At 38.8% G+C, this 144,179-nt stretch overlaps 1 protein-coding gene across 1 annotated transcript; it reads right to left on the bottom strand.

The window, feature by feature from the left end:
- Positions 1–55,074: 55,074 nt before the first annotated feature.
- LOC149155792 (dirigent protein 1-like) lies at positions 55,075–55,720 on the bottom strand. Its single transcript, XM_089445924.1, has one exon. It carries the CDS (start codon positions 55,718–55,720, stop codon positions 55,199–55,201), a length of 522 nt encoding a protein of 173 aa, XP_089302050.1. The 3' UTR covers positions 55,075–55,198.
- Positions 55,721–144,179: the final 88,459 nt, after the last annotated feature.

The following is a 144,179-nucleotide window of genomic DNA, read 5'->3' as shown; positions in this document are numbered from 1 at the left end:
CCCGATGAATCCATTGAACAATTTCACACACACTTTTTTAACCTTGCATACTGATTCCCAGAATATGATATAGATTGGAAATTTCTTGATGGAAGATTTGAGTATCTTCTTCACGTATCCGAGACCCACTCAACACAGTTCAGTGGTGGAGCTACGAAATCATAGGCAAGCATAGTTGATGTCACAAGTGACTGTGGGAGATGAAGCACACACCTCAGTTGAACTGTCACATCCTCCCACCCCACTTGCTCTTGAGATTTGCACAGACTTGGCTTGCAAGCTTGTTGGTTGTCACGTCGACTCGTTCCCTTGACCTCCATCCTCACGTTCTGTTGATCCTCCGGATTATACTATCTTGTGTTCACCCATTCTGGACTCCTCACTTGTTGTGAACGAGGATCAAGATGTTGATGGAGTTCATGTTATGCAGCCAACCTGTGCCATTATTCATGATGAGTGTGTGCGGGAATCTAAAGAATAGCTCGCTATGAAGGATTAATCCCTTCCAGCCGCACCTCATCCACTTGATCTTTACATCCCTTGTGATTATACCACTGTTGATTTCTCCTGTGAAAAATCATTTCTGGATGCTTCTACTTCTGATCATTCACAGGATACCTTGGATGTCATTCTATCATTACAGTGCGGAGAGAACACATCTTCCTTGCAAAATCCATTCAATCTATAATTTATCTTTCTTGAAAACATAGAGAGTGAAAATATTTGCTTCCCATTTTCCCCTCTTCCTGAGTCATCAAATCATGAGGATGTTGACGAACATCTCTAATTTTCTGATCTTAGTTGTCGTGATATATTCACTTCCTCATCCGGTCACAATGTTGATTCAACCATTGTTAATCTATCCAAGGCACTGGTCTACGATGATCTATTTGTCAATGAATTTGAAAGCCCCATGACTGTCGAGGAACTTCAACCTGAGGTGATGGTTATGTTAGGTCCTCATTGTCCTGAGGTTGGCTTCTCTTTTGGGTAGGAAATTGTTGAAACATTCAAGGCTCCTCATCACTCTCTTGTTTGCACTAAATATAAACCGAACACCTAGCTTTCGCTTCCTCGACTCGAGCTACACAATCCCATCTCTCATGCATTGGAGGAATCTTACACAGAAAGCACAGATGCACAACACAAGTGGTCTACCTTTCTCATGTTTTCTTTCATGTCACAGTCAAGAGAATGCATACACTCAACATCTACATGTAGTGTAGCACAACATCATCGCAGCACCACTGAAAGCATGCCATGCACTTCAACTCATCTTTGTTCTGTGGTCACTTGTAAGCTTGGAGTGTGTTCGTCTTCAATGTTACATCTTTCTTGCTTGCTGGTTCGCACATCTGTCTTGTTCGCGAACCATGCCTTCACCAACATGGGTCAACCAATGTGCTAGTGGCTGCATTGGAAGTATCACTTCACGTGAGATGACCCATGCACTGTTAGCTTAGGAGTAGGAGTAGTGTTTGCTTGCATGCTTGTTTTCTTACTTGTTTTGTTTGTTTATTTGTTTGATTGGTTGTTTTCTTTCTTTCTTTTCTTTCACTTTCACTTTCACTTCTGCTCTTGCTTTTCTTTGTTTCCTGTTAGTTTTCTTGTTTCATTCGTAGGTTAGTTTCGCATGAAACCATGTATGACTCTTGAAACGAACTGGGTGAAGTACAAAAGGGCTTGTACAACTATCACTACTTGGTTATCTGTCATCTTTCCTCTATATGAAGAACTTGTTACTTTTATTCCATGATACATCGAAGGAAAATACATACTGTTCGAAGTGAACCTTGGTGAAAACACAACGCTTGCGTGCTAACTAGTGTCACCTACTCTAGTTGGTTGTTTTTGGGTTAACCCTTGTTAGCTTAGTCAAGTAGAGTAAGGTGAGGGGGAAAACCTTATCAAGCACATCATAGGTATAACAAAATACTTCTCTACTGGAACAGCCTCTTATGCTCTCAATAAGTTAGGATCCCTCTTCTACCTCTAAAATGAATAAGTGCTATGCATAGCTACAAAAATGAAAAAAGTGAAAAAAGTTTGCAAAAATTAAAATGGATAAGGCCAAAGAAGGGAAAGGCTTCTTGCACAGAGAGGTGATGCATGTAACTCTACTCGGGTACTGACCAAGCTCACTGGCAGCAGAGCCATGCTTGTGTTCCTATGTGACTCTACTGGGGTACTATCTAGGTTTTCTGGTAGCGGAGCAAAACCCGAGATGAAACTAATACTTTGATAGCTATCCTGCTTGTGCACCAATATAAACCTCAACCCCAATCGAAAAAAGTGTGTTGACTTGGCTTGGAATGTGTTTCAATCGACCAAGATTTTGGCAGATGTTACATCTTACAATCAAGCTAGTGTGAAACCAACAGGAGATGAGAATTGCACAATACTTCTAGAGGTGTTAGACGTTGTTTTCACGAACAAGGTCCATTCAGAGAGATGGAGTTATACCAATGTGTCGCCAAGTGTTGTAGCAGCTACAACCACCCTCCAAAATTTTTCCTTAACTTCCTTTTGGATCCTCCCTTCCAACTTTTCACAGCAGCTTGCCTTGCTTCGTCAAGTTCACAAGCTTCAATGTTTTACTCACACAAAGGCAGCTTGTCGATGATAGCTAGATGCATTCCCCTCAAAGAATGATCACCCGGACTTGGTCCAGCTACAGGCTAAGCATCTCCCTCAAGAAATTATGCAATTCTGGAGGGAAGCTAGCCTTCCCTCTAGAAATTATGCAATCTTGACTGGTAGCCTATTGGGCTCTAGAATTGCGTAATTCTTCCAGTCAACCCTCATAGAGAAAATTGCATAATTTTCCTCAGCAAGGTTGCTCAGCCTAGAATTTACGTAAATCTGGGCAACAGACAACTACTCTACCTAGAAATTGCATAAATCTCCTGGGAATCCAATCCATCTTCCAGCCAAAAATGTTGGGTTGTGTAATATCTTTCCATGAACAGGCCACATAGTTAACCGGGGGGTTAGACGGGGGGCAGAGCCCCTCCTTCGTTGTGCCGATTGCGTAGCAGGGGGATCACAGGGGGTTTGAGGGGTGCAGGTAACCCCACTCTATGAGGTTCAAGGCAACACCCCGAAAAATTTTGTTTTTGGACCCTATATTAGGTTGGATAGACCTACCTATGGTTTTGTGCATGATTTCGCACATGGTTTTGGATGCGATGGTTTTAAATCCATGGTTTTGGACGTGATCGTTTTTGGTCCATCGTATTCGATGATTCGGCATGTATAAACATGTATTGTAACATTGGAAGGATCATAATGAAAAATAAATCTGGTGGTCCATTTTTGGGATCCAGGGGAAAATCTCGGTGTATATGTGTTTTATGTGTTATGCTCTTGCATTGTTTATTTTCTGTGTTTTAGAATTCGTATGTAGGTAATTTCTGTACGGTGTTAAAACCTACATTTGGTATCAGAGTTGTTTTGGCTTCAATGGGATGCCTTTGTTTTTGAGGGGTTTCGCTCGAGCCTATGGTAGGCCCTGTTCAGTGGGAGATCTGCGAGATCGATTCTAGTGGTGAAAGAAGATGGCAAGCAGTGGAAAGATATAGATCAAGAAATTTAATGGTCAGAGTTTTGAGTTGTGGAAACTCAAGATGGAGGATCTGTTGGTGGATAAAGATCAGTGGATCGTGGTAGATCCAAGTACCGAACCAATGGGAGTGTCTGATGAAGAATGGAAGAAGTTGGATTGGAAGGCAAAGAGCATAATATGATTGTATGTCTCAGATTTAGTATTGTTTAATGTATCAAGGGAAGCTACAACGAAGGCTTTGTAGGACAAGTTAGGGACTTTGAACCAATCTAAGTCTCTGGTGAATACAATGTTCCTATAGAAAAAGTTGTATAACCTGAGGATGAAAGATGGAGACTCGGTGACAGAGCATATGAATGCATTTAATACTCTGCTAAGTTAGTTATTATCTATTGATATTAAAATTTCAGATGAGGATAAGTGCATTAGTTTTTTGTGTTCTCTACCAGATTCGTGGGATAGTCTAGTTATTGCAATAGGTAGCAATGAAACTGCCTTGCAGTTTGATGAAATAGTCTCATCCTTGCTAACAAAGGAGATGAGACGAAAAAATATAGAGAGCCAAAATTGTGATGCCTTGTTTGTACGAGGACGGTCCTAGAATAGAAGCAAAAATAAGTCATCGAGTGGGAGATCTAAATCTAGAGGGAGATCTAAATCTCCAAGAAAACCTGTAAAGGTGGTTTTCCGGAAATGTGGAAAGGAAGGGCACTACAAAAGGGATTGTAAATCTGAAGCTACTAACAAAGGAAAGGTACCTGATGATGCTCCTTCTGCATAGGTGAAGACCACCTCAGACAGAAGGTGGGGATGTGTACTTGGCTTCTTCAAGTACACATGTAGATCATGAGGCATGGTTGATTGACTCAGGTGCATCCTTTCACTACACTCCCCATAGAGAGTGGTTCTACGAGTATGAGAAATATGATGGTGGTGATGTCTTCTTGGGGGATGACAAGAATGATAGAATCGTTGGTCGCGGAAAAGTAAAGTTGAAGTTGCAAGGTGGAAGGGTTAGAACACTTCCAGGTGTTCTGCATATTCCTGCATTGGCCATAAATCTAATTTCTGTAAGCAAGTTGGATGATGCAGGTGTAAAAATAGTGTTCGAAAAGGATACCTGCAAGATGGTTCAGGGGGTACTGGTATTGATGCGGGGAGTTTGAATTGGAACTATGTACAAGCTGCAAGGTAGCACTGTTGTTGATGGGTGCAACAGTTCTGCGGTTCCTGAAAGTGGTGCAAAAAATTTAGTGGTCTCTAGAGAGAAGACCATGATGTGGCATCAAAGGCTTGGACACATTGGAGAGAAGGGCCTACGAATACTTCATGGTAAAGGCATGGTAGAAGGTATGAGTAATTGCTCTTTGGATTTTGATTTCTATGAAAATTGTGTATATGGGAAGCAGAATCAGGTGAGGTTCCCTCTAGTGGTAAGAGGGTGAAACAAATATTAGAGCTTGTGCACAGTGATGTGTTTGGACCTGTGAAGGTTCCATCACTGGGTAAGTCTATGTACTATGTATCATTTATATATGACTTCTCAAGGAATACATGGATATATTTCTTTAAGAATAAATCTAAAGTCTTTGACAGGTTTAAAGAATTTAAGGCTCTGGTGGAAAACTAGATAGAGAAGAAGATAAAGGTGTCGAGGACAGATAACGGTGGAGAGTTTTGCAGCAAGGAATTTGAAGAATTCTGTAGGAAGTGTGGGATAGCACGGCAGAAGACTACTCCATACACACCTGAACAAAATGGAGTTGCAGAAAGAATGAACAAGACATTGATGGAAAGGGAAAGAAGCATGCTCAGTGGTGCTGGGTTAGGACAGGAATTCTGGGTAGAGGCAGTGGAGACAACATGTTACTTGGTCAACATATCACCTTCATCAACATTGGAGGATAAGACTCCACAAGAGGTATGGACTAGTAAGAAACCCTCTCTTTCACATTTGAGGGTATTTGGATGTGATGCATATGTACATCTTCCAAAGGAGAAAATAACCAAGTTGGATAGTAAATCTGAAAAGTTCATCTTTATTGGGTATAAGGATGGTTTAAAGGGTTATAAGCTTTGGAACCCAGTAACAAGGAAGGTTATGTACAACCAAGATGTGGTGTTCAAAGAGGTGAAATATGTTATTAAACATGAAGTCCAACCAAAGGAACCTGAGAAGATAGAGTTTGATCTTAAGGAGGAAGAATCAGACTCTACAGCAGAGGAGGAATCAGAAGACGAAGAGCCACAAACTTTGGGTGTGAGAAGATTAGTTCGAGAAAGAAGGCATCTAGAAAGGTATAGTCCATCTGCTTTCTATTCAAATTTTGCTTTATCTGTTACTAATGATGATCCCATAACTGTGAAGGAAGCAGTAGATTTAGAGGATGGAAAACTCTGGAAAGAGGCCATGGTTGATCAAATGGCATCTTTACAAAAAAATGAGGCTTGCGATCTAGTGGAGTTGCTGGTTGGAAGGAAACCCATTAGGAGAAAATAGGTGTTCAAGAAGAAGACAAATGTACAAGGAAAGGTGGAGAAATACAAAGCTCGCTTGGTAGCAAAAGGTTATTCTCAGGTGCCAGGAATTCATTTTGGTGATATTTTTTCTCCTGTTGCCAAGGTAGCTTCTATTAGGTTAATTTTATCTGTTTCTGATGCTTTTGATTTTGAGGTACAACAGATGGATGTGAAGAGAGCATTTTTTCATGGGGATCTAGAAGAGTAGATCTACATGAAGCAACCTAAAGGTTTTTTGGTGAAGGGTAAAAAATAAATGGTATGAAAGTTAAAGAAGTCTCTATATGGGTTAAAACAATCACCAAGGATGTGGTATTAGAAATTTGATACATTTATATGGGGACTTAGCTTCACCAGAAGAAAAGTAGATCATTGTGTGTATTTTAAATTAATTGGTGACCGTGTTATTTATCTGGTCTTGTATTTGGATGATATGTTGCTGGTTGGAAAGGACAAAGAAATTATCCAGGATTTGAAGACCCAATTTTCCTCCAAATTTGACATGAAAGATCTTGGTGCTAAAAACTATATTTTGGGCGTGGAAATTAAAAGAGACCAGGAAAAGAGGAAGCTCTGGTTAAACCAGAGGAAGTGTGTCGAGACAAAACTGTAGAGATTTAATATGTAGGATAGTAAACTGATGAAGGTTCCTATTCCTGTAGGTGTGAGGTTATTTGCTGAACATTGTCCCAAGACACAAGAAGAGGAAGAGGACATGTCCCATGTTCCATATGCAAGTGCAGTCGGTAGTCTGATGTATGCAATGGTCTGTACTAGACTAGACATTGCACATGCAGTGGGAGTATTAAGCAGGTTTATGTCAAAACCAGGGAAGAAGCACTGGAAAACAGTGAAGTGGGTTTTCAGGTATTTGCGTGGCAGTAGTGATTATTGTTTGTGCTACCAAAGAAGACTAGGATTGGATAGAGTGTTGGATATTCATGGATTTGTTGATGCATACTGGGCTGGAGATCTGGATTAGAGAATACCTACAAGTGGGTATGTGTTTAACCTTTTTTGAGGTGCAGTCAGTTGAATGAGTAAGAAACAATCTGTAGTGGCACTATCAACTACAGAGGCAGAATACATGGCAACCAATCATGCAGGCAAGGAAGCAGTTTGGTTGTATAGATTGTGTTCAAGTATGGGGTTAGTACAGGGAGCTATAAGGATAGACTATGACAGCCAAAGCGCAATTTTCTTGGCAAAGAAACCTGCATATCATTCAAAGACAAAGCACATTGATGTTTATTATCACTTTGTGATGGATATGATAAAAGACAAAAGGGTGTTGCTGGTAAAGGTGGACACTTTGAAGAATACTACAGATGCATTGACAAAATTTGTGAGCCTTGAGAAGTTCTCTTGGTGTAGAGAAACAATGGGTGTTCTAGGGTGGGATAAATGACTAAGCTCTCTCGTGGAACCCTGTGGAAAGAAAAAAACAAGTGGGAGAATGTTGGGTTGTGTTATATTCTTTCCACTACTAGCCCACGTAGTTAACCAAGGTGTTAGAGGGGGGCAGAGCCCCCCCCTTCGTTGCGCTAATTTCGTAGTGGGGGGATCACAGGGGGTTTGAGAGGTGTAGCTTACCGCACTCTATGGGGTCCAGGGCAGTGACCTGGAGAATTTTGTTTTTGGACCTGTTGTCGCCAGAAACAACCCCCCCTTCTTATTTAGTGTTAGTAATAAAACTAAATAAGTGGGGACCCTTATTCAAAAAACGTAAAAAAATCAATTAAAGCTTGTATTTCCTTTTTAATAAAATTTACTATCATAAACTTAGAAGAATACCATCAAACATCTAAAAAGAATTAAGTTTTATGATAAGTTAGAAGGAAATCACTCCTTAAAAGCACATCACATCGCAAAAAGGGTAAAGGATACCTTCTCACAAGCAGAATTTTAAAAATGCAAAATCGCAATGCGAAATCACGCATGAAAAACCCTCATCGCATCGCATGCCTTAAACCTCACCTACGTTGAAGTGCCTTAAAATGCCGATATGCAATGGCGCATCTCACGAATCGCATTTCACAGAAAACACATTAACGGATGCTTGCCAAACGTAAAGGATTTGTGATTTTGCGATATTACGATCTGCGATACTGCAATCAACGATATTGCAAAGCAAATCGCAAAATTGCCTTATCGTAGATTTGCACAGGCCGTTGTTCGAGAAATCTTTTTCCATAAACCAAGGCCTAGTAATGCGCATTTATGTTAATTAACGAGTTAGTTGGAAGTCATTAATGAAATATCGTTTTGATCTTATCAAGGAGCCAGTTCACGTAAGGTGATATCTTTTATATGTTTTTCGCATTTAAAGCTTTCCTGTCAACTTTTCTTATCGTCATTCTCACCTCATTTGTAAACTACAGGAGCGAAGAAATGAGAAGTATACAGAGCAGAGTTCAAGATATTATGGCAAAGAAGGGTAAATCCCCCAGTACTGAAGATAAAGAGATGACTCCCTTGTACACAGACACCACCTGCAACAAAGACACCGGTATCACTACTTGGGAAGGCATGTATAGTTTACTTGAGGAAGAAGATCCCAAGGTAATGGAGGTAACAACCACTTTAGGCTCACATGGGTCTTCTGAGGTGTCTATTATAGATCTAGCATGTTCATTCTTGCACAGGATAGCAGCGAGACCCAAAATTCTCCCGTATACGGACATGGTTAAATGAGTACTAAATAATGTTGATATCACGTATCAAAGCTCAGAACCAAGGACGTATAAAACCATTCTTTCTACAAAATTTAAGCTTTATATCCTCTAAACAAAATGTGCAAGAGGCGAAAATTGCATCAGGGAAGCCCGGATCAAGAAACGGAGGCAGTTTCCGATGCACGATCACACATCGCCAGGCAAAACCCCTTGAGATGGAAAGCCTCAAATTGCTCAGTCGCCTATAAGCACAGGAATTTGTAGGAAAAAGCGCTAAAGACGGAAAGTAAAATTGGAACTCAAAACCAGTAATATTTATCAGGTATATCATCAAGCGATATGTAGATATTTACCAAATGTGCAGTGTCTATAAACAAGTTGGAGACAGAAGGCTCAAGAAAAGGCAGAGTCAATCCAAAGGTTAACCAAGATGAATTGGGATTCTTACTGGGCGTACTTGGTAAAGCGACACAGCCAGTGTATGACTCTCAAATATGTCATCAATTCTGCCGAGAAGATGGTGCTAGCTCTTACTGATTCTGTTTTCACAGGACAGCTAAAATTGGAAGTTGGCCACCCAACTCTCCTCAAGAAAATGCTAAATGCTTGCGACTTCAAGGAGTAGATACATAAATAGTTAGTTAGTAGTTTTAGTTTTAGATTCAGTTTTAGTTTTAGTTTTGCTTTATTTTTTCCTGAAATGAGGACGGTCATTTAAGCCGCATCCTACATTTTTGTAATAAATTATTTTTAAAATTAGTTAGTAGTATTTAAACCCTTCTCATTTAGAGAAGGGTCCAGAAATTTGTCAAAAACTTGTCCTCTAAACATGCACTTTTGCACCCTCCGAGGAGGTTTTGATGAATGAATGGAACAGGATTTATTGATATCTGCGTTTAATATCTAATACTAATGTTGCACTTTTGTACTCTTAGTGGATGTTGGATTAAGAAGAAATAGATCATTATTGCTGGAGCTCATGAGTAGAACTAGTTATAAATGGTACTTTTATCTCTTAACTGTTTCTGCTTATGTGTTATGGTGATATTCATGTTAAGTTATTTATATATGAATGCTTAAATGCTTGAGTTATCATTTGGCACTTTTGTACGGTGATAGCCATTTATTTATGCTTAGTATATGAGTAGCATACTATGCGATATGTTTTTCACAACTGTTTCATCTAACTTTTTATATGAAATGGTTTATCTTTATTGAATTCTTTTCTCATAGCAGTTGAATGATATTTATTACCAACTGTCATTTGAAACCATTTTAGATCGCATAAGGGAAAGATTACATCCCGGGTTAGTTTAGAATTAGATATTTCTATTTATTAGATTACAATTGCATGTTAATAGATTAGATTTAGAATAAAGAAATTATTTTACTTAGAAATCATTAGTTAAGAAATATCAATTCTCAAGACACACACACATATTGGGAAACTGATCCCATATCTCCAGTCGGACACACTATACCAAACACAAAAGGAGCTATTAACTAAGGTCCAGACTGGGTGGGTATCCCCCTTGTTGTAGACCCTATTTTTGGGGCTTCAACATATTTGGTGCTAGAAGGAGGGCATGAACTGTGAATGACAAGTAAGTCTAAATCTAAATACCATTCTGAGAGTAAATTTCCCTCACCATCTCCCCCGACTTCTCCATTGTGCTTAGAATCTTTAAATCTTGAGCCAGAAATCGAAAGAACAACAACCACTGCCACAAACCTAATATTTCAGAGAAATATACTATTGAACCTCCTGAATTTGAATCTTTGATTCATAAAATTCAACGATTTTCAATATCACCTCAAAGATCTAATAAATCTCAAGGCAGTGTGACTTCGCAATATAATCCTGCTCATCCTCTCACCAGATTAAAGAGTGAAAAGTTTGGTATTGAGCCAACTGAGTTACCTCTACCTACAAGGAAGACAACGAAGGAATCACCTAAAGGGTCTGATAGTGAGACTCTTTCATCATCATCATCAATCTCAAATTCCCCACCGCGAAGTCAACCATCCACTTCTCCACTTCAAATCATCGTCCATCAGACCACTGGAACTTCCACATCTCCTTCTCAAACATTAGGAAATATAATATCCTCATCTTCCCAACCACAAGGATCATCTTCTGTACTTTCCCCTGTTAGCTATTCAATGATGGCCCAAATGCCATGGAATAACCTAGGGGTAGTCTTAATGCCTGCACCCTTCAGTCAAATACCGACCCATCTTGAAAAATGGTTGCCTAAATTTAATCTTGAAGCAGGCATGCTAGCGGAAGAACACATAAATAATTTTATGCTATCCATAAATCTCAACGGGGTCACTAATGAAGATGTTGGCGTTTGGCTTTTCCCTTACACGTTGCAAGGAGTAGCTGGATCATGGTATTTCTCATTACCATCCGGGTCTATTACTAGTTGGGACATCTTCCAAGCACAATTCTTAACTAAGTTTGGTGATGACAGGTCCACTACAACATTAATGAAGGACCTGTTTAACCTTAGATCTGAGTCAAAGGAACCTATCAAAGATTTCAACTCGCGTTTTAATAAACTATTGAACAAAATTCCCACAGCTTCTAAACTCAGTGAAGAAGTGTGAAGTGAATGGTATATCTCTACCTTACCATCAAACATAGCAATCTTCATGGATAGAGCTAACAAAAAAACTTTAGCTAACAATATGAAGGAAGCAATAGCAGTAGAGAAATGTATCATAGATCTAGAAAAGAAAAACACCGTTGAAGAATGTAAATCCAAAAAGGTTTCTTTCAAAGAAGATCCAAAGAAAAAACAGCCCAAAGACCCATTTGATTTAGAAGGATTGCAAAAGGTTTTGAAGACCATTTCTAACGAAATGGCTGATATAAAGAAACAAGTAGTAGAGAATTCTTCTAAAAAGCCTTATAAGCCTTATAGAAGAAATCCTCCGACTGATTCAAAGCCTCCTAACGCTATTACAAGTGCTGAATTAGAAGAAGAAGAAGAGGAAATTACTACCGATGTACCTACTAATGAAGAAGAAGCTGTAGAATTACAAGGTATGTGGGATTTAATCCTCCCCGATGAAGAGGATCAAGAGGCATCGCCAGTTAGTACTCGAAGTAGAAATCAACTCAATCCTCCTCAATCTACTATGAAGCCAAAGAGCAGAAGCTCAACGTCTAAGGATAAAGTCGCAGCTAAGAAAACGACATCCAAAGCGACTCAAACAAGCCCAGTCCAAACAGATTCACCAACTCCATCTAAAACATTGATTGTTTCGGATGAAATGGAGTATAACATCATAGAAGACATGAAGAAGACTAGGGCCAACATCACCTTTTATGAATTGAGCAAGTTAAAACATTAGCAAAAGCTCCTTTTGAAATAATTGCATGCAATACCATTTGCACCATTGCCCGCCACTGTAATTTCGCAAGATTCCCATGAGATGGGAAGACCTCCAAATACTGTGATTAACAAAGTTGATCCAAATGACATCGCTCTAATTGGAGGAAGGTCAAGATATCATACTCCGCCATTTCTTCTTAATTATGAAATTTTCAATAAAAAATTTCATAATTTTTTAGTAGATTTAGGAGCCTCATCCAATATTTTACCTAAATCAATTTGCGCAAAGTTGAACATTCAACCTCAAAAATCTGTTGTGCGCATAGTGCAGCTGGACCAATCGCAAGTTGAAGTGATCGGCGAATTAAATCAGGTTACCATAAGGCTGTCATCTAATCCAAAGGTATGTCAAGTTATCGATATTTTAGTTGGATACATTCCAGAATCCTATGGCTTAATTCTTAGCGGGAATTGGTTAGAAAAGCTTCATGGATATTTTGCAACTGATTGGTCACATATGTGGCTCCCTTATAATGGTAAGCCAAATTAGATAAAGGTTGAGCGAGAAAGACATCAGAAATACATAGTAACAGAATTGGAAGGAGTAAACAAACCGGTAGCATACAACAATAATATAATTGGCAACTATTCTGTTGATTCTTTCCTAGGAAATTTCAATGCTCACACTTCACCTTACTTAGAACATTCTGTTTTATCTCAAGTAGAAAAATTTTCTCAGACAGATAGTTCTAAATGTATTAATTTTATAGATAATCTTGTAAATAAATCTTTATTTTGGAAGTTATTTTTTGATGGTTCTAAGTCTAATGAAGGAGCAAGAGTAGGATGCGTATTAGTTAGCCCAGAAGGAAACAAAACTATGCTAACTTGTAGACTCGAGTTCGATTGCACCAATAATACTGCAGAATACGAGGCTTTAGTCCAAGGATTATACAAAGCAATTGGATTGAACATCAAGTATCTACAAGTCTTCGGAGATTCTGAAATTGTTATCAGACAGGTACGGAATACTATACATTGTCTATTAGGCCATTTAAAGCATTAACAATCTTTAGTACAAGATCTGACTGAACATTTTATAGCATTTAATATTTCATCAATTCCTAGAATCCAAAATGCTAGTGCCGACCTCTTAGAAAACGTGGCTTCCATGCTCATTCCCTCAGAAGACTTTAGCCCCGATAGATTTTCAATTGAATTAATCTTTAGACCCTCGATTTATGATAACATTACAAATTGGAGAATTTTCAATGATGATATTGATATTGTAAGCTTCCTCACCTCTGAGGGATCGTATACTAATAAGATAATTGATGAGGACCAACGTGATAGACAATTACAACAAGATAGAACTAATAATGCTATACCAAAATTAGTAGTCAAATTAGAAGATCTATATGATTTAAAAGATCGATTCAAAAGATCTACCAATTCAAAGATTCAAAGTTCAACTCTGAACTATGAATTAGTGAATCTAGGAACTGATACCAAGCCACAGAATATCAACCTAGGCCTTGGCCTGGCTTCTGAAGAAAAACTAGCGTATGTTCATATCTTGAAACAATACAAAAGTGTCTTTGCTTGGAACTACGATGAACTTAAAACTTATGAAACTTCTATCATCCAACATAGTATCCCAATGATAAACAATGAAAAACCTGCCCAGTAGAAATTGAGAAAGATACATCCTAATTTAGAAAACCAGACCAAATCCGAGCTTAATAAGCTATTGAAAGCCAAAATCATTTTTCCCGTACGATTTTCTCAATGGGTTTCCAATGTGGTTCTCGTTAGAAAAAAGAACGAATACATTAGAATTTGCATTGACTTTCGAAATCTGAACAAAACCTGCCAAAAAGATAATTTTCCTTTGCCTCCTATGGAGCAAATATTACAGGCAGTTGTAGGATCAGAAGTAATTTCCTTCTTGTATGGTTTCTCCGGCTATAACCAAGTTTTGGTCCATCCCGATGATCAATTAAAAACCACATTCATAACCAAATGGGGTACTTACGCCTATCAAAAGATGCCTTTTGGTCTAATTAATGTTGGTGCCACATTCCAAAGAGCCATGGACATCACATTTAAAGGATTAGTAAATAAATCGGTAGTAATCTACCTCAATGATATAACTGTATATTCAAAGAAGCGAGGCAATCATATCAGAGATTTAAAACAGATCTTCCAATGGTGTCAAAGGTACGAAATTTTTCTTAACCCGAAAAATCCTTTTTTGCATTAAGTGAAGGAAAACTTCTTGGGTTCATAGTGTTAAAATATGGAATCCATATCGATCTTGACAAAATCAAGGAGATTTCTGAAATACATTTTCCTCACAACAAGAAAGCTATGCAATCTTTCCTTGGCCAGATTAACTTTGTAAAGAGATTTGTTCTAGAATTTTCAAGAATTGTATCTCCTTTACAGGTAATGATTAAAAATAACTCAAACTTCAAATGGGGCCAAGACGAATATGAAGCATTTAATTTGATCAAAAAAGCAATTGTTAACGCTCCATATTTAGCAACTCCCAATTTTTCTGATCCTTTTATTTTATATACATTTTCATCTAATAAATCATACGTTGCGATACTCAATCAACCAAATCAAGACAAGGTAGAAGCCCCAATTGCTTTTTTTCAGTTCAAATCTACAAGGGGCTGTGTTAAACTATTCAGACGTAGAGAAACAAGCATTTTCTGTTTTCAAAGCAATAAAATATTTCAGGCCCTTTTTACTTGAAACCCATATAAATATCATAGTACCATTTCCAGCGGTAAGAAATCTTTTAGTACAAAATGATGTGGGTGAGAAAGGAGCCAATTGGGTTACCGCATTACAAGAATATGATGTTGAGATTAAACTAGCAAATATTGTTAAAGGTCAAGGCTTTTGCAAAATGCTGGCTAGAGCATTGCTTATTTCCGAAATACCATCTACAGAGATACAAATGTGCGAGGTAAGCCTAAACGATGTTGATCCATTATACGTTGATATCATATTCTATCTAAAGAACAGATATGCTCCTTCAAACCTCGATTATACAAAGAAAAGAGCTTTAAGGTTGAAGGCTAAGCAATATCAGCTCGTGAACGATGTACTTTTTAGGATGAATTATGATTCTGTTCTCCTTAGATGTCTTAGGAAATCTAAAGATGAAAAGGTTTTGCAGGAACTCCACGATGGACCAGTAGGTGGACATTATGCTAGTAATACTACTGCACATAAAATCCTCCGCACAAGCTATTACTGGCCCACATTATTCAAAGATGCGCATAGCTATGTAAGAAAGTGTCAAGTTTGTCAAACTGCTGCTGGAAGACAAAAGAAGCCATCATTACCTTTGCAGCAAGTCAACATTGAACAGGCTTTTGATTAATGGGGATTGGATATAATAGGTGAGATCGTTCCGCTCTCTTCTAAATAGGATAGGTATATCCTTACAACTACAGACTATTTTACTAAATGGGTAGAAGCAGTTCCTCTCAAGACAGCTAATGCTGAACACATCATTGAATTTATAGATCAGTTCATAATCACTAGGTTTGGTTTACCCTCTGCTTTAATGTTTGATAATGCATCGTATTTTTCTGGCAATACTATGACTGAATTTTCACTTAAAAGAGGTTTTAAGCTTAAATAATCTGCCAATTATTACCCACAGGGGAATGGGTTAGCTGAATCTATGAACAAAAACTTGATTAGGATCATTAAGTGAACCATTGACCAAAGTCATAAAAATTGGCACAAGTCTTTAATATATGCTTTATGGGCAGACCGAATAACACAGAAAGCCTCTATTGGAACTTCTCCCTTTAATGTAGTTTATGGGAAAGAAGTGGTTCTTCCAACTCATCTAGCAATTCCCTCTTTGGACTTAGTTCAATATATTGATGAAACACCAACTTCTTCCTTACAACTAAGGCGGTTACAAATCCTTAAGCTAGAAGAGCAAAGAGAGTAGGCTAAAATAACTCATGCTAATCACCAAGCATTAGTAAAAGCTTCTTTTGACTCAAACATGATGTCCAGAAAAGACTTTCAAATAGGAGATCTAGTTTTAAAATGGGACAAGGCTCACGAAGAAAAGGGCAAACATACGAAGTTTCAACGAATGTGGCTTGGACCTTTCCAAATTGCAGAAATCATAGGCCCATCTACCTTTATGTTACAGGATTTAACAGGAAAAAGAGAATCTTTACCCGTTAACAGGAAGATCCTAAAAAATACTTTCCATAGGAGATCATTCTTATATTTTTGTAGATTAGTTTTTCTTTACTTTCATAATAAAACCAGTTGTAAATGGTTACATTTGGAATTCACGAAAAGGACAATTATTTCTTTTAGATTTTGTTTCTTTCACTTGTATAAATAGAAATAATCTAGAAAGTTGGTCATTATTATTGAAATATACAGTCAGAAAAGCTATAAGCCTGAATATGATACTAGTTTCAACCTTGTAAATTTTGATAAAAAGCTACCTTTAGTGGGAATTTGTTTTATATCAGTCCAATGAAAGGCATCAATAACAAAACAAAGATTCTTTGTAGAAAAGCTCTTTTCAAAAACTCTACCATTGTCATCTAGAGCTATTCTTAAGGAAATAATGACTTCCTCCCCACTTAAGGAATCACAAGTTTAAGGGAATAATCCAATGATATACTTTAAAACTTAAAGAATAAGATGTCTCATCACAAGCCGACTTATCATGATCATAGATATTATAACTTGCTGACTTTGCCAAAATTGCATACCAAAACAAGGCAATGACTCAAGATTGTTGCAATCAAAAGACAAGGGGTCTCATCACGAGCTAGCTTGTTCAGCAAAGCTATAAATCAACTGAGTGGCACTGTCATAATTTGGCTATCAAACCAAGTAATTTTTCTTTAAGGATTAAAAGAAAAGGAAAGAAATAAGTGTAGATATGGATTTCTCTTTGAAAATTGTATATTTCTCCAAGTGGGATACAGGATCATTGCTGGGTAACAGGTAACCCTGTCGAGGCTATAAATGCCTACTAGCAGCAGTGGCTCTACCTACGACAAATGAGCATATTTAAAACTGATTTACAGAGAAGACTTTGTTTGTATCTTTATAAACCAAGTAGTGACTGATGCGAATACAATGACTAGCTCTAGGAAGTAAATAAACAAAATTGACATAGACAAAACAAACTATCATTGACGGCTGAAAAGTATAATGTATTTTATCTTTCTATAATAAAGTTTGATTTTCTAGTACAATTTCTGTTTTGGAAGATTAGGAAATTCAAAAGAAAAGCAGAGATAACTGGTTCTTCCAAGTGAATCGCTAATTTTTGTGGCTAGAAAGAACCCCTCCTTCTTATTTAGTGTTAGTAATAAAACTAAATAAGTGGGGACCCTTATTCAAGAAACTTAAAAAAATCGATTAAAGCTTGTATTTCCTTTTTAATAAAACTTACTATCATAAACTTAGAAGAATACCATCAAACATCTAAAAATACTTAAGTTTTATGATAAGTTAGAAGGAAATCACTCCTTAAAAGCACGTCGCATCGCAAAATGGGTAAAGGATACCTTCTCACAAGCAGAATTCTAAAAATGCGAAATCAAGCATGAAAAACCCTCATCGCTTCGCATGCCTTAAACCTCACCTACGTTGAAGTGCCTTAAAACGCTGATATGCGATGGCACATCTCGTGAATCACGTTTCGTAGAAAACACATTAACGGATGCTTGCCGCATGTAAAGGATTTGCGATATTGCGATATTACGATCTGCGATACTGCGATCTGTGATATTGTGAAGCAAATCGCAAAATTGCCTTATCACATATCTGCACGGCCCGTTGTTTGAGAAAGCTTTTTCCGTAAACCGAGGGCTGGTCATGCGCATTTATGTTAATTAACGAGTTAGCTTGAAATCATTAATGAAATATGGTTTTGATCTTATCAAGGAGCCAGTTCACGTAAAGTGATATCTTTTATATGTTTTCTACATTTAAAGCTTTCTTGTCAGCTTTTATTGTCATCGTTCTCACCTCATTTGTAAACTGCAGGAGCGAAGAACTAAGAAGCATACAGAGCAGAGTTCAAGATATTATGGGAAATAAGGGTAAAGCCCCCAGTACTGAAGATAAAGAGATGACTCCCTTGTACACAGACACCACCTGCAACAAAGACGTAGGTATCACTACTTGGGAAGGCATGTATAGTTTACTTGAGGAAGAAGATCCCAAGGTAATGGAGGTAACGACCACTGTAGGCTCACGCGAGTCTTCTGAGGCATCTATTACAGATCTAGCATGTTCATTCTTGCATAGGATAGCGGCGAGACCGAAAATTCTCTTGTATACAGACATGGTTAAATGAGTACTAAATAATGTTGATTCCACGTATCAAAGCTCAGAACCAAGGACTTATAAAACCATTATTTCTACAAAATTTAAGCTTTATATCCTCTAAACAAAATGCGTAAGAGGTGAAAATCGCATCAGGGAAGCCCGGATTAAGAACCCCTCAAAACCCTTCGAGATGGAAAGCCTCAAATTGCTCAGTCGCCTGTAAGTGCGGGAATTTGTAGGAAAAAGCGCTAAAGATAGAAAGTAAAATTGGAACTCAAAACCAATAATATTTATCAGGTATATCATCAAGCGATATGTAGATATCTACCAAATGTGCAGTGCCTACAAACAAGCTGGAGACAGAAGGCTCAAGGAAAGGAAGAGTCAATCCAAAGGTTAACCAAGTTGAATTGGGATTCTTACTGGGTGTACTTGGTAAAACCACACAGCTTATGTATGACCCTCAAATGTGTCATCAATTCTATCGAGAAGATGGTTCCAGCTCTTACCGATTCCATTTTCTCAGGACAGCTAAAATTGGAAGTCGTCCACCCAACTCTCCTCAAGAAAATGCTAAATGCTTGCGAATTCAAGGAGTAGATACATAAATAGTTAGTTAGTAGTTTTAGTTTTAGATTTAGTTTTAGTTTTAATTTTTCTTTATTTTTGCCTGAAATGAGGATGGTCATTTAAACCGAATCCTACATTTTTGTAATAAATTATTTTTAGATTTAGTTAGTAGTATTTAAACCCTTCTCATGCATTTAGAGAAGGGTCCAAAAATTTGTCAAAAACTTATCCTTAGAACATGCACTTTTGCACCCTCCGAGGAGGTTTTGATGAATGAATGGAACAAGATTTATTGATATCCGCGGTTAATATCTACTACTGATGTTGAACTTCTGTACTTTTAGTGGATGTTGGATTAAGAAGAAATAGATCATTATTGTTGGAGCTAATGAGTAGAACTAGTTATAAATGGTACTTTTATCTCTTAACTGTTTCTGCTTATGTGTTATGGTGATATTCATGTTCAGTTATTTATATATGAATGCTTAAATGCTTGAGTTATCATTTGGCACTTTTGTACGGTGATAGCTATTTATTTATGCTTAGGATATGAGTAGCTTACTATGTCATGTGTTGTTCACAACTGTTTCATCTAACTTTTTATATGAAATGGTTTATCTTTATTGAATTATTTTCTCATAGTAGTTGAATGATCTTTATTACCAACTGTCATTTGAAATCATTTTAGATTGCATAAAGGAAAGATTACATCACGAGTTAGTTTAGAATTAGATATTTCTGTTTATTAGATTACAATTGCATGTTAATAGATTAGATTTAGAATAAATAAAGCATTTTACTTAGAAACCATTAGTTAAGAAATATCAATTCTCAACACACACACACATGTTGGGAAACTGGTCCCATATCCCCAGTCGGACCCACTATACAAAACGGAAAAGGAGCTGCTACCCAATGTCCAGACCGGGTGGGTATCCCCCTTGTTGTAGACCCGATTTTCGGGGCTTCAACAGGACCCTATATTAGGTTGGGCAAACCTACCTATGGTTTTGTGTATGATTTCGCACATGGTTTTGTACGTGATGGTTTTCCATCCATGGTTTTGGACGTGATTGTTTTTGGTCCATGTTAAATATTGGATGCTTTGATATGTATAAATATGTATTTTAACATTGGTAGGATCATAATGAAAAATCAATCTGGTGGTCCTATTTTTCGGATCAAGGGGAAAATATCGGTGTATATGTGTTATGCTCTCGCTTTGTTTATTTTCTGTGTTTATAAATTTGTATGCACGTAATTTCTGTACAGGGTTAAAACCTACAAGAAATTCATATTTTCTCCCAACAGTTGAGCAGTCTCTTTCATGTGCAACTGAGTTGGCGAGTGCCCTTCGGAACCAAGAAAAATAGACCTGCATGCATGGGCTACTTCTCCCAAGGTATGATGCAAAGGCATCCCTTATTTCAAGGATCCATTTTTGGTAGTTGGAGGTTAGATGCAAGGATCATTTCAGAAACCTCCCACCAAGTGTCGCTTATAGATTTGTGGCATGTGCATCACAACCTCGATGTTATCAAAACACATCAAATGAATGCTACAAAGCTCATTCCCCACATCAGCCTTGCAGCTTCGACATCTCAAATAACATCTAGGAGATGTCGGCACATTCAAATTAGTTGTTTTGGGGTAAACCCACTTTCCATGACTTGTGTTTCATTTCTTTTGATTTTTGTGTTTTCTCTTGTATGAGTACTATTTGCTTGATTTGTTTGAACGCTTGTTGTCGCTTATGTGTATATTAACTTGTCCTAGCACTGTTTCAATTTTATTTTCTATCTCACTGCTATCGCATGCATGAAACTGTTTTTCACAAATGGTCTCCGTTTCAGCGACTCACCTCATTCACATGCATGTTGATCTATTTACTGAATCTTTCATTCATGTTTTCATGCACTGTAAATCACTTCTATTTTCACTAAGTGTCACCATGCATCCAATGTCATATTTGCTTCCAATTTCCCAATGGCAAGTTGGACCAACCTTGATCTGGACTCTGCCTTCACTGGGACAACATCGCGTAATATGGGGAAGGAAGGCTCTATCTTCCTCTCTAGAAATGTGCATTTCTGACCGAGCACTCTCGCTAGGACTGTTTAGCACATTTCTAAGGGATAGTGATTGCTAGCCCAAAAAATTGCGTAAAGCAGTCACTGAGCCTGGAGGCATTGCCAGCTGAGATTGCGCATTGCATAAATCCAACAGTTAGTAACCAGACTGGATAGTAAATTGTGCAGTTCCAACAGTTAGCCAATCTCATATCACCTAGACTATGCCTTTCGCGGTCTTGGCAGTTAGTCTCCCGGCCTCCTGATCGAAATTCTGTAACCTTCATGATCAGTCACACAGGTATGTTGAAAGTTAGTTCTCAAGTTCATTTTGGTTTTTGACAAACAAATTGCATTCCATCAGTGTTTCCATGTCTCCAGGTATTACAAGTGTTCATCTTCCTCTCAGCAGTGCAGGTAAAATGGTTTCTAAGAGGGTAGAGTCGAGGACACCTTTCATAGCACACCTGGAGATGCAGTTGATTAAATGTCTATGAGCTTGCCCACTCATGAAGATATGAAGTTTTTCATAGACAAGAACATCAAGTTATCACAGCGAGAAGCATGATGAACATCAGCTGAAGGAAAAATACTGAACACAACAAAATGCAACGAACACAACGAACGTAATGAATGCAGCGACGAAAATGAATGCAGTGAATACAAAAAATGCAAGATGAAGGTTGTTGACAACACAGAGGTGGAACAAAGTTTAAAGATCAAGAAGATCGCTGATGATGAAAGAAACTTTAGAGACTCAGGCTATAAAGTGACAGTGATACATGAAGATCGCGCGAAGATAGAGAATGGAACAAAGAAGGAGTAGCATGTGTTGAAGCAACAACTCAAGGAAGAACATGAAGTTGCACAAAGAGACGAATGAGTTGCAGCAGGAACAAGAACAACAGTGGCCGCAACATGCACTCATGGATGAAACTGTGCCCGTACAAGTTAAAGATCCATCCTAGTAGCTGGCATAGAGAATACATGGTGAGCAGTGTTCTTGATCACATGCAAGGGATTCAACAACATGCATGTCATTGTGCGCACACATGTGATCCAATCCCTTCAGCACACTCACCATGGCGAAGACAAGAAGCAAGTCCAACTGGAGCTAAACATGTACTTCGGCAAGATGATGTTCATTACCACCATCACACACTTGAAAATCAACACGAACACTATGCATCAGTGTCTTGCCAGTTCACCCGCACCCAAGAAGACCATGCACATGTTAGAAGATGAGTTGGATGAAGGAGCCAAACCAATGCACCGGTTGCAAGGGAGGCAAGAGTCCTCTTCAACAAGATGTCACCATGGGGTGCATGCACTCCATCACAAATGACCAAGCTTAGCATCAACTCACCATCTTCACCATCACAAGCATGCCAAAGAGTTGGTCTCATCACAACAAACTGAGTGTCAGTGGTTTTTTTCATATCTTACTCAATCCATGTTGTCTCACATGAGTGTATGTGCATTGTAATGCAATATCATGTCAAGTGTAAGTCAAGTGTCAATAATCATATGTAACAGTCATAGAGTAGGTGAAGAGTCATGAGGGTAGTTGAACTATCACAAAGGGGAATGTCAAGGGTCACCCCACCCTTTGCTATAAATAGGACCTCATAAATCATTTTATAGGCTTTTGGTCAGCTAAGCTTCTGATAAGATTATCTTGGAGAAAGCTTGGACAATATTGTAATTTGCCTTCGCTTCTCCACTGCACGGAGCTAGTACATCTCTTTGGAGGAGTAGGGAGATGTGGCTATGACATTCCACTATTGGGGCTAGCAGGTTTACATGGATGTATTGTATGATTGGAACTTACACTTCTTTATATAATAAGAGCCAACACATTTTCATGCATATGTTGTTATTGTAGTTAGACTGTTTCGGTTGCTTAGAAATGTATGTTGTTTAACTTACGTCATTCTGTATGAACGAATTTGTATGCAATTATATGAATCTTATTGAAAATGTGTTATTAGTTTAACCATGACTTTTGATTGTTGGTTGACCTTCTTTCCATCTTGTGATGCATCTTCACTCATGTGTTACCTTCCTAGCTGAGTATTGTTACAGGTTGCCAAGGGGTGCACTCATCTCACCCCCATCTATTAGAACCTCTCATACACCTTCCTTGACTCACTGTGGCCACACGCTTGCTATTGACAGAGTTATCTTACTTTCCTCTGTGCAACATCGTGGTCAAGGCATTGCTTTACAACACATTGTTAGGACTCCTACACCAAACGGTCTAAGGTCTACTTGTGACTTCTGACCGGGGAGATTCCCTTACCTGTTGGTGGGTCCAGCATCGTCAAAAAATTCATATAAACCACTAACTCACTCCCAAATTCATATCTATACTACCTTAGGATATCCAGGTTGGTCTAGATTCTCCTCGATTTCCTAGCTATTGATTCCATGGTAGTAGGTTGGTCGACATGGCTAGGAGAGCAAGCTGAGTCCTGGGCAATTTCGCCCTCTCTATCCATGCTCTCAGAGTCTTCCTTGCTGGAGATGATTTCTCTGTCGGCTCTTGCCTCATGCCACCCTTGCTAACCGCCACCTCTGTGAGGTCTTCCCTGCTGGTGAGGCAACTCTGTAGGCAACAAATTAACACAGAGATGGACCAATATGTTATTGAATGCACAATAAAATTTCCCCGCCAGACTCCTACAACGAGGGACTGGCCCAGGCGAGAGTAAGAAGGACCTGAACACTACTCATAAGTAACATTAATACAACCAAATTTTTGTAATTTAGTGATCTGAAGGTCGAATTTAATGTAAATGAAAGTGCTACATAAATCGTAGTTCACAGAAATTGAAGGTTTTATTTGTGGACCACATTAATTTTGCTTTGTTATTACTATTTTTTATAATATGTTAATGTAAGTATTATTTTATTATTTTTAAATGTAACAATACATGACAACATCTTCTAATCGTAGGATTTCGGGGTTGCAATCAATAAATTTATAAAAAAATATAAATCTAACCTGCAATAAATTGATAATATTTAGTGATATTTTTTTTTTAAGGAGATGGATATCAATATTTTATATCAAAATCTAGAAACGTGTAGTATCCCTTTTTGGTGCGATAGCTTTGATGACACTTGGAGAGGGGGATTTTGATGTAGTGATATAAATATTGTGCATGTTAGACTTATGTATATGCTTGTATGCTATAGACCTAGTTTAGGTCACACAGTTGCTATGTTCTTAAGATAATATCTAGGGTTGTGTGTATAAGAACTAATTTTGATTATGAGAATATTAACAATGTTTTCTCTTTTGGTATCTTAGTTTGGACATAGGTGTATTACATGGATGGTGATTTAGGATTAAGACACATAGATCCATGGATGATCATGGTTATGTTGAACATATGGTTAATTATGTTTTATGGATGATACATGATTTGTATGATTATATATGCTTAATCTTGTATTGAGTGAGATGTGGCATGGGACATGGTTATTTGTAAATAAGGACAACCAAATTATAAATGACTGTGGAAGTCATGATACATGATTTTTATGCTTATATATTCTTAATCTTGTATTAAGCAGGATGTGACAGGGGATGTGGTTATTTGAAAAAAAAGATGTTCAAATTATAAATGGCTGCGAAGTCATTTCTCCAGAACCAATGACTGTGGAAGTAATTCACAATATTTAGCCAAATGTGAATAAGTAATATTATGAAATTCATTTGATTCCTTTAATCTATGAGATTGTGATGTGTACAGGTCTCAGAACAAGGCATTAGCAATGAACCATAAGATGGGTATGAGCTCACAATTAGTACCTTAAGGTGAAGCGTGGAGTTTCAAAGTAGAGTAAATGATAAGCCATGGAAATTAGGGCGCGGAGTCTTAAATCTATGAAAGATAAAGATGTGGAGCCTTGGATCTATAATAAAATGATTGGGACATATAGCCCTAAATATTTAAAAGTTCAAGGTGTGGAATATTGGATCCTTGGAGTAGATAAGGGTGCATAGTCTTCAATCTACTAAGGCATGAAGATGTATGCAATGGGGATGTGGAATCCCTATTCTCCGGAAGAAAGATACCACTCATGGGTAGCTCAGGGATGAATCTCCTTAACAAAATCTCATTTCTGACAATTTTGGAGTGACCTTCTAAAACTAGAAAGTCATGTCTAGTATCTCAAGTAATACTTTCCAAAAATAGTAAATCACCTTCAATCAATGAGTAATCAAGTATAATTAAAGTAAAATCACTTAAATTATGATTAATTAATCTTAATATTTCATTCTCTACTTAATCCTCAATATTATTATTATTATCTTTTATGAGACTATGATATTATTATTAAAAGGGAACTACAAGTCACCTTCATCTCCTCAATCACTTCAGACCTCTCTCCTTCATGACTCTCATGGCTCTATGTAAATATCTCTCTATTTTAATAATACATTACACTCTCTTTTATGCACTCACCAAAGAATGACATATTCCTCTTACACTCATTAAATACATGTCATAAAATATTCGTCTTACGCTCTCTTTAATGCACATGTTACACTCTCCTTAACTAAGGCATGCATATTACTCCTTGATGACAATTTTTTTTTTCTCCTCTTATATATGTGTCTCATGTATTCCTTCTTAGGGGAGGTCCATGGTGATACCAAGAGTTTTAGAGATTTGAAGAAAATTTGGAGAGAGAGAGATTTGGAGAGTAGCCAAATGCTAATCTAAATTACTAAGTATCTCTACCCAATGGAATTGAACATGAATGGTATTGACAGGAAGTAAAACTTATCTTCCTCAACTTGAATTGTATATCTCTCTACTTCTATATTTCTGTACTGCTTGTGAGCTCTTATAGCTCGGGGTTTCTAGGGGGAGAAGTTCTCCTTGGATATGGTTGGATGGAAAATCGGATGGTTCACAATGAGTTGGTAAGGGCATTGGAGCTAGAGAACACTCTCATCTTTTTCAATTTTATATATATACACATTGTCAAGTATATATATAAATTCTCTTGAAATTTTGGTTTCTTATTAGTTTTAAAGTGTGGAGATTTTAAATTTATCATTGCTACCTTAAATTATTACAAAATTATGAATATTTATGAAATATTTAGAAATTTATTTTTGAGCTAACAGTTTATTAGAAGCTATGTATTTTTGAGCTAACAATTTCTTCGTAGCTATGTATGAGAATTTACATGTAGGGAATGAAGAGAAGAATGTGTTACCAATGATATCAAATTATGCTTATAATGAAATTTTGTCCATAACAGGTGATGTCTATGATCTAAAACTACTATTCTATGTTTGATAGCACTTCATTGTCCCTTTTAGTAATTTAATATGGTTCTTTCTTCCTTTGAATTGGGTTGTTGGTTGAAACTTAGATCTTAAAAGAAAATGTTGCACACTAAATGTTTGAAGAAACTCCTCAATGGATTTAGTTTATTGTATGTAATTTTTTATTGTTGTTCTATTGCAAATTAATTGAAAAAATGTATTAATGGTTGCAGCATTTAGGTTTGTTGCGTGTTTTCATAATTGTAGCAGTGGCTGCAATAAGTTTGTCAACTTATGTGAAGGGATGTAGATTTGCATCTTGTAAAATGTTTGATTAATTACTTGTAGGAAGAATTGATATAATGAACATAGAAATTATTAAATTCAATAAAGAACTCATAGTAGCATAATTTTGGGTTATTTTTTTTCATGTAGAGATGTAGATGAAAGTTTGCATGCTATGTGTTTGACAAAAGTGGTAAATTAGATCCAAAGTTTTCTTGTTTTAAATAATTGAATCTCTCAGATTTTTTATTGCACTTCAGATCAACACCAAGGGGTATTCATGCCTAAAGACCATGTAACCCCTACTTTCATTCCAAAAAAATACTTTTCAAAACCTAGATCATAAATTTGGGAGATTTTGCAAATTGTTGTTATCAATTATGTGTGCCATTGTTGATTTTTTGATGAAAAACTAAGATTGTTTAGTCCCTATTTTAAGATGCCAACATTTGAAGTTTCAATTTCTGAATTTTATGAGCTAAATAGGTTGAAGAAGAATCTCAAATTCATTGTTGCCAAGTGTTTGACAAAATGCCTCAATGGCTGTAGATTGCATGCTTGCAAAGTGTTTGTCAAAAGGCCTCAATGGTTGTAGATTGCATGTTTGCAAAGTGTTTGTCAAAAGGCCTAAATGGCTATAGCTTTTGTGCATATAAATTGTTAGAGTAAAAGTCTTACTTACCATAGTTTTTATGTACTAGAAATTTATGAATAGATTATTTGATGGATGTAGCTTCCTATGTCTGCAAGTTTTTGGTATGAATGTGAAAATTAATTTAATAATTTGTTGAAGTGTGAATAGAGAATAGGATAGTTGTTACTTTTATTATCTAAAGATTTCATAAAAAAATAGGGTTGTTGTTGGAAACAATTTTACAGTGACTAATTTTGTAGGATTTTGTGCAAGTGAGCATAATAAGTTTCGTCTGAGTTGCATGCATTCATGGGTGCATTCTTGTGCTTCAATGATTGTAGAAAACAAATACTTGTGCCTAATTTATGAAATTCCATTGTTTTAGTTGGCAATTTTTGAAGAATAATATGCTTCTAGATTGGTAACAATAGTTTCTCTTGCTGCAACATTCATTATACAAATCATGATTGAAGCATTGCCTTAATAATTGAGATTGATAATTTTTAAATGATGAATTTGGAAATGTTGTTGGGTTAATATATTTTGTGATTCCATTTCATAAACATATCATATTTATTAGATTCACTGATGAAAAGAGACATATTCTTCCCTTAGTTACCTTGTTATAGGTAGTTAATACTCACACTTATATGTGATTTTTGTAATAGAAACATGATATTTTGTAGTTGTGATATAAAGAGTCAATAGGCGGATCTTATTTAGCATAATCTAGGAAATCAAATAGGTTGATCTAGCTTAATGTTCACACATGGAATTATGGTGGAATTTATTTCCAGTCTTATGTAGAGATCATGTACAATTATGAAAAGGGCACATGCTATCATATTTTAAACTTGAGAGGAAATGTGTTTTGGAATTCCTCGACTTCTTATGTGATGTTCTTATATTGAAATAGATGAAGGGACATGATCTTCATGATAACCAAGTTAATCATATTATAATTTAAAAATTGAGTATTATTAATTCATGTGACTTCTAATTCTCTATATTATTGATGGTTGGTAAGGTGGGACCTTATAGGCCAGGTCCCTTACATACATAAGAAGTTCAGTCTCAGAAACATATAGATTTTTTTCCATTGAGACCTTAATGATGTCCTCTTATTTCTATATCATATCATTACGTCATTTATACTAAAAACTTTCCAAAACATGCCACAGAGCTTTATAATATGACATAACATATAAAAAGAAAGAGAGGCTACCCGAGACCATCTTGTTCTGCAACATTAGAAGGCTGGCTCAGGCTCAAATTTGTTATGTCCCTATACTACTAGTGTAACCCCTTATTGTTATTAGTGCAACCCCCTTATTGTATTATTGTGCCTATATAGTCCCCATGTTGTTATTATTATGCCCCATAGAAGCCCACTATTGTAATTGTTGTGCCCCTACAACATTATTGTTATGTAGGCTCTAATTTTATTGGGACCCCTTAGACTCCTATATATAGAAAGGAGACCTTGTCATTTGTATCATACAAGAATTGTTCATTTGTGTAATGTAAAGGAGGCTTCCCTCTTGAAGAGGCTTATTTTTAAGTCATTGATCTACCTTTTCTATATTTTTGTAAGCTGGTTTCATAACATTTGGTATCAAAGCTTTGGATTCGAGGGTTTTGCTATTCTAAACACATCATCGTGGAATTTTCGCTATAAATTTTTCTCTACAAAGTTTTAGAATCTAAAAAAAAGTCATTTGATCCGAAATCATTCTGAACCTTGGGTCTGAATTCGAGATCTTGTCTCGCTATATTTTTGGAGATATGATTTGAGGAAGTTAGGGTTTTTGCAAGCTCTAGAATTCCATCTCAAACAGGTCATCGAGGAATGTTTGCTATAATATTTTTTCTACAAATGTTCAGACTCTGAGATTAAAACCCATTTGAATCAAACTATTGGTGAAGCTTAGGATGGAATTTGAGGTGTTGCTTCACTATATTTTCAGAGATATAGTCCAAGACATTTAGGGTTTGTACAGGCTCTCGAATTACATCCCAAACAAGTGACCTTGGGAAAAGCGTCATAACTTTCTCTATGAGCATTAGATTGAAATTTCATAAGAAGTTTCAGAAATAGGACAGACTGTAATTTTCTTTGTATTGTTTTTACATCTGAAGGTCGAAACAGTGACATGTGGAACTTTGTACAGGTTCTCTCTATGAAAAAAATATATAATCAGGTCAACTTGGGAGATTGAGCATAAATCTTTCTTGGAGAATCCAATTTTGATAAAACTAGTGGCATTGTAAAGAGGACACAAAGAACCACTGGATGTTGCAAGTTTGGACCTTGGAGATCCAAAATGTCAGAGATACAATAGATTCAAGATCGAGCTGCTAAAATCAAGAAAAATAATGACTCGAATCAAGAAAATAGAAACACCTAGTAAGCAAAATTGGATGGATGATTTGAAGAATGTGATAGAAGCTAAGATAAATAGTTTTATATGTGCCATGGAAGCTAATATCAATGGTGAGGAAGCAGATTTGAAGAAAGGCATGGAATATTTGAAGAAAGACATGGAAGGTTTGAAGGAAGGTAGGACAAAGCTGCTACAAGAAAGGCCTCCTAATGACGAAAAGGTAGTAGAGGAAACTCATGATGAGAAAAAAAACTGTTAATCATGGTTTCATAGAATCTAACACTAGCTTAAAGAGCCACCATATTCCAAATATGGATATGAGGAAGTTTGGTGGCAAGGATCCCATAACATGGATGCTACAGATGGAGGAATATTTTGATCTACATGATGTAAAATTGTTACAAAAGGTACGTATTGCATCTTTATATTTAGAACCAAATCAATTTTTATGATATAAAGGGATTTGTTGTCGTAAACCACTTGTCACCTGGTCAATTTTCACGAATTAAATGATAGCACATTATGAGGATAGAAAGAGAAACACCTTCTTTAGCTAATTAATAAATCTCAAACAAAAGGATTCAATGGCAGAGAACACTGAGGACTTCCAAAAATTGAATATAAGGGTAAATGATATTTGAGAGAAGCAGAGGATTGATTTCTTCATAGGAACTTTAAAGGATATCATTCAACATGAGGTTCGTCTTTGGGAACCTAATTAATTAGAGAATGCATTTAGGTTGGCAAGAAAAATTGAAAGAAAAATTATGGCAACAATAAATCCTACCACTCATAATTATAAAGATGGAAGTGTTGTTGCACCTAGACTTCCACAACCTACAAGGTTAACACCAAAAAAATTGGAAGAAAAATGAGAAAATGACCTTTTTTACAGTTGTGATAGAAAATACACTAAAGGTTATAAGTGTACTGAGAATAAATTGTTTTACATTGATTGTGAAGATGAGGAAGAAAAGGATCAAGAAACGTCAAAAGAAGAGGATATACACCAGCAACCAAGCCTAGAGAAGGAAGAAATGAATATGACCATATCTTCTAATTCATTGGTAGGAATTACCACTCCTCAAATTCTCAAGGTAGAAGGACATATCAATAAAAAAATGATAACCTCACTTTCACACAAAATCGAATGAAACAACAGGAAGATCAACATCGCAACGAAAGAAATTTTGACATAGGCGACTGGGTATTTTCACAACTACAGCCATACAAACAAATGTCCCTCAAGCAAGCTAAGAAGGATAATAAATCATCACCAAAGTACTATGGTCCTTATAAAGTGCTGCAAAAGATTGGTACTATGGCATACAAATTGGAGCTTCCTTCATCTTCCCGAGTGCCCTTAGTTTTCCACGTTTCATGCTTAAAGTAGGTTATAGGTGACAAGGTCCCAATTCAAGCAATATTTTCGGAACTTGACGAGGAAGGAAAATTCATATTTGAACTTGAAGCAGTCACAGAAATAAGAACCTGATAGCTACGAAATCGATCAATTTAAGAGTATCTCAACAAGTGGAAGAACTTAACCACTGAAGATTCCACATGGGAGGATGAGAATTTTATAAAGAAGCATCCAAAACTACTCAAGTGTTGAGGACACACTTTTTGAAGGAGAGGGGCATGTTAGTTCCCTATATTACTAGTGTAACCCCTTATTGTTATTAGTGCAACCCCCTGATTGTATTATTATGCCCATATAGCCCCATGTTGTTATTATTATGCCCCATAGAAGCCAACTATTGTTATTGTTGTGCCCCTACAATATTATTGTTATGTAGGCTCTGATTGTATTGGGACCCCTTCGGATCTTATATATAGAAAGGAGGTCTTATCATTTGTATCATCGAAGAATTGTTTATTTGTGTAATGTAAAGGAGGCTCCCCCCTTGAAGAGATTGATTTTTAAGTCATTGATCTATCTTTTCTATATTTTTGTGAGCTGGTTCCATGATCCGGATTTAAACAGGAACGCAACAAATTACAGAGATAACCATATACACAAAGATGCAGCGGAAATAATACTTCATTTCATTAATGGAAAATACTGAAATATGCTTACAAACAGAAATGGCAATAAACTAGCTAGGGCGATGGTAGCTTATCTCTGAGAAGAGATGTGATGGCTACATGCCTCTGAACTATGTTACAATGAGGCTCGAAGGCCTATTTATTGTTGAGAAACAATGGACAACCCTTAACGTTCCAAAACCTAACCCTAGGAGATGAAACGCCAAACTGTGGGCCCCGTTTGGGTAAATTGGTACATCAACTTCCCGGGGTCGTAACTTTGGCATACGATCTCCGTTTGACGCGTACAATAGCTCGTTAGAAAGATCTATCCGAGCACTACCACTTTGGGAAGGGCAACATAGGTCCATGGACCCATGTTGCCCCTAGATTTCCCAAAAAACGTCGTTTAGGGCCTCAAAACGGCTCCGGAAGTTCAGGACCCGAAAAACTGCTAAAAATAGTAAGTTGTGCTACAATTAAGGAAACTGAAAATGTTGAGAAAGACAATGGTGGGGGTCCAGGTGGACTTGGCAGGTGGCCACAAATATCCACCTGGATCATTCCTCCCCCCTTAGGAAGCAATGGTCCCCATTGCGTTGAGCTCCTCCATGAGATGAGGAAACTTCTGCTGAACTTGTTCCCTGGTGAGCCACTTGCCCTGCTGAAGGAGTTGGCCCGCTTTGACAACTCGATACAGTTGGATATTCTGTTGGCGAGTGTTCTTGATCTGTGTGTCCATGATCCGATCAGTTGCAGCTTGTTCCATGCAATCTGGATTTAATTATGTGGGTTTGAGCTGTTCTGCAATGTCGAATGTGTCTAGCAATGGTGGAAAGTATGGCCGAAGGCGGTCCACATTAAATACTGGGTGCAGGCCAAGGAATGGGGGAATGCTGAGCTCAAATGCATTGTCTCCCATAGCCTTAGTAATGGTGTAAGGACCATATCGGAGTGGTCTCAATTTCCGATAGGCTCCAGTAAGGCGTTCCTTTTGCAAATGCAACCAGACTTTGTCGCCCACCTGAAACTTGTGTGGCACCCGATGTTGATCATGTCGCTGCTTGTACTTGGCATTTGATTTCTCAAGAATGTCATGGACCTGCTGGCGAATATGTTGGATTCGCTCAATGAAGCTGGTGGCCTTATCTGTTTCGGACTGGACATGAGCTGAATTCATGTGAGTAGCTGCAAGTGGCATGGCCACATCAATGGGGCATAGTGGCTGGAATCCCAAACCCACCTGTAAAGGGCTATGGCCAGTGGAGCTGTGAAGAGCTCGGTTGTAGCTGTGCTGAACATAGGGGAGGCTCTCGTCCCATGTGCGTGGATGCTTTGAGTTATACAAACGTAGAATGTGCACAATCATCCTATTGACAACCTCCGTCTGGCCATCAGTTTGAGGATGGAAGGCTGTGGACTTCGTGAGTTTGGTGTCCAGCATTGACCAGAGACTGGACCAAAAGGTGCTGAGAAACCGACTGTCCCGATATGAGATGATAGACTGTGGGATCCCAAAGTGCACCCACACTCGTTCAAAGAAGAGTTTAGCAGTGGCTTCTGCTGTGATATTCTTCTTGCAGGCCATCATAATGGCCATCTTTGAGAACCTGTCGACGACCACAAAAACACAGTCATTTCCATGCTTAGTGGAAGGAAGGCCTGACATGTAATCCATGGAGATGGATTCCCAAGGTCGACTAGGGGTAGGCAACGGGGTATAGAGGCCTTGCTTCATAATGGTCGGTTTGGCAATGGCACAGGCAGTACATGATCGGATGTACTTCCCAACATCCTGTCGAAGATTCGGCCAATAGAAATAGTTTTGCAGTACTGCCACTGTTTTCTCGACCCCAAAATGCCCAGCAGCCCGACTGTAGTGTGCTTCCCAAATCATCTTGGCACGCTCGCTTGAAGGAACACAGAGGTGACCGAGGTGGCATAATAGGGCATCCTGGAGGTGAAAATCTGCAACCTGCCGACCCTCCAAGAGTGTCTGGTATGTGTGGCCGAATTCTGGGTTGCTTTTGTAGAGAAGTGGCCAATCAGAAGTCTCGTGCCCGGAAGAGTTGAGCACGGTGGTTAGCGCCATGATCGGTGGTCGACTGAGGCAATTTGCAACATTATTGGTGCTGCCCTTTTTATACTTGATATTCAAGTGAAACTGTTGCAGGTATGTAGACCACTTCTGATGGCGATCATTCTGCAATTTCCCTTGGGTCTGTATGAACTGCAGAGGTCGGTGGTCTGTGTGGATGACCGTTTCCTTCCCCAAAATGTAATGCTTCCATTGTCGGCAGGCCTGTACAATGGAATACATCTCTTTATCATAAGTGGGGTACTTTCGGACTGTGTCTGAAAGTGTTTCACTGTGATATGCCACTGGATGTCCATGTTGAGTAAGGACTGCCCCAATAGCATAGTCAGAGGCATCTGTCTCGACCTCAAATGGTTGTTGTAAATCTGGTAACGCGAGCACTGGTGCTGTGCAGAGGCGATCCTTCAACTCCCTGAATGACTTCTGTTGAGATTCAGACCAAAAGAATTTTGCTTTCGCCCCGCCCTTGGTGACTTCACTCAAGGGCCAAGAAATATGAGAAAATCCCAACACAAACCTGCGGTAGAAGTTGGCAAGACCTAGAAAGCTGCGGAGCTCTGTTAGAGTGGTTGGAGAGGGCCAATCCCGAATGACTTGGACCTTGGCTGGATCGACATGCACCCCCTGTTCATCAATGATGTATCCCAGATACTGAACCTCGGTCATGCCAAAAGTGCATTTCTCCAAATTGGCACATAGCTTGTGTTGCCGCAGTGTTTGGAGAACCTGTCGGATGTGGTGGAGGTGCTCTTCCCAACTCTGGCTGAAGATCAGAATGTCATCCAAGTATACTACTACAAAGGAGTTGGTGAATGGCCGCAAGATGTCATCCATTAGCCTCATAAAGGTTGCAGGAGCATTCGTCAATCCAAAAGGCATGACCAACCATTCGAAGAGGCCCTCCTTGGATTTGAAGGCAGTCTTCCACACATATGAGGGTTCAATTGGTACTTGGTGATATCCTGACTTCAGATCGATCTTGCTGAAATATTTCACCCCCTTTAGTTGGTCTGGGAGGTCATCAATCCGCGGGATCGGGTACCTATTACGGACAGTGATCTTGTTCAGTGCCCGATAGTCAATACAGAGTCTCCACGTCCCATCCTTCTTCGGTACCAACACTATCGGGCTCCCACAGGGCGAAGAACTCGGGCGGATGTGACCTTTCTGCAGGAGCTCCTGAATCTGTCTCTTGATTTCATTGTTCTCCAGAATGGAGCGCCGATAAATTGGTCCATTGGGTAGCGGCGCACCTGGGGTCAGATCGATGGAGTGCTTGACTTGACAGTGCAGAGGAACCCCTGTCGGGGAGGTGAAGATGTCTTCATACTCCTCCACAATCTTGTCCATCTGTAGCTGCCGTGCAGAGGAACCCCGTTTGGAGGCCGCGGCCACTGTCTTCTTCTTCCCTTGAGGGCGTATCATCAGGAAAACAAATTTCCTGGTTTTGGAAATGATCTTACTGCATTGTTTTGCAGTAATCAAAGAGATGGCAGCAGGTGGTGCTACCTCTGGTATCCTGAACAACTTATTTCCCAATGTAAAAATAACAGCATGGGGCCTTGATTCATACACAGCATGTCGCTTCCACAAGTATGGTTGTCCTAGTAATACATCACAAACTTCAAGGGGAGCAATGTCACACAATACCTCATCCGTGAAGGGCTTGATGTTGTATGGAAGGCGACACTGCTGGCTCACGCGAAGATCTCGCCCTTGGTGAAGCCACCCAATGGTGTATGGTTGTGGATGTGCTGTGGTCGGTAAGCCCAACCGCTTCACAACCTCTGCCGAAATGAGGCTCTTTTGACTCCCGCTATCAACAATGAACTGTATCGGTGTTGTAGGGAAAAGTATCCGATTCGGATGACCCTATCCCACTCTAAGGGTGACAGTTCCTTAGCAACAACTGTAAAACAAACTACTTAAGGTTTACTTCTTTATGAAAGCAAAAGAGAATGGAGAAATACACTAACCGTTGCCTTGCGCTTAATGTCGAATCCAAACTCTTCTCTTTGGCCGCTTGCTCCTAGCTCTTTGTTCTTCTGCTCGCCCAGCTACAATGAGATCCTGCAAAATAACAAAGAAGGAAACTACAAGAGGCATGCAATCATAACTGGTTCATGGATTAGTGTAAACCAAACATGCAATCATCACAATATATTATTGAAACAAGAGCACATAGAAGAACCTCAATAGCTTTTATTAATGAAGAAATAAAGGTTTTGAGAGTATTACAACCATTGAAGGCTCCAACCCAGCAACACCTCCCAGCAGAAAGAATTGCTCTTCTTCACCTCTCTCAAACAATCACCCAATAACTCAATAGTGAAACCAACAGCATATCATTACTTTGCACAAAATTCCAGCCTCTTGAGCTCATAGGAGAGAGCTCAATATATAGATGAATTGAGAAAGGATGAGTCAGCTTGCAACTGATGTGTAGCTACCTTGTGTCCTCTCTCTCTTCAGTTAATCTTTAGTTGATCTTCAGTTCTTGAGTCCACTTGGAGAACTTTGCTTCCACTTGGAGAAACAGAGCCTCTGACTCATCACAAGGCGAAATACCTGATCCAAGTGTCATTTTTGGAAGATTCCAAAGCAATGACTCATTGTGCCACTTGTCCCATCTCGCTCAGCGCAGGTGGCCTTTGTCCCACTTGCTTTGCAACGCAGGTACACCATGGAGCAACTGAGTTTCAGCGCAGAAACCTAGTGGAGCACCTGCTTTGATTTCAGGATTGCTTGTTTTTGAGTGTTTTCAGGTGGAGAACTGATCTGAGAGCTGTTGGTTTGCTGACCTTGTTCCTCTAGGGGTAGGAACATCATGTTTAGGGAACTTTGGATCCCTTGGATTATTGACAATTCATGCTTGTTGCTGTAAGGCACAAAATTGTCTATAACAGATGCCCCCTAAAGTATGAGGTCGTCTATCGGGTGAAATGCTTTATTGAGAGGATCCGAAGTTCATTCAATCTGCTGAAAAGTGTCCTGTAATAAGATACAATACAATACATTATTTTTCATACATTTTCATGATCTAGCTGAGGCGGGCATTCCCATGCTCAGCTTTATAAATACATTTTGGTACATAGAACAGACGATCGTCTGATTGTAGACTGATAATTCTCTGCTGAAATTATCATCCTTTGAGAAGGATGATCATCTGCTGTAATGATGTACATATCAAATGTCTTTATGTCCTGAATATATATCGCAGCCCGGATGGATGAAACTAGATCCGGGGTCTTCAATCTCTTCCGATCTTCACTCGATGTACAAGTCGATCCATGTGAGAATTTCTTGAAGTCGAACATGGAAAGACATTGCTTGATTACCGGTCAATGATGTAAACCGTTAACAAGCGCGAGAGGAATCACTGATAAGGATGATGACCCTCAAGGTACGGTAGTACAATCCACATGGTGGGAATAAAGGACTTGGTGTCGACCACCATGTAAAATCTTCTGGTCGAAGGTCATTGATGTATACCTGTCGCCGGAAGTGAGAAACTTGCCATTGAGGCATGCAAGCTTCAAAGTACTGAAGGGGGTGTTCCTAGATCAACTCCTTGGATAATGAGCTGATGTCCACAAGGAGCGATCTGTCAAAGGAGGGCCTTAATGAATCCCACATCAGTGACACGGAACGGAGCTAGTGATTGTGATGAGGTGAAAACAAACTGTGATGTATGATTCAGGGTGGCGGTCATGAAGTGGATGAAGGATAATGTATGGCAGTGGGTGGAACACGGTTGACTCTTTGCAGAACCACATCTCTTGAACATATAACGACACTGATGTGATGGATTGGTAGCATTACCCCAATTGTGGATGGTGTGGCAAGGACCATGGTTATGAGACCGGTGAATGAAACAACCCAACCCGATGTGATACGGAGGACAAAGTGTCATGTTCAAGAGCGACTTGCTACCATTAATGCTGTGAGGTTCTCCCAATTTTTCCCCAGTCATTGCTGACCAGTACCTCTTTATTTTTGTCAAGATTGAGGAGGATAACATATGCTTGTTCTTTAACCTGCCCTTCGGGCAAGCCCATCGCTACGTTTTAATGAGCCTAGCGATAGGGAAACTCGTTCTCGTCTAAAGACAAGTTTGTCGCTATTTAATCATTTTAACGAGTCTAACGACAAGGAAAACTCGGTCCTTTTCATTTTTAGAGAGTCTGAAAAGGTACAAAAAGTTAACTCCAAAATTCCTTTTTCGTCTTCTAATCCCTTAAGTCCGAAAAAGTATAAAACAATACAGAATGGATGAATTTTCGATCTCTTTAATGAGCCGAACAAAACAAGCGCTCGATCTTTTTGTGTAATAATCCCTCAGGTCCAAAAAGATTAAAATCTAGAGGAGGGATAGCTCTTCCGGTCCTTTTAACGAGCTGGAAGGCCAAGACTCGGCAAAATTTTCATATTTTACGAGTCAGTGAAAAGAGCTCAAAGAAGACTCGTCTTTTGAGGAACGAGTGATGAACAGGGATAGCAGCAGATTCCAGGTACAGGTTGGAATTCTCCAATCACGGCAGTGTCACAAGGATGGCTAAGTGAAATCACTCTTCGCAGATGTTCCTCAAAATGGGTAAACAAACATATGGAGGTGAACGATTGGCCAAATGAACGGATGGAGGTGAGACTGCAAGAACACGACCAAAGGTTTTTAAACTGGCTTTCAAAGGTTACATTTCTCCAGGTTATTTACCGGTTCATTTTTTCTGGATGAGCTTGAACTGCTAGGGAAAGATTGCTCACAAATTATGTTTATTTTTTAACGAGCATGAACTCTACACAAAAACTGCTCGATTCTTGCGTTTATTTTTTAACGAGCATGAACATTGCTAAAACTGCTCAATTCTTGATGCCCCCAGCATAAAAATGCGGACGAGGCATATGTCCTCTAATTCTTAAGGGGACATTTCATTTTTTAATGAGGTTGACATCGTGAAGAACTATCCTCTTTACTCTTTATTTCATTTTTTAAATGAGGTTGACTTGAGATAGGAACTATCCTCGAAACTTTTAGATCCATTAAAAATAGAAGGCTTCATATCCCGTTGCACCCATCTCTGCAAGATTACTCGGCGGTGGTGGGGCAAAAGTGCCCATTAAAGAAGGGCCTTTTAGGAAAATTACTCCGATATATTGGAGAGGATGATTGCCTCCATGTACTCTCGACCAAGGATCTAATGGGGTACCATATTCTCTAGATCTATCTACCCAAACGCTCGACGAGCGTTGATTTGGGTTTGCCTCCCATGCATGAAACATTGATTGCTACAATATTTCAATGGGGCTTGGTGGCAAAACCATTGCATGATCCATAGCGACTCTGCCTTCTGTGACTTTCAAGGTGGATACCATATTGCATGTTGCTACAAATGGTACATTTCCTATACAAATAGGAGGTGGTAGCGCAAAAGTTCCCATCATAGTGGGGTCTTTCAACAGACCTACTCCAATGTCTTGAATCGACCGGTCGCTGCCATGGATCATGGGAACGCTTCCTGTAACTTGTGAACCATTAGGGAGGAAGTTTTGTTGATCGACGACCGTAATCCCTCCTTCAAAGGGGAATGCGATCTTCCTAAAATAAGTCGACACAACAGCTTGCATGGCATAAATCCATGGCCTTCCCAGTAGGATGTTATAGTCAAGATTGCCATCGATGACTTCAACATCTATTTCTACTGTTTTTCCCCCTAGTTCAACCTTCAGGTTACTAAGGATACCGTAAGGGGTATATATCCTTCCGTCGAATGCTTTTAATGTTGTCGATGATCGCGACAAGGTTGGAGATCCTAAAGTTTTCCAGCAACTCATCGACATAATACATGTCGATGCTCCCTCATCAATAATCGTTCTGTGAACTGTTTTGTTGAGGGCTTTCACTTGGACAAGGAAAGCTAGTTGAGCTGGTAATTGAGGATCATACCCTTTGTGATCAAAAGATACCAGATTGGAATCTTTAGGATCCACCCCACCAATTGCTGATAACAACGCTTGCCTTTGGGATGGGCAATGCTGTAGTACCTCAAGGGTCGACATAGCAGATGGCGATTGCGCCAAATCTTCTACTATGTTATAATGTTGTGCCGCTCTGGCACGAGGATTAAATGTCGACTTGTGTACTACTCCCTTTGGCGGTTTTATTGTTAATTCATGTGTGGGGGGTACAACTTCTGCCGAAGTTGTTGTCGAACTGCTAGGTTGATCTGTCCCTTTATCGTTCGACACCTGTGGATTCCCATAATCTTTGCTCCTTGTTGAAATCAAAGCATCATTTTGCTGTTTCGAAATCGACAACATAAGCACTTGGGACGGGGAAGCGTTTCCACTATCAACCATATTTTGACCTGGGTTAGGAAATCGATCACTTGACACAGTTGAGGTATGAGGACTTTTAAAGAACCTCTTTAGCTCAGCTTTGAATGGGCAATCCTTAGTGTTGTGATCTTTGTCATCGCATATTTGACATGGAAACCGTTTCCTATTCCCAGGAGGGTTTGAAGAATTTTTCTTAGGAGATGACTCACCTTGTTTATTCTTCTTCCCTTTGTTTTGATTCTTCTTGCTTCCTGGTTGATTGGTTTCTTTGCCTTTATCTGTCGATACGGCATTTACTTCCGAAGCAAGAACTTCTTCATGCGCATTTTGATTCGAATCCTTACGGGCCTTCTTTTGTTGGGTCTTTTTCGGATTCGTGTTTGCCGTGCCAATCACGCCATCACCGGCATGAGAGTCACTGTTTGATTTAGGAGGAGGAGGGATTGAAAACTCTGGTCTAGGGGCATCTGGTATTTTGTCATAGAGCGTGCCGGACTGAGTATATACTAAATCCAAGTATTGTGCACGAGCGATAACCTGCTCTTCTGTTACGACTCCTCCCTTTGCTACATCTTCCGTTATGGCCGGAAGTAACGACTTTATAAACCACTCAGCTAAAAGCTGATCAGGAACGTATGTTTTAACCATTCTTCGTCGACGTCGCCACTCATGTATATGATCTGATATATGAGTTGCGGTTGTCTGTTTGAAGTTAGTCAATATCTCTGTTCCCGTTTCATACCTTATTGGTAATTGAAAGTGGGTCAAGAATGTCATGGCAAGGGAGCCAAAATTGTCGAACGAAGCTCTAGGCAATTCTATATACCATTTTGCCGCTGGACCTGTCAATGTCCTCTGAAAGAGGCGAAGTCTTATCGAATCGTCATTTAAAGTGTTCGACGAACACCATAGATGAAACGTCATCACATGATTCGACGGGTCTTCACCTGGATTTCCATTGAATTTAGGAATGTCGGATGGAAGTTTGTGTGGAATCACTGGCCACCAAGGGGCGTAAGTAATTGGATCGTTGGTTAACCGATGTAAATCAGGCAACTCTAAAGTCGCCACGAATGGTAAGTGCTGGTTCAAGTTAGGTGAAGCGTAACCAGGATACGATGGAATCGCCTGAACAGTCGGTCTTTGCATACCAGCATGATGGAGTTAATGTTGGTATGATGAATACGGTTGATGGACTTGACCACTATAAAGTGGCTGATTTTGACCATTTTGAATATATGGTTGTCCAGTATTCACAAATATTTGCTGTTCAGAACCTTGGTACACTTGTTGGAATTGCGGCTGTTGGTATTGCACTATCCACGGTTGCGACACCATGGGTTGTTGTGCTACACTAACCATTGGACCAAGATGTGGGGTAGTTGTACCCGACTATACTTGTGTTGCCCCACCAGTAGGCGATTGTGGTTGGGTTGCAGGGTCAAGGGGCTGTTGCATGAGAACCTAAGAAATCTGAGGTTGACATACAACATGCATTGTTTGAACTTGTGACACGGTCACAATAGCCGGTGTAGTTGGGATGTTTGTCACAGGTACACATTGTTGCATAGAATATACAACTCTCGGTGGCTGGGATAGCATAGGTACCCAACTACTCGTTGCAATTCCGCCATAACTTGAATAAGGTTGAGAACTCCTGTATGGGTACCCTCCCGGAGGGGGTAATTAAAGGGCATACTGCCCCCCATACGGTAGCAATCCAGAACTCAAGGCAATTGATTGTCCTGGAGGACTGGATGGCCTAATTAGATTCCCAAAAGGGTCAATTTGATGAGTCTCACCATGAGAGTTACCAGACATTACTCCGAAACAAACAGGAACAGACCATACTGTCGAGATAGTCTCTTGGTGGACTCCTTCTAGCGACTGAGAGCTAGTTGGGACAGATGGTATGCCGGCGAACATTGTTGGATTTGCAACAGGTAATTCTGCCGTCGCCATGTCATTTGACACAGTCCTAGATGTCGATGGTTGTTCAGTCATTTTTAGTCTATCCAATTGATCACCTAGTGATTCTACAGGAACTTCCACTGGTGATGGACAAACTTCTGTTGTAGCAGGAAATAGAGTGACCCCTACTCCAAATTGAATTGGAGTGGATACTTGCGGTTCTTCTATAATTTCCTCTATCGCAATCAGACCAGGTGGAAGAGGAAGACCTTCAGGTCCGTAAAAGATTTCCGGTGCCGAAGAAGGGGTTGTATCGACCACGACGGATGTTTGAGGAACAAAACTCTCTGGACCGGTTACAGATGGAACTGGTTCAGTCATACAAGTATTTGCCCCCAGACTAGGATCAATATTACTGTCCCTCTGTGGTGATTGAACTTCTTCTATGGAGGCAGGGTTTCCGGAAATGTTTGGAGTGACCAGAATCTCAGATGTTGTTGGAACACTTGTTCTAACTTTTAAAGGAGATTTTGAACTGGTTCGACGAGCTCGCTTTGTCCGGATTGTTTTCGATTCCGGAGACAAAGACGGTTGACTCGCAAGCCTCCGAGAACGACGGATATTCAATTGAATTTCTTCCACGATTGCGGATTACTCGATCAACTAAAATATAAAGGGGGAAAATTTGTGTTTCCGATTTGAATGAATTTTATTAGACGCTTTTAAACATAACTTTGCTTTTTCATGTTTTAAGAGTCGAGAAAAAGCTAAAGATGACTCTAGTCTCCTTCGATGTATTAACGAGCCCGAAGTGACAAATGCTCGGTTGGACCTTTTCAGTTATAGAGTTTGAAAAGGGCCAAAAGAAACTGCTCTGGAGATCTAGGCAGAGGGTGTGCCAAACCTTTCGCGAAACCACAGAATACGTTTTACAGTACGGGTGGTCGATCTTCGTGAATGCTGTGTTCACTGCATCGCGATCAGTAGGGTGGCCGACACGGCTTCCTATGGATAAAGGATTGCCTATAGGGGTCTCCCAATATATACGTGACGGTACGTGGGAGCACAAATCCGTATTAGTGCCACCGACTCTCAGGAGGAATCACCCACCTTCGTAGAGATCGACAGTCACTATGTTTAACGACGCCGGAACACGTCTCTACCTAGACCTCTAGATTTTTGCGTTATGTTTCAAATGCGTTGTTAGGTTCATTCAGTATATTTTAAGTTGATCTTTTTAAAGTTTGCCTTTCAAGGTTCACCACGAGATGTATATGACAAATTCCTAAATGCAGCCTAAGATGAGAAGCAAGCTTTTTCAAATCTTTTTGACTGATGAAAATCTTAACTACTGAGAGAGAAGGAAGGCAAATTCTTTTCACACAGTTCATACAGCACAAACTAATGCACTTTCTCCTAAATCATCATGCAAACTTTTTCAAATGCAAAATGCACAATGCATGTATTTTCTTTTCCCTTTCTTAATATGGATGGATTACAAAAAAAAAGTGGTTATATAACTTTGATTTCGATTTAGAGTGAAAACAAACAAGTTTGTCCAAAATCAAAAGACACCTTAAGATTCACTTGCTTAATCACTGGAAATACATGAAATCAAACCATACTAATGAAAGTAAAATGACTAATCAGCTATGGACAGCAAACAAGCTAACTCTTTAGACCAGCAAAATGCCTAACACAGGTTCAGATCTAAGAGGCCAAAAGCATGACTAGTTTACTTTTCGTTATGGGAAATTGCAAATGAGTAAGAAATACAAAGAACAAGTACAATTTCGTTATATAACAGAGGCAGAATGATGGCAAGTAATATTGGTTTCAGAACAGGTACAAGACTGACACTTAGCAGCAAAATCTAAGTGAAAACAGGCAAGAGAAAGGGAGGAAACCCCAAATGCACTAGGCAAATTTGGGCCAATGCAGGTGCTGCATAGCCAAAATGGCTCTCAGCGCAGGTAGCCCCTTTGGGACCTGCGTTGCAAAGCAGGTAGCCTGTGTACTACCTGCTTTGGAAAACGAGAATTGCGTTTTCATAGTTTCCGGGTCATAATTTTCTCAAAAATGCACGGTTTTTGCTCAAATCAGAAACAATCAGTCAAGCACACTCAAAGGGATGATTAGGAAGGTAAAAAGCTATCACTAAGAGCTTACAAGGATCTTTGTAGATCAGCTCTTCAAATCATGAACTTGCTCAGAAATGAGCCAGAGTAGCTGCCCTCTACTTCGCTTTTGATATAGTCAAAAGCTTTTCGATTTGGTACTCTTTTGTTCAGGAAATGAATAGAAAAATACTACAAACACAATCAAACGGATACGATCCCCAGCGGAGTCGCCAGTTTGTTGTAGGGAAAAGTATCCGACTCGGATGACCCTATCCCACTCTAAGGGTGACAGTTCCTTAGCAACAACTGTAAAACAAACTACTTAAGGTTTACTTCTTTATGAAAGCAAAAGAGAATGGAGAAATACACTAACCGTTGCCTTGCGCTTAATGTCGAATCCAAACTCTTCTCTTTGGCCGCTTGCTCCTAGCTCTTTGTTCTTCTGCTCGCCCAGCTACAATGAGATCCTGCAAAATAACAAAGAAGGAAACTACAAGAGGCATGCAATCATAACTGGTTCATGGATTAGTGTAAACCAAACATGCAATCATCACAATATATTATTGAAACAAGAGCACATAGAAGAACCTCAATAGCTTTTATTAATGAAGAAATAAAGGTTCTGAGAGTATTACAACCATTGAAGGCTCCAACCCAGCAACACCTCCCAGCAGAAAGAATTGCTCTTCCTCACCTCTCTCAAACAATCACCCAATAACTCAATAGTGAAACCAACAGCATATCATTACTTTGCACAAAATTCCAGCCTCTTGAGCTCATAGGAGAGAGCTCAATATATAGATGAATTGAGAAAGGATGAGTCAGCTTGCAACTGATGTGTAGCTGCCTTGTGTCCTCTCTCTCTTCAGTTAATCTTTAGTTGATCTTCAGTTCTTGAGTCCACTTGGAGAACTTTGCTTCCACTTGGAGAAACAGAGCCTCTGACTCATCACAAGGCGAAATACCTGATCCAAGTGTCATTTTTGGAAGATTCCAAAGCAATGACTCATTGTGCCACTTGTCCCATCTCGCTCAGCGCAGGTGGCCTTTGTCCCACTTGCTTTGCAACGCAGGTACACCATGGAGCAACTGAGTTTCAGTGCAGAAACCTAGTGGAGCACCTGCTTTGATTTCAGGATTGCTTGTTTTTGAGTGTTTTCAGGTGGAGAACTGATCTGAGAGCTGTTGGTTTGCTGACCTTGTTCCTCTAGGGGTAGGAACATCATGTTTAGGGAACTTTGGATCCCTTGGATTATTGACAATTCATGCTTGTTGCTGTAAGGCAAAAAATTGTCTATAACAATCGGGGAGCCCTTTACCCACATCTGGGAGTGGAAGAGACGCTCCTCCTCCTCTGGATCTTCGGGTTCATTTTTCTGGATCTTTGCGGTAGCAACAGTGGCGCTGGGATCCGCATCAATGATCTGCTTCCCTTTTTCATACCCCTTATCGGGTTCTGACTCAGAGTCAGAACATGCATCTGATTCTGAAACCTTTAGCTCAGCCACCAGTGACTGCTTGGCCCGACACTCACTTATGTTGTGAGTGGAGCTCTTATGGAACTCGCACCATTTTCCAGTGTCCTTTCTTGGCTTCGCGGCATTGCTCTTTGCTTGCAGCTTCGGCTGGTTGTCTTGGGCTATCCTGCCTTGGCTTTGTCCTTTGTTCTGTGGTTTAGGGGCACCTTTCCCCTGCTTTGGATTCGCAGATCTAAAGTCTCGCTTCTTTTGTTTAAACTTCTGCTCGACTTTGACGGCATACCGGTATGCTGCGCCGAGCGAGGGGATGTTTAAGAACTGTATTTCTTCCTGGATGTACTTGTGCAAGCAGCCACGGTATTTGAGTATCAAATGTTGCTCCAAATCCTTGATACCCAACTTTGTGCGAAGGGTATGGAAAAGATTGGTGAACTCCGGCACGTCTTGGTCCCTTCCCTGCCGCAGCGTGGTCCACTTTATGTATTCATCCTCATAGCTTCCGATAGGGTAGTACTGCTCCTTGATGGCATCCCGGAACGAATCCCAGGTGGGTGCGACTGAAAATAGTGAGCCAGTACTTTCATCCTTCTGCTCGCAGTAGGTTTCCCACCAGTCCTTGACGTGGGGGGCTGCTTTGAGAAGAGCAAAAACAATCTTTTCCCGACTCGAAAATTCATGAACAAAAAAATAACCCTCTAGCAGATTTAACCATTTATCTACGGCATCGGCGTCTATCTGACCCTCGAATATGCGGATTTCAAAATTAACTTGTACCTTAAAGGGTGTGGCGTTTCCAGAGGAGCTACTGGAAGCCGATGCGCCGCTTCGGGGTAGCCGCTGAAGGATCTGCGCAAAGCTGTCCATCATCGCGTTCCGTTGTCGCTCGAGCGCTTCTTCGAGCAAGATTTTGATGGGATCTCCTGCCCCCTCGTCTTTCTTCTCGTCCGCCATGGGAGGCCGTCGGGATTTGCGAGGCTGGTCTTGCAAAGGTTCAACAAGTTCAAGCCCTAACTCCTTATATCCCGACCTTGTTGGGGACATGCAAAGAAAAACAGAGAAAAAGCAGACCGCTCTGATACCACTGATCCGGATTTAAACATGAACGCAACAAATTATAGAGATAACCATATACACAAAGATGTAGCGGAAATAATACTTCATTTCATTAATGGAAAATACTGAAATATGCTTACAAACAGAAATGGCAATAAACTAGCTAGGGTGATGGTAGCTTATCTCTGAGAAGAGATGCGATGGCTACATGCCTCTGAACTGTGTTACAATGAGGCTCGAAGGCCTATTTATTGTTGAGAAACAATGGACAACCCTTAACATTCCAAAACCTAACCCTAGGAGATGAAACGCCAAACTGTGGGCCCCGTTTGGGTAAATTGGTACATCAACTTCCCGGGGTCGTAACTTTGGCATACGATCTCCGTTTGACGCGTACAATAGCTCGTTAGAAAGATCTATCCGAGCACTACCACTTTGGGAAGGGCAACATCAGTCCATGGACCCATGTTGCCCCCAGATTTCCCAAAAAACGTCGTTTAGGGCCTCAAAACGGCTCCGGAAGTTCAGGACCCGAAAAACTGCTAAAAATAGTAAGTTGTGCTACAATTAAGGAAACTGAAAATGCTGAGAAAGACAATGGTGGGGGTCCAGGTGGACTTGGTAGGTGGCCACCAATATCCACCTGGATCATTCCATAAGAAAATTATTCTCATCAAATGGCTCCAAGGTGATGTTCATGACACCTCCAACAACTTCTACCATTGGCACAAGAACATCACAAAAACTGAAGACTTCCTTTAACGTGCCTACAATTCTTGTTTTAACATTTACCTCAATATTATGAACTTTAAACATCAAGTTTATCATCCTGATGTTCACAGTTTCCATGGACTTCTGAAACAGTTCCATATCCTTCCCTAACCTTGCTAAATGAGTTAGCACAATAATCACCTGATCTTGGATCTCCTTCACAACTTTCTTTGATGATTTTTCAATCATCTCGCCTACATTTCCACTAGTTCCTTGATCGTCAACATCATTTCGCCTGCTATAATTCATTGCTGCCATCTTCCTTGCGATAAACATTTCCTGCACCAGAACAATTTTGTTCCTCAACTGCATGACCCATCTTCTATATATAACCGCATGGTCAATATGAGAGTAGACTCCCATATTATAGATATTAATTGTATTCCCTACCTGCAACTCCCTCAAGGAACGCTCCTCCATCTGCAACATCGTCGAAATATATTCAGAGTGATACTCTAATGTACTGAAAAAGATCTCACCCACTTCCCCCATTAATAACCAATTGGGAGATATCCAGCTATGTTGAAACATGACCTCATTTCCCAGTCACGACCATATTTGTTTTAATTCCCAAATACCTTCACCACCTTCTGACAGTCCCTTCACTATGCCTATGATTTTAATTAATAAGCTTTGTATCATGATTATCCCAATGACCCTTATGTACTCCGGTAAGTGTGAATATATGCCATTCATTATGGTATGTGGAATTGATTAATATCCCCATAAATATGTAATATTGCTTGCGCTAATGTCGCTCCCACATTAGCTTGGCAACCAACCTTTTGATTATTATCCCTTTTAACATGAAAAAGTTTAACTTCGTCGAACTTTTTAAGCAAGATCAAAATCCTAAATAATGAGGAGGTTTCATACTAAATTAGTTGATCGCTTCTAAGGAGCGATATACATTTTTGGATCACCACCATTGAATCACCTATAATAATCAAATTTTTAATACCTTTGGAGATGCTTATCATCAAGCCTTGCCAAATAGAGAGTGCTTCGGCTTGGTTATTCAAAGCTTTTCCAAGTCCCCAAGCAAGATTTGTTTCATATTTTTCTTCGAGGTTAAAAATCACCCCTCCCACTCCTGCCTTCCTAGGGTTACCTTGCAAAGCACCATCGAAAAGGAGATGAACTTGTCCTCTTTTTCTTTGCCATTATTAGAAGTGTTCCCCAATCAACCTTCTACAGAAAGGAGAATCTTTGTTTATTTGTTGAGGACATGCTTTGGATGGGTGGAAACTTTGAGCTAATATTTTTCCTTTATACTTAGATCATTCGATTCTGACTCCTCAAATCCTCTGGTGGAGATCACCTCAAAAATCAACTGTAATGCTTTAATGGCTTTCGATTCAAGAGTGCACCTCTTGTCTTGGAATATCACTTGATTACAACAAAGCCATATTGACCAAGAAAGATATTTAGGAATGCCCATCTAGCACCACATTAAAAGGGAGCTTGATTTCGTGGGAGAGGAATATTGAGATTGCCAAAGGACAAACATTGTGTTCCACTCCTCAGGGATAGATAAGAAATGAAATATAGGAATGAGGGAAAATTCCCATGTATCCACTATAAAAGAGAAATGGCAAAAGATATGCTAATGCCTTCCTCCTCCTTGCCACAAAGCATGAAACAAGAAGGTCCTTGAATGATTCTTTTTCTTAGATTCCCAATTTCCAAAAAAAATTCATGAACCAAATCCCAACATAAAATTTCAATCTTTGGTAGTCCATGATTATTCCAAAATTTTCCCATATTTTAGCTGGAGGAGGAGAGGGAATATTTTTAATAAGAATATTATATCACTCCTTGAGAGTATATTTCATTTTTTCCCTCCAAGCCAAATTATTTTGTCCAGTTTATTGTTAGCTATAGGCACAAATCCTTTTAGCTACAATAAAAATGATATCGATAGGTGCAACAAGTGTCCGTGTAAATTCATTGATCTCCACCCAATCCAATTTTCAAGCTTGTCCCAAATAAATATGTAAGAATAAGGATAAGGCATTTCTCGGTCATCCAATTTGTTAGATCCATGTACTTATCATCAAATGATAGCAATTAAAAAAGGGGAGAGTGGTCTTTCCATAGACGAATACGCTTCCCATTTCCTGGTTGCCAACCCAACTATTCGAACATAAATGAGGCTACCACTTTACAAAGATTCAAAAATTTAGTTCCTTTTCCTTCTTAAGATTCTCCTTCGGGTCTGAGAATTTTTTTTTTGTGAAAATACTTTCTTGTGAAAGCCTTTTTCCACCACTCATTAGAGTCTGAGAGTAGCCTCCAAACCAATTTTGCACCCAAAGCCAAATTCATGAATTTGGGGTCTTTGATTGCTAATCCTCCAAAATTATTTGGTTGTCTTACCATTTTCCAATTAACAAGATGGAACTTGTTTTCATTGTTTTTACCTCCCTTCCAAAGGAATATCTAAATTAGGCTGCTCATACTATGAATTATATTGTTTGGGGCAAACAACCCAAACCCCAGATAGTTAGGGAGTGAGGAGAGTACCGAATTAATAGGGGTAACTCTACCAACAATATTTAGCCATCGAGCCTCCCAATAATGGATTCTTATTTTAATTTTATGAATTCCAGAGTCCCAATCCTCCCCGTACGCCTTTTTAAAGGATATTGGAATCCCAAGATAGGTAAAAGAGATTCAATTAGTATAAACCTGGAACCCTAGTAATCGAGAATTTTCATGCAGAGTAGGACTATGACAATTCCAATCTATCAATTGACATTTGTTTTTATTAATCATCCCATTAGACAACAGAATATAGTAGTCCAAGATCTTCTTTGAGGCTATAAGGAGGCACCACCAAGGAGAAGGGTATCATCAGTAAATTGAGAATGATTAATTTCACGAACATTTTTGGCAATGCTTAAACCTGGAAGAGACCCATCCATTCTAGCATCTTCAAGATTCTTTCTCAAGGATTCAACCATTATAATGTACAACATAGGTGACAAGGGACATCCTTGTCGAAGACCTTTGGAAGTAACAAAAAACTGGGTTGGTCTTCCATTGATTAGAGGGGATACATAGGGGGATCCAGTGCAAGTGTTTATCCACGAAATGAAATATTTATTAAGCCTAATTTTGCAAAAAAAGGAAAAGAAAGGAGTGATTTACCCGATCAAAGGCATTTGACATATCCAATTTAATAACTAATTTCTAGCTTCTCCCACCTCCTTACTCAAATGAATAACTTCCTGCACCAGAATAATGTTATCTAGAATATTTCTCTGATGCATAAAACCACCTTGATTCTCTAAGATAAAGGAAGAGAGTAAGGGTTTGACTCTGTTGGAAATGATCTTGGTTAGAATTTTATAAGAAGATTTTCACAATCATATAGGTCGAAATCTCGAGAAGTTAGATGGACTGGATTCCTTGGGAATAAGATCAATAAATGAAGAGTTTGTGTTCTTGCCAATTTTCTTTTTGTTTTTACTGTGATTCAACATTTGAAGAAGATCCCTTTTTACAGTAGTCTAGTAAAATATATAGAAGCATATGGGGAACCTGTCAAGACCAGGAACTTTCATAGGGTCCAAGGATTATACCACTTTTCTGACTTCCTCTTCTGATATATCATTTAAAAGAATTTGGTTTTCCACAAGAGAGATAATCTGAGGGATATCTTTAAGGAAGTCCCTAGCTTTCTCAAGAGGAGGATGTTTTTTAGTAAGAAGATATTTGAAAAATATGAAGGTATCTTCCTTAATTTCCACAAAGGAACTTACCTTTAGTTTCCCCTCAGGCTTAATTTCCTTTATTCTATTTCAAGCCTTGCAGAATTTGGCTTGCTTATGAAAGAAGGTGGTGTTGTAGTCCCCAACTTTTAACCATGAGCTATGGGATTTTAACCTCCATAGATTTTCTTCTTGGCGAATTAAAGTGAATATCTAACTAGAGAGTTCCTTTTCATGTTGAATGTGTTTCTCTTCTATTGGAGCTTCTTCCATTAGTTTATAGTGTTCCTCAAGTTCTTGAACTTTGTCACTCCTTTTTTTACTGGGAGGGTGGTAGTTCTCCTTTATCCATTTCCTCAGTTCTTGCTTCACATTCTTTAACTTTGATTCCCAAAAAAAAATTGGGGAGCCCTGAACCGTGGTCTTCCATGCCTTTACCACTATATCCCCAACCTCTTTTGAAAGCCCCCAATCTGCATTGAACTTGAAAAGTAGAGAACCTAATTTTTCCACCTTTTACATTTTGATCATAATAGGACTATGAGCAGAATCCCCTTATAATTCTATGGTCGAAGAGAAATCAATACCTTTAAATAGGCATCAACTATGAATCAAAAAATGATCCAAGCGAGCTACTATATATTGAATTCTCATTCTTCTATTAGACCAAGTATATTTCCCAACCTTTGGAATAACATCCAACATATCCCAACTTCCTATTAAGTCTTCCATATGATCTTTGAAAGGATCCCTCACTATAGATCCTCCTCTTTTTTTCTGCATTATTTAAAATGGCATTGAAGTCTCCTCCAGTCACGCTATTTAGATGTAGATTCCTTCCCTTTAGCACTTCCAAAGAGTCCCAAAATTCAGCCTTCTCACTATAAATCATTAGAGCATATACATTCATAAAGGGAATTTGTTCTCCTGTTTCTCTTACCTTTAAAAGAGCTAACACCTAAGATTTCGATTTTAGTTCTTCCACCAGAGGAATTATTTTTGACAAAAAAAATCCTAGACGTCCAGAAGTACCTCTCGACGATTGAACCATCCCACAAAACTCTTTCCAAAATACATCTGCAACTTTGAATACCTTCAATTCTTCAAACCTTTTTTCTTGAATAAAAAAACAATTAGTGATTCTTATTTTATTATATCTCTCACAACTAGGTTTTTAGCAGGGTTTTCTAGTCCCCTTATGTTCCATGAAATTACTTTCATTTAAAAGAGGAGACTTGACTAGGCCCTCCATCATTTCCTTCCTTATTTTTCATTATTTTTCCTTTCAAAATATTTGTAATGATTGATTGACTTCCTAGATTTTTGTTCAACTCTGCTTCTTTTTCCCTCAATGCATTTTATTTCAGTCTGCCTGTCTTTTTTGAACTGCTCGTTTCTTGACTATTATAGTCATCGACCTAAGATATATTCTGAGTCATATTCCAAGTGATGGCTTTCCCTATTTCCTCATTAAAATTGTAAGGATGATTGCTCAGAAGGTCTGGAGCCAGAACCACCCTGGTGGGGGAGGCAATGTTCTCGAATCTTTTGGATGGGCTGCTCTCAACCACTATTTCACCTTTCTCAACACCTTCTTTTGCTGTTTCTTTTTCATTGATTTTTTTCTCTTGTAGCGTAGGAGTTTCATCCTTATCAGAGAGAACTTAGAACATTAAAATGATTCAAGGAAGGGACAACGATATTACCAGTTGTACCATGATGCTTGATAACAACCTTCTCTTTCATTTTTTTTTTGTTTCTACCACTGCTCCTCCTAGGGAGTAGATGTATCCACATATTTTTTCCCTACTTTACAGAAATCCCTCTCAAAATGACCATAATCGTGACAGTGATGACAATTTAAAGGTATTTGTTCATAATCCAATATTTTTTTGTGTTCCATTCTCCTAGGTTTAGGTTAATTTCTACCGGTAAACCTTTTTCCAAGTCCACTTCCACATAGATTTTAGCACTAGTAAATTGGGAGCCCTTTGGTTTAGATTTATCCAAATACTTTCCCAACCCATTGCCAATGGCTCTGAAATAGTCATCACTCCAACAAGAAATGGGGAGCCTTGGGAGCTTCAACCACATAGGAATAACATTGGGGATGTCTTCATCTAAGTTAAAATCCAAAGTCAATTTATTTAAATACATACCTCTAGAGCTAAGGAAATAAGGCCCATTCTGAAAAACTAGGTCTCTATCTTCTTTATTTTCAAACAGGAAGATGAAGAATCCATTTCCCACTGCATATAAGGCAATATCACCTTTCATCATAGGTTTCCATGTCTTGTTAATCCATAGATCCATTGACCTAGAGGATGATCACATCCCAATAAACTTACCAATGAGCGTTAGCTTGACATAAGCGATGGAGGTTTTTTGAGCTCCATCGGACAGGGTAACATTTTTAGTTTCATCAATTCACTTCACGAACTTGGACGAAACAACTGGATGATGTTATCTCTTGGGAATAGAAGCCACAACTATTTGAAAGGCCTTAGCAACAGAGGGGTCAGAGAGAGGCAGAGGGGGGGAACCCCCTTCGCAATGACCATTGAAGGGATCAGGGAGAAGGGAAATCTCATCGGCGAACAACGAGCATAGCTCTAGGTCCTAATTTGTATAGTTTTAGTGATAATTTTTAATAAAGTTTAAAGTTTATATTTAATAAAATTTAATGACAATAAGGTTTCATTAATAATGTTACTATGAAAATTTATTAATAAGGTTTAATAATAATATGAATTGATGCATAACATTGCATTGTTTATAAATCTTAAATCCAATTAAATTTATAATCATTAGGTTTAATCAACTTTATGAATAAGATTTATTAATACGGTTTAACAATGAAATTTAAAGTTTATTAATAATATTAATAAATTTATAATATTATTTAAACCTTCGTAACTTTATAATAACAAATTAATAACTATACATTAATATATCAATCTATGTATTAACACATTGATAATATCTTTATTTACACATAATGATACTAATAATATATTAATTCACACAAAATGTGACATCTCTTTGTTGCTAACAATAAGGATGCCAGAATGTGATGACATAACCAAATATAGTCCACTTTTATATTCAACCATCATCCACCTTAGTAAACCCCAGTCATTTTTAGTTGCATGGTTGACCATAGTTGACCTTGGTAAACCATAGTAAACCATGGTCAAGGTTTAAAAAGGTTTAATAATAATATTACTATTATTATTAATAGTTTTATAACTTTTTTCTATAACACAACCATATTTAACAATGGTCAAACTTATCTATTGTCAAACATGGTCAATAGGGTCACTCATGGTTAACATTGTCAACCATAGTGAAGCATATTCATCTATAGTTAAACATTGATAAATATGATTAACAATATTCACTCATTGTCACCCACTATTAACTATAGACAACAATGTCCAAAAATTGATATTGCAATATTAGAAACACATATCAATCTCACAATATCCCAAACAAACATATGCCAATCTTTATGTAAATATATGTTGTCAAAATGTCACGAAATAAATAACATTAGAGAAAAGAAATACCTTTCAATCTAAAACAAGATGAAAATGCAAAAGTTAAATACATAACCATACATTGCTATACGAAACAATATCTTAAAAAGTAGAAAAAACAATAATCATAAATATTAATAATACATCAATCTACACATTAACACATAAACATACTATTAATAATATATAAATTTACATATTAACTCATGGATAACATATTAAATATCTCTACACTAACACATCTTATCTGTGGTTTGCTATGGTTAATATGATCAACCATCACTATCACCAGTCTCGAATTCAACTATAATCATATAGAATCCTGAGCTATAATTAATATGGTCAACCATAACTAACACGAGTCTCAAACTCAACCATAATCAAATGGATTGCATAGCAAACCATAGTCCATAGAATGACCTTATTTACCCTACAATGACCTTATTTATCATGCGTTTTGACTACGAAGGAATAAGAAAAGTGGTCTTGAATTTGAGAACAGCATTGAGCCCGGAACTGGATTCCGTGGTAACAACCGCATACCCACGAGCAAATCTGAACTTGCCCGTCCCTCCAACAACAGCAAACTCACACTGCGGTTGATCGAACCTGTCGGTTCCCTGCAACTCCAAAGTGCTGCCTTTGTACTTCAAATTCTGAAAGACGAGCGTGAAAACCATGAAGAAATCAAGTCCAGTAACCAGATTTGTATTCACGTACGTGCCTTGAACTTGGCCCACAATATTGTGGGAGCCGGAGTTTGGTCCTTTGGTTATGACATCGCTGGTAACTACTAGGGTTCCAAACTTGCCCGACTCTGAAGAAGAACCATTTAATCCCGCCACTGGAAACGACGTCACATTCGTTCCGCTCAGATTATCGTGCAAGTAGAATACCATATTCACCTCCCTTTCAGCCGCAATAGCCTGAAGGGAGATGATGGCGATGATGGCCATGACTGGAAACAAAAGCCCAGAACCCATCGAACAGAAGCAGTGTGTATTTGCGGGAGCGGTCCACTAGCGCTCCTAAATAAATAGCTGCTGCTGGCCGTAAACGACACAGCTTCCATATTCTAAACCTGACTGACTGGCTTTCGAAATGTACCTTTCAGCTACTCACGAGATGCTCTTTTTTGTTGTTTTCTTTCGTTTCCATTAAATATATAGAGCTACCCACAAGATGCTCCTCGTTTTTTTTCTTGTTTTCTAGTAACGCAACGAAACAAACTACAATGCAGTGGCAATATATTGATATTCATAATACATTAATTAAACCTCCAAAGTGTTTGAGTTTTCAAAGGTCAACTTTTACTCATTCTTATAGTAAAAGATGGACAAGATGAGTTGCAGCAGAGATTATAATTTCAAAAAATCAATGGACATTGTTAGGGTAAATTGTTATAGGCAATATAATTGTAAAAACTAATATAGATTTATAGATTTATCTTAAGAAATATAGATTTATTTTAAAAATAAAGTGTTTAGAGGAAAATGTGAATTTTTTTTAATCTAAAATTTAGAGAAAGTTTTGCACTTATAGAAATTTGATCTCTCTCAGCTTTCTTTAAGCTGAAATAATAGGAACACATCATATATTTTATGAAATAATACAAACACATAATATATTTTATGTAATATAAATAAAACACCAACAAATAATATAAAATAACACAAACACAATATATAAATACCAACATAATTTGTCATCCCTTACCACATCATTAAATTTTAAAAATTATAATTCTTCATCCTTTACCATATCAATACTAAATTTAAAAAATTTATACCAATTTAGATCAATTTTATATCAATCATTTTATAATACTTTACATTAATTCATCACTAATTAATTTAATAATTGTGTATTTTTTCAAAAGAGTTTTCAAAGTTTTAATTTAATTATGAATAATGATTAGATAAAAGGTAGAGATTTAAATAATTATTAGATAAATGGTTTACTAAATATTTTTAGTAGTTATGAAAATATAGGGTTGATATTTATCTCAAAGTTAGTTATCTTTTTTATGCCTTTTGATTTAATTTAAAATATCTACCTTTAAAATCTTATTGCTTATTATTATTTTACTATATATAATAATATTGAAAGAATAAAATAAGAGTTCTAGAATTTTTATTAATAAATTCTTTTTAATAAAGTGGCTGGTATCCATTATTTCCATCAACAACTATTTAGAGTAAATTAAATATTAGATTTGAATGCCTTAATATTACACTTTGAAGTCCAAATATCTTCAAGAAGCAAGCAAAGCAAAAGGAATAGGATGTTTAAATTTTTTTATTAATAAACTCTAACTAATCTCAAACTGAGTAGCCAAATCTTTAAACAACGTACACCATAAAAATGTTTAAAGAAAGATTTCAAGAAAAGGAAATAAGTAAGGAGAATCATCTTGAGGCTAATAGAAGTATTTTCATGAAAATGTTTAAAGAAGGATTTCAAGAAAAGGAAATAAGTAAGGAGAATCATCTTGAGGTTAATAGAAGTATTTTCATATTTCATGAAAATAATAAAATGCATATAATCCTTGCCTTGAATGAGATGCAAAAACATAAGGAACATTTTTGAGTAGTGATTGGATATGGGAAACAATATGTTCCAATTTCCACCTCGACAATTTTTTACATTGATGATTCAACACGAGCTTCTTAACGGTCTTAATTATCAACTGTGAATCCCCATCGATATGAATTTTATAGTAGGCCACCTCAAGTGCCACCGTTAATCTTCTTTTTAGAGAAATGGATTTTTCTGTATTATTACTAGTAAAACCATTGTTTGTTGGAATCACATTTCCATAGTTAACTAATCCCCAAAATGCGGTTAAGCATATGTCACAGAACATGCAAGGAGTGCTAGATTATCCAATGCCCAATAATCTCTCCCCAGCGTGATCCGAGCATGTTTCAAACTTGAGACCTTTGGCTCTAATACCACTTGTTGGAATTATGATTTCCATTACACGAAAACTTGTAGGTGTTAGTAAATGGACGCATTGCCAGAATTAAAATATCATTGAGACGCAGTTAATCACATGTCATGAAAAAGGTGGGGAGCGCTAGATTATTGAATGTCCAACATCTTGTTGAACTTGTAAACTACCATGAACAGGTAGTCATGTTCGTTCATGGCTGCTGGTAATCATCCCAAAAGGTTCGTGGAAATTCTTTCCTAATGATGAATGAGTACAAGTAAGGGATGATAAAGACCTTATTTCATATTACTAGGCTTGTTTATACAACAAAGCATGCATCCTCTTATGAACCTAACTACTTGTTCTTACATCTTGGACCAATACGCATACCTATGCATGTTCGCAAATGTTTTCCCTACACCACATTTCCCTACAACCATGGAGTTGTGAGCCTCTTTAATCAATTGCAATCACTCACCTTTAGGAACACATAACTTATCCGATTTGCAGAGTAACCCATCCTAGAGATGGTAGTCAACTCTACTATTACCATCGTGGACATGGCTCTGGATCTACAACTGGTAAAACGCCTCCATGAAGTCCTCATCCTCTAAATATGTGTCTCTCTATGCATCAAGGGTAAATGGCTTCATGTGCATTATAGTTCCGAGAGCTCTTATATTTGATGTGCGTAGCTTTGAAAGCATGTTGGTCAATTGTTTGTGCTTCCCTTCTTGTACTTGATCACTAAAAGAAACTGCTATAGAAAACCCATCCACGTGTAATTCTTGGTTTATTGTAGCTTACTATGGGCCTATAGGTAATGTAGTGGCTAGTGATATGTATGGATTACTGTCTCCTTTCCCATCATATAGTGTTTCCACTTCTTCAAAACTTGCACCAAGGCATAGAGCTCTTTGTTGTAGGTAGGCTAGTTAAGGACTACCCCATGAAATAATTCAAAATGGTAGCATACAAGCCTTCCTCCCTACATCAAGATTGCTCCCATAACATACCCACTCACATTTGTCTCCACTTCAAAGGGCCACTATGATTTTGGTAATTATCTAACTAGTGCTTGACCGATATTCTTCTTTAGCTTATCAAATACCATGCGCTAACCCTTTCCCCATTGGAAACTCTTGCCACTTATTGTTATGGCATGTAATAGTGTCCCTATATTGAAAATGACACTATGAATTTCCTTTGATATTGTGTCGCCCCAACAAAAATTTTGACATCAAAAACATTAGTAGGAATTGACCACTTCATGATAGCCTGTATCTTGGTAAGATCTATCTTCAACTCTCCACCACCTATCACATATCCTAGATACACCAAACACAGATATGAAAAATCACACTTCTTGAGATTTGCTAGCACCTGATGCTTATTTAATATTTCTAACACCTGTGTCAAATGTGAGATGTGCTCCTCCCAGATAGCACTATATACCAACATATCATCCAAACAAACAATAAACAATGAATTTATAAAAGTGCACACTATATCATTTATTAACTTCATAAACATAAATAGTGCTTTGCATTGGATAAATGACATGGCTAATCACTCATAAAAACTTTTTCTAGTTTTGAAGGCATTATTTTAGGTTTCTTCTTCTCTGACTCAAACCTGATGATACCTAGATTTTAAGTCTAGCTTGGCTTTTTCTTGTTATAGTTGATCCAACAAATCATCTATTTTGGGAAAGGGGTACTTGTTTGTGAGCATAACTTTGTTCAATGCATTATAATATATACACATTCACCATGTCCCATCCTTCTTTGGCACATTAATGATGGGTGACCCACATGGTGATGTACCTAGACAAATCACAACATGTTCCAGTAGCTACCACAATTGTTTCTTAATCTCACATGCTTCTATAACAAACTTCTTATACAACTCAATGTTTATCAACGAGGAGTTGATCTCATGCTCCAATTCCCTCTTGGGTGGTAGCCATTTAGGCTTTTGGAACACATCCTTGTATGCCTGTAGCAACTCTTATAGTTGTTGTTTTTGTTTCTTAGTACACCCCTCTAGGGTCTCTTACTGAATCTTGTACAGACTGATTTTCTTTTAAAAATAGTAAGACATATTTCTTGCTAGAATTGATAAAGAAAACAACAAAAAGCATACAAGTTCTCAAGTCTCCTTTCATTGGGGAGGAAAACAACAAAAAGCATTTGACACTTTATAGTAGAAAATTGTTACAACTCCAATCTTGGCTTTACTAGACCTTCAAAAACCATTTGAAATAGAAACTGATGCTAATGGGTATGAAATGGGTGCAGTATTATTACAAAAAGGAAAACCTATTTGTTTTCATTCAGAAACATTTTCTAAAGAAGTTGCTAATTATCCAACTTATGATAAAGAATTGTATGCATAAGTGGAAAGTGTTAAAAAATGGAAACATTATTTAATGAGCAAAGAAATAGCGATTCATACAGATCATCAACCACTTCAGTACCTTCAATCTCAAACTAAGTTGCAGAAGTATCGACATTATAGATGGATGGGATTTTTGTAGCAATTCCACTTAGTAATCAAATATGAGAAAGGTACCACCAATAAAGTACCTGATATGTTATCAAGACCTTCTTTGAATGCTTTAGTTATTCTTCAAAATAGTTCTTTAGCACATGAAAGTTACATAGAACAATATGCTGAAGATATTGATTTAAAAGATGTTTATGAATAACTAACTCATGGTCCTTAGGTGGAAGAAGTGAATTATCATGTTCATGATAGGTTATTGTACCATCTCGGCAAGTTGTTCACACTATAGGGAGAAAGAGTGCATGTGATCAGGGAAACACATTCTTCTTGTGTTTTAGGGAATTTCAGTGTAGGTAAGACAATGGCACAATTACAAAGGTATTGCTATTGGCCTCAAATGAGTGAAATAATTGCAAAGTATATCAAATGTTGTGTCATGTGTTCACTAAGAAAACCAAACAACAGAAAGTTAGGCTTATATATGCCACTTCCAGTTCCTTCTCGACCATGGGGCAATATATCTATGGATTTTGTAGGAGGACTTCCAATGTCTAGAAAAGCACATGATTATTTGTATGTTGTGGTTGACAGATTTAGCAAAATGTGTATTCTTGTTCCATGTTAAAAACATGTAACTGCTGAATAGACTACACAAATGTTCTTTCAAAATGTATGGGTTCATTTTGGGTTGCCTACTTCTATCATTTCAAATCGGGACTCTCATTTTATGGGGGAGTTTTGGTCCACTTTGTGGGGACTCATGGATAGTAAGTTGAAAAAGAGCACAAATTTTCATCCACAAACTGATGGGAAAACAAAGGTGGTGAATAGAATAGTGGTACATCTTCTCAAAGGTTATTGTAGCAAACATCATAAGTTGTGGGATGAATCCTTACATTATGTCCAACATGCTTACAACCGGGCTTGCATTCTTCTACAGGTAGATCTCCTTTTGAAACATGTTTTGGGTACCTTCCAAAATCACCAATGGACTTCATGTTTGGTGAAGAAACTAAGGAGGATGGACATGGAGATTCCGAAAAAGCATTCAAGTTCATTCAAAGACTCCAAAATATTCATGAAGTGGTGTAGGATCAATTGGAGAAAATTCAAGTGAAGTACAAAATGTGCCATGATAAGCAACGGGTGGATCTTCACTTCCAAGTTTGTGATCAAATATGGCTATACATCAGCAAAGAAAGGATGAAAAGTGAAGGTAAGAAGTTGAAACCTATAAGGTATGGTCCATTTACAATTATTGGAAAGATTGGGCATAATGCATTCCGGTTAAATTTTCCTCCGTACATGCACATATATTTAGTTGTATGAACCTCCTATGATCATGGATCTAGAGGAAAATTCTCGAATTCCAACTGTAGATGATTTTTCACCTGAATGTATGACTGAGTTATAGGAGTATACCATCTTAGATAGGAAGGTCTGCACATCTAGGTGAGGATATGTGACAGTATCATAGTAGGACACGTGGCAAGTCAAAGTCAAATTATGTGGCAGTCAAGTCAACTAAGTGGAGAGGTCAAACTTCCAAGTGTGGGTCGAACCCATGATCTCCAAAAGAACACTACAAAATCTTTACCAATGAGCCACACATTAGCTTTGTTGTATAAAAGGCACATATACGTATTTAAAGTTTATTTAAATGGAAATTGGGGGAAGGGTTGGCAGATCCCGCCATATCCAGCAGCCCCGCAAAACCCAAAGGCTGTTTAATGTGCTCGAAACATAGTGCACAGTCAAACCAATGTATAAACTTTAGATAAACAGTATTGTACACCATCGACGAGTATTACCATGGGTCGAGTATTACAGAAATTGGCATGGAGAAATCTATATGATATATGCCATGGGAAGCTATGTTAATACTATTGTTAAACCATATGTTATATATGGTATTGGTTTATCAACCGTCGGGTGTTGTATACTAAATTAAAACTATGGTTTCAACCATATGGCATGGGTACATATCAATCCAAACAATTATATACTATATTAATATGTATGGTTGTGAACATATCCCAGGAGGTCTACATGTTTGACCCCGAGACCTTCTCGTGGGTATTATAAAAGGATTAACTAATGCGCCCTTGGCAAGGGAGTTGTAAAGTGGGTATGTCAAATTTGTTTTATTCTCTGCCTGTAAATGCCTTTTGAGGCATATATTTTCCATATTGGGCCTTTTTGAAATCTGTAAGTTGCATTGTGAAGCTGAGGTTGGGGCCTATCTTCTCACAGTAGCCATTGATGCTTGTGTGCACATTCCAGAATGGTGAAAATTGATGTAAAGAGACTTTATGAGCATTTTCAATACAACAGATGCCCATTGGAAGTGGACCCAGAGATGTAGTTTAGGAGGGACGAACCCCATCATTGAATTTGTTGTGTTTGCTTCTTATTTTTATTGTTCATGGTTTTTTTCAGATTTCAAGTTTTATGTTTAAGGAACTTAAAAATCAATTTCCCTCATTATTTCACTTAAAAGGCAACCTTAGTTAATATTTGGTGAAATTGTACAAATAGTCAATTCTGGTGTTTTTAATTCAATATCATAGTGTGATGCAGTATTTGCAATGATCACCATGCTGAAAATCAAACCAACATCATAACAACATAATAAAATGATGTCATAATGACATGACACCCATATTGCTTATTGGAGCTTTATAACTTAGCTCATGGAGTTATTTACATCCATATACATATGTACATATAGAAAAAGCATCAAAACATATACAAGACCATATACCAAAGCATATACCAAAATCACACCAAAACACCAAGCCAAAACTATTTTTCCTCAACTGAAAAACAAGGAAGGATACATAGCTTGCATCTGATCCGCCATCTCCCATGTAGCTTCATCGGGCCCAAAGTGCTCCCACTACACTTTAACTTGCTCGATTGCTCGGTTCCGAAGCATGAGAAACTTTTTATCCATCTGGTTCAACCTATAATACAAACTAGTCAATCACATGATCAATATCCTTAACATACTTCTTAAGCAATGATACATGAAAACATAATGGAATTTCACTGTCGGAGGAAGTGCTAGTTGATAGGCTACTGGACCAATCCTCTTAATGATAATGAAGGGTCTACAAAACCGTGGTTCCATATTGGCACATGACCCAATCCATAAGGATCTCTTCTTAGGTTTGATGTGCAAGTGCACATGTTTCCCAACTTGGAACTCCTTGAACAACTTATTCTGATTTGCATAGATCTTCTGCCTATCCTATGTTACCTTTAGATTTTTCTTTATAACCTGCATTTCCTGTTCCATGTATGACAACATCTCTAGTCAAATCAACACCTTGTTAACTGGATCACTCCAGCTGATGGAAGTGTTACAATTCTGCCCATACAATGCCTCAAAAGGACTCATCCTCAATAACACCTGATAACCATTGTTGTATGTGAACTCTACCAAGGGGAGATACTCTTCCCACTTCTCCTGCTAATGCATCACATACATCCTCAACATGTCCTTCAATATCTTGTTCACCCTCTCTGTCTGTCCATCTCTCTATAGATGATAAGCCATATTGAAGGCAAACTTTGTGCCCAAACCTGCAAATAACTCCTTCCAAAACTTGGAAGTGAACTTCGCATCCCTATCTGAAACAATATTCTTTGGGACACCATGAAATCTGACCACATCTTGGATGAATACGTATTCCACATAGCTATATTAGAATGTAGACTTCACTCAAATGAAATGTGCAACCTTTATTAACCTGTCCACAACAACCATGATGAAATCATGTTGTCTCACTGCCTTTGAAAACCTTGTAATGAAGTCCATGGAAATGACCTCCCATTTCCACTCTGGAATTGCGATTGGATGTAGCATTCCACTTGATGTTTGTACTCTCACTCACTCACAATCAAAACATCTCACCACAAACTCTACTACATCCTCTTCAAATTCAGCCAATAATAGAATTTCTTCATTGCAGTCAATGTCTTCTAATAACCTAGGTGACCTGAATAAGGTTTCACGTGAAATTCTCTCAATATCACCTTCTTGATCTCACTGTTACATGGAACATATATGATGTCTCTAAATCTTACCAATCCATTCACTATAAGACAATAATCCAGACCATGTGCACCTATACCTATACTTATGCCTGTACCTGTACTACCACATGTACTTGTAACACTACCTGTACCTATACTACCACCTGTACCTGTACCCTACTACAACCTGTGGACAATATCCATATACCTAACATCCTACTAACCTGCCTACAAGATACTATCCTGTAAGTCTGTCCCATAGGAGCTCATGGCTGCCAAGTGATTTACCTATACCCTCTTGCTGAAAGCATCTGCCACCCTGTTCTCTTTACCTTTGATGTACTTGATCTTGAAATCAAAATTATTGATCGTGGCCAAGAATCTAGCTTGCCTGGAATTTAGATTCGACTCATTAAACAAATGTCTCAACCCAATATGATCACTCATTAGTACAAACCGTCTGCCAAGAAGATAGTGCCTTCACATACTAAATGCATGTATGATCATTGCTAACTCAAGATTATGTGTCAGATAGGTCTGTTCATGCTCGTTTATTTTCCATGACTCATAGCTTACCACCTATCCATCTTGCTTAAGGACTCCACCAAGTCCCCTCTTGCAAGCATTTGTGCATACTACAAACTCTTTTTCTATATTTGCAATCTGTAGCACTGGTGCATGTGTCAACAACTGCTTAAGCTTCTCAAAACTAGCCTCACAATCCTCTTTCCATTCGAAGTTCTTACCTTTCCTCTGCAATGATGTGATAGGATAAGCAATCTATGAGAAGTTTTTGATGAACCTCCTATAATAGCCTACCAGACCCATGAAAGATCTCACCTCATCCACACTCTTAGGAGCTACCAACTCTGTGATGGCTCTTATCTTCTCTAGATCTACTACAATGCCCTCCTTGGAGAAAACATTCCCCAAGTAGTGTAGCTCAGTCTGAAAGAAACTACACTTGTTGAGTTTAACATACAATTGATGCTCTTTCAACATTTTCAACACTACTGCTAAATGCTCGACATGTTGTTCCTCATTTTTAGAATATACTAGTATATCATCAATGAACACAATAAAAAACTTATCCAATACAAACACAACACAATATTCATCAAGAACATAAATGTAGTTGGAGCATTAGTTAAGCCAAATGGAACTATAACAAACTCATAATGCCCATACCTAGTCTGGAAAGTAGTCTTGTAAATTTCCTCATCTTTGATGCATACCTGATGGTATCCCAATCTCAAGTCGATCTTGGAGAACACTGCTTCTCCATTCAGCAGATCAAACAAGTCATCAATCCTTGACAACATATATATGTTCTTGATGGTCACTTTGTTCAACTACATGTAGTCAATGCATAATCTGAGAGTTCCATCTTTCTTCTTCACAAACAAGATCGGTGCACCCAAGGTGATACACTTGGGCACACCGATCAATGTAACTCAGGTGTGTTCATCATGTAAGGTGCTTTTGATGTTGGAGCTTCCCCTAGCACTAACTCAATAGAAAAGTCTACCTCCTTGTGCAGTGGAAACTCTGTAATGTCCTCAGGAAATACATCCTGAAACTGCTGCAAAACTAGGTACCTGCTCAACACATCTGCATCCTCAACCTCCTTACTCTTATCACTAGAAAGGTGTACTGCAAGTAACTTACACCCTTTCCTACGACTACACTTTGCCTGCATAACTGTCACCATCCTAACTGATGTGGATTTCTTCTTTCCCTATAAGACTCTTGGTTCCCCATTTTCATCAACAAACTCAATGGATTTGTAATAGAAATCTAACTTGGTTCTATGAAGATACAACCAATACATGCCCAAAAACATATTGTATGATCCCAATGGTAATAAATTTAAATGTGCTTCTGTAGGCACACCATTCAAAACAAATGCACAAGCTCTTACCCAATAATGAACTCGTTTCTTCGTACCTATAGTCAACTGCACTAACCAAGATTTTGCATGAAATTCCTTACTCAAACCACATTTATCCACCAAGTGAGGACTAACATAGATATAATTAGATCTAGGGTCAATCAAAATAGAAATATCTTGGTAACAAATCTTACCATCCATCTCAATGATAGATGATTGATGGTCTACCAGCCTGTCGTCCACTACTGCATAGATACACAGAATATCTAACCAACATCCCCAATAGTATGTGGCTCCTACGCACTATATATCTAAGGCTTACCACCCTAATTTTGTGGACAATCTATCTTAAGGTGTTCCCTACCTCATGTACAACACTCCAATCGACCAGTACCAACACCTATATGCTACTACTGCGACCCATGTCCCTATCTAGCTGCATTAAACCTCTTTTGCGGTGCCACATTTTCTTTCTCGTCTGCATTCTGAGGCCTTGTTCTCTTATGCTCCCATTTACCTTTACCTTTGTCTTTTCCCTTTCATCCTTGCCGAGATTCATTCTTACGCTTTCACTGTTCATAGAAATGCTTCAATTTCCCAATAACTTCCTCAAGTGACTGAGGCTCATCATACTCAACCCTATCTCTAAATTCTAATGGAAACCTACTGACAAACTGTTGAAATTTAGCCTTCTCATCAGTAAGATATGGTGCACACCTCAATAGGTCTAGAAAATTGCTTGTGTACTCTTCATCTCTCATCAACCCATCTTTAGCTCATAGAAATATTTAGCCTTACTATCTTAGTATCTTTCTAACAAGTACTTCTTCCTGAAAAGCCTCTTGAACTCTCCCAAACTCAAATCATCGATCCTGATGTCTAAGACCTGCTTCACATATTCCCACCAAATGTCTAATTTACCCTTCAAGCTGAAGATCACTACTCTTTCCTTCATGTTATCTATGTAATTATGCAACTCAAATACTTTTTTCATCCCAAGTATCCAAGCCTCTGCATATTCTAGCTTCTTCATATCTCCATCAAAAGTAGGTGGCTTCACTTCCTTAAAATCATCTCATAAGTATCCCTTATCATTCCTCCTATAATGATGGTAGTGATGATGATCATGATTTCTATCAGAACAAGAACTAGCGTAGTATCTATATCCATCATCTCCCATATCTTAGTATCCAAAAACATTCCATTGCTCACCATATCATATCTATCCAACCTGTGTCTACCAGGAGACTTACTACCATATGCCCCATTAGTTCTATCTTCATGTCCATGGCTGATCCAAAGCGACCTTTGTCTCTACAAGTCTGACAAACTCTGAAGAAGTATAACATTAGCCTCTGCTTATTTCTTTTGTGTCTGTATGATCCGGTCATTATATGTCTTACAACTCCTTATCTCTTCTTTCAAGCTTCTTAGTGTATCTCCCAAATCATAAGAGTGCTCCACACCATGCTACTAATCTGATGCATAGGGATATTATATGTAGTCGACCACCTTTCCATCCATTTGATCTCTTTCTTGCAATGCATAATATGTTAGATAAACCAAATCACAATAAATCAACATACCTTAGTATAATTTGGGGATGATACCTCATATGCAAGATCATCAAATAAATGTGATACATGTATAACATAATCATAATAACATATATAAATACGCAATTAAATGCATCAACACATAAACATCACTCTAGTTAGGATCCAGTCATCAATGCAAGGCCATATCAACAATGCATGCTCTGACCTCATGCATGGCAACAACCATTAATCCATTGTACACATTGATACATGCAACAATCAACATGCATAAGCAATGCCAAATCAAATACACATGCACATAAATGCATGTAGTCGAGCATAAGCGATCAATTTTTGTAATCAACCTACAAGACATATACATGTAATTAAACCTACAAGAATGTAGCCTAACATACAAAGATGTAAGTAGGCGAAATCAAATCATAGGCATGAATGACCAACACACATTGCCCATCTAGTCCTAGGGGTGAACCATCCTCTGATACCACTCTATAATACCCTCCTACCACATCTACCCAAATAACCATTTCAACCAGGTAAACATGCGATGAGAGTCTACTTTGATTTGATTCAGCCTCCTATGTGACCTTAAGGAAGTGGAATCAATGAAACACATCAACCAACCTATCCACATAAGAAATAGAACCCTCAGGAGACATGTTAGCCACTCAGACATCCTGTCCCTAGGTCCCACTAATGTTTTGGACATCTTAGGCCTCAGTCACTGATGAGCCTAGGTATTGCAGCTGTTATCACCCAGGTTGTTCCCTATGACTCCCAAGGGAATACGGCCGGGGTAACCACTAACCAGTCTTTGGATCACTGTTTCTAGCCTAACAGTGATCAGAGAGGGCTCTCTCTTTATGATTTGTAGCTGTTTGTTGTAGGGTTTTAGGCTAGCTATTATGCACTGTGTTTTGTTTGTGTTTGGTTGGTGAAAATTCCTTTTAGGTTCTGGTGAAGTAGTTTCCTGAGAAGTTGAGTACCATTGGGCAATGGAGTCTGCAGCTGTATGTGTTTGAAGTTTTGGGATGAAAGATGGGACTTACAGGGCCATTTGGGTGTTTAATAAAACAGATTTTTGATTAAAAGACTGGAAACAGCTAGCACGAACAGTGAAAGCATTGAAGAATTTTCACTATTTATTTATATGTTCCCAACAGATAGATTTAAGAGGAGAAAACAGATGTCTTAGGGGCAGAGTTGAATCCCTGAGAATGACTGTTATAATAAAAACACAGTTCTGAATTGCAGCAATTAAGAATTACAATCCTGTAACTGTATAAAAGGAAAACATTTATAATAGCTCAGTTTGAGTCCAGGGTAAACATGGTTAAATCCTGGTACTAATCATTCACTTTGCTATCAAGTGTAAACATAAGAACAGTAAAGAGAACAAAAGACTCAAAACAGACACGACAAAGAGATTTGAGAATACTTATAGTCTTATGCAACACCCATGGAATCCTGTAACATGCATCCTTCACCACAAGACATCAGATAACACTCGGCCTTGGAAATTCCATGCTTCCTTTGTATTAGTTTCTCTGAAAATATTACAATGAGCCAGAGCTCTTCTAGGAGAATTCCAAATATCAATTAACCAACCAACCCTTTTCACTGCTGTGAAGGGTCAATATATACTAGTCGTTCTTTACAAAATATCTGAGTCCTCGGTTATCTCAGATTTACTTCCTTACCAACTATCTAAGATATTATGGGCAGAATTTAATACAACATTTAATACATAGTACAGGCATTTTAATGCTCTGTCAGAAGATATTTCAGATTACTGGGAATAGCTAAGTCGGTCTGAATATTTGGAGTTAATGCATGGAGAACCCGACTGTAGGCTGGTACACTGTATATCGGACCTGTCCATTATGACTTTGACTGCTGCCGGTGGTGAGTCATTGGTCTGGCTGAGTTGGCTCAGCCTCTTGTCCTTTCCTGTGGGTATTGATTCCCAAAATTGTCACTGTATGTACCTGCTTCTTTTCCTTTACGCTATTGGTTCTGTCCCGTTAAAATTGTCTGGGTCAAATGCCTCCAGACATCCTGTGTGGGCAGTTGATGTGCCAAAATTGCCCCTAGAGTCTCATCTGCCTCAGTGAATTTGAAGAAGTTGGGTGGTGTGTCAAACAGATGCTCTATCTCATTCATAATAAAAAACAGGTTCTCTACCCTGTCATACATCATTTGCCCTGTGGCTGGCCCTGTGTCCTTTGAAGTGCTGGGAGGTTTTGCAATCTCTGCTACTGCATGTGCATCAATTCTCTTGTTATAGTTGTCCAGGGTGAGCAGTCTTCCCACGCTGCTCAAAATGTTGGGGAGGCCTCTGTTCTGTAGTGTTACAAACTTTTCCAGGAACCTGTTAATTTCTGTCTGCATGTCCTGTGTTCTCCTCTCCAGGGTCCCAACCAAGTTTCTCAATGTAACAACTCTCTTGGCTATGGCAATTGTTTCTGTCCTGTTGTTGATTCCCATGGTAGCCAGTTGAGTGCTGGTCTTGTAATTCAGGATATTGATCATCCTGGTAGCTGCTTCTGGCATGTGTCCAAGGCTTGCCCTGGCTCTCTGTATCTCCTTGTTTGCTTTGGTGATGAGCACCATTTGTTCATCCATGGTTTCAATGTATTGCCACTGTTTGGCAATGGATCTCCCAATGTTGCTCCACAACACTGCTTTCATGTCAGCTGTCACCCTTTCCAGTGCAAGCTCCTTTTCCAGCTCAGCAATCCTTCTCTTAAGGGTTTTCACCTCTCTTTCCTTGGCTGCCTCATTTTGTTTGCTTTTATCAAATCTCTCATGAACATTAGCCAAGTTCTGTTTGAGCCCATCCAGCTCTTTCATTTGAGCTTCCATAGCTCGGATCTCTGCTTGTAGCTTCTGCATATCTAGGGTAGCAGCTTGCTCTGATGTTGTTGTGGGGGCTGAGGATGATGCTGTAGCTCCTGTTTGCTGAGGAGGAGGAGTGATGATCGGAGGTGTTTCCTCGAGATTTATTATTATTGGAGGAGGCTGGGAGGATTGACCTTCCCCTTTCTGCTTCATGGCTTCTTGTAGCGCTGCCTTTGCAGCTTCAGTTTGTCCTAGCTGGTCTTGAGTCCTAACCAGCTCCTTGTATAAGGATACCAGCAAGTCTGTGGTATCTTTTTCTTGCCTTTGCTGGGCAACTTCATCTGTTTGTGGATGGATGGTGGCCGGGAGTTTGATTTTCTTTCTTAGGGCTGCCATGTCTGCATCCCTTATTTTCAGCAGTTCTTGGATGCCTTTGACATCCTTGGGATCATGTCCAATCTCTATGATTACCTCCTCCAAGGATTTGATCCTGTTGTCCTTGGCCTGTGAGGATGCTCGTTCCAATTCTAGCTGGGATGATGTATTGTCTAGGCTGCTCTTTAACTTGTAATTTTCCAGTGTCTCATCTGCCAGGGAGGCATACACCATTTCACCCGTTTGCTTGTGTAACTCTATCTTATCCATGGGGTGAATTTCTTTAGCCAGAACCTCCATATTTGTTCTCAAATAGTCTGAGGTGGACTGAGGATGTAGAGTTGTGGGCATAAAATGGCTCATTATCATTTTGCCCCCACTTACATCAAAAGCAGACATTAGTCTCTGCTGGTTGCTGGGGGCTAGTTTTAACAAGTGATCATAAAGTTGCACTTTTATGGGATCACTCCTTCTTTTGATTTCAATGAACTGTTGCTTTATACTTGAGTGCCCCTCTCTATGCTGGCCAGAAGAGCTGACCTCTCCTCCCATTGTCATATCTGGTCCTCTTTGAGATGAGCTGGCCGAGAGTTCTCCACTGGGTGGGCCCATGCCCATGGCCTGCCTCACTGCCATGTCCTCCTCTTAGAATCAGGAAAATCTGTCTCCTTACTTTGCTGTAATGGCTGCTGCCCACTAGTTTGTGGTTTCTCTTGTTGCTGCCCCAATTCCTGTGCTTCCATTTCTTCTTGCTGCTGTAACAAGGTGTCAACCTGCTCTTCTGTTAATGTAGGTGGTTGTTCCACCTGTTTGCCTTTGTCCTTGCTTGCTGATTGGGTTGTCTGCTTGGCAGTTTGCTGTTGTGTTGCTGGTGTTGTGGTGGCTGTGCCAATTCGCCTCCTGTAGGAAGTAGGCACCTGTCCACAAGTTTCCAAGTCAGCTTGTTTTTGGACATTTCTAGCCTCTTGCTCAAGTATTTCTTCACTAGTCATTTGCTCTATTAATGTGCCCTCTTCCCAATCTGGTGCATTTGCATATTTTTCAATTTCAGGTAATCTTGCATGTGCATAGTTGCCTAACTTATACCTGATCCTCCTGAGGGAAATAGAGTGGTTAGGGTCATATGGAATCCACTCAAAACTAGCTTTCAGCTGGAGGCCTTCCAGGATTCTGTCTGCCTCTTTCCAGCCTTCCTCCTTCCTGTTGTATAAGAAGGGACCTAGCTGATTTCTCACTTTCAACTGTGATTTCTTGTTTCTACTCTGAAAGTGTAGGTAATCTGAGTTCCCAAATTGCCTGAAATATTCTAAGGCAAACAGTCTCATGGGAACGTACCTTGGCAGCCTAAATGGATTTAATTCACATCCATACACCCTAATGACTGTGTGATTCTGGTAGAAGTACCAGTTGCCAATGTTGTAAAGCTTGTTCAGATGAAGAATTCTCTTCATTTCATCGGTCAGCCTGGGAGGAGGGGCACCTTGCAGCACTGTTAGGGCTGGATGTACAAATAAGTCAATAAATTCACAGTATGTATAAGGAGATACTGAAGTACAATGGAACACAGGGGTCCAAAAAACAACTGATCTTGGGGTTCCTTGGGCGTTGAGTGGCCTCAAAGGGACAGAGAAGGTAGCTGGCTGGTTGAACAAGAACAGATGATATATGTAGGAGGTGTATCTGAACAGCCTCTCCCTCTTCAAGTTCATGAACTGGTCATGAATCTTCTCAGCTATATAAGTTGCATAATCATAGTGGATAGCTGGAGGCTTACCCGGGGCAAATATGGACAGCATTGCCAATATGCTGTCATCTACATCTTCCAGTCCTCTGAATCCCAGGACATATCCAATTAAGTCCACCATCATCCTGCCCAACTCATTCAGGTATTGGTAATCAATGGGAGGGGTTCTGACTGCTTCAGAGCTAGGTGCAACAAATAGCTGGTTGATCTTCACAATCTGGTCATTAGGCAGGCTGCTCCCTCTCCTTATCAAATCTTGCATGGAAAGAGGGGTCAGTTTTTTGGCTGTATGGAAATGCAGCATCTGATTAATACTCTCTGGAGTAATCTGGAACAAAACTAGGCCTGTGGGGCTAATGACTGCCCTTTGGCTGGGGTCATAGCACTCTTGGCAACTGTAGATAAGCTCTGGCATGGGATTAACTTGGGGGAGGTTATATATGGGCAAATTTGATTCCCAAATTCCCAGAATATCTGCTCCACTCATATGCTGGGCTCTCAACTCATTTAACATTAGGATATTATACTTAGTTCCCATAGGAAACCAGTCCAACATCTGGTAATCCATGTCTCCTAGGGGCTTGCCATGCTAATTCTTGGTGGGGGGCATTGATAGGCTTAATATTGAGAGCAATGGGAGTCTCCATAGCTTGTGAAGGGATAAACAGTTGCAATTGGACAATTGAGTGGCAAAACAGACTGCAGCTTGCCCTCTGTGGTAAAACTTGATTTTCTGAACTGTCAGGAGGGAACTTACCAGCTAGAAATTGAAATACTGCTGGTAATTGGTTACAGAGACTCTTTTGGTGTTCAATTTGGCTCCTGGTAGTAATTCAGAGGTATTCAGAGGGGCATTGGCCGAGAACACGCAGGACGAGGGGTTTTCAGCTGAATTGCGGTTTGTTAGCACTCTGCGAGGAAGTTTTGGATTTCACAGGGACAATGGTGGAGGTATAACTTGGTTCCAGCGGTGAAAAGTTTGTTTTACGGTCCTATCGTGCCTGTGAGTAGTTTAGATAAGAATGCAGGTCGTATGGAGGGCAGAGCAGGGTAAATACCTGTAATTCGACGTGCAGAGGTCGTGGTAAGGTGTGGCGCAGGTACTGGAGCGGTCGCCTTGGTCGAATTCACAGGTTGGCGAAAATTCGGGCAGCAACGGTTAAGCAGAGAATTCAGCAGACATAACAGTAAAATGACGAAAAACACGGGTAAAATTGGTAAATATGGGTTTTTTACCAACTTGGCGCTTTTTTATGATGACGTCAGCATGACGTCATTGGTGGGTCACGGTGATGTGACGTCAGCTGACGTCATCGGAGAGGACGTGGCAGTGGGTGAATGGTCAAAGGGGCGGTGAGGTGGCAGCCCAGACAGCAGTGAGGTGGACCAATAAGAAAGGCGGGTACGAGCGGAGAAAGACGTGGCGCTGGGTCAGCGGCGAACCGGTGGTGGTCAAACCGTAGCGGTCACGGTTATAGCCTTAACTGCCGCGGTTTCTCGGGGCGGTTTGAGTACGGCGCAGAGGGTGTCAGACGGAGCTCCGAGATGGGTGAGCGCTTGACGCGTGGCGGAGGCATGACAAGGCGCAACGTCATCTTCTCGGGACATAACGTGCGGCCATCGGATGTGCTCCGATATTGATGAGGACCGTCGGATCTGATGGGCTTGATCCGACGGCTGACGGAGGAGGAAGGTGCACGTTCGATAATATGGGCGGAAAATATTAAAGTTTATGGGTTTTGTATGGTTTTTTCAAATGTTTTTATTCAAATCACCTGCGCTCGCATTTGGGAGTGTGCCGAAGGCGGATTTTGATTTTTGTAAGGTTTGCAAAGGATTTTATAGGCCAAAGGGGTTTGGAGAGGGGTTTTACCAATGCAGAGGTGATTTGAGGGTAAATTGACTTGCAGCAAAAGGGAAAGGGGTGGAATAGGTTCACCAAAGTGGCCAGATGCCATTATGGTCCCTTTTTGAAGAATGTTCGGCTATTATGCCTAGGGGAGGGAATATACATAAGATTTGGGGCTTTATACACCTTAGTGTTAGTATTATTAGGGGTAGGGGTAAAATAGGGGAGCTAAATAGTAGAATTAGGAGTTAGTATAAGTGAAGGTGGGGGGTTTAGAAAGGGGGTGTTAGTGATGGAGTAGAGGGGGAAAAGAGAAGTTAGTGATGCTCTTTGCTGTGAGTCCATGGAATTCACCACCTTGTTTGCTGATATATCTATTGCCTTGGCAAAACATCTTGTGACAACTGTGTAATGGTGAACATATCCTTTCTGCAACCACAACTGCCTACCCAACTATTTCACCTAACATTTTTTGTTTCTTCTTGGAGGGGCACTTGGACTTGCAACCCTCAATTGCCTTTTTCTTTTCTTTGGCTTTTTCCTTTTTCTCTCTATCTACTTCTACCCTTATCTCCTCCAAGGTCCCAGATTAGACTTTTGGGAACCTTTGTTTCTCTACCTGAACTACTTGTCTGCCAAGATTAGGCTGTTTGGACAGACTTCTTTCTCTATTCTACAACTCAAAATTGAAACATGGCATGATCCAGATTAGACTGTTGAATCATCCACAAAATGAAATAAGGTCCTCAATATCTGAAGTAATTTCACACACCTCTGATTACCTGGAAATATGGGATCTTTGTGCTAACAATGCAGAGCATATTTGGAAATTTAATAATCAATCATGAAAAATGAAACCTATTACTATAGGCATCCAACAGTGGCTCCACATGGGGATGGTTTTTCTTTTGAAAGACCAAGAACAGCAGGTCAGATTGCCTTGTTCCTTGGATGTCCATCTTGATCTTTGAGATCTTATGCATGTAACCTGTCAAAATGGTGTGCTTCTTTTTTGGAGAACCTCTGATATTATCTGCCTGTTGCTGCTAGTTGCAGCTCTTGGGAAAATTTCTTTATACAATGTAAATCAAAAGAGAATATGTACAATTGCATATATACAATGAACCTTTGGATCCTTAACATATTGAACCATCATAATAGTGCTTCAGCATCCTGCCATTGACAGGACCTTCATCTAGTTCAGTCATAGTCAAGCTTTTAAGGAAATAAGTATTATTACCTTGTACTGCTTGGATGGCAAATGGTCCTTTCCATAAAGAATCAAACTTCCCATGTTTCCCTTTGTCTTCTCTTCTTGCATCCCACTTTAGAACTTTGTCTCCTAGATTGAAGTCTTCTGCTTTGGTTCTTCTGTCAAAGGCCTTTTTCAGTTTCTCTTGTAGTATCTGCACTCTGTTGAAGACTTGTTCTCTGGTCTGCTGTAAACAGATTATCTGGTTGATCCTTCTTTGCATGTCATTTGGCTCTGCTTGACTTTCTTGTAGAAGTTTCATAACTGGCACCCCTAGTGATGAGGGAAACCTGGCCTCTAATCCGTAGACTAACTCATATGGGCTGGTCCCAATTGATCTTTTGGTGGTTAATCTGTCTGCCCACAAAGCATTGACTAGTTTCTTATGCCAGTTCTTTTTGTTTTCTTCCAGCACTTTCTTTATGATGTTTATCAAGCTTTTGTTTGATGATTCAGCAAGACCATTTCCCTGAGGATAGTAAGCTGTGGAATGGCCCAAAGTAATGTGAAATTTATGACAGAAATTTATCATTTTCTTGGATTTGAAGGCAGCAGCATTGTCTGTTATTATCTTTTCTGGGCAGCCAAATCTAGCCAGTATATTGTTCTCTAAAAATTGAATGATCACTGAGTCATTTGCCTGTCTGCATGGGGCAGCTTCAATCCACTTGGTGAAGTAGTCTGTTGCAGTCAAAATCCATCTGTGTTGCCCTGAAGACGAGGGATGAATCTCTCCAATGAAATCCAAGCCCCATTGTTGAAAGGGTCTTTCTGTTGAAATGGGCCTCAAAGGAAGTGGCAACAACTGTCTTCTGCCCTCAAATAACTGGCACTTGTGGCATGATGTTGTGAATTTCTTCACATCTGAGAACATGGTGGGCCAGTAATAACCGGCCCTTAATATTTTGTCCACAGTGGACTTCCAGTACAAATGTCCACCACAGTCTCCAGCATGGAATTCTTGCATGACGTTGCTAGTTTCACTCTCAATGAGACAGTGCAGCAAAATACCTTCATGGTTTTTCCAAAGTAGGTTCTTATTTATCACACAAAACTTAGATGTTTTCATTTTTAGAAACCTAGACTTAGTTCTGGACAGTCCTGGGGGAGCACACAGGTTTTGTAATACGTAACAGACATTAGAGTACCATGGAGATTGTTCAAAGGCTACATTGATCTTTGGAGTCGCCAGCTCTGTTTCACTGTCCAGTTGGTTGATATCTAAGGCTTGGAAATTTGCTTCTGTCATCAACTTGGCCAAACCTTGTCCTTTAATCAACTTTGTAGGTTTTATTTCAATGTCAAATTCAAGTATGTTTGCAATCCATTTTCCTCTCCTACCCTCTAAGTTTTCTTGGGTGAGAATGTCTTTGACAATAGGACTTGGTACATAAGCCACAACATGAGAGTAAAGGATATAGATCCTAAAATCTTTTATAGCTTTGATTAATGCATAGGCTTGTTTTTCCATTATTTGGTACTTCAAAGGAGCATCTCTAAGGGCTCTACTGAAGAAAGCAATGGGCTTTTCATTCCCTTGATCATCTTTCTGCAATAAGACAGCAGCAATAGTATGTTGGGAGGCAAAGGAGAAAATGATAAAGTCTCTGTCAAACTGAGGGTTAGTTAGTACCGGGGTTCGGGTTAAAGCCAGTTTTATGCTTTCAAAGGCTTGCTTTGCTTCCACAGTCCACTTAACCTTTGAATCTTTCTTTAGCATATTGTTTAGTAGTCTGATCAATTCTGCTAAATTTGGGATGAACCTTCTTAGAAAATTGAGTTTTCCTAAGAATCCTTGCAATTCTTTGACATTCCTAGGGTGAGGCATTTGTAGGATCGCTTGTATCCTATCTGGATCAATTCTTATGCCATCTTTTGAAATGATGTGTCCTAAAAGTTTCCCTTCTTCTAAACCAAATAAAGACTTCTTGGGGTTTAACGAAATGCCATATTTTCTGCATGTTATGAAAATCTGTCTTAAATGTTTCAAATGTTCTTGGTCAGATTTTGAGAAGGGTGTAAGATCATCTAAGTAAATGACCAAGAAGTCATGAATTTCTTTTGCAAAAGCAATATCCATTGCTCTTTGAAATGTTGCCCCTGCATTCTTCAATCCAAATGGCATTTTCACATATTTGAAAGTACCCCATGGGGTAGTAAATGCAGTTTTGTCTTGATCATCAGGGTGCACTAATATTTGATTAAAGCCTGAAAATCCGTCAAGCAGTGATATCCTTGAGGCTCCTACTACTCTTTGGAGGATGTGATCCATTTTTGGTAAAGGATAGTTGTCTTTGAGTGAGACTAGGTTCAAATTCCTTAAGTCTACACAGAGTCTAATCTCACCAGTTTTCTTTCTTGTAGGGACCAAATTTGAAATCCAGTCAGAGAACCTGATTGGTGCTATGATCCCAGCTTTGAACATTTTTTGTAATTCCTTTTCAATGGAAGGAAGAAGCACAGGATTGATTCTTCTCAATTTCTGTTTGAATGGTTTTTTATTGGGCTTGAGGGGAATGGTGTGCTGTATAACAGAGGTATCATAAGACTTCAAGTCTTCATAACCCCAGGCAAAGACATCTTGGAACTCCTTAAAGAGGTCAACATATTTGGGTTTTTGGTCAGGGGGCAAAGCAGCAGATAGCTTTATTATCTTAGGCTTGTCAGGGGTACCAATGTTACATTCTTCAATTGTTGCATCTAATGGCTGCATCTTTGGTTTCCTGGAAACATCATTTGAGTCAAAAATATCCTCTAGTGGGGTAAGGCCTGCTGGCAGAAGATTGTCTTTGAGTTGTATGATTTCATCTTCAGCACTGCCCAGCTCTTCACAATCAATTTGGTGAATTTGCTGAATGTTTTCTTTGTTGAAAATGGTTGGACTGAGTAGTTGTTTTGCTGTCCTAGGTGACATTGGGTGAGCAGACTGTTGAAACTGTAATTGTGATTGACTTGCTCCATTAGTAATTTGAGATTGACTTGCTGTCTCAAGATCAATATTTAATCCTGTAAACTCTTGTTGCAAGGTTAGAAAGTTGTTTATTTGCCTATCATTCTCAAATACTTGCCACTCTTTGACATTGTTTGGGATAGAAGGCCTATATTTGACTTCTGCTGTGAAACAATTGTTGGGCTGCAATGGGAATTTGAAGGTGCTGGCAAATGTTGCCAAGCTGTGAGCATGGAGATTGTGGCCCCTTGGAATCTTTGTGAGAACAAACTCGGAGAAAGTTTCTAATATTTCAATTACAGCAGACCTATAGGACCTTAATCTTTTGTCATTGGTGACGAAATCCCCTTTTACTTGTTGAATTATTAGATCAGAGTCCCCCATGATTGAGAGGCTATGTGCTTTTAATGATTTTGCAATTTTGAGGCCTAGTAGCAGAGCTTCATACTCTGCCATGTTGTTAGTGCATTTAAAGTTCAATCTATAAGCCCTGCCTTGTGCACAGGCTTTCTCTTTGTTATGTATCCACACTCCAGCCCCTGCCCCTAACTTGTTGACTGAGCCATCAAACTCTAGGACCCACAGACTATCTTGCTGGTCAGGGGATCTTAAATTCTTTTCATGGGATGGCCATGTGAGCATGAGTTGAGGTTTCCTTTTCCATTTGTCTCCTAGAATAGTTTCATCATTTGTTTGACAATTTTTTACAATTAGAGGAGGGTGAATGGGAGCTGTTGGACTGATTGAAACTTGGCAGGAGTCACTTATTTGACCGATGTTTTGTTCTTGTATGGGTATTTCAGTCTTAATGTCATCGTTCAAGGAGCTTGTGCTGTCATTGAATAGAATGAAGGAATCTATGTCTGAATGGACAGCATATATTGGAAAGTTTTGAGGTTTTTCTTCACTGCTGACCATGTATTTCATGAGTGTTTCCCTATAAAGTCTTTTAGGTTGTCCAAAGACAGAGATGGTTGCATATGACATGTCTAATTGCAGGGAGCCTTGGAGTTTGGCTCCCCATGATCTTGATAAGAGCATTCCATATTTGGGTGGGATATCAGCAACAACAACATCCATTAAAATGGTTTTGTTGGGAAATTGAACTAAGGACACACACAAATCCTTAATCAGGCCCAAGCATTTGACTTGACTAGAATCAAAAGAAAACAGGTCTTTGTATGGTCTTGTTATATCCAAATTTAATCTTTCCATGACTGCCTTTGGCATGAGGTTATGAGATGCACCTGAGTCAAACATTGCATTGTGCAGTATTTTATCATGAACATGCAAACTGACATAAAAAGGTAAGACCCCTGTGACTACTGTTTTTCCATCTACCTCTGGACCAAATAGTAACTCTGGAGTGTCATCTAACACATTTACATCATCTTTGCTATTGGTGAGCTGAAGGGATTTCTTAATCTGTTGTTTATACATGTCATGCTTTGCTAACTCTGAGAGGGGAATTGCTACCTTTAACTTGCCAATCTCTACTCCTAGGTCAAAGGGTTTGTCAATTTGTATTTTGGGATCACGGGTAGCAGTTCTTTCTTTGTTTATTACATCTTCTGGTGGGATTTCATCTTGATTTTGGAACCTGCCCCTAATATTGATATCTTGAGGGGCGGTGTTTGGGTTAGGCTCCGAGGATAAGGTTGCCATGGGTTGTTTTGATGGGGGCAGTGGATCAGTAACTTCTTCAACCACTACTTCCTTTGTAGGCAAGTTTGGCACATGATCAGTTTCAGTGGCTGAGCTTTCTTTGGTTTGCTGTTTTTCTTTTATCTTTTCGGGTTGATTTACATTTACAGTCCTACTCCTTAGTTTGTATTGTTTGTGGACTTCATAGACAGCAGTGTCATATCCTTGTTTGAAATCAAAGGATTCCCCTGACTTAGTTCGAAATGTATTGCTTTCATCCTCCTCATGGTCTTCTTGGGTTAAGAATACATGACTTTTGCCATCCAGACCTATTAAATTGATTTCGGGGTCTTCATTTAGCTGATTTGCAGAAGAAGTTTCTGCAAAGTTTTCTTGAAAAGGGGGTCTGATATCTTGGTCAGCATTAGTTTTTCCTATATTGGGGTTCTGGACTCTCCTGAAATTTGGGTTTCTAGGAGGATTGTTTTGTGGTGCCTCCCATGATGATTTTCTTTCTACTGACTCCACTCTCTCACCCAACCTCTTCATGCTATTCAGGATTGCATCTAGCTTTTGGTCAAAACCCGAGGGTTCTTCTTTGAAAATAGTTTTCTTTTCCAGCTTTGCCCTGTTTCTTTTGGCAATTAAGTTGGCCTCCACAGTGACTGCAACCCTCTGAGCTTCTGCAAGGGTTGGTGGGTCTCTTTCTCTCAACTGATAGGCCATATCAGAATCAAAACCATCAGGGAAATTATAAAGGGCCAAATCAGGAGGGGGTCTTAAATTCTGAGGGATAGCATTGTATATGTTATTAAACCTGGCACAATACTCCAACACCGTCTCTTGGGGACCTCTTTTGATTGTGTTATACTCACCAAGTATGTGGTGGGGATCTCTCTTTTTCTCCCATCTGTTAGTAAATTCCTGGTATAAAGCTTCAGGGGTTGCAATTGAATTTGCATTTAAAGACCTAAACCAAGTTCTTACATCCCCAGTTAAGCTTTGAACAAAGATTCTCATCCTGACACTATCATCATCTATTTCATAGGTCTCAAAGTGGTCTTGCATCTTTTTAGCATGCTGGATGGCTGTCAAAGGGCCATGGGAGTCAAAAAATGAGAGTCTAGTTTGGTAATCTTGGGGTAGAGCCGGAGCATTGGCTGGAATCTGCAATGGTGCATATCTGTTAGCCATGTTTATAGGGTTAATAGGGTTGATAGGGACAAACGGGACAACTGGGATTACAGGTGTACTGGGGTTAATGGGATGGATAACAAGTGGAGAACTGGTTGAGTGAGTATGTGCAGATGGTGAAGATGGAAAGGTAGGACTTTGAGGGGTTGAAGATGAACTAGGGGAGTTGGGTGTGGAACGAAAAAGGACTTTGCAAGGAGTGGGAATGAGGATGGGTTGGTCTGACCTTATATCTGAATCAGCAGGCTTATCCTGCTTGTGTTGTTTCCTTATGTTCTTTGGAATGATGTTTGGGTTATCAACAATGGTGGGTTGATCAGGGTCAGGGTGTGCTCTAGTATGCCTTGGGTTTCTTTTAGGAGCCAGCTTCTAAGTGTTCTATCAGAATTTTATACAGAAATTTTGTATTTATAAGGGAAAAATAAGAACTCTGGAATGACTATATATGTTTCAAAGCTAGGATAAGTTTCCCTAGTTAGCTCTTCCCTAAGACTGTCCCTGTATCAGAGAAACAGTTCTAAGATGTCTTGGCTAGTTTCAGGCTTGATGAAAGCTTTGGAAGATAGGTAGTGATTGAATAGCTCATCCCCAGTGGAGTCGCCAATTATGTTATCACCCAGGTTGTTCCCTATGACTCCCAAGGGAATACGGCCGGGGTAACCACTAACCAGTCTTTGGATCACTGTTTCTAGCCTAACAGTGATCAGAGAGGGCTCTCTCTTTATGATTTGTAGCTGTTTGTTGTAGGGTTTTAGGCTAGCTATTATGCACTGTGTTTTGTTTGTGTTTGGTTGGTGAAAATTCCTTTTAGGTTCTGGTGAAGTAGTTTCCTGAGAAGTTGAGTACCATTGGGCAATGGAGTCTGCAGCTGTATGTGTTTGAAGTTTTGGGATGAAAGATGGGACTTACAGGGCCATTTGGGTGTTTAATAAAACAGATTTTTGATTAAAAGACTGGAAACAGCTAGCACGAACAGTGAAAGCATTAAAGAATTTTCACTATTTATTTATATGTTCCCAACAGATAGATTTAAGAGGAGAAAACAGATGTCTTAGGGGCAGAGTTGAATCCCTGAGAATGACTGTTATAATAAAAACACAGTTCTGAATTGCAGCAATTAAGAATTACAATCCTGTAACTGTATAAAAGGAAAACATTTATAATAGCTCAGTTTGAGTCCAGGGTAAACATGGTTAAATCCTGGTACTAATCATTCACTTTGCTATCAAGTGTAAACATAAGAACAGTAAAGAGAACAAAAGACTCAAAACAGACACGACAAAGAGATTTGAGAATACTTATAGTCTTATGCAACACCCATGGAATCCTGTAACATGCATCCTTCACCACAAGACATCAGATAACACTCGGCCTTGGAAATTCCATGCTTCCTTTGTATTAGTTTCTCTGAAAATATTACAATGAGCCAGAGCTCTTCTAGGAGAATTCCAAATATCAATTAACCAACCAACCCTTTTCACTGCTGTGAAGGGTCAATATATACTAGTCGTTCTTTACAAAATATCTGAGTCCTCGGTTATCTCAGATTTACTTCCTTACCAACTATCTAAGATATTATGGGCAGAATTTAATACAACATTTAATACATAGTACAGGCATTTTAATGCTCTGTCAGAAGATATTTCAGATTACTGGGAATAGCTAAGTCGGTCTGAATATTTGGAGTTAATGCATGGAGAACCCGACTGTAGGCTGGTACACTGTATATCGGACCTGTCCATTATGACTTTGACTGCTGCCGGTGGTGAGTCATTGGTCTGGCTGAGTTGGCTCAGCCTCTTGTCCTTTCCTGTGGGTATTGATTCCCAAAATTGTCACTGTATGTACCTGCTTCTTTTCCTTTACGCTATTGGTTCTGTCCCGTTAAAATTGTCTGGGTCAAATGCCTCCAGACATCCTGTGTGGGCAGTTGATGTGCCAAAATTGCCCCTAGAGTCTCATCTGCCTCAGTGAATTTGAAGAAGTTGGGTGGTGTGTCAAACAGATGCTCTATCTCATTCATAATAAAAAACAGGTTCTCTACCCTGTCATACATCATTTGCCCTGTGGCTGGCCCTGTGTCCTTTGAAGTGCTGGGAGGTTTTGCAATCTCTGCTACTGCATGTGCATCAATTCTCTTGTTATAGTTGTCCAGGGTGAGCAGTCTTCCCACGCTGCTCAAAATGTTGGGGAGGCCTCTGTTCTGTAGTGTTACAAACTTTTCCAGGAACCTGTTAATTTCTGTCTGCATGTCCTGTGTTCTCCTCTCCAGGGTCCCAACCAAGTTTCTCAATGTAACAACTCTCTTGGCTATGGCAATTGTTTCTGTCCTGTTGTTGATTCCCATGGTAGCCAGTTGAGTGCTGGTCTTGTAATTCAGGATATTGATCATCCTGGTAGCTGCTTCTGGCATGTGTCCAAGGCTTGCCCTGGCTCTCTGTATCTCCTTGTTTGCTTTGGTGATGAGCACCATTTGTTCATCCATGGTTTCAATGTATTGCCACTGTTTGGCAATGGATCTCCCAATGTTGCTCCACAACACTGCTTTCATGTCAGCTGTCACCCTTTCCAGTGCAAGCTCCTTTTCCAGCTCAGCAATCCTTCTCTTAAGGGTTTTCACCTCTCTTTCCTTGGCTGCCTCATTTTGTTTGCTTTTATCAAATCTCTCATGAACATTAGCCAAGTTCTGTTTGAGCCCATCCAGCTCTTTCATTTGAGCTTCCATAGCTCGGATCTCTGCTTGTAGCTTCTGCATATCTAGGCTAGCAGCTTGCTCTGATGTTGTTGTGGGGGCTGTGGATGATGCTGTAGCTCCTGTTTGCTGAGGAGGAGGAGTGATGATCGGAGGTGTTTCCTCAAGATTTATTATTAATGGAGGAGGCTGGGAGGATTGACCCTCCTCTTTCTGCTTCATGGCTTCTTGTAGCGCTGCCTTTGCAGCTTCAGTTTGTCCTAGCTGGTCTTGAGTCCTAACCAGCTCCTTGTATAAGGATACCAGCAAGTCTGTGGTATCTTTTTCTTGCCTTTGCTGGGCAACTTCATCTGTTTGTGGATGGATGGTGGCCGGGAGTTTGATTTTCTTTCTTAGGGCTGCCATGTCTGCATCCCTTATTTTCAGCAGTTCTTGGATGCCTTTGACATCCTTGGGATCATGTCCAATCTCTATGATTACCTCCTCCAAGGATTTGATCCTGTTGTCCTTGGCCTGTGAGGATGCTCGTTCCAATTCTAGCTGGGATGATGTATTGTCTAGGCTGCTCTTTAACTTGTAATTTTCCAGTGTCTCATCTGCCAGGGAGGCATACACCATTTCACCCGTTTGCTTGTGTAACTCTATCTTATCCATGGGGTGAATATCTTTAGCCAGAACCTCCATATTTGTTCTCAAATAGTCTGAGGTGGACTGAGGATGTAGAGTTGTGGGCATAAAATGGCTCATTATCATTTTGCCCTCACTTACATCAAAAGCAGACATTAGTCTCTGCTGGTTGCTGGGGGCTAGTTTTAACAAGTGATCATAAAGTTGCACTTTTATGGGATCACTCCTTCTTTTGATTTCAATGAACTGTTGCTTTATACTTGAGTGCCCCTCTCTATGCTGGCCAGAAGAGCTGACCTCTCCTCCCATTGTCATATCTGGTCCTCTTTGAGATGAGCTGGCCGAGAGTTCTCCACTGGGTGGGCCCATGCCCATGGCCTGCCTCACTGCCATGTCCTCCTCTTAGAATCAGGAAAATCTGTCTCCTTACTTTGCTGTAATGGCTGCTGCCCACTAGTTTGTGGTTTCTCTTGTTGCTGCCCCAATTCCTGTGCTTCCATTTCTTCTTGCTGCTGTAACAAGGTGTCAACCTGCTCTTCTGTTAATGTAGGTGGTTGTTCCACCTGTTTGCCTTTGTCCTTGCTTGCTGATTGGGTTGTCTGCTTGGCAGTTTGCTGTTGTGTTGCTGGTGTTGTGGTGGCTGTGCCAATTCGCCTCCTGTAGGAAGTAGGCACCTGTCCACAAGTTTCCAAGTCAGCTTGTTTTTGGACATTTCTAGCCTCTTGCTCAAGTATTTCTTCACTAGTCATTTGCTCTATTAATGTGCCCTCTTCCCAATCTGGTGCATTTGCATATTTTTCAATTTCAGGTAATCTTGCATGTGCATAGTTGCCTAACTTATACCTGATCCTCCTGAGGGAAATAGAGTGGTTAGGGTCATATGGAATCCACTCAAAACTAGCTTTCAGCTGGAGGCCTTCCAGGATTCTGTCTGCCTCTTTCCAGCCTTCCTCCTTCCTGTTGTATAAGAAGGGACCTAGCTGATTTCTCACTTTCAACTGTGATTTCTTGTTTCTACTCTGAAAGTGTAGGTAATCTGAGTTCCCAAATTGCCTGAAATATTCTAAGGCAAACAGTCTCATGGGAACGTACCTTGGCAGCCTAAATGGATTTAATTCACATCCATACACCCTAATGACTGTGTGATTCTGGTAGAAGTACCAGTTGCCAATGTTGTAAAGCTTGTTCAGATGAAGAATTCTCTTCATTTCATCGGTCAGCCTGGGAGGAGGGGCACCTTGCAGCACTGTTAGGGCTGGATGTACAAATAAGTCAATAAATTCACAGTATGTATAAGGAGATACTGAAGTACAATGGAACACAGGGGTCCAAAAAACAACTGATCTTGGGGTTCCTTGGGCGTTGAGTGGCCTCAAAGGGACAGAGAAGGTAGCTGGCTGGTTGAACAAGAACAGATGATATATGTAGGAGGTGTATCTGAACAGCCTCTCCCTCTTCAAGTTCATGAACTGGTCATGAATCTTCTCAGCTATATAGGTTGCATAATCATAGTGGATAGCTGGAGGCTTACCCGGGGCAAATATGGACAACATTGCCAATATGCTGTCATCTACATCTTCCAGTCCTCTGAATCCCAGGACATATCCAATTAAGTCCACCATCATCCTGCCCAACTCATTCAGGTATTGGTACCCAATGGGAGGGGTTCTGACTGCTTCAGAGCTAGGTGCAACAAATAGCTGGTTGATCTTCACAATCTGGTCATTAGGCAGGCTGCTCCCTCTCCTTATCAAATCTTGCATGGAAAGAGGGGTCAGTTTTTTGGCTGTGTGGAAATGCAGCATCTGATTAATACTCTCTGGAGTAATCTGGAACAAAACTAGGCCTGTGGGGCTAATGACTGCCCTTTGGCTGGGGTCATAGCACTCTTGGCAACTGTAGATAAGCTCTGGCATGGGATTAACTTGGGGGAGGTTATATATGGGCAAATTTGATTCCCAAATTCCCAGAATATCTGCTCCACTCATATGCTGGGCTCTCAACTCATTTAACATTAGGACATTATACTTAGTTCCCATAGGGAACCAGTCTAACATCTGGTAGTCCATGTCTCCCAGGGGCTTGCCATGCTAATTCTTGGTGGGGGGCATTGATAGGCTTAATATTGAGAGCAATGGGAGTCTCCATAGCTTGTGAAGGGATAAACAGTTGCAATTGGACAATTGAGTGGCAAAGACAGACTGCAGATTGCCCTCTGTGGTAAAACTTGATTTTCTGAACTGTCAGGAGGGAACTTACCAGCTAGAAATTGAAATACTGCTGGTAATTGGTTACAGAGACTCTTTTGGTGTTCAATTTGGCTCCTGGTAGTAATTCAGAGGTATTCAGAGGGGCATTGGCCGAGAACACGCAGGACGAGGGGTTTTCAGCTGAATTGCGGTTTGTTAGCACTCTGCGAGGAAGTTTTGGATTTCACAGGGACAATGGTGGAGGTATAACTTGGTTCCAGCGGTGAAAAGTTTGTTTTACGGTCCTATCGTGCCTGTGAGTAGTTTAGATAAGAATGCAGGTCGTATGGAGGGCAGAGCAGGGTAAATACCTGTAATTCGACGTGCAGAGGTCGTGGTAAGGTGTGGCGCAGGTACTGGAGCGGTCGCCTTGGTCGAATTCACAGGTTGGCGAAAATTCGGGCAGCAACGGTTAAGCAGAGAATTCAGCAGACATAACAGTAAAATGACGAAAAACACGGGTAAAATTGGTAAATATGGGTTTTTTACCAACTTGGCGCTTTTTTATGATGACGTCAGCATGACGTCATTGGTGGGTCACGGTGATGTGACGTCAGCTGACGTCATCGGAGAGGACGTGGCAGTGGGTGAATGGTCAAAGGGGCGGTGAGGTGGCAGCCCAGACAGCAGTGAGGTGGACCAATAAGAAAGGCGGGTACGAGCGGAGAAAGACGTGGCGCTGGGTCAGCGGCGAACCGGTGGTGGTCAAACCGTAGCGGTCACGGTTATAGCCTTAACTGCCGCGGTTTCTCGGGGCGGTTTGAGTACGGCGCAGAGGGTGTCAGACGGAGCTCCGAGATGGGTGAGCGCTTGACGCGTGGCGGAGGCATGACAAGGCGCAACGTCATCTTCTCGGGACATAACGTGCGGCCATCGGATGTGCTCCGATATTGATGAGGACCGTCGGATCTGATGGGCTTGATCCGACGGCTGACGGAGGAGGAAGGTGCACGTTCGATAATATGGGCGGAAAATATTAAAGTTTATGGGTTTTGTATGGTTTTTTCAAATGTTTTTATTCAAATCACCTGCGCTCGCATTTGGGAGTGTGCCGAAGGCGGATTTTGATTTTTGTAAGGTTTGCAAAGGATTTTATAGGCCAAAGGGGTTTGGAGAGGGGTTTTACCAATGCAGAGGTGATTTGAGGGTAAATTGACTTGCAGCAAAAGGGAAAGGGGTGGAATAGGTTCACCAAAGTGGCCAGATGCCATTATGGTCCCTTTTTGAAGAATGTTCGGCTATTATGCCTAGGGGAGGGAATATACATAAGATTTGGGGCTTTATACACCTTAGTGTTAGTATTATTAGGGGTAGGGGTAAAATAGGGGAGCTAAATAGTAGAATTAGGAGTTAGTATAAGTGAAGGTGGGGGATTTAGAAAGGGGGTGTTAGTGATGGAGTAGAGGGGGAAAAGAGAAGTTAGTGATGCTCTTTGCTGTGAGTCCATGGAATTCACCACCTTGTTTGCTGATATATCTATTGCCTTGGCAAAACATCTTGTGACAACTGTGTAATGGTGAACATATCCTTTCTGCAACCACAACTGCCTACCCAACTATTTCACCTAACATTTTTTGTTTCTTCTTGGAGGGGCACTTGGACTTGCAACCCTCAATTGCCTTTTCTTTTCTTTGGCTTTTTCCTTTTTCTCTCTATCTACTTCTACCCTTATCTCTTCCAAGGTCCCAGATTAGACTTTTGGGAACCTTTGTTTCTCTACCTGAACTACTTGTCTGCCAAGATTAGGCTGTTTGGACAGACTTCTTTCTCTATTCTACAACTCAAAATTGAAACATGGCATGATCCAGATTAGACTGTTGAATCATCCACAAAATGAAATAAGGTCCTCAATATCTGAAGTAATTTCACACACCTCTGATTACCTGGAAATATGGGATCTTTGTGCTAACAATGCAGAGCATATTTGGAAATTTAATAATCAATCATGAAAAATGAAACCTATTACTATAGGCATCCAACAGCAGCAAGAATGATGCAACTCCTAGGGCTACTAGCTTTACTTATCAACCTGGGGTTCGCACAAACTTGGAGGTGACTATGCTATATACATAAGTACAAGTGAAGATATTGCTTGTTGTCACTACTTATCTGATAAGAGACCCTAGGGGTTCCAAGCTAGATTTTTATAGGGTCAGAAGAAGCTTTATTTTGATAGAAGAAGAGCAAACCTATTCTAGGGGAGAGCTATTCTACTACAAAAATGAAGAAAGAAATCATGTAATGCTAAACTCACACCAGAACCTAGCTAACCAATTAAACAACTATGCTAATTAGAATGAATGGATCAATCACTAATCTAATGCTAATTATCTAAGTTGCAGAAGTAAAAGCATGAAAACTAGACTAAGGGGTAAATAATGGAAACTAAGCTAAGTCTGTGTCTAAGCGAAAGAAGTAGTCGGAGGTCAAATTGGTGAAAAGAGGATGTGAGGGAGAAACAATGATTGAGAACCATTGGATCAGGCAGGTGAAAGGCAAACAAACAGCTGAGATTAGATCGCAGGAGGGTACGTAGGTAGATGGGTGAACAGGGTTAACTACAAGATGAACGGTGGAGATTATATCACGGGCGGTTGAGTGAATAGATGAATGAACGGGGACAACTGGAGATGAACGGATGAGATTAGATTGCAGGAAAAAGAAATGTGTGGAAATGGTATTATTGATGCAATGGCTGTCATATTAGGAGACATATCGACGGTAGAGATTGGAGTGCTTAAAGGAATGTGCAAAAATCAGGGAGCAGGTTTTTAGGGTACTAAGTAGTATTTCGTGTGCCCCCAAAGCTGTAAGCACTTTTCTCAAATTTCACGCGATTAGCCTCCCCAGCCGACACGTAGCATGGGGAAACCACCCATTTCGCGTGCCCTCGGGCAGATAACGATCGGACAGAAATCCACGCGATATGGCATGATAGCTGTCGAATCTGGTGAGGCAGGTCAATAGTAGAGTTTGACCGAGCTAGTTGGTGAGCAACTGTGTGATATACGTCAGATCTGACAAGGCAGACCGATGGTTGGTATTTAAAGTGCACGAAATCAAACACTAAAAGTGAATTCGGGCAGTGATTGGTCAGTTTTGTTGTGTGAGGTGATCTATGGGTAAAAACCATTTGAATGTGGATTAACAGCTTTTGCTTAGCTTTTCATGCTGAAGGAGAATGAAAGGGATGTGAGGGAGATCAAATGACAGGAAGAGAACGAAGGAGCAGATGATCATAAAAGGAATAAAGTAACAATGTAATGAACCCAGTCACTGCGTTAAACAACAAACTCCCTGTGAAAACAAAAACCCTGTGTTTTTGGAGTTGCTACAGGGTTTCTTCCTCACATCATGGTCCCAGAGGGAGGAGGTGAGGTTGAGACACCTGTGAGCAACCTTGTGGATCTTTTCTTTGCCAACCTACTGACTGAATGAAATCATAAATGATCTACTCTGCACTACTATAATGAGACTGCAACTACTTAAACAAATGAACAGTTAAATAATAAACCTCTATAATGGAAATGAACTACTTAAGCAGATGAACAGAAAATAGGAAACTATGACACATAACAATACAATAAAGAGGAGCTTTGGCTGCTAGGGTTGGGTCCTAACCCAAGAGCTTCTACCCTCTGAGTTAACTTAGTGCTAGCTCAAAACAAAACTCATCTTCATTATAAAAGAACACTGTATTACATCAAAACTGTTACAAGTCTGCACTTGGACACAAAGTAGAGTAAAAAGTCTGAATAATTCTAATTCTTGCTAACTGTCTACTCATAACTAACTAAAAGAACTGAGGTCCTAAGCCTATCTACTTATACATTTGAAGTCTCCAATGACTTCTTTCAAAATTAGGGAGGCACAACTCCCAATTCAATGATAAACTCATGCTTTCCCTTTCACTAGCTCGACTGCTTTCTTGTAGGGAGGTTTGGCTCCCAAATCAGGGTAGACTCGTACTTTTCACTTGCTTGGCTACCTTCTAGTACACCTGATTCAGCTTTTTTCACCTTCACTTGCTTGGTTGCCTTCTAGTACACTTGATTTGGCTATTTTTACTTTCAGCTGATGGAGGGATGTTCGAATGGAGGGGCAGTAAATGAGGAGGATTTACCTCCTGTAATTCCTCTCCCTTGTCCCATTCGAGTTTTTACCAAGGTATTTACCATAGTTCATTGCTTTTATCTTTTATCCCTGCATTTTCCTTGCTTTTATCCTTTATTCCTGCATTACATGTGCATTAGAACACAAAGCAAAATATCCAACTCTACTCATCTCATAAACAAAATATAATCAAAAGTATGTAATAAGTTGTGAGAATAGTTTGTTTGACTAAGCTATGAGGTAAATTAAGGTCAATTAAGGCCCATATAATTACTCAATGATGACGCTGATCATCACCCCCCTACTGGAAGTGTTCTCATCCTCTAAGCAACTTAGTGGCTCTGGTAGCCTCTCTGACGTCCTATGCTTCTATTGTGGTCTCTTCTTCTTGTTCATAGAAGCTTGCTTTCCTTTCTACTTCTTCCCATTGATATTTTCTGATCTCCAAGCTATGTGGTAGTGTTTTCCTCAGTTGGCACTTATATATCTTTCTACCCAAGATCAAGCAATTTCACATGTTAAGGACATGTTTAGGCTGCCAAGAAATGATAATATAAATGTCTGCATAAGGAGATGGAAAACCCCAGGATCCCTATAACATGGACAGTCTTCAATGACTTACTAGCAGAGGATGACATCCTCGATGAGGATTCTGATCAACCCATGGTGAGCCAATGGTTGGGAATTTCATTTCTTTACTTTGCTGCTGGAGTCCATGAGTGATTGCATCAGAAAATAGGGTATGCTGAATCTTTGGTGAACTGGTGTTTCTACCCCACATCTTAGTTCTTCAAGCATTCTAAAATGGTAGCCATAAAAAATATTGTATCTGCCCTCACATTAGATATACTTGATGAGCATCTTGCTTGTGGGGCTTGAAGAGGAAATGAGAAATTTCTTGAGAAAGTAGAGTTTCCTATGTATGTAATCCACTAGCCTTGTTATAGACTTATTTGGGCACATCAACCCCAACTCACATGTTGATGTTATTAGGGTCTATCAACCCCTAATATAGTTGTTTTATACCCTAAAGAAACTTAGTCCTCTGAATGCCTCATTCCCCAAAAGTTCCATCACAAAATTCATCCAAAAAGTGTCTCAAAGAGATCATTGCAGGAAGCTCTTCATTAGGCTGCTATGCATAGCAGGTGCCACACTGACCAAGTGCTATGCATCGCACTTAGGCCCTCTTTAGGGTGCGATGGTCGAGCTTGGGCAAAATTCCAGGAGAGTTTGAAGAATCAGTTACTCATGGAAACCTCTAGAAGCTTCTCCAGTGCCACCTGCCCCTCTGAGTTCACCCAAGGATGACTAAAGGAATTAGGAAACATCCACCTCCTATTCCCCTCTTTCATGGAACCAATTCCTAAAAATAGAAAGGCATTCATCATCATCATTGATGACCCAACCTCCTTCACTCATCTATAAATGGATCACTCATCCAAGGGATCTAGAGGCTGAATAATTCTGAGTGGTAAGGAAGTGCTGATGGTTTTAGTATTGAGGCAAAGTATTGTGGTAATGTCAGAATTTCTTGCTGATTCATGAGGTGAAGAAGGTTTGAAGTTGGGAGGATGGCGTTGGATCGAACTTATGGGTTGTAATCCTTCTTTATATTAATAAATCTTTTCAAGATTTTTCCCCTATGTTTGTGTAATTTGTCAATGCATTCATATGTTTATCATACTTTTGATTCTATGATGTTTATGAATTATGGATCATTATGCTTTGATGGGTCTATGTTTTTGTAATTGCGCAGGTACTCTCCAAGCGTGTTAAGTAGGGGGAGGAGCAACGAGATCGACCAAAGGAGAGAGAGATGAAGTGAGGAATCAAGCGGAAGTTACAGGTTGGATCCTTATAGTCTTTCTCTTATTTGTCATTCATGGGAAAAATAGTGATTTGTTTCAATTGTTGTTTCTATGTTAGCTACCAAACTTAGAGGGTTAGCATTTCTTAGAAATATTAATTTCCCTGAAAACAAGCCTCTTTTTTTTAGAGGAAACTGGCCACTTTTTTACTTACAAACCAACTACATCTTAAACTTTACAACTTTTGATCAAATGATGCCTATGAGTGGGTGAGCTGAATACTTACCTATGGCCTTAATGCCACGCTGCAATTGTCAAGGATCAGAGGTGTTGTTGATGGTCATTCTTCTTCCTCCTTTACTGTCTGTTGATGGTTTCTTGACTGCAGATCTGATGCGCTATTGCTATTGTATGGTCATATTTCTTCTTCTTTTGATGTCTGCTGATGGTGTCTTTGACTGTAGATATGATTCTCCTGAATAGACAGAGGGGTAGGAGTGTGTGTGAAGGAAGAGATGATGGTAATGGATGAGGTGAGGGGTCCCTATAGAAAACACAATTTTCACCTGAATTGGAGCAATGAAGTGAAAAAAAAAAGAATTTATGGAGGGATGCATGGTAAGGAGTGGAGGAGATGAACACATGTGAGGCAGGGCCGCCTTTAGATATTCTCTTTTCTCCCTGATTGTCTTTCTCATCCTCCTGCAAATAATAATTATGTTTTTTTTTCTTTTTTCTTATTATATTTAAGAAAAAAAACACCTAGGCTGCCTCAGAGAGGTTTTCACCCTAGATATTTGCCCTTAGAGCCTCAAGGAAGGTTTTCATCCATGGATATTCTTTTTCTTTCCATTTTTCTCATCCTTGGGCCGCCTCATGGAGGTTTTCAACCCAAAGATGGGACTCAGGTGCCTCATGGAGGTTTTCACCTGAATCCTTATTCTGTTTTTTCTTTTTCAGTGACCTGATGAGGGAGGAGCTGAAACTTGCTCCACCATCATAATTGTCATATTGATATTGTCAACGAACTCTTGTTTAGTTAAAGGCCTCTTGTACATTTTCAGTCTGTGTCCATTAACTAGTAATGGAATGACTTCTTCATCTATAGTTTTGATCTGCACTGAACCGTTGTCATGGAAACTTTCCACCACATAAGGTCTGAGCCATCTTGTCCTTAGCTTGCCCTTGAAGTCTTTATACCTGGAGTCATATAACAATTCCCAATCTCCTTCTTGAAATTGCTTCGCCTTAATCTGCTTGTCATGCTAGATTTTCCTTTGAAGCTGAACTATCTTTGTATGGAGGAGGGCCTGAATTCTGAATTCATCTAAGCCATTCAAATGAAATAGTCTTTCTTTCTGTGCATGAATGAGATCTAGATCTAGTTGGGCTACCATCCTCAATGTATTATATTCAAATTCAATGGACAGAAAATTCTTCTTCCCATAGGCCAACTCATAGGGTGTAAATCCAGTGGTGGTCTTCCATGTTGTATTATAGGTCCAGGTGGCCTCAAATAGTCTTTCTTCCCAATCCTTTCTATTGTTGTTCACTACCTTGGTTAGGATTTTCTTGAGTGCTCTGTTGGTCACCTCCACTTTCTCATTAGCTTGTGGATGATAAGGAGTGGAGGTCCTATGCTTGATTTTGTGATGCTTGAGTAGTTCTTCAATCATGTTGGAGGTAAACTGGCTGCCTTGGTTTATGACTAGCTCTCTAGGGTACCCAAATTTGTAGAATATATTCTCCCGTAGGAAATCAGCCACCTTCTCTTCTATTTCTCCCTTGATTTCCTTGGTTTTAACCCACTCATTCAAGTAATCAGTGCACACAATAATGTGTTGTTTTTTATTTGACAAAGGATTGAAAGGCCTAATGAAGTCCATGCCCCACTTGTCATGTAGAAATTTCACCTGTAGATCAATTGATACATGCAATGTACTAAAGCATAATACTAGATATAGTTCTACCATAAACTTTGTGGAAGTTTAATCACATATGAGCAATATCAACCAAGAACACATATAACTGATATGGAAAAATCAAACACACATAACACAAAATATATAACCAGGGGAAAGCACCAACTTAAAACCCCATCTCTGTATTATCATACAAGTGGAAATATGTCTATATTACACAAAGCCTTAGCTCGGAAGCTATCCATCTCTTGGTAAAATCCCTCTGCTGCTCATAGATAGTCAAAGGCTTCTCACAAACCTTCTCCTCTGCCCTCCAAGCCTCCTATTTCTATGCACAGTTTTCTTGGGTCCTCCAGCTGCAACCTGTGTGATTCTCACCTCACACACAACATTGACCTCTGAAATAACTACACAAACCTGAAGGAGATAAATCCTCATCATGGATGAGCTTCCTTTATAGGAAAAATATTTATCCAACTAATAGTACACTATCCCTTCTCTGATATCAACTAGGTCTCTGTCTGAACGGACATGCATGAATTATTTAAGCTATAATATGCAATTATCTAAAAATACCAGTTGTTACATGCATGCAAGCATTAACAAACTGAATGTCATTAATTTAACAACTTTTTAAATTAATCTAATTGGACTTAACTCAGTTAACTGAGCCAACTAACTACAAATCATAATTACAACTCATCCTCATCCTTTAACTGATGGTTAAATCTATCTATTAAAGGATAATATGTTTCATGTCCTCACAAAGACTTCAAGTTTGATTTTCCTTAACTAATTAGCTCAAACTAAATTAATTAATTAATATTCAAACTGCTGGTAAGACCAAATTCGAATTTACTTCCTATTGATAGACCAGGCACTGCTATAAATAGGAAGGGACCCATAAATACTATTTTTAGAAGATGTTATTTTTAGCAGTTTCACCTCTCACCCAAGGTGGCCAAAATGCTCATTGGCCAAACTGCTATTTTTAGAAGTGCTATTTTTAGCAGTTCTATTTTTATCACTTTCTAAATTTAGCATTTCTTGTTGCACATTTTTCGACATGTCAAATGGCTCAAAAGTCACTTGAGGTTGTAGCGGCATTTCATCTCTTGGAGTAGGCTTTCCCATCCTTTGACACCGATCACACTGACTAACATACTTCTTCACATCCTAATGAAGAGTAGGCCAATAATAGCCTACTTGCAACACTTTGAATGCTGTCCTCTTTGTTGCAAAGTGAACTCCACAAGGCCCATCATGATAGGTCAGAAGGATGTCAAAGACTGCCTCCTCCCTAACACACCTTCTCAAGGTTTGATCTAGGCCAAGTTTGAACAAATTTCCCCCAATCCAGGTGAAGGGGGCACTTTTCCTGTTTATCTTTCTCTTTTCTCTTGAGGGCAGGTTTGGTGGGAACTATGTTGATGCCAAATAGTTTTCTATATCAAAAAACCATGGGGAGAGCACTGCATTAGCAAACAAATGCTTGTCTTGTAATTTATCATCCACCATTCTTTCTTCACCTGCAGGCAGATTCATCCTAGATAGAAAGTCAGCAACAACATTATCCTTTCCAGGCTTATCAACAATAGTTAGATCAAACTGCTACAATAAAGGTAACCATCTTATGATTCTAGCATTTACATCTGGTTTTCTCATTAAATATTTAATTGCAGCATGATCAGTATGCACAAATGTTTGATATCTTGTAATGTAATGCCTAAACTTTTTCAATGAATGCACAACAACCAAGAGTCCTTTTTCGGTCACAGTATAATTTAACTCATATTTGGATAGGTTTTTACTGGTAACATAGATGGCATAAAGCAATTTATCCTCTATCTAACTTAAGGCCGCTCCTATGGATTTATGTGAGGCATCAACATGGATATGAAAAGGGAGGGCCCAGTTTGGGCCTCTAAGGATTGGTGTAGTGGTTAATTTACCCTTTAGAATGTCTAGGGCCTCTTGACAACTCTTTGACCATATAAATTCAAAATCCTTGGCCAACAATCCAAACAAAGGAGAGGCTAAATTGTTGAAGTCCTTTATGAACCTTCTGTAGTATCCAACTAACCCCAAGAAACTCCTGACATCTCTCTGCTTTTGTGGAGGTGGGACCCTTTGGATGATGGCTATTTTGTTTGGGTCCACCTGCAATCCTTGCTAAGATATGGAATGACCTAGCATAGTCCCTTTAGTCATCAAGAATTCACATTCTTCTAGACTAAGAGACAGGTTCATTTCAATGCATTTGCATAATATTTTTCCTAGGTTAGTCAAGGCTTCTTGGAAATTATAGCCATAAGGTGTAAAATCATCCATATAGATTTCCAGAGCGCCATGCACTAGTTCAACAAAAATACTCAAGACTGCTCTCTGGAAAGTGGTAGGAGCATTGCATAAGCCAAAAGGAAAGTCCCTATAGACAAAAGTACCCCAAGAATAGGTGAATGTGGTTTTATCCTGGTCTTTTGGGCAAATTTGGATTTGGTTGTACCCACTAAATCCATCTAGGAAAGAAAAGAACTTCTTCCCTGCCAGGCCATCTAGCACTTGGTCAACGAAGTGTAGGGGAAAATTATTCTTCTTTGTGGCTTTGTTCAACTCCCTATAATCGACACAAATCCTCCACTTACGATTCTTGTTGGGAACTAACACTGAAGGAGATACCTACTCATTGTCAGAGATAGGGTAAATGAACCCTGCATCTAATAGTTTTTGCAGTTCTTCTTTGACTATGTCTTTAAGGGCTGGATTCATTCTCCTTTGTGGTTGCTTGACTGGCTTGCAACCTTCCTTGATGTATATGTGGTGAGTACACACTGAGGGGTGTACTCCCTTCATTTCCTTATAGCTCCAAGCGAAGGCTTCTAGGTTCTCTTTCAACAATTTGCATAGTTGTTCCTCTTCTAAAGTAGAAAGAGATGGATTAATATTCAAGGTTTTCTCTAGGCCAAATTCTATGGTTTTGACTTGGAGTGGGTTGGAATTGGCCAAGCATAAGTCAATTTGATGATTGTTCAGTGTTTCCTTTACTTCTTCTTCTAAGGGTAATGAACTAGGAGTTGGACTTTGGAGCAGGTGTTCAATTAAGTCATCCTCCTCTTGTTGTCCTCCTCCTATGATTGCTTCCATAGCATAAAGTTGGGCAGAATAAATCTCATCTTCTTCCTCCTCCTCCAACCATAAAGGTAAATCATGTTCTAGGGAGGGTTGAGCAGGAGGGTATAAGACTAACTGTTTGGACATATGCCCATTCTTGATGGTCATATTCCCAGCTCTGCAGCTAATGTAGGCATTAGTTGTGGCCAACCATGGCCTCCCAAGGATGAGAGGGTAACCAATAAGCTTAGCCTTAGGCTGGAGAACTAGGAAATATGCAGGGTACTCCCAAGAATCAATGGAGACCATCACATCCTCCACAATTCCCTCAGGGGTGATTGTGGAATGGTCTGCGAGCTGTAGCACTATTGTGGTCTTCCGTAATTACCCTTGGAGGTGAAGCTTGAGCATGGTGTCCTTAGTCATCACATTAATGGCAACCCCAAGATTAATCAGAGTGTGTGGGACAATGGTCCCATTGATGTGCACATCAACTATAGTGCTTCCAAGGTCTAAGTATTTTGGACATATTACCTGCCCCATCATTAATTCAGATAACTACCCAATGACATTAATGGTAGGGGAACCCCTTTTTCTTCTTCCTGGATGCTTAAAGCACTTCTCCTTAGTCAATTTATTATAAATAGGAACATCTTTGATTGCCTAGAGAAGGGGGATCTTTACACATAGTTCTTCAATTCTCCTAGAAGTTCAGTTTCTTCTGGGGTAGGCTGGAGTGATTGGGCTAATCTTTTAGGACTTCCTCAACCTCCCTATGTGGAGAGGGAGGTTGGTTATCTCGGAGAATTATCCCAAATCTTAGGTTGATTTGTTGGATTTCTACAACATAAGCTAGGTATGATGTCTCTCCATCGTATCCTTGTTGATCTTGCCTATTGTTTGGGTTTGGATTTGGCTGGGTAGGCATCTAGGGTTGCCTAGGTGGAGCAGAGTGCAAGAGTTGCGATTGGGTAGGTGGTGGATTCAATAGGGCTGGAACATTGTTGACTTGGGGCCTCTAGCCCCGGATTGGGGTATTCCACTCATGTTGTGGCTGAATGTAAGGTTGGAATGACTGGCTGGCTGGCTGGGAATGATACTGAGGTGCATAGGACCAAAGAGGGGGTGTAGACTAGGAAGGTTGAGAACGGGGTCCCCAAGAAGGTATAGTTGTGGTTGGTTGGGTCTATAATATGCATGGGATGATCCTTGCATACCCTGCTGGTATGGTCTAGGCCCAGGAAGTCTCCTTTGGTTGATTTAGCAAAGCTGCTTAGTGACCTTTTTAGCACCTTGATATACAACTTTGAGTCCAGGTAAAGAAGGGCACTTGTCTATGGAGTGGTTTTCTTCATAGACTGAGAAAATCTCAATACAGTTCAATGGGCATTCATTCCTAGGATGCCTCCTGGTGCATCTAGGACAAAAGATGGCCAAGGCTCTCTCTGCTTCCTCTTACTTCCTTTTGATATTCATGGAATCCAATTGCAAGGCAAGGGTTTGCAACATCTCACTTTTGAAGTCCTCTAGCATATTTCCAATTTCACCCTTGATGGATGAGTTGGAAGATGATGTACTGGCCATAGGTTGACTACTCCTACCCTTTTTCCTGGTTGCCCTAGAATGGTTTCTAAAGACAGTCTTGATATCCTCATAGGGTAGTTGGTAGATATCTCCTCCTGCTAACAAATGCAAGGTATCTAGGATATCCTCCCTTACTCCTCTAAGCAGGACCAACTTCAATGACTCAGGGTCAAGTGTGCACCTGACCCTTTTGTAACTGAGATGGAATCTTTCGTCATAGTCTTTTGAGGATTCATCCTAGCCTATGGTCATCCTAAAAATCTCTTCTTTAGTGTCTTTTAACCTACAATAGTCCCTATATTTGTTGTTAAATGCATGCTGCATCTGAGCCAAAGTTATGATGCCATCTCCAGGTAAACCCATGAACCAGTGCAATGCTGCATCCTTCAAGGTAGATGGAAATAATTTTAACTTTTTCTCATCCTATGTATAGTCATAGGTTTGGCATATAACAAAAAACTCAAACAGGAAAGTGTTAGGGTCCTCTGTGGTCAAGCCATGGAAATGAGGTAGAGTAGAGTGGCTTATATTCTTCATTTTAGTGTCCCCATTGGTTTTCCTAATGGGGAAGGCACTCTCAATTTTCTCTCTATTTCCTCTGTCATCTTGGTTTTCAGCCATTGGTTCAGTAAGAATGGGTTCTTCCTCTTCTTCTTCCCATATAGGTTCTTCAAATATGTCAGGTTTCTCACCTAAAGGTTCTTCCGATTCACAGTCATCAAAGAAGAGAGAAGGTTGATTGTTGGATGTAGTGGGGGTATTTGGAAAGAATTTTCCTGAATTACCCTTATTCCTACGAGGCATGAAAGTAAATGTTTTTGGTTTTTTTGTAAGATTTTTCTTTAAAGCTAGAAAGTACTCTGCAGAAAGGAAATTGCTAATTGAATGAAAACCACTAACAAAAAGGAAACTACCTACTAAATTGAAATTGTTGAATGAAAGACTACTGACAGAAAGAAAACTACTTGCAGAATGAAATTGCTTAATTCAATGAAAAACTACTAATAAGAAGGAAACTACTTGCTGAATTGAAATTATACTTGCAGAATGGAAAGGAAAGAAGATAAATGACAAATGAAAGAAATAAACTAGATTACTTTTGCAGAAATAAACTAATGGAAGAAAATTGAAGACTAGAAGTAGAAGAAAAGAAAGTTAGAGACTAGAAATAGAAGAAGGAGCAGTAATCACTCCTACTCTGACACCTCCTCGGCAACGGTGCCAAAAAGTGATGAGCCTAGGTATTGTGGCAAGAATGTTGCAACTCCCAGGGCTACCAACTTTACTTATCAACTCGGGGTTCGTACAAACTTGTAGGTGACTGTGATATCTACACAAGTATAAGTGAAGGTACTGCCTATTGTCACTTCTCATCTAGCAAGAGACCCTAGGGTTTCCAAGCTAGACTTCTATAGGGTCAGAAGAAGCTTGATTTTGATGGAAGGACAACAAACCTATTCTAGGGGAGAGCTATTCTACTGCAGAAATGAAGAAAGCAACCATGTAATGCTAAACTCACACCAGACCCTAGCTAACCAATTAAATAACTATGCTAAGCATAATTACTAGATCAATCAATAACCTAATGCTAATTATCTAAGTTGCAGAAGTAAAAGCATCAAAACTAGACTAAGGGGTAAAAAATGGAAACTAAGCTAAGTTGGTGTCTAAGGGGAAGAAGCAGTCAAAGGTCAAATTGGTGAAAAGAGGACGTGAAGGAGAAACAGTGCTTGAGAACCATTGGATCAGGTGGGGGAAAGGCAAATGAACGACTGGGTACGTAGGTAGATGGTCGAACAAGGTTAACTACAAGATGAACTGTGGAGATTATGTCGTGGGTGGTTGAGTGAATAGATGAATGAACATGGACAACCGAAGATGGATGATTGAGATTAGATCACAGGCAAAAGAAACGTACGGAAATGGTATCGGGTGATGCGATGGCCGTAAGATCAGGAGATAGATCGATGGTGGAGATTGGAGTGCTTAAAGGGTAGTAAGCAGTATTTCACGTGCCCTAAAAGATGTAAGCAGTTTTCTCAAATTTATGGCCGACACATAGCATGGGGAAACCACCCATTTCGCATACGCTCGGGTGGATAACTATCAGACAAAAATCCATGCAATATGGCGTGATAACCATCGGATCTGGTGAGGAAGATCAACGGTGAAGTTTGACCGAGCTGGTTGGTGAGCGGGTGTGCAATAGCCATAGGATCCGATAAGGTAGAGTGATGGTTGGGATTGAAAGTGCATGAAGTCAACCGCTAAAAGTGAATTTGGGTGGTGATTGGTCAGTTATGCTGTGTGAGGTGATCTACAGGTAAAAACCATTTGAACGTGGATTAACAACTTTCGCTCAGCTTTTCATGCTGAAGGAGAATGAAAGGGATGTGAGGGAGATCAAATGATGGGAAGAGAGCGAAGGAGCAGATGATCATAGAAGGAATAGAGTAATAATGTAATGAACCCAGTGACTGCATTAAACAACAAAATCCCTGTGAAAACCAAAACCCTATGTTTTTGGAGTTGATGTAGGGTTTCTTCCTCACGTCATGGTCGTAGAGGGAGGAGGTGAGGCCGAGAAAACTGTGAGAAACCTTGTGGGTATTTTCTTTGCCAACCTACTGACTGAATGGAATCATAAATGATCTACTCTGCACTATTGTAATGAGACTGCAACTACTTAAACATATGAACAGTTAAATAATAAAGCTCTAAATGGAAATGAACTACTTAAGAAGATGAACAGAAAACAGGAAAATATGCTACTTAACAATACGATAAAGAGGAGATTTGGTTGCTAGGGTCAGGTTCTAACCCATGTTCTTTATCCCTCTGAGTTAACTCAGTGCTGGCTAAAAACAAAACTCATCAGAACACTGTATTACATCAAAACTGTTACAAGTATGCACTTGGACACAAAGTAGAGTAAAAAGTCTAAATACTTCTAATGCTTGCTAACTGACTACTGGTAACTAACTAAAAAAACAGAGGTCCTAAGCCTCTCTACTTATACATTTGAAGTCTCCAATGACTTCTTTCAAAATTAGGGAGGCACAACTCCCAATTCAATGATAAACTTGTGCTTTCCCTTTCACTAGGTCCACTACCTTCTAGTAAGGAGGCTTGGCTCCCAACTCAAGATAGACTCGTACTTTTCACTTTCTTGGCAACCTTCTAGTACACCTGATTTGGTTGTTTGAACCTTCACTTGCTTGGCTCCCTTCTAGTACACCTGATTTGGTTGTTTGTACTTTCAGGTGATGGAGGGATATTCGAATGGAGGGGCAGTAAATGAGGAGGATTTACCTCCTATAATTCCTCTCCCTTGTCCCATTCGAGTTTTTACCAAGGTCTTTACCATAGTTCCTTTCTTTTGTCTTTTATCCCTGCATTTTCCTTGCTTTTATCCTTTATTCTTGCATTACATGTGCATTAGACCACAAATCAAAATATCCAACTCTACTCATCTCATAAACAAAATATAATCAAAAGTATGCAATAAGTTGTGAGAATAGTTGGTTTGACTAAGCTAGGAGGTGAATTAAGGTCAATTAAGGCCCATATAATTACTCAATGATGAGGCTCATCAATCACTCCCATGCTATAGGCAACAGAGTGTCTAGAAACCAAAAGTCACTCTCACAGACTTCACTGTTAGTGACCAAAGACTAAATTTGTTATTGCTATGCGAGTGACCCTAGGATTTGAGCCACTTTTTGAGGCCTAATGCCCAACTCATTGCCCAGAATGGGATGATAACTTAAGAAAAAAAAAAGAATAGGGAAAAAATGATGTAAAAGCAATAAGTTGAATAAGACCTTGGTCAGATCCCTACTAGCCATGACAGACATTTCGTCAAACATATCATCAACATGTAACCTACAGGTGTAAATAATATAATTAATTGTAGGGATCACATACTTATCTGAGAATCACTATGAACCATTGTTCCCTCATTCCATTTGCTGCATTATCATCTATTAGGCCATATATACATTATATATTCTTTTACAAGTAAAAGCATGCTAAGAGCTATACATAGTTGCTATCACAAAACTGACATATAACCAACATAATAACAACAAAAATACTCATGAAATTAAATCCATATAGACCACATGTAATCCATCAAAATAATCATAGAAATACAAGGAGAAATAACCTTTCATTAATGTTTCAAAAACCAAACCCGATATGGGACTTCCACATTCCACCTAACCATAGAATGGATGATCCAAATCTATCTTCAACCATTCACCCTCATGCCATATTCCAAGCATGAATGTGGGACTTAAACCAAAAGAACCAACCAGGGCATATCGAGGCTAAACTGCCTCACCATCATTAATAGAAACCAGGCTTTATCGTAATCCATCCTAGATCACTAGGCCAACATAATTAACACATCATAACAGGCTTTAACGTGATTTACACCTAATCACTAGGCCAAACAAGCATGGATGCCACTGGATTTATCCAGCTACATCGTGAGGAATTTTCGTGTCTCCTAGTCTCTCAAGATTTACCACAATCCAAACTTGGATCACTAGGCCCTAAACCGAGACATTAGTCTCTCAGAATTTACCGCAATCCACACCAGATAATTAGGCCCTAAACTGAGACCCACTCTCCAAGATTTACTACATATCCCAAACTCGGTATTACTAGGCCCAATAGAGAGCAAGCCACCTCTAGGATTTACCGTATATCCTGCCATTCAATGGCAAGGATTCCTAGGCCATCTGAGGCAACATAAAATTTGGCTTTACCTAAACCCACAATCTATTCAGGGGTTACTAGGCCATGTGTTCTATCATTTTATAGATCCACCTCACTCAGCTTTGAATGCATCTCGAAATCCAGCTCAACCAAAACATGAGAACCCCATCACATCATGGCTATCCAGAAATGGCAAGGCTATGCTTAAAACATTGCTACACCTAGCAAAACCCATGCCACAACAACAAAGAACCACATGCAATACCATGCATTCCAAATATAGCAAGGAAAATACACATGCAAATCAATACCTACAATGAATCCTATTGTAGTTGCTTGATCCTGCCTTTCCCTACTTGATCTTTGCTTCCTCTTGCCTTCTTTACCTTTCTTGCTCCAATGCCAAAATGCTCCAAGGAAACTCTAAGTGTCCAAGAGTATGTAAGTGAGAGAGAAGAATGAGAGAGCTCCAAACTCAAATGACAAAAGGTTACCAAGTGACCCTCAGAAGCCTTTTTATTAATGAGGCGTCTATTTTCTTCATTTTCCTCCTCACATGAAACCTATGACCTTTCACCTCCATTTTCTCCTAATTTCCATTATTTTCATAAATAAATGTGCCAAAAATGTCATTTTTCCTTTTCAAAACCTTAGCTATTGCCTTTGCCAATTTCCTTAGCCATAAACAACCAAATGAACACCCCCTAGGATGTCATTTCCAACATTCAGCTTGGAATAAGTGTCCCATCAATCGTGTTTATTATGTTTGCCTTTATTAACTTTTATTACAAGGAATTTTCACCAGGGTTGCTAGAGAATAAATCTACTTCAAGTAGATTTGCCTGTAATCCTAAGTGAAACAAAGCTTCAATTTTGTTCTTTTAACATGTATCTTTATACATCATTGGGTATGTGTTAAATTATTTCCGTAGATAGGAACATGTGCTGTTATGTTGTGCTTGACGTAGTGGGGGGGTCACAGGGGGATCATAGCCCTGATCTACAGGGTCTAGGGCAATGTCCCAAGATTTTTTATTTTATTTTATGTGGACTCAATAATAGTTGGATAGACCCAAGGAAGGGGGGTAGACCTAAGGATGGTGGATGAACCTACCCATGGTTTTGTGAATGGTTTCTTGGGCATGATGATTTTTCCCATGGTATTGTGTAGATCTGGTCAAGGGAACTACGATTATGTTTTAATCTAGGGTTAATGGATTGGGGTTTATGAATGCTTCAACATGTATATAATGTATTATAACATTGAAAGGAATATAATGAAAAATCAATCTAGTTTTCCTGGTTTTGGGTTCTATTGTGATACTCAACAACCCCCCATTATCTTTAGACTTAGGAGAAAGAGGGGACCCTTTAATTTTTTTTAGGATATAATCTTTCTTTTGTTGAATTGAGGCTTATGTGATCCATATTAAGTTTAAGAGAAATTCTTTGGCGTAAATCACAAGATAAATCATTTGTCGACGTGTTTCGAATCAACTAGTGTGGTTCATCATCAGGACAAGTTGAAGAAACAGATCCAGCTTAGCATGTTAAATAGTCTGAGCAGAGCCTCCAACGGCTATCTTGAACAATGGCTATTTTTAACTTTAGGACCAGAGTCATATAAATTATTATAATTTAATGGAAATCAGTTATATTAGGTGACCAGTAAAAATTATATAAAAATATAAAATAATTTAAACGGTGTTAATGGTTATTTAAAAGGATATTGTTGAATTGAGGCTTTTGTGATCCATATAAAGTTTAAGAGAAATTCTTTGGCGTAAATCACAAGATAAATCATTTGTCGACGTGTTTCGAACCAACAAGTGTGGTTCATCGTCAGGACAAGTTGAAGAAACAGATCCAGCTTAGCATGTTAAATAGTGTGAGCAGAGACTCCAAAGGCTATCCTGACTAACAGCTAATTTTGACTTTAGGACCATAGCCTTTGGAGTCTCTGCTCACACTATTTAACATGCTAAGCTGGATCTGTTTCTTCAACTTGTTCTGACGATGAACCACACTTATTGGTTTGAAACGCATCGATAAATGATTTATCTTGTGATTTACGTCGAAGAATTTCTCTTAAAAAGATATTGTTTGATACCTAAAATAATAAGTTATTTAGTATTTAAATGGGAATTAGTTATAAAAAGGACCTTTTCTTATAATATAAGTATAAATTATATGAATCTATATATTATAAATATAAAGTAATCTACATAAAAGTTAGTTAGAATAAAAATATTGGAACGAGAGAATTAAGATGATAATAATAATAATAATAATAATAATAATAATAAGAATAATAATAATAATAATAATCTATATATATATATATATATATATATATATATATATATATATATATATATATATATAATAAATAAAATAAAATAAAATAAATAAATATTAAAAAAGAAAAAAAGAAAAAAAAAATAAATGAATAAAAAAATAAAAATAAATAAATAAATATATATATATATATATATATTTATATTTGAAATAAAAATAATAAAATAATAAATAAAACAAGCGACCGACACATTCTAAAACGAAGAAGGCTAAGAACCGGATCAAAAGAAAACTACAGAGCCAAAAGGAAAAACCCTAGGAGGAAGGAAACAACAATGCTCCAAGGAAAAAGAAACACGAAATAAAGGAAAACAATGAAAGCTAGAAAAAATAAGACTAGGAAGAGAGGGTAGGGATCCAACAGCTACTAATCTTCCAGCCGTCATCTCTATTAAGATTTCTTGGCCTTCTTTCAATTTCAATAGCTTCCCTGAATTTACGGTGATGGAACTACGCAACCCTAGGAATAACCTTGGCCTCCTCAATACACACCTGATGCTTGGTCTTTTCTGCATGCTCTGCTAACGCTGAAGACTTGGTTCTCCCATGTCTAGGTCAGCTGCATGTTCGCTGATCCTTTGATGGATGGAGCGCCTTGTTTCCTCGATATAGGGGGTCCCACAAGAACAAGGGATCAAGTAGACACCCTTCATATCTTTAGGGTCAATGGGATATTTCACCGATCGGAGGGATTTGCGAATAGTGTTGAGGGGCCCGAAGGTTGAGGGAATATCATACTTCTTAAGAATCCGAGCAATCTTGTCCATGCAATTATTATATTCTTTCTTTGTTTAGATAAAATAGGACAAATTTTATGTTTACTCTTTGATTTTTTGAATAAAACAATAAAGTTTATGAATAAGGTCATTAAACCTTTTTAGGAATCCTTTTGTAGTTTTAGAAGATGAATTACAAGTCTAAATGAATCCCAAAATCATAAAAAATAAATGAAAAATCTATAAAAGTGTTGGTACTACTAAAAAATACGCATGGTGTCGGCAATTTCAAGGGATAACAAAAAAGATAAACAATGAAAAGTCGATGAAGAAATTGCGATAATCCGAAATGGGAAATTGCGAAAAACTGATTGTGAAATTGCGATAAGCTGAAATGTGAAATTGTGATAAGCCGAAATGCGAAATGCTGAGCCGATATTAAAATCCATCAAGAGTCTATATCACATTTCGTTAATTGACGGATGTCGATATCGCTTTCTATTAAACTCGGTATTTCACTAATATTGATCCTGCACCTATATTATTTTCGGAAATTACAGATCGCAGAGCTATGAAATGTTGCTCGATACCACAGACTGATAAAATATTTTTTGATATAATGACAAGTGTCAGTATCACATGAAAAAATTCTTGCAAATTAAATGAGCACTCTATGTAGTTCTAATTTTGAGGCTTTTGTTGATTTATAATAATTTTTAGTTAATGTGAAAATATTTCCATAAAACTCGCATTGAATTGATATGAATATTTGAATCCTTCGAATATCTTGCTACTTATCTTGGTTTGTTTCTTTACAGGTAAATTATAATAAAGAACAGTTAATATACATGTCAAGAATAATCAAGGCAAGAAAGAAGTCTATAATACATCAAGAACCAGTCTTGCCACCTACATAAGGGTCTGAGATGTTTCCATTGTTTACAGATACTACATGAACTCCAGATGCAGGTTCCACCTCTTGGGAGGTCATATACAAACTATTCAAGGATGAAAATCCGAGGATAATTGTGAAATAAGCTGTCGCTTCTAATGATTCTCCTCCAAGTAACGGCACTGCATGGAATGATGTGGCCAATTCATTTCTTCACAAAATTGTTGCCTGCCCTAAAATTCTACCATATATAGTTATGGTGAGATGGGTTGTCAACTAGTTGGAAATTATAGAAAGAACGTTTATACTGCCAAAGAAGACAGCTATTAGGTCTTTTAAATATGAGGATTTAAGGAAAATGTATCTTCTACCTCCACCCGAGAAGAGGTAAGATACACAATTTGTCTAGAAATTCATGTAAGAGAATCTAAACCTTGCGGACCTAATAAGAGAATGGAGAAGGGACTCGAACAAACACAAGTGAGAGGAAAAGGGTATGTATTCATTAGCCTCCATTTTTGGCCCTTTCTCTCATATTACTGCTATGTTATGTCGCTTCTATGGTTATCCAAATATGCAGAAATTCTCTAAAGAATCGGTGCTATTGATAAAATCCTTTGCTAATGTCTATATCATGGATTTAGCAACTATATTATCCAACAATTTTACCACCCAAATCCACAATTATAGATAAAAGCGCAATTTTCTTGAAAGAACGACTCCTCCTTTCTTTATGAGCACCTATGTCATGGACGCAATTTGTTTTTCTTATGATTTTCCATCCCTTGGATGGAAATGGACAGACCAATTTCCTAGCCCTATATCTATTTATCTCGATGTCCTTTGGGAATCCAAATACAATTCTCACTTCTACAAAATTTGTCATTAGGTTATGCTCCCTATCCACCAAGAGGTCTTTGGTAGAAAATCCCCTAGACTTACTGTAGAAGCCAATATAGACCTAAAGCCTATAGGAAAGTGGTTTGGTGAAGAGTCATTTAATTACATTATAGTTTTTGGTACCCTTGCCCATCCTCATGTTTTCACCCTTTTTGTCCTAGATATGTTGTTGCCCAGTGAATTTTCATATCAAATAGTTGGTAAGGGCTTAACTAAAGTACTTAAAGATGGCAAGAAATTCAACTGGCCATGTTTTCCCCTCTCCTGTGGTACCCATGCCTTAGAAAATTTCAAGAATTCCTCAATTGAGATTGAAAAATTAAAAGACTTTAATTTTCCAACCATACTAAACGGACTATATGACCTGCATGGTGTGGAGAAAGATGTTACAATATAGGCTAAGCTAAAACCGTTTTCAAATGAGCCTAACAAGTTTGATGATTTGTTTGAAATGGTTCCAGAATATTATATGGTAGAGAAATTAACGGCAGACCGTATAAGTCCCGACGAATTAATTAGATTCAATCAATATCGTCAATGAAGAATAGGCCATTTTCTAGAATCCCTATTAAAGCAATTTCGATAGAATTCAGAAGCTTTAGATGCATCAAATTCCTCCTCAAAAGCTCCAATTATTTCCCTAGTCTCTGAAACAACTATTACAGATGTTGAGCAAACATGTGAAATAAAGGAGGAGGACAAATTGAATGAAGTATGGGAGGATTTCAACCGTGTTTTAACAACAGAAGAAGCTCGAGTTACAGGTGTATCATTCGATATACAAGAAGAGAAAGTTATAATCAGCAAAGATACAAAGTAGGTTCCAGAGACTACATGGACAACCTCGTTTACTGTTGAGGCTTCCCAAGGGGATACTACTCATAAAAATCCCAAGAATAATATTAATGCTGAGATTGTCAATCAATCAACTATTGTTGATGATATGGAGATAATTCTTGCATTTCCTACTACCAATATAGTCCTCAAGATTGAAGAAATCCTACCTTTGGATGTATTTTATAGTCCAAAGCATAAAGTAGTAATGAGCAGGTCAAGGAAGAAAACAAAACTAGAATAATCACAAGTGCTAGTTACAAATGGGACTCCTTTTCAAATTATTTGTAAAGGAACTCAAACAGCCCTTGACGAGGAATTGAACAAATGAGATCAGTTCATAGGAGCTCATGCTAGTGCTACCATCGATAAAGCTACAAAATACAACTTCTAATGAAAGAAAAGGATCAAAGGATTGTCCAATTGGAAAACAATTTTCAAATAGAAAAGAAAGCGATTAAGGAAAAACGGCAAGAAAATATTATTGAGCTACAGAAAAGCTTTAGTGATTTAAAAATACAATTTGAATCTAAAGTGAAGGAAAAAGATGAACAAATACTGTAGTTGCAACAAAGGATATACCAACTAAGAGAAAATCCAAATATAAATGAAGTCCGCAAAGAAGCATCATAACTGGACATACTCCTAACAAAGAAGCAGGCTATCTTTTGTCACAAATTGGCCTTAATTCATGACTTTTCAAATACCAACGATTGTTTAGTAAATCAACTATTCGATTTGACGACATTTTATGAAAATATCGATGAGAAAATATCCAAGTATATAGATTGGGAAGACATTGCTTAGGGAGGATCATCTAATCTTCCTCGGATTGAAGAATCACATAAGGTTATCATGTTTGGTGACTGGGATATCAAAATGAAATGAGCATAAATGGATATTATCCACGGGGGCTTCACTAGGGGAGCAATACCATACCACGTGGGTTCATATTGGGGGATATATATTGAGGAAAATTTGACTTAATACATTGCGGGATATATAGGGGGTAAAGGGTTTTTATATTGGTAGGTATAAATAATGGAGCACAAAGTTAAGGAAAAAATATAAAGGGGTATAAAAAATGTTAATGAAAGAATGGATACCTACAATATCTACTGAAAGTAGGGGTTTTTTAAATTATGGAGGTGTATTGGGTTCATATTGGTGGGGGGTTAAATAATATGATTTTGAGAGCTATTTTACAATATGTAGTCAAATTAGGGGTATTCTTTAGTATTCCATGAATGCACGCGATATGTCAGAGGTTCATTGAGTGAAGCCCCCATGATATTATCAAAGCCATAAATATTGCCTAAAATTTCACCGAATACATCACAGGTACCTTATTGCAAGCCAATCTAATTCAGGAATGCTAAAAGGACACCTTGCCAGATGTCAAATCTTTGAAACAATCTTGGAAAGAAACATCAAAAGAGAAGATTCAAGACATTCAGAGTTTATCATAGGCGAACCTTGAAAGTTATTGGCATTTTCTAGTGAAAACTCATAGTCAGCGGCTTGCGCTGAGGTGTCAGTAAATGCAACAGTACAGTTTCTTCCAGCACTTAATGATGCAGTGTTTAAGGGAGAAATGCGCATGCAACTGGTACAATTGAAGTTGCTCACAGACATATACAATCTTAGAGAGAAGATGAAGAATCAATCTGGAGACCAATCATGAGTTCTTGTTGCAAAATATCACAAATTTAGCTATCCTTTATCTTAGTTTAGTTTGTTAAAGCTTTCTTGAAGACATTTATTTTAATTTTACTATTTTTCTAATATTAATAGTTTATTTAAACCCCTTTCATGCATTTAGAAAGGGGTCCAGAATTTTGAGAAGACAACTTTGAACTTTCACTATTGTTGCTCCAAAGTTATCTAATTAAGAAGTTGAGCCTGAAACCTATCTTTTTCATAAGAAGAGTGCTAATGCATCATGTACTATTATCTTTGTGATATTGTTATGTATTATTGAATTAGATAGTGAACCTTTTATGCATTATTTCATTATATAAATGCTTTGAAAAGAATAAGTCATTATCACTATTGATGTGCAGGATTGGATTATTTGTGTTTATGTATGAGATAACGAAATCTTTTTATGTGATTGAGTTTTAACTAACTAACTAAATTAATTAACTATCTAATTAATTTAGTTTATCAATATGTTTTCTTTTCATTAATGTATTGAATGATCTATATTGTTATTTACTTTGTGAAATCTTTCTTTGAATCGCATGTAAAGATGTACTATCCCAAGAAATGAGTAGAATAAGTTTATTCAGTAATTTTACCATTAGCTATAAAATCATTTCATCAGTTTTCATTATGTTACTATATTAAATCTCCTTGAAACAAGAAACTAGTCCCTTTATACCTAGTTAGACACGCCAATTTCAATGGAAACAGAGTTAATTTAAGCTCCCAAATGGGTGGTGTTCCCCAATGTTGAGGTAGTAAAGTTCCAACCTTCAACATTTTTGGCACTAGAAGGAGGGTACCCAAATAAGAATGACAATAAATTCTAATCCCAAATCAAAAGGTCATCTGAAGAGTCATTCACCCTCAAAATCTCCCCCAACTTCTAGATCTCGCTCAAAATCTCCAACCACTAGAGTGGAAGTCGTAACCAAATCTCCTAGTACACGCCCTAAGACAATCGATCAAACTCCTTTACAAGGGTTACATGAAGTTAAAAATTTAATTGAGAAATTAGAGGGAATCTCTATTTCCCAAGAAAAGTCTCAACATTTTGAATTATCTGAAGGTAGGATATCCTCATATTTTCCCACTTCACGTATTTTGACTCTTTCTCAAAGTGAGAAATTCTATATAACTCCATTTGAGTTTCCCTTACCTTCCCACTGAAGAAGAACCCAAAAATTTGATGTTCAATCATCCACTAGTGAGATTTTATCTTCATCTCCACCAAAAACACCTTTATTTCATTTCGCTTCATTCGCTTCTTTTAGTCATCCAATTGATTCATTCAATCCTATCGATCATTCCCAATCAACAAGTGCTAGCGCAGGGTTACTTCTTCCACACAGTTAGCCTCTTCTAACACTACAACTTCTTATTTTCAAATTCCCATGATGCCAGGTAGGCAAAAGAACAGACCAACAGCTAGACCATGGACTAGTCTTAGAGCTGTTGAGATGGAAATACCTATCCATCCTCTACCTAAGCATCCTGAAACATGGTCAACAAATTTCAACCCTAATGATGGACTTCCTGTTGGAAATACTGAGAGGGGGGTGAATCAGTATTTCTTTTTCTCACTATTGTTTTACTAGTTAAAACATATATGTTCAGAACACAAAATGAACAGCAGGAATAAATGCTTTTATTAATATAACTGTGCAGTAAAATAAATACAATAAATAGATTGTCACAATTGGTTGCCAAGCTCCAACTTGGACTTTGGTGAGGCTCCAACCTCCTGAGCACCAACTCTATTTTTCCAAGACACCAATCTTGGACTTAGGAGCACCAACTCCCAAGGACTTCAATCCTGTTCAATTCTGAGGCTCCAACCTCTTTGGTATACACCGGTGTGCTGCTGTGCTCTTTTCAGCTTCTACTGCTTCTGTTGCCCCCTTTTCTTCTGCTGCTTTCACTATCTCATACTCAGGTTATACCATTCACGAACAACCAAAAACATTTCTCTGTTTTGGCTGCTTTTATATGCTCCATGCCCTTGTCCATTCATTTCCTCTTACATGCTGGCTCTTTGGCTTCCTCCTCACTTGATCGCTTGACACTTTGGCTTCCATTCCTTTGCTTCTTCTGTCTATACAAGTGTTCCAAAATCTGAGTAGAAAAACCCAAACTCCCCTTTCTTAAATAAAACTCGGCCCTTGACCTGTGGTTAATACCTTACAGGCTTTATCGGAGGCGTTTAATCACCCATCGGAAGCCACCACCCGAGCGTTTTAATCAACCATTGGAAGGCACCACCTGAGCGTTTTAATCACCCATCAGAAGCCACCAACCGAGCCTTTAATCAACCATCACCGAGCGCTTTAATCAACCATCACCGAGCGCTTTAATCGACCATCGGAAGCCACCTTTTATTCGGCGCTTTCTATCAATAATCAACCATCGCACAGGTTTTAATATATACCTTAACCCCGCGGCCATGTATCATATAATACACGGAAAACATTATAAACCCCCGCTCTAATTCAAATGCCGGACTTCAATTATTATGCACCCGCCTTTACAATTATCGGCGGGTCTGGATTTCGGCGGTCGCAATAACTCTTAAGCCCAGACCTCCAACGAGGTGCAGACCCGATATGGCTTTAGACTCCCTTTAATATTGTTTTGGGTCCGATGAACATCGGCATTCGCTGTAAACAATAGACCCATTCCTCTGATGTAATGCGGACCCGATGCCTCCTTACATTTCTTCCTAAACTGAATTCGGATCCATCATATCGGCGGATTCCTTATCGGCGAGTCTTGATGGGTTGCGGACCCGATCTCCTTTAGGCTGCTCCAAATATAATTTCGGCTCCGGATGATTTCGGCGATCGCTACCTCCACTGCTCCAATGCGATATAAGAGTTCTACAGACCCGATATGATTTTACACTTCACTTGATAATAGTTTCGGCTTCGGATTTCGCTGATGCGATAAGGATTCTCTGCTCTGGGAACCCGATATGCTTTCTATTTTGCTTGATAAGAGTTTCGGCTCCGGATTTCGGAGCTTGCACCATGAACAGTTCTGACATTCTGGATGCGATATATTATAGACTATTTTTAATAAGTCCATCGGGTCCATGCCTCTATTGCAATCGACAAATTATAGCGCCATCCCTTATGACTTGCGATCACTGCGGATGCGATATGATATTAAGCCACAGTCTCTATTCCCGTCGGGTCCACAACCGTATATCGCAATCGGGGGTTTCGGGAGTGACATCCCTTTGAGACCAACGACATAGCGGATGCGATATTACATTTAGCCAGTTTATAATGGAGCCGCGGGTCCGTGTTATTATATCGCCTCTCTCTCTCTCTCTCTCTCTCTCTCTCTCTCTCTCTCTCTCTCTATATATATATATATATATATATATATATATATATATATATATATATATACTCCTCAGTACTCCCGATAGTTCTTCCTTTGGCATTGTTGTTTGTAATATGTGCCCGCCGATAGTGTTAAGGCATATATATATATATGGGTTTTCTCCTCCGATGGCCCTATTTCCTTGTAATATATATATGGCTCCTCTTGGCTCCTCTTGCTCCATCTTCTCCTCTCGGTCCATTTTCTCCATTTGCTCCATATATATCGCTCCTCTTGGCTCCTCTTGCTCCATCTGCTCCTCTCGGTCCACTCTGTTTTCTCCTGTAGCTCCTCCAATGGCTCCTCTTGCTCTGACACTCCTTTGATATGGCTCCTCTTGCTCTGGCACTCCTCCGATATATGTGGCTCCTCTGGCTTGGTCCGCTCCTCTTGGCTCTGATATGCTCTGTCTCCTCCTCTTGAATATTTCCATATTGACATCAATGACAATCTGTGTCCAACAATCTCCCCCTTTGTTATTGATGGCAATATTCTTCTGCTTTCTCCCCCTTTGACATCAATGGCAAAGGAATGCATACGAACTCCCCTTATCGAACTGCTCCCCCTGTCCTACTGCATCTTTATGAATGAACTTGAGTGATGATAAAAAAAATAACCCCCATCGTTTGTCGCAGATGTTCGAATGCTTCCCGAGGAAGAGGTTTTGTGAAAATATCAACTATCTGCTCCTTAGTACTGATATATTCCATAGCGATGTTTTGTTCAGCTACTTGCTCACGGAGGAAATGATACTTGATTGGTATGTGTTTGGTTCTTGAGTGCATCACTGGATTTTTGCTGAGACTGATAGCACTAGTGTTGTCACAATAGACGATAATCGGTTGATTTGTACATATGTCGAGATCTTTTAGCGCTTCCTTCATCCAAAGTATCTGAGAGAAATAGTCTGCTGCAGCAATATACTCGGCTTTGGTTGTGGATAATGATATGGATGACCGTTTTTTGCTGAGCCAGGATACCAAACAGTCTCCTAGGAAGAATGCATTCCCACTAGTACTTTTCCGATCGTCTATGTTTCTAGCCCAATTAGCATCGGTGTATGCAGTTACAGTCAATGTTGAACTCCTTGGGTACTAGAGACCAAAATCAGAAGTTCCCTTCAAATATCTGAGAATTCTTTTTATAGCTAATAAATGAGATTGTTTGGGAGCTGATTGAAATCTTCCCACCATTCCTACTACTTGCATTATGTCTGGTCGTGTGGTTGTTAAGTATAGAAGGGCTCCAATCATTGACCTGTAATGAGTTGCATCTACTAGAGGGGAGTCATCATCTTTGCTCAATTTGCAGTTTGTGGTCATGGGAGTGCTCATGGGTGCACAGTCCTCCATTCCATATTTTTTGAGCATATCTTTTAGATATTTGGCTTGAGATATACACAATCCTGCTCTGGTTTGAGATACTTGAAGTCCAAGGAAGTGGGACAGTTCACCTATCATTGACATCTCAAATTCTTTTGCCATGCTTTGAGAAAATTCATGGCTCATTTCAACATTATTACTAGCAAAAATCAGATCATCGACATAAACAAGAGTGTTATGCTCTTAACCTACAAAGCAATACCCAAGCGAAGAAAAGATACCGAGAACACAGAATATGCGAAGAAAATATACCCAAAACACAGAATAGCAATGATTTTATTATTCAGAGAGAAATGTTCACAGGCCTCTTCGAGGGGGCAACCTCCAATAGAGCAGAGCTCGATTACAAAACAAGACACAATGCTCCTCGCAGGGAGTCTCTATCCTTTATATATGACTCATACATGCAATACCACGGGCCAATATCGTGGGTTTTATTAATACCATCTATCTAATACTACCGCCCATTTACAATCTATCTAATACTACCGCCCATTTGCAACTAACTGTGGTCCCGTCATTAATTGCGGGTTAACCACTTACAAATATTAATATGGGCTTTATTGACTCTTGACTATGACGTGATCCCATGACATAAATAAGGGGGTAAGGGTGGGACCCTAACATACCCTCCCCCTTAAGACTAGCCTTGTCCTCAAGGCTGAAGCTACGGAAACTGCTGAAGAATAGTGGCTGGTTCCCAAGTTGCATCTTCCAGAGAGGTGTCTTTCCATTTGACGAGGACCTCCTTAAGCATGCGGTCGCGCAGGTGCTTCTCTCGCGTGTCTAGAACCTGTTCAGGTTGAAGCCAGATTGACCCTTCTTCGTCCAATTCAGGTAGACTGGTTTGAACTTGGCAATTGTTCCCAATCACTTTCGTGAGGCACGATACATGGAAAACTGGGTGGATTTTTGCTCTAGGTGGCAAAGCCAACTTGTAAGCCACTTCTCCAATGCGCTGAAGTACTTGGTATTGTCCGTAGAATTTTGGAGAGAGCTTTTGACAACCCTTTTCTTTGAGTGATGTTTGCTTATATGGTTGTAGCCTCAAAAAGACTTGATCCCCTTCTTGAAATTGGCGCTCTGAGCGATGTTGGTCAGCCTGTTGCTTCATACGGTTCTGAGCTTGATGAAGATTCTCACGCAGATGGGCAAGCATGGTTGTGCGGTGTTGTAGGAGTTGATCCACGGCTTGTACTTTGGAGCACCCCGTGAGATAAGAAGTAGGGGAAGGTGGAACTTGTCCATAGACTACTTCATAGGGAGTGATTTTGGTGGTGGCATGATAGTTGGTGTTATACCACCATTCCGCCAGAGGTAACCACTGTACCCAAAGGTGTTGTTTTTCTGAAGTGAAACACCTAAGGTAGGTTTCTAGACATTTGTTGACGGCTTCGGTTTGACCATCTGTTTATGGATGATATGAAGTACTGAGTTTGAGTTGAGTGCCTTGTATTCTGAAGAGCTCCTGCCAAAAATTACTAGTGAAGATTGGGTCACGGTCGGACACAATAGAAGTGGGCATGCCATGCAATTTGAAGATCTGATCCATGAAAGTTTGAGCAACCAAAGTGGGTGTGAATGGTTGGGGTAGGGCGCAGAAATGAGCATACTTCGACAGTCGATCCACAACCACCATGATGACTGACTTGTTCCCAGACTTTGGAAGACCTGTAATGAAATCCATGGAGACCTCCGTCCAAATTGACGCCGGAATGGGCAATGGTTGTAATGTGCCTGGTGTGTTGACGGTTTCCCCTTTGTGGCGTTGACAGACGTCACATTCTTCTACGAAAGTAAGGATGTCATGTTTCATGCCGACCCAAAAAATTGATCTTCTGGTGCGAGCATATGTCTTCTGAAAGCCCGAATGTCCTGCAATGGGAGATGAGTGCAATTCTGCTAAAATGCGACTTTTGAGGGTGGATGTTGGTGATATTACGACTTTGTCCTTGTAGCGAAGAATATCATTCTGCCACGAGTAGCCCTTGCTGGAATTAGGATCTACCTGCAATTGATAAATGAGTTGAGAGAGCCCGGGATGTGAAAACCATTCCCTGCGAGCCTCTTCAATCCAGTCTGGAATGGGGAGTGAAATTGCGAGCAGAGTACTTTCCTCCTCAAATTGGCGCGACAATGCATCTGCTACCCTGTTGTCTTTCCCTTTCTTGTAAATGATCTCATAATCATATCCCAGCATTTTGGCTAACCATTTATTTTGTTGTGGGGAAGATAGGAATTGCTCCAAAAAATATTTAAGGCTGTGATGATCTCTGCGGATTTGGAAACGTCGCCCCAACAAGTAAGGTCGCCAGGTCTCGACTGCATGTAAGATGGCCATCATTTCCTTCTCGTAGGTAGATTGGCCCAGATTCCTCCCACTTAGTTGTTGGCTGGTGAAGGCCAATGGTCGCCCTTCCTACATTAAGACTGCTCCAATACATGTTCCCAAAGCATCAGATTCAATGACAAATGATTTGGTGAAGCCCGGTAGTGCTAAGACAGGAGTGGAACACATGGCGGTTTTGAGAGCGGTAAATGCCTGTTGTGCTTCTTCGTTCCAGAAGAAGGAATTTTTCTTTAGGAGTTGCGTTAGGGGCTTCGCTATGCAGCCATAGTTGCGGACAAATTTACGATAATAGCCTGTGAGACCCAAAAATCCTCTCAAGCTTTTCAAGGTCTTAGGTTGAGGCCATTCTTGCATTGCCTGGATCTTTTTTGGGTCCACCTTGACACCTTCACGCCCCACAATGTGGCCCAAATACTCAACTTCTTCCATGCCAAACGAACACTTAGACATCTTGAAAAATAATTTATGCGTGCGGAGCAGTTGCAAGAGAAAATCTACATGCTGAAGATGTGCCGCCCAAGTGCCACTATAGATGAGGATGTCATTGAAGAAGACAAGGACAAATTTTCTGAGATATGGTTTGAGGAGGTGATTCATAAGGCTCTGAAAAGTAGAGGGGGCATTACAGAGACCAAATGGCATGACCAGGAACTCATAATGGCCTTCATGAGTTCTGAAAGCTGTCTTGGGAATGTCGACTTCCTTCATGCGAATTTGGTGGTAGCCTGAGCGAAGATCCAACTTAGTGAAGAATTGAGCCCCATTGAGTTCGTCCAGCAAATCGTCAACCACTGGGATGGGAAATTTATCTTTGACTGTTAACTTATTGAGGGCCCTGAAGTCTGGACACATCTGCCACTCCCCATCTTTCTTGAGGACCATGACCACTGGAGATGAATAAGGACTCATGCTGGGACGAATGACACCTGCTCCCAACAATTCCTTGATGATTTTTTCTATTTCATTCTTTTGGGTGAACGGATATCTGTATGGCCGCACATTTGGGGGTTGGGCCCTTGGAACCAATGTGATGCTATGATCATGTTCCCCTCGCGAGGGTGGAAGCTCATGAGGCTTGTCAAAGACAGTCTGATGTTTATTTAAAATCTGTTGCATCTCAGGATGAATTGGCGGGGGCATGGTGTCGATTACCTGGATGGCATTAAATTGAGCTACCACTCCATGATGGCCCTTTTTTAACAATTTTTCCATCCTATGCGAGCTGATGATAGAGGGGGCTCCCGCCTATAGTCCACGGAGGGTATGTGTGGAGTTGTTCTGCTTAAAACTCATATATAACTCCTGGAAATCCATTGTGATTGGCCCAAGAGTGCGGAGCCATTCCACGCCGAGGACAATGTCGCAACCCCCCATGTGTATTGCAAACATGTGGGTTTTCAATTGATAATCCCCCATTTGAATTTTGACATTTTCACAGCGACCTTCACATTTCATTGTGCCCCCGTCTGCAATCTGGACTTGGAAGTTAGAAACTGCCCGGACGAAACAATGTGCTGCTTCAGCGATCTTTTGGTGGATCAAATTATGGGTACTTCCACTATCAATCAAGACTACTACTGGGCGATGTTTAAGAAAACCCCTGATTTTGAGAGTTTGAGGGGAAGAAATTCCTGCCAATGCATTCAGCGAAATAATTGGTTCATCAGATACAATCTCCTGTTGGTTATCTTCTTCGATCGACTCCGGTTCCTCAAGTGGTGGATCTTCCTCTGTGGAGATGTAGTCAGTGGCATCTATTTGAAAAAACTTGTGCTCTTTGCATTTATGACCCGGGGAATATTTTTCATCACAGTAGTAACATAGTCCTTGCTTCCTTCTTTCGGCCATTTCTGTAGGTGACACCTTTTGAATCTTAAGTGTCTGAGTCATATTGGGAGCCTGTGAGGGACGACCTTTAGCGGGGAAGTTGGGGCGGCTGGATTGGGCTGTTAATGCACGTTCCACCTTACGGGCTACCTGGAAAGCGTCTGTCCATGTGGCAGGGTGGTGGAGTAGAACCTGAGCTTTGATGGCTTCTTTAAGACCGCTGATAAAGCATTCCATGTAGAACTCATCTGTGAGACCCTTAGTGCAGAAGGCTAAGGCGTCAAAAGCAGTAATATATTCCTCCACTGTAACCGTCTGTCGGAGCTTAGTGAGACGCCCCAAAAAAGAGTCTTCCTGTTCAAAGCGACTGTGAAGAGTTTTGGAAAATTGGGCCCAATTCTGAAAATGTCCATTGCAACGCTGATGCCATTCCTTCCATTGCCATCGTTCATTGTCCAAGTACATGGTGCCAACCATAAGCTTAGTCCCCTCATCTATGATATGATTCAATTGGAAATACTGCTCCATTTGTGCTAGCCATGCGGACGTGTGAGAACCGTCAAATTTCTGCATATCCAACTTGGGAGGTCGCTGACTGGGTGGTGGATGGGAGTGCCAAACGTGAGGAGAGTGGCTAGACTCACCCTCATGGTATTCATGGCCATTATACACCTCCTCGTGGGCTGGCTTCTTGCCCTTTGGGAATGCCTCCTGTAACTGGTTACTTATTCCTTTAAGCTCAAGTTCTATGTGGTTACTCATTCCTTGAAGGTCAAGTTCGATCTTGTTCACCGCAGTTTGGAGGGAGTTCACATAGTTTTCAATTTTGTTGATCCTTTCATTGGCCATCGCTTGAGCACGAGTTTCTACCATACACCAACCTGATGAAAAATTGGGACCGCCTAAAAATTTTTACTAAGAAATTGAATGGTACCACCTTGCTCAGCTCGTTGTCCTGATACTGATGGGCTAGGTCACCAATAAGCACCCCGGAAGATCTCAGACTTTTTTTTTTTTTTTTGGAAAACTCCTAACGGAGTTTTACTCCTTCCTGATCAATACTGCAGTTGCCAAATCCTCAAAATGTCAATGCCGCCAAAAGTCCTGCGAAAATTATATCCAGGTACAGGAACCCTTCACAACTACTCCGATCTGGTGGATCTGAGAGATCTGAATGGTGGAACAACTACTGCTGCTGATCTGGAATATCCGATCTAGTGGATCTGAGAGATCTGAATGGTGGAACAACTGTTGCTTCTGATCTGGAATATCCGATCTAGTGGATCTGAGAGATCTGAATGGTGGAACAACTGCTGCTGCTGATCTGGAATAGATGATGTGTGATCCCCCAATATAAAGGGAACTATGGTCTTGGGGAGTGTCAGGTGCTACAGATCGCAATATACATAAGGGTCTGACAGTAGTACTCGGCCCAATGTTTCAGGGCTCTAACTAAGGAGGATCGACCGTACCCTTAGCCGTACAACCCGACTACCCTATCGTACGGGTGAGTAATCTCTCCGAGTGCTGTTCTCGGTGTACTGTAGCCACAAGATGGCCGAAGGTTTATCTATGGTGAGGTTTCAAGGGAGCTAGGGGGCTTCCTATATACCCAGAGGGTACGTGGAAGACAGTCCGTGCGCGGTTCTGTCTAATGCGCTACTACTCGAAGGGGTACCCACAGGGGTTACAAGGGAGTCCAACAGACGTGACCACCTCTTGTATTTCCTGCGTGCATGCCTCCCCAAATCCGTAGTTTTATGCGCTTAACGACAGATCCCGTGGTTTAAAGACATCGGAACACGTCTCTAGCCAAAAAAAAATTTGCTAAAATTTGGAGATCCCACCGAGCCCTGGAAAGTGCTCTGATACCACTTGTTATGCTCTTAACCTGCAAGCAATACCCAAGCGAAGAAAAGATACCGAGAACACAGAATATGCGAAGAAAATATACCCAGAACACATAATAGCAATGATTTTATTATTTAGAGAGAAATGTTCACAGGCCTCTTCGAGGGGGCAACCTCCAATAGAGCAGAGCTTGATTACAAAACAAGACACAATGCTCCTCCAAGGGAGTCTCTATCCTTTATATATGACTCATACATGTAATACCACGGGCCAATATCGTGGGTTTTATTAATACCATCTATCTAATACTACCGCCCACTTACAATCTATCTAATACTACCGCCCATTTGCAACTAACTGTGGTCCCGTCATTAATTGCGGGTTAACCACTTACAAATATTAATATGGGCTTTATTGACTCTTGACTATGACGTGATCCCATGACATAAATAAGTGGGTTAGGGTGGGACCCTAACAAAGAGCAACTAGTAACTTACCTTGATCTGTCTTTATGTATAGATTGCTTCCAGCCACTCCCTTTTTGAAGCCTTATTGTTGGAGATAGTTATCCAGTCTTGCATACAAAGCTCTAGGAGCTTGTTTCAACCCATACAAATTTTTTTTCAACTTACAGACTAGGTCCTTTCCTGCTGTCAGATCAAAACCTTCTGGCTGCTCCATGTAGACTTCCTCCTTGAGTTCGCCATTTATAAATGTTGATTTCACGTCCATTTGATAGATTTTGAATCCTTTCGAGCAAGAAAATGCTAAGAACATCCTGATAGCTTCCATACGGGCCACTGGTGCAAATGTCTCTTCAAAGTCAACTCCTTCAATTTGTGAATAGCCTTTGCAGACAAGTCTTGCCTTGTTTCTGATAACCTGTCCTTCCTCATTCATTTTATTTTTGAACACCCATTTGGTTCCTATTATGTTTTTGTCCTTTGGACGAGGTACCAGCTCCCATGTCTTGTTCTTCTCAATTTGGGACATTTCTTCTTCCATTGCTTTTACCCAATGAGGAGCCTTACTTGCTTCTATGAATGTTTCTAGTTCTATCATAGATAGGAGGGCAATGGCTTTTCTCTTGGGTGAGGTTGTTATCCTTCTTCTGGTCTGCACACCTTCATCTTTATCGCCAATGATCTGTTCTTCTGGATGATATCTTTCTACATACTTCATCTTTGACGGGGTATGAGGTGGTTCTCTTTCATCTTCTTCTTCTTCATCATCTATCTCTTCTTCTTTAGATTCTTCTTCTTCAATGAGAAAGTCATCTTCTTGTTCTTCAATTTCCTTTTCTGGAAGATCTTCATCAACCTTTACATCAATGCTTTCCACTATTTTCTTCAGTCAAAAATTGTAGCACTTGTAAGCCTTGCTCCGTGGAGAATATCCAAGAAATATCCCCTCATCAACCCGAGAATCAAATTTTCCAGGTGAACCATCATTTATTTTTATGAAGCACTTTCTTCCAAATATTTTGAAATAATTCACTGAAGCAGGTCTCCCTTTCCATAGCCCATAAGGAGTTTTGTCACAATTTGGTCTCAATTGAGTCCGATTCAATGTATAGACAGCTGTCCCTACTGCTTCCCTCCAGAATTTAGGTTGTAGGTTTGCTGCTAACAACATGGTTCTTGCCATTTCTTGGACAGTTCGGTTTCGTCTTTCAACTACCCCATTTTGCTGAGGTGTTCTGGCAACCGAGTATTCCCTTCTAATTCCATGAATATTGCAGAACTCTCTGAACTCATTTGATGTGAATTCTCCTCCTCGGTCTGTTCTGAGACACTTAATTTTTGAATCTTTTTCATTTTCTACAAGGGCTTTTAGATTCTTAAAACACTCAAAAGTTTCAGATTTATACTTTATGAAATATATCCACATCATTCTAGTATAATCATCAACAACTAATACAAAGTACCTTTCTCCTTGGAGTGCTTGATTTCTAGTTGGCCCACACACATCAGCATGTATGATCTCCAAGGGCTTTGATGTATAGTGTTCCTTTGTCTTGTGGTTGGTTCTGGTCTATTTTCCATGTTGACATGGACCACACACTGCTTGATTTGGTTTGGACAACCTTGGGATGTCTTGTACAGATTTGATCTTACTGATATTGACAAGATTTTTGAAGCTGGTATGTCCAAGTCTCTTGTGCCACAACCAACTCTCATCTGCCTGACTCAAGTAGCATTTGTTTTCCTGAATCTTGTTCAGAATGTAAATGTTATCTGGTGTTCTCACTCCTTTTGCCAGAAGTTTCCCTGAGGCAGAGTTCCTTATTTCACAGTCTTTGGTGCTGAAAACAACCTTATGTCCTTGATCACAAATTTGGTTGACACTCAGAAGGTTGTGTTTGAGTCCGTCAACTAGCAGAGCATCTTGAGATTTTCCTTTTCCATTGATCAGAGTAACTGTTCCTCTTCCTGCAATTTTTCCAGATCCGCTTCCAAAGGACACATTCCCTTCCTTTTTTCTCAGTGAGATAAATTTCCTTCTGTCTCCTGTCATGTGTCTGGAGCACCCACTATCCAAAAACCACCGGTTTCCATTATTTTGCGCAAATAGAGCCAGGCCGCATTTGTCCATTGTAGAGATCTTGCTACTCGTCTTTCTTCCTTTGAGTGGGAAGTTTTGTTCATAGTGTCCATTATTGTAGCAAAAAGACCAAGTCAGATCAAATTTAGTCAAGGGATCGAATGAATTGAAGGTTTTGATTTGTCCATGTCTTTTGGGAGCATATGAGTTGATTACTCGGTCCTTTTGCATTGTCTTCTCACTTCTGCGAGCCATACAGTGTCTAGCTTGGTGACCGAAGTTTTTACAGTGAAAACAGTGTCCAAGAAATATGGTTTTGAAGTAACCACAGTTTAATTTTCTTTCCTTTATGAGAATTACTCCTCCCTCATCCTTTGCATTTTTGATGGGCCCTTGGTGGGGTACAGATTTGTATTTGCTGTAGTGTCCATGATTCGACTCCACATTCTTCTTTGGAGTAACTCTTTCTTTATTCTTGGAATCTAGGATGCACTTTTGATAAGATACTTTTTCATCTTTTGGGTTGCAGGAAAGTGCATCGGCATAGCTTTTCGCATTATTCTTAGTGCTTGAGGATTCTCCCTTGAAACCTACTCCAAACTTATCATGTTGAGGTTTTTGATTTTTCAGAATAGTATCAAGTATTTGAGAGCTTTTACAACCCTTTTTAATTTGCTCCAACTCCTTTCTCAGAGATACTACTTCGGCCTCACGTTCTTCACAAGTCTCTTCTTTTTCCTTAAGCTTTGTTTCCAAGAGATCTTCTCTCCTTCTTATTTCCTCGTTTTCCACTTTGAGAGAGATAATTTTGTTCCGCAGTTTCTCGTTTTCTTCAATGGCACTTATTAACAGTTCATCCACATTTCCTTCTGGCCCCGAGTCATCATCATCTGTGAGTGCCATGAATAACGCTTCTTGGCTTTCATCATGATCGCTTTCCTCATCTGATTTCTTTTTGATGACCATAAACTCATCCTCATCAGACTCACCTTGCTTGGAGAGAAGGTTTTTCTTATTGAACCCTTTCTTTTTGTATGTCATTCTTTTAGAATTTCTTTCATCATCAATGTCTTGTTTATGAAGAAATTTTGCTGCATAATGACCTATTTTACCACATTTAAAACAGATAAGAGGATACTTGCCTTTAAGCTCAGATCCTCTCTTCAGCTTTCGGACATATTGAGCCAATTCGGATTCCACGTCTGACTCATCACTACAGTCATTCCTTTCTTTCCCTTTCTTTGAATTTGAGGCCTTGAATGTTGCATCTTTGGAGCTAGGTCCACCTTTCCTCATTTCATAGGCAGTGAGAATTCCATGGAGTTCATCCATTTTGAGGGTGTCAAGATCCTTTGATTCTTCTATAGCACTTATTTTGGAGTCAAATCTGTCTGGAAGGGACCTTAATACCTTTTGTACAATAGTACTTTCTTCAACCTTTTTGTCCAATCCTTTCAAGGAATTTACCACTTCAGCTACTCGGAGGAGGTATGCTGCAATATCTTCTTCCTCTTCCATCTTCAAACTTTCAAATTGTCTTCTGTGAGTTTGAAGCTTTGCCTTTTTGAATTTTGAGTCTCCATCGTACAAGCTACCTAGCTTCTCCCACATTTCTCTGGCAGAGTTACAGTGCATGATTTTTGTAAACTCGGAATCAGTGATTCCACTGGTGATAGAGTTCATGGCTTTTGCATTTGCAATGTAGGCTTTCCTCTCGTCTTGGTCTGTTGGAAGAGTGGAAGTCGCTCGGTATTCAGTTTGACAAAAATGCCAGACTTCAAGACCAAGGGACATTAAATAGTAAGTCATTCTTTTCTTCCAAAACCCAAAGTTAGTGCCATCAAACAGAGGAGGCTTTCCTGATGCTTCATGATTTCTCATCATGGTTGTTGATCCTTCTTGCTGTTAGGCTAGAATGAAGAATCCGGTTCTGATACCAATTGTTGGAAATGCTGAGAGGGGGGTGAATCAGTATTTATTTTTCTCACTATTGTTTTACTAGTTAAAACATATATGTTCAGAACACAAAATGAACAGCAGGAATAAATGCTTTTATTAATATAACTGTGCAGTAAAATAAATACAATAAATAGATTGTCACAATTGGTTGCCAAACTCCAACTTGGACTTTGGTGAGGCTCCAACCTCCTGAGCACCAACTCTATTTTGCCAAGACACCAATCTTGGACTTAGGAGCACCAACTCCCAAGGAATTCAATCCTGTTCAATTCTGAGGCTCCAACCTCTTTGGTATACACTGGTGTGCTGCTGCGCTCTTTTCAGCTTTCACTACTTTTGCTGCCCCCTTTTCTTCTGTTGCTTTCACTATCTCATACTCAGGTTATACCGTTCACTAACAACCAAAAATAGTTCTCTGTTTTTGCTGCTTTTATATGCTCCATGCCCCTGTCCATTCGTTTCCTCTTACATGCTGGCTCTTTGGCTTCCTCCTCACTTGATCACTTGACACTTCGGCTTCCATTCCTTTGCTTCTTCTGTCTATACAAGTGTTCCAAAATCTGAGTAGAAAAACCCAAACTCCCCTTTCTTAAATAAAACTCGGCCCTTGACCTGTGGTTAATACCTTACAGGCTTTATCGGAGGCGTTTAATCACCCATCGGAAGCCACCACCCGAGCATTTTAATCAACCATCGGAAGCCACCACCCGAGCGTTTTAATCACCCATCGGAAGCTGCCACCCGAGCTTTTTATCAACCATCGGAAGCCACCAACCAAGCCTTTAATCAACCATCACCGAGTGCTTTAATCGACCATCGGAAGCCACCTTTTATTCGGTGCTTTCTATCAATAATCAACCATCGCACAGGTTTTAATATATACCTTAACCCCGCGGCCATGTATCATATAATACACGGAAAACATTATGGCGGACCCGATATGGCTTTAGACTCCCTTTAATATTGTTTCGGGTCCAATGAACATCAACATTTGCTGTAAACAATAGACCCATTCCTCTGATGTAACGCGGACTCGATGCCTCCTTACATTTCTTCCTAAACTGAATTCGGATCCGTCATATCGGCGGATTCCTTATCGGCGAGTCTTGATGGGTTACGGACCCGATCTCCTTTAGGCTGCTCCAAATATAATTTTGGCTCCAGATGATGTCGCCGATCGCTACCTCCACTGCTCCGATGCGATATAAGAGTTCTGCGGACCCGATATGATTTTACACTACACTTGATAATAGTTTCGGCTCCGGGTTTCGCTGATACGATAAGGATTCTCTGCTTCGCGGACCCGATATGCTTTCTATTTTGCTTGATAAGAGTTTCAGCTCCGGATTTCGGAGCTTGCACCTTGAACAGTTCCGACATTCTGGATGCGATATATTATAGACTGTTTTTAATAATTCCATCGGGTCCATGCCTCTATCACAATCGGCAGATTATAGCGCCATCCCTTATGACTTGCGATCACTGCGGATGAGATATGATATTAAGCCACAGTCTATATTCCCGTCGGGTCCACAACCGTATATCGCAATCGGGGGTTTCAGGAGTGACAGCCCTTTGAGACTAGCGACATAGCGGATGCGATATTACATTTAGCCAGTTTATAATGGAGCCGCAGGTCCATGTTATTATATCGCCTCTCTCTCTCTCTCTCTCTCTCTCTCTATATATATATATATATATATAGATATATATATATACTCCTCAGTACTCCCGATAGTTCTTCATTTGGCATTGTTGTTTGTAATATGTGCCCGCCGATATTGTTAAGGCATATATATATGGGTTTTCTCCTCCGATGGCCCTATTTGCTTGTAATATATATAAGGCTCCTCTTGGCTCCTCTTGCTCCATCTGCTCCTCTCAGTCCACTCTGTTTGCTCCTGTAGCTCCTCCGATGGCTCCTCTTGCTCTGACACTCCTTCGATATGGCTCCTCTTGCTATGGCACTCCTCCGATATATGTGGCTCCTCTGGCTTGGTCTGCTCCTCTTGGCTCCTTTTTTTCCTCTTGGCTCCGATATGCTCTGTCTCCTCCTCTTGAATATTGCCATATTGACATCAATGACAATTTGTGTCCAACACTTCCTACTGAAGAACATCTCCATAATTTTATGCTCGCCATTAATCTTAATGGAGTAGTAGAAGAATATTGTGTAATGAAATTATTCCCATATACCCTTGAAGGATCTGCAAGTTTGTGGTACTTCTCATTACCACCGACATCTATCACTAGTTGGGATATATTTGAAGAACGATTTATGACCAAGTTTGGTGATGATCACACAACTACTACTATAATGAATGATCTATCCAATCTTAAAGCCAACCCCAATGAGAAAATCAAATATTTCAATTCCAGGTTTAATAAATTGTTAAATAAAATTCTAGATACCTCTAAACCTAGTGTTAATGTTCAAATTGAGTGGTATATTTCTGGTCTTCCTTCTAACATCACAATATTTGTAGACAAGGCTAATAGAACCACATTACTTGATAATATGAAAGAGTCAATAATTGTAGAAAAAAGTTTCTTGCCTTAGAGGAGAAAACTGCTGAAGAAGAGAGGAATTCTAATCAAGTGACTTTAAAGAGGAACCAAAGAAAAAAACTCATAAAGATCCTTTTGATCTTGAAGGATTACAAAATGTTCTTAAATCTATGTCAAATGACATGGTAGATATCAAAAAATAGGTATCTGAGTCTTCAAAAATACCTTTTCGATCTTTTAGGAGATCCCAAACAATAAAATGTCAACCTCTTAATGTCATATCAAATGTTGAATCTAATCAAGAGGAGGAAGAGGAAGAAACAACAATATTTGCCGATGAATTCCAAGAAGAAGAAGAGCTAGTTGAAGCATGTGGATTATGGGATTTCATCCTCACTACATCAAAAAATGAGGAAGAAGAAGGTGCCTTACCTATAGAGACTAGAAGTAAAAAACCCATTGATTCACCTTTGTCAAGTACAAAAAAAAGACCAGTTATTGTCAATAATGATAAAAACACAATGAAGAAGTATCCTCTCAAATCTACTGAGTCCATCCCATCCTCTTCCAATTCTCCTTCTACATCAAAAACTCGTATTGTTTCTAATAAAGATATATAGTATAATTTTGTGGAAGATATGAAGAAAGAGAAAGAAAATATTTCCATATATGAGGTAAGTAAACTTAAGCAACAACAAAAGTTTTTGCTCAAAGAATTAAATGCTATCCTTACATCTCCGTTGCCAACTTCAAAAGACTCATTAGGAAAAGGAAATCCTCCATATGATGCTCCTAACAAGATTGATGCCTCAAATGCAATTCTAATTGGAGACCGGTCCAATTATCATACCCCTCCTTTCTTATCGGCCTTTGAGATTTTCAATAAAAATGTTCACAGTTGCCTTATAAACTGAGGTGCTTCTTCAAATATAATGCCATATTCAATTTGTCTCAAGCTAAGCATAACACCTGAAAAATCTATTGTGCAAATTGTGCAATTAGATAAAACCAAAGTCAAGGCCTTAGGAGAATTAAATTCTAATTTAATAATATTATCCTCAAATTCAAGGGTTTGTCATATTATTGATATATTGGTTGGTGATATTCTTGAATTCTACGGTCTTATCTTAAGCAGGGATTGGTTTGAGAAATTACATATCTATGGTCACATATCTAGCTTCCTCACAATGAAAAACCAAATCAATTAGGGTAGACAGAGAAAATCATATGAAAAACTTAGTTACTGGTTTGGATGAAGAGAACGAGACTATATTTTTTATGAATAACATCCTTGGAAATTATTCTTTAGAATCTTTCTTTGGAAGTTTTACAACTCAGGAATCTCCTTTTTTGGCAAACTTTGTTTCTTCTCAAATTGAAAATTATTCGAAAACATATTTTACTTGATGTATTAATGTTGTAAATAAACATGAATCTTTATTTTGTACACTTTATTTTGATGGTTCTAAATCTAGTGAAGGTGTAGGAGTTGGATGTATATTAATAAGCCCTACTCGTGAAAAACTACGCTAGCATGTAGGCTAGAATTTGAATGTACTAATAATATTGAAGATTATGAAGCGTTATTACAAGCATTGTATAAAGCAATAAATATTGGTGTTGAATGTCTTCAAGTCTTTGGTGATTTTGAAATTGTTATAAAACAATTCAGAAACAATATTCATTGTGTTTCAAACTACCTTAGACATTATCAATCCTTAATTCAAAATCTTACCTCACATTTTGTAGCATTCAATATTTATCCAATACCAAGAATACAAAATGCCAGTGCTGATCTTTTGGCCAACGTTGCATCCAAATTAATCCCACCTGAATATTTTAGTCGAGACATATTTTCTATAGAGTTGATTTTTCACCCATCCATTCGTGATAATGTGACCAATTGGGCAGTATTCAATGATGATAGAATTTCCTATATTTTTTAACATTTGAAGAATCCTATCTTGACCAAGTAATTGATGAGGATGAACATGATTATCAATTGAATAAATCAAAAGAAAAAAATTCTTTGCCAAAATCTGTAGTTAAGCTTGAGGATCTTTATGATCTTAAAGATAGATTTAAAAAGGTCAACAACTACAAACTTCAAAGTTCAACTCTGAGATTTGAATTAGTTAACCTAGGATCTAATATAAACCTAAAAATATTAACTTAGGTCTTGATCTCTCATCTAAAGAAAGAAATGCATTTATTCATTTGTTAATGAAATATAATGATATCTTTTCTTTGAATTATCAAGATTTGAAAACTTATGATGCCTCCATCATTCAACACATCATCCCAATGGAACCAGATGTTAAACCCATTAAGAAAAAACATAGGAAGATACATCTAAATTTGGAAACTCAGATTAAAAGCAAGTTGAATAAACTCTTAAAAGATAAAATCTTCTTTCCAGTGAGACATTCCAAATTTGTTTCCAATATTGTACCTATTAGAAAGAAGAATGGTGATATTCAAATTTGTATTGATTTCAAGAATTTAAATAAGGCATGTCAAAAGGACAATTTTCCTCTTCCATCAATGGAACAAATTTGGAATCAGCTGTAATTAATGTCTTCTTTAGATGGATTTTCAAGATACAATCAAATCCTTGTTCATCTAGAAAATCGATTAAAAACTACATTCAAAATGAAGTGGGGAACATATGCATATCAAAAATTTCCTTTTGGATTAATGAATGCAGGAGCCACATTCCAAAGAGCTATGGAAATTGCTTTCAAAGGGTTGATTAATAAAATTGTTGTGGTATATCTTGTTGATATTACCATATATTCAAAGAAGAGAAATAATGATTTGCATGATTTAAAGTAGATATTTGAAAGGTGCAGAAGGTATGTAATTTCTCTAAACCCCAAGAAATCATTTTTTTCTCTTAGCGAAGGTAAAATCCTTAGTTTTATTGTATCCAAACATGGAATTTGTATTGATCGAGAAATAATTAAAACAGTTTCAGAAATTCCATTACCACATACCAAAAAATCAATGCAATATTTTCTTTTTAAAATCAATTTTGTTAAGAGATTTATCGCCAAATTTTCTCAAATTGTCCTACCATTACAAGCAATGATAAAAAAATATTCAGTTTTTAAATGGGGTGATCGTGAAAGAGAAGCATTTAAAGAAATAAAACAAGTTGTTATTGATGCTCCTTCTATATCAACCCCCAAATTTTTTGATCAATTTATTTTATATACTTTTTCCTCTGAGTTATCATACACAGCAGACTTAACACAACCAAATGAACAGAAATTTGAAGCTCCTATTTCTTTTTTCAACTCAAATTTTCAAGGATCTAAATTAAATTATTCAGGAGTAGAAAATCAAGCCTTTGCAATTTAGAAAGCTATCAAATATTTTAGACCTTTTATTCTAAGAACTCATGTTAAAGTTATTGTTCCTTTCTCAACAGTCAGGAAATTGCATATTCAAAAAGAGTTAGGAGAAAAGAGAGCTAACTCGGTTACTAAATTACAAGAATATGATCTAGAAATCAAGCCCACTAAAATTGTAAAAGGTCAATGTTTTTGCAGGTTAGTCAAAGGAATGAATGACACATCAATAGATGAAGTAATAGGTAATATTGAACAAATCATAGAGGTACTCCCTGTTAGTACTCAGTTTCAATATGCTAACTTAAAATTTTATTTGAAAAATGATTATGCTCCACTTGAACTAGATGTTAAGAAAAAGAGCGCCTTGAGATTGAAAGACAATCAATATCAATTCATCAATGATGTGTTATTTAGGAAAAAATATGATTATGTTTTATTAAGATGTTTAGAAAAAATTGAAGTAGAAAAGGTCTTACAAGAACTACATGATGGACTGAAAGGTGGACATTATAGTGGAGATACAATGGCTTACAAAATTCTGCATGCTAGATATTACTAGCCAACTTTATTCAAATATACCCACATGTATGTAAGAAGATGAAAAATTTGTGAAACCGCTTCAGGAAGACAGAGGAAACCTTCCATGCCCTTGCAACCAGTCAACATTGAACAACCTTTTGAGCAATGGGGATTGGACATAATAGGTGAGATCTTTCCTCATTCTTCCAAAAAACATAGGTACATTTTGACTATAACAGATTATTTTACGAAATGGGTAGAGGAAATACCTCTGAAGCTAGCTAATTTTGAGAGCATCATTGAATTCATTGATAAATTTATTATTACCAGGTTTGGTATCCCTCATGCTCTTATTTTTGACAATGCTTCTTATTTTTCTGGAAATGCAATGACTGAATTTAATTAAAGAGAGGATTTAAACTTAAGTATTATGCAAATTATTACCCTCAGGTAAATGGCTTAGCAAAATCCACTAATAAAAATCTTATAAGGATCATCAAATGAACTATCGAAAAAATCCAAAAGAACTGGCACAAGGATTTAATATTTTCTTTATTGGTTGATAGAATAACTGAGAAAACCTCAATATTTACTTCTCCTCTTCATTTGGTATACTGGAAAGAAGCTATCCTACCTCAAAATCTAGATATACCCTCATTATCCCTAGTTCAATTTATTGAAGAACAACCTTCTTATTCTTTACAATTATGAATGTCTCAAATACTAAAGCTGGAAGAAGAAATAAATAAAGTTAAGGTAGTCCATGCTCACCATAAACAATTGGTCAAAGATTCATTCGATGTCAATTCAGTCACAGATAAAATTTTTGAAATCGGACATAGTTTTGAAATGGGATGAAGTGCACGAGGAAAAATGAAAATGTACAAAATTTCAAAAAATATGGCTTGGTCCCTTTCAGATTTTTGAGAATATATGTCCATCAACTTTCATTTTGCAAGATTTACAAGGGAAGAAGTAAATTCTTCCTGTTACATATACTCAAAAAATATTGTTCTTGAAAGAACATGAGTTTTTTGTACAATATGTAAATATTTTTTATATATCATTTCCTTTTCTTACTAAGGGTACTACACTTTTTAAAAACACATTAGAAGTTTCTCTTTTTTTTTGAATTGTTAAACTTATTTAAGAAACAATTTAGAAAGAAAAAATTTAAATTGAAATCTAAGTATTGAATCTATTTTAAAGCTTTGGAATAAGATAATCATTTAGTTGTGAAATATTTTGGTTTGAAAATCTTCAAAAGATCTATTTGTTGTGAATTGGTTTTGAAACAGTATCTTTATAAAAACAGAAATTATCATGAAGTCTTTAGCATATTTTACTTAAAGAGGTCATCCAAGACTCATAAAGAGTAAATGAAATCTCCCCATCCATTTATTTAAAAACAAATTCAGAGTGTAATTCAAAAATATACAGAAAGTTAAAAGTTAAGATGTCTCATCATGAGCCTACTTACCATGAGCATAGGAAACTAATAAGATTGACATTATCACTATTGGCAACCAAACCAAGATAGTGGCTCTTAGTCACTAGACTTTTAGACAAGAGATGTCATCATGAGTCAGTTTGTTCAATTTTATTACAACTTGTGAATGGAATTATCATATTCTGGCTACCAAACCGGGTTAATGATTTTAAATTAAAAAATAATAAATAATATAAAAAAAGGAACTTCATTTCCTCTAAAGAATGTTATTATAATATGGATGGGATACTGGTTCATTTTGGTTAAATGGTAACCCTGTCGAGGCTATGAACGCCTGCTAGCAGCAATGGCTCTACCAATGACTAATAAGTTTATTCAATACACTAAGATTCTAATAGTTTTTACTTTATCTTTTCAACCTACTAGCGACTAGTTTACACAAAAAAAAATCATCTATCACAAACCTTGAGAAGCTTTACGATAATACAAATTATTTGATTTCAAAGTTATCTATATCGATCTAGATTTCAATCATTTTAAAACTTTCTAAAGAAAGTTCTTGATAAAGATTGACATCTTGCAAAGATTAACTATTTCATTTAGTGTATCGCCAATTATTGTGATACCAAATAAATCCCCATTATCTTTAGACTTAGGAGAAATAATAATGGGGACCCTTTAAAATTTTAGGATATAATATTTCTTCATTTAGATAAAATAGGATAAGTTTTATTTTTAATCTTTGATTTTTTGAATAAAACAAGAAATTTTATGAATAAGGTGATAAAACCGTTTTAGGAATACTTTTGTAGTTTTAGAAGATGAATTATAAGTCCAAATGAAACCCAAATCGTAACAAATAAATCAAAAATCTATAAAAGAGTTGGTCCTACTAAAAAATACGCATGGTGTCGGCAATTTCAAAGGATAACCGAAAATATAAACAAAGAAAAACCGATTGCGAAATTGTGATAAGCCGAAATGAGAAATTGAAAAATGTGAAATTGTGAAAAGCCGATTGCAAAATTGCGATAAGCCAAAATGTGAAATTGCGATAAGTCAAAATGCTAAATTCCGAGCTGATATCACAATCCGTCAAGAGCCGATATCACATTCTGTTAATTGACAAATGCCGATATCATCGTCTGTTAAACTCTAATACTGATCCTATGCTTATACACTTTTCGAAAATTGTAGATCCCTGAGCTATGAAATGTCACCCGATACCACACGCTGATAAAATATTTTCTGATATAATGAAAAGTGTCAGTATCACGTGAACAAACGTTTGGAAATTAAATGACCACTCTTTGTAGTTCTAATTTCTAGGTTTTTGTTGATTTGGAATAATTTTTAGTTAATCTGAAAGGATTTCCATAAAACTCGCATTGAATTGATATGACTATTTTCATATTTTGAAGCTCTTACTTCTTATCTTGTTTTGTTTCTTTAGAGGTAAATTGTAATAAAAGCAGTTAAAGGACATGTCAAGAATAATCAAGGCAATGAGGAAGTCCGTAATACAACAAGAACCAATCTTGCCACCTGAAGAAGTGTCTGAGATGTCTCCATTGTTTATAGATACTACATGCACTCTGGATGCAGGTTCGCCTCCTGGGAGGTGATATACAAACTATTCGAGGATGAAAATCTGAGGATAATTGTGAAACATACTACTACTGTTGATGATTCTCCTCCAAGTAATGGCGCCGCATCGAATGATGTGGTCAATTCATTTCTTCATAGAATATTTTCCTGCCCTAGAATTCTACCATATAGAGATATGGTGAGATGGGTTGTCAGCCAGCTGGATATTACAAGAAGAATGTTTATAATGCTGAAGAAGACATTTATTGGGTATTTTAAATTTGAGGATTTGAGGAAAATGTATCATCTACCTCCACATCAGAAGAGGTATGGTACACAGTTCGTCTAGAAATTCATGCAAGAGAATCCAAACCCTACAGACTTGATAAGAGAATGGAGAAGGGACCTGAACAAACAGAAGAGAGAGGACAAGGGTATGTATTCATTATCCTCCATTGTTGGCCATTTCTCTCATATTGCTGCTATGTTATGTCACTTCTGTGGTTATCCAGATATGCAGAAATTCTTTGAAGAATGGGGGCCATTGATAGAAGCCTCTTCTGATGGCTATATCATGGATTGGGTAACTATATTATCCAACAATTTGACCACCCAAATTCAAAATTACAGAAAAAAGCACAATGCTCTTAAAAGAACATATCCTCCTTTCTTTATGAGCGCCTATGTCATGGAGACAATTTGCTTTTCTTATGATTTCCATCTCTTGGATGGAAATGGGCAAACCAATTTCCAAGCCCTATATCTGTTTATCTCGATATCCTTTAGGAATCCAAATACCATGCTCAGTTCTACAAAATCTATACTGAAATCAAGCTCCCTATCCACCAAGAGGTCTTTGGTAGAAAATCCCTTAGGTTTACTGCAGAAGCCAATAAATACCTAAAGCCTATAGGAAAGTGGTTTGGGGAAGAGTCATTTACTTACATTTGAGTTTTTGGTACCCTTTCCCATCCTCATGTTTTTCCTCTTTTTTTCCTAGATAAGTTGTTGGCCAAGGAAGTTGCTTATCAAAAAATTTGTAAGGGCTTAACTAAAGTACTTAAAGATGTTAAGAAATTCACCTAGACATTTTTTCCCATCTCTTGTGGTACGTATCCCTTAGAAAATTTCAAGCATTCCTCATTTGAAATTTAGCAATTAAAAGCCTTTAATTTTCCAACCATACTAAATAGACCATATGACCCACATGGTGTAGTGAAAGATGTTACAACACAAGCTAAGCTCAAATTGTTTTCAAACACACATGACAAGTTCGATGATTTATTTGAAATGTTTCTAGAATATTATATGGTAGAGAAATTAGTAGAAAACCATCTAAGGCCACATGAATTAATTATATTCAATCAATATCGTCATCGAAGAATAACCCATTTTCTAGAATCCCCATTAAAGCACTTTCGATAGAATTCAGACACTTTAGATGCATCCGTGTCCTGCTGAAATGCTCCAATTATTTCCGAAGTCTCTAAAACATCTACTATAGCTGTTGAGAAAACAAGTGAAATCAAAGATGAGAAATTGGATAAAGTATGGGAGGAGTTCAACCATGTTTTGACAATAGAAGAAGCTTGTGTTATAGGTGTCTTGATCGATATACAAGCAAAGCAAGTTATAGTTAGTAGAGAGACAAAGCAAGTTTCATAGACTACAAGGACAACCTCGTTTACAGTTGAGGCTTCCCAAGGGGATACTATTCCTAAAAATCCCGAGAATAATATTAATGCTGATATTGTTAATCAAATCAATTGTTGTTGATGATATGGATATAATTCTTGCATTTCCTACTGCCGAGATAGTCCTCAAGATTGAAGAAATCATACCTTTGTATGTATTTTATAGTGCAAAGCATAAATCTCTAATGAGCAGGTCAAGGAAGAAAATAAAACTAGAAAAATTGCAAGCGATAGTTACAAATGAGACTCCTTTTCAAATTCTTTGGAAAGTAAATCAAATAGTCCCTGACAAGGAATTTAACAGATTATCTCAGTTCACAGGAGCTTATGCTAGTGTTACCATCGATAAAGCTGCAGAAATACAACTCCTAGTTAAATAAAAGGATCAAAGGATTGCCCAATTGGAAATTTATCTTCAAATAGAAAAACAAGTGATTGAGCAACAATTGCAAGAAAATCTTATCAAGCTATAGAAAATCTTTAATGATTTAAAAACACAATTTGAATATGAAGTGAAGGACGAGAATGAATAGATACTGCAATTGGAAAAGAGGATAGACCAGCTAAGAGAAAATCCAAATATAAATGAAATCTACAAGGAAGCATCAAAATTGGACATACTCCTAACAAAGAAACCTATCTTTTGTCACAAATTGGCCTTAATTCATGACTTGTCAAAGAATGACGATTCTTTAGTAAATCAAATATCCGATTTGAGGACATTTCATGAAGATATCGAAGAGAAAATTTCTGAGCATATAGATTGAAAAGATAATGCTCAGGAAAGATCATGTGATCTTCCTCAGATTGAAGAATCACAAAAGGATATCGTGTTTGGTGACTGGGATATCAAAATGAAACAAGTAGAAATGGTTATTATCAGAGCCATAAATCGTGCCTCAAATTTCACCGAATACATCATAGATACCTTACTGCAATCCAATCTAATTCAGGAATTCCCAAATGACACCTTGCCAGATGTCAAAGCTTTGAAAAAAATATTGGAAAGAAACATAAAAAAAATAAGGTTCAAGACATTCAAATTTTATCACAGGTAAACCTTGAAAGTTATTGAAATTTTCTAGTGAAACCTCATAGTTAGTGGCTCATGCTAAGGTGACTCTCAAACACAACAATACAGTTTCTTCCATTACTTAATGATGGAGTGTTTATGGGACAAATACAAATTCAGATGATACATCCCCCCAACTAAATCCGCTCACAGACATATGCAATCTCATAGAGCAGATGAAGAATCAATCTAGAGCATAGTCATGAGCTCTTGTTGCAATAGATCACAAATTTAGCTATCCTTTATCTTATCTTAGTTTGTTAAAGATTTTTTGAAGACTTTTATTTCAAGTTTACTATTTTTGTAATATTAATAGGTTATTTAATCTCCTTTCATGCATTTAGAAAGGGGTCCAAAATTTTGAGAAGACAACTTTGAACTTGCACTATAATTGTTTGATCCAAAGTTATCTAATTAAGAAGCTGACCCTGAAAGCTATCTTTTTCATAAGCATAACGCTAATGCATCTAGTACTAGTATCTTTGTGATATCATTATGTATTATTGATTTAGATAGTGAACATTTTATGCATTATTTCATTATATAAATTCTTTGAAAACAATCAGTCACTCTCACTATTGATGTGCAGGATTGGATGATTTGTGATTTTGTATGAGATAACGAGATATTTTTATGTCATTGAGTTTTAAATAACTAAATTACTTAACTATTTAATTAATTTAGTTTATCATATATGCTTTCTTGTCATTAAAATATTGAATTATCTATGTTGTTATTTACTTTGTGAAATATTTATTTGAATCACATGTAAATATGTACTATCCCGAGAAATAAGTAGAATAAGTTTATTCAGTAATTTTACCATTAGCTATAAAATCATTTCATCAATTTTCATTCTGTTGCTATATTAAATGTCCTTAAATGGGAAACTAGTCTCTTTATACCCAGTGAGACCTACCAATTTCAATGGAAATGAAGTTGCTTTAAGCTCCCGACTAGGTGGTGTTCCCTGATGTTGAGGCAGTAAAGTTCCAGCCTTCAACATGTTCCAGGAGAAAATCTGTGTGTATATTTTTTATGTTCTGTCCATTTTAGATTTTTCCATTTTTTAAGAATTCATTTGCAGGTAATTTTTGTACAGGGTTAAAACCTACATATAGAAGAGCTTGGTATTTTCACTCTATTCTTATTGCTGAAGGCTACTTAGATTCACCTCCTTCATTGATGTATAAACAATCTTCTAATCGACGTCTGAGCTTCTTTTAACCTAGTTACTTGAATCAGTGGCTATGAGATTATTCATTTTATTATCTTTATTTTTGTTCTTCGAGATAAGTTATGGATGTAACTTTCGACACTTCTTCTCTGTATGACCATGAATGTTGCATTAGTTGATGGGGTTTTGCACTAATGCACTTTGGTTTCCATCTTCTTATATTTTTTCCCTTTCCACTTCTTCTTCCCCTCCTTAGAACTGTCCTAGTTCTCAATTTACTTCGATCGACTTGATTTCAATTTCATTAGGCTTATACTCTCTAGGTACTATGCTTGTACACAAGCATCTTCCACAAATCTCACCTTAAATAACATCACTTTTTTCCACAAATGGTTGTGTAGACCCCCTAGATACTTCAGGAATACATCTAAATTCGTTAGGGAGATACCCAACGTTATGAACATCTTTCTAAATTTTGTGGTGGAGTCCTATACACTTTATCCTTTCTTCTTCTGAAGTAGTACCACCAGATCCATTGGTCCTCTACATACCCACTAAGGTAAACTTGTGACTTTATGATGGTTTTAAATTCATCCCACCTAGTCACTGGAGCATCTCCCTCCAACCGCAAGGTCTCCATTTGGATTTCCCACTAATTCAAGGCATGACCCTCTAATTTCAACTACATAAACGAAATCTTTTTGTTATTCCTCTGCATAATGAACACTGAAATAAAATTCTATTTTTTGTAACCGTGATTTAATTTTAGAGCTTCAACCTCACCTTGGAATGACTTGATATCAACCTTTGCTTCCCTTTTGAATAGGGAATGTGAATGGTTCATGAAATTAAAATTGGGTTGATCATTTTCAGGTTCTTTCTTCAATTCATTCTTTGTTTCTACCCAATCTCCTAAGCTGCCCTCTGATTGGACTTCTATGTTAGAACCCCATATTTTCTAAATATCCTGAGCTATTAGTCAAGGATTCCATGAGGATATTGACATTATGGTTTACATATGCAAGATGTCACTACAAGAAAAAAGGTTATTGGTGAGGGTCATTCCTGTGACAGACCTTTAAGGTTTGTCACCAATGTCACATATGGTGATGGTATTTAAAAAAGTGTTTTTGTAAGTGTATATAGTGATGGTCCTTTAAGTTTTGTCAACAAATCCATTTTCAATGACACTTTTGGTGAAGGTCATTAAAGGCCCATCACTAATTCTCTCTTTGGCGTCACTTTTGGTGAGGGTTGTTAAAGGCCCATCACTAATTCTCTATTGGTGACACTTCTAGTGACGATCTTTTATTGACCGTCACTAATGATCTTTTTGGTTACTTTTTGTTATAGACATATTTGGGCACTACAACCCCAATCACATATGTCCATAAACCAAGTTCTTCTAAGTCCCTAAAAGTGTTTTTTCATACCCTAAAGGAGCAAGGTTAGCTGATTACATCATCTCCCAGAAGTTCTCCATGAAAAAATACTCAGAATTGGTCAAAGCAGGACCATACAGATTGCCCAGTGCTAAAAGTGTGATGCATACTGGAAAGCCCTTCTATAGGGTGCGATGTGCGAGAGGAGACAAATGGCACAATCAGTTTTCTAGGTGGAAACCTAGAGAATCTTTTAGAAACTGCTCATTTGACACTTGCCTCTTTGAGTTCACCTAGGGATGAGTAAGAGATCTAAAATCTCCATGTGGAACCAGGAACTATAAGAGAGATGACACTAATCAAAATCCCAGAAGTTGACTCGCCCCCTGCAAATATCTATAAATGGATCCCTCATCCCAGAGATCCAAAGGTTGGAATTTGGTAATTTGCAAAGAAGTGCTGTTGGTTTCTCTTTGAAGACATTGTTAGGTGATCTTGCTTTGTATGAGGTGAAGAGGGCTTTCAAGCTAGGAGGATGGCGATGGGTCAGACCAAGTGGTTGTAATCCTCTCTTCTACTACTGTTACTAATAAAGCTATTTGAGTTTTCCTCCATATTCTTGTGTATCTCTGAATATTATGTCAATATATGCATTTTTATGGTTAATATATATATGATCCTATATTGTTTATAGTGAAAGATCTCTATGCTTTCATGGTATTATCCTACTGTGAATATATAGGTGCTCTTTGAAGCAGGACAAGTAAGGAAGCAGTGGTGAGATCTTGTCAAAGGGGAAAGGGAAAAAGCAAGGAGCCAAGCGGAAGACTGAGGTTGGTACTCTCTGCTTCTTTCCCATCTCTCTCTCGTAAAGGAAAAACAAGTAACTTTAATTTGTTTGTTTCTAAGATAGCTACCCGTCTTAGTGGGACTAGCAGCTCTGAATAGACACTAGATTTTCTGATAACAAAATGGGGACTCCACTTGGGAGCAATTAGTTTGATATCTTGTCTCTATTTGTTTGATTCATAAACCACAGACGGAGCTTGAAGTCAAGCCAGCTAGCCTTCGAATTGCATTTGCTATGCAAGTGCAAAGTAGAACAACGCTACTTCAGTCAGTCTTTGGGTTTGTTTATGAACTGAACAATTGACTTGCAAACATCCTAAGTGCCCTAGAGGTAGCTTGAGTAACCTCATTAGATCAGCCTCTGTACTTTGTAGTTACTGACTATCATTTGCTCGACCTAAATCCCTAAACTAAACTGCAAACTCTGACCAAAAACCAATGTAAAGTCTCGTCCCTGGACCATCACACCCTGTCTTCTTGGAAATCTGGATGCATCGCACTTCCCGTGTGCAGTAGGTGGGATGCATCCCTTTTTCCCTGTGTTACAAGTGCGATGATAAGACAAGACTAAATCTACCTCCAGATTTTGGTTTTTTCTTCACTCTCTTCAGTTTTATTCAAGAGTTTTGTTGTTAGTGATCAGTAGAACATTGTTGAAACCCACTTTCTTTGCATCATCCAACCTCCATTGTACAAAGAATTGTGAATGTTTTTATGTATTGTTCGCCATTTAAAGTTCTCTTTTACAAAGAAGTAGCTCAATTGAACTGTTGTCTTTTGATTGGAAGTGTCGCAAGTGTCGTTTTAGATTGAAGAAAAGAATAATTCTTCTTTTGATAGTCGATTACATCATTACTCTTGTATTTGATCTGAATTTATAAGTATTTCAAGTGTCGAAAGCAGTTTTCAATTCAAAATTGCAAAGTGTTGTCTTGCCTTCCTATTGTTTTTTGAAAAGAAAATCATTAGTACTGTCACTTTGAAAGATGAAATAATTCAGATTTGTACTTAGCATTCTTTTTGTCCTTCACACATTGAAAGAAAAAAGAAATAAATGCATGTGCATTTGCATTTAGACTGCTTGTTGATTGTGATTTAGGAAAGTGCATCTAGTGTGTGCTCTCTGCTCTATGTTGAAAGGATTTCATTTCTCTTTCCTTGGTAGCTAGGATTTTCATTGCAAAAAGAAGATTAAATGACTGTTTATCATCTTAGATTGCATTTTAGGAATTGTATATCTACATCATGCGGTGAACCTGAAAGGCAAATTTCTTAAGAAAGATCAACTGTAAAATAAATTCAATGAACATAAAAATGATTTGGAACCTAATGCACAACATCTAGAAGTCTAGGCTAGAGACGTATTCTGCCGTCGTAAAGCTTGGTAACTGTCGCTTTCATTGTAGGTTGGGTGATTCCTCCTCTTTGAGATGACAAGTGCTAGTACGGACTTGTGCTCCCATGTACTGTCGAGTATATATTGGGAGACCACAACAGGCTATATCCTTTATCCTTAGGAAGCCGTGT

Source organism: Pinus tabuliformis, chromosome 9 (genome assembly GCF_031772625.1).
Source record: "Pinus tabuliformis cultivar Carrire ecotype Pingquan chromosome 9, CPIR1, whole genome shotgun sequence".
Classification (NCBI taxonomy): domain Eukaryota; kingdom Viridiplantae; phylum Streptophyta; class Pinopsida; order Pinales; family Pinaceae; genus Pinus; species Pinus tabuliformis.
The sequence above is the reverse complement of the archived record's forward strand: the minus strand, read 5'-3'. Positions and strand labels throughout refer to the sequence as shown.

Coding starts and splice junctions, on each gene's coding strand:
- LOC149155792 (XM_089445924.1), bottom strand. CDS start 55,720: ATGGGTTCTGGGCTTTTGTTTCCAGTCATGGCCATCATCGCCATCATC.